At 34.2% G+C, this 144,179-nt stretch overlaps 1 long non-coding RNA gene across 1 annotated transcript; it reads right to left on the bottom strand.

Annotated features, from left to right (window-relative positions):
- Nucleotides 1-45,435: 45,435 nt before the first annotated feature.
- Nucleotides 45,436-130,277, bottom strand: LOC134473443 (uncharacterized). The gene is made up of 4 exons (XR_010043645.1): nt 130,152-130,277; nt 72,514-72,588; nt 47,690-47,772; nt 45,436-46,402 (listed from the first exon to the last, which is right to left on the bottom strand). It is a non-coding gene; the product is annotated as an uncharacterized LOC134473443 (long non-coding RNA).
- Nucleotides 130,278-144,179: the final 13,902 nt, after the last annotated feature.

Genomic DNA, 144,179 nt, shown 5'->3' with positions numbered 1-144,179 from the left:
AGATTATGTTTTATGTACAACTTCTGTCATCTTCAAAATTAAACAATAAATTAATGAAGTATATATCCAGGTGTTAATTCACCCTACCATTTAAAAGTAATCAGTCATGGCAGTTTCTTCTTCATTTACTTTGAAAAACTCTTTTGTAATTTTGTATTTTTGATATTTTCATAATAATATTTATTTGACAATGTCTGTTTTTTCTCTTTTATTTTAGTTTTTTGATTTTTGTTTTATTCTTAGAAAGTTTTGTCATGTATATTTATTCCTGACATAAATGATAATTCACCATGTGGACATACTCAGGAAATTGGTGGAAGGTTCAATATATTTGATTTCTTCCTAAAACAGATATTTGTGCTCTATCATGAATGTATGCATCCTAACACCACACTGGTGTGTTTATCTGAAATTCCTATAGTGTTTCAAATCTCCCATATTTATAAAAATCATTGGCTAGTTATAACTTCATAAACATATGTTTGTGGTGGGAGAAGAAAAGGTAATGGAAATCAAATGGGGATCTCCAATCAGCTTTAATTTTAAGAAATCTGTATTCATTTTTGAGATAATGGTATTTTTAATTTCCTAATTACTAAGTTAGATATGTTAAACTTATTTTTCATGCTTATTATTTTTTGAAGTATATTTGTTTTGATGAATTTAATATGGTTGAATAGAGGATTGTTTGATGGATCCACTTAGAGAAAATCAGGTGAAAACACAACAATCTTGGTTACTTTTTTCTCACTGCTGAATCAAAATACCTGACATCCAAAATGAAGGAAGGAAAGGTTCATGTAACTTACACTTTATGGAAGCTTTAGTTTTTCCTCAGCTGGTTCTAATGCATGGTGGTGTGGTTGAAATACAACTATTCAAGGCAACCACAGCATAAGACAACAAAGCAACAAGAACAAAAGAGGAAAGGGGAGGAAAAAGCCACATTCTCTCCCTTATATTGTATGTAAGCTACATTCATCGTCAGGGTTGGTGCAGCACTCATATTGTCAATCCCAGCAGTAGACAATTAATCAATCATAAACTCTAGATTCAGCTATTTTTGAAAGGCCTGCCCTTTCAAAAGGCCAGCCTACACATAGGGCTTTGGGGGACATTCAGACAAGAACCATAACAACAATCTACAAGGCTGTCCATAGGTCTAGTATATGCAGGTAGAGCAGAAACTCAAGCAGGAATGACCATTCCCAGAACGTTCTTCCAAAAAAAGAAAGATTCCAGTACAGTTGAGCAGCCCAGCATGGTGGGACACTAGTTCCTGAGGAGCCCTGCTGAACCAACAGTTGAAGATTAAGGTGAACTGGTACTGTCTTTTGGCACACAGACACAGAACAAAGTGGGCTGGCAGGGCTGCCACTTTATTTCAAATTGTTTAGGGCAAACATGAACATCAAAACAGTTGCTTCACTGCCAAGGTTTTGGAGCCAAATGAGGGAAGAGATATCTAGTCACAGGGGACTGCTGCCAATTGGGAAGCACACTATGGAATTCTGCTGAACTGTAGAAGCTGGGACAACCCGGAATCTGTTCTGGTAACTGCCAAAACTCAGTCTTAGCCCTAAGTACAAGGGACTAAAAGTCTGTCTCTGGTCTTTGACTGCCAGGGTAGCCTTTGCTTAGTGGTTTCAGCAAGGAAATAGCATTTTTTTCTTTGTTTGTTTTCCTTTATAATTCTAGCTCCTGTGTTTTGTTTTTTCCTATTTATTTTTCTTAAATTTATTTTTTATTGTTCAATTTATCTTCATTATCTATTCCCTCACTATTTCTCTTGATTGTATGATACTTTCATGTGCCTGAACATTGTTTCTTCACTTTTTAGGTTCACTTCAATATCATTTGCTCTTTCTTTCATTCTTTTTCTCCCATGATTGTCTCGAGTTTCCCAAAATTTGGGTGATCATTCTTTGTATTATATACAACCTCTACTCCATTTCTCTTCATTGATTTCTCTGTTTTGTCACCTACCCCTCTTAAGTGAATTCCAAACAATGTAAAACCAATCCTCATTTCATACAAGTTGCTGCTCTATGTTGAATTTTGTTATATAAGTATATAGCTTCCACATGTGGTTAAGGGTACCAAATTAATAGTTACCACACATATCTAAGTTATGCTTGATGCTTTCATTATAACCAATTATACTCCTTTAGCCAGGATATCATACATGTTGTACTTAATTTCTCATGTGTAACATCACTGTGATTATCTGGGATTATATCTATCCCCATAGTCCAATACCAAAAGACAGCATGCTGAGCCAAATAGATAGCAACTTTTTTTCTTCAATAAGTTGAGAAAATCAGGGGCTGGCGATTTAGCTCAGCGGCATAAGCACCTGCCTTGCAATCAGGCAGTCATGAGTTCAATCCCTGGTACCGATAAAAAAAGAAAAAGACAAAAAAAAAGTTAAAAAAAATAAGTTGAGAAAATTGACGACAAGACCAAGAATCACCTAAATGTGGCAAGTATCTCTGAAAAATAGACATTTCCTAGGGAATCTTTGATACTAATGCTAAAGCTACTTATCACAAGAAATTTCCAAGCACTAACATAAAAAATAAAACAAGATAAGGAATAGAAAGTAGAAAATGACAAGACACACACACAAAATGCAAACTCAGATCACCAGTCTACTCAAAACAAGTCCAGAGCAAAATGAGATAAAAGAAATCACAATATACTAGAACTTTCTGAAAAGGTAGCAGCAGAAGTGAAGAAACAAATGGATATGACTAAAGAAAAATAATCTCTGAGGTAAAAAGGAAATCATGATCAGAATGAAAGACATGCCTAATGAATCTACAGTAGTCACAGATAAAGCAAAAATTGAGGAGCTTAAGAAAACAATGGAAACCATGAATGCTCAATTTAGGAAAGAAATGGAAGCCATGAAACAGATACAAAAAGATATCCAGGAGATTAAAAACTCCAATGAAATTATATGCAACAAAATGATTGAAAAAGCAGATAGACCGAATATCAGATATAGAAAGCAAAATGGTGGTTAGTGATCAAAAAAAGAAAGATATTTTAAAAATAGCAAGAAACATGAAAACTCAATCATCAGCTGGAAGATGGAGTAAAGAAAAAGATATGACTGATTAGAATCAGTGAATACCAGAGGTAGTGCAGAAGTAATGGCAGAAAACTTCCCAAGCATGGTTAAAGAATTTAATATACAAACAAGTGAGGCATAGAGAAATCCAAACATTGATGACCAAAATAAATCTATACCAAGATATATAATAATTAAGATTCCAGAAATTCAGCACATAAACAGAATATTAAAACTGTTTAGTAGTTGGATACTACTACAGAAGCCACAGGCAGGAGAATTGTCTTAAGTTTGAGACAAGCTTATAGTACACAGTGAGTTCAAAACCAGTCTGAAATACAAAACAAGACCCTGTCTCAGAAAACCAAAATAAATAAAAATAAATGAATAATATAAAAACATTTATAGAAAAGAAATAAATTACCTATAAATTAAAAAACCAATAGAATCACAGAAGATTTTGCAACACAAACCTTTAGGTCAATAACAGCTTGGTGTGAACTAAAAGAAAATAACTACCAACCTAGATTGATTACTGGGCAAAATTCTTTCAAATTCAATGGAGAAATAATGTACTTTCGTTACAAAGAATAACTCAAGAATTTCACCAAACCAGGTTTCCAAAATGCTCTGTAGGATATTTTGATTGGAAATTAGGAACACCCGCAGTTCCAAGAACACTAATAGAAAGAAGCCACAAGGCTAAGCAAATAATTAAATGGAGACGAAAGGCAGGATACTAACAACTGGAAAATAATATAAGAAAGTTAAGCCAATGAATATCAATTTTCGCCATCAATTTATATAGTCTGAATTCAACAATCAAAAGAAAGAGACTGCTGAATGGATCAAGAAGTAAAACCCAACAATACGCTGCATACAAGAAACACATCTCATTCAACAGGAAATTCATAGACTGAAAGGTGAGTATGGAAAGCAATACTTCATGTAACAGGAACCCAGGAAAAAGCAGGAGCATCCATTCTATGTGCAAACAATGTGAACTTCAAGCCAAGACTGACCAAAAGATGCAAAGCAGGTCACTACACATTTGTTAAGAGAAAATTCCAAGAAGAAGTAATAACAATCATAAACATACATGCACCAAATACCATTGCATGTAACTACATAAAACAAATATTAACAGAAATGAAAAATCAAATAAGCACTAACACATATGTAATGAGGACCTTAATATCCCACTGTCACATATAGACAGGCTGAATAGATAATCAACAAAAATATCAGAGCTAACTTAAACCTGTAAACAAATGAACATAGTTATGTCTACAGGGTATTCTACTCCATGACATAAAAAGACCAGTTTTTGTTAGCTTCACTTGGGATTATCTCCAAAATAGACCATATATGGCTCATAAAACATTTATAAGAAATTATAAATGAATTGAAATTATTCATTTCATATTATATGATCTTAGAGCAATGAAACTAAAAATATATGGCAAAAGAAATCACCTTATCCATATAAATAACTGGAAATTAAATAATACTCTACTGAACAATGAATGGATTACAGATTAATTAAAGAAGAAATTAAATGGTATCAGTAATTAAATGATAATACCAATACAAACCCCTGAATCTTATATGATACAATGAAAGCAGTTCTAAGAGGGAAACTTATAGTAGTAAATTCACACATCAAGGAAAACAGAACAATCTCAAACAAGCTAATTTTGAACCCCAGACTTCTAGAAAAAGACACAGCAAAACTCATACAAGGGAGAATTAATGCAATTGAGACTAAGAAAACAATACAAAGAATGAAGAGTCGGTTCTTTGAAAGATTAAATAAAATTGATAAACCCTTAGCCAACCTTATCCAAAAGAGAAAAGAAAAGACTTGTATTCATGCAACAAAGAATGAAAATGGTGAAATCACAACAAAGCCTATGGAAATTCATAAGTTCATCAATTCCTACTTTGAGAAACTGTACTCTAATCAGATGAAAAACACAGAAGAAATGAACAAATTCCTAGATACATATAAATTGCCAAAACTGAATCAAGAAGATATAAAATTTCTAAAAAACCCAATAGCAGTCAAAGAAATTGGAATATAATAGAAAATCAAAATCACAGTAAAGAAAAGCCCAGGTCCTCATGAATTTACTGATGAATTCTAGAAGAAGAATAGAGATCCAATTCCACTGCTGTTTAAACTCTTTGATGAAATTTAAAGAAACCAATAGTTCAAATTAATTCTGGAAGCAGTTATTACCCCAATACCAAAACCAGAGATGGACCCAACCAAAAAAGAGAACTATAAGTCAATCTCCCTAATGAACAAAAGTGTAAAAATTCTCAATAGGAGACTGGCAAACAAAATGCTTGTAATGATCAAGAAAATTACTCACCAGAACTTAGTAGAATTTATCCCAGGGGTTCAGGAACAGCTCAACATATGCAAATCAATAAATTTAATACATAACATCAACAGAACCACAGACAAAAATCAAATAATCATTTCAATAGACTTAGAAAAAGCATTTAACAAAGTCTAGAATCCATTTATGATTTTAAAAACTACAGAAAATTGAAGTAGGTGGTCTTTATTTCAATCTGATGAAAGCCATCTATGACAAACCAACAGCCAACATCATGCTAATGGTAAAAACCAGAAACCTTTTACTTTAAAATCAGAAACAAGATGAAGATATCCACTAGTGCCACTACATAGTTCTGGAAGCATTAGCCAGAGCAGTTAGACAAGACAGAGAAGTAAAAGTAATAAGAATGAGAAAATAAAAAGCTAAATTATCATTATTAGTGATTGACATGATACTCTATATAGAAGGCTCCAAAATGCCATTGAAAGACCATTAGATTTAATAAACAAATTTAGTAGTGTAGCTGAATACAAAGTCAACATTCAGAAATTAATAGTATTTCTATGCACAGACCTCTCTCTCACTGAGAGAGAGGTTAGGGAAGCAACACCTTTCATAATAATGTCCATAAAATGAAATACCTAAGAATCAATCTAGCAAAGGAAGTAAAATATCTTCCCATTGAAAAACACAGTACTCCAAAAAAGGAGATTGAAGGGGATATCAGAAAAATGGAAAAGTATTTATTGCTCATAAATTGGAAGAGCCAGTACTGAAAGTGCTGATACTCCCAAAACTGTTACACAGATTTAATGCAGTTTCAAACAAAATAATATTTACATACCATAGATAATAAAAGAAAAAAAATTCCTAAAATTCTGGAACCAGAAGAGATCTAGACTAGCAAAAAGAATCATAGGCAACAAAGGCAAGGCAAAGGGCAACATAATCCCTAATTTAAAATTATACTATAATGCTAACATGATAAAACAGCATGATACTGGTAAAAAAAAAAAAAAAACAGACTGAGGATTAATGGAACAAATTAGGAGATGCAGAAACAACTCCAAAACCCTCCACCACCTTATCTTTGACAAAGGAATAAAAAATGTTCTCTCTAACAAATATAGTCTCTTGAATAAATGGTGCTAAAAATGGCTTTCCACATTCTAAAGATTAATAGGAGATCCATGTCTCTCACCATGCACTAAACTAAAATTTGGGAGAACTCTGGAAGGCATAGGTGTAGTCTGGGATTTCAGGAACAAATCCTAATTACATGGGAAATATTACAAAAATGGGGTCTCTTTCTATTAAAAAAACCTTCTGCAACACAAAAAAGAAAATGACAATAAAGTGAAAATAACCCAGAGGGAAAAAATTTTAGCCAGCTGTCCTTCAGACAAAGGGTTAATATCCAGAACATATAAAAAACTGAAAAATATCAGACCCCTCAAATTAAAAAAAAAATCCAAAAATAGGCATCTGAAATGAATACACGTTTTTCAGAGGAAAAAATTAAAAATAACAAATAAATATAAGAAAAAAATTTTCACCATCACTGGTCATTTGAGTGATGCAAATTAAAACAATACTGAAATTTCATCTCGGGAAATCAAGAAATCAATCAATAAGAAGTGCTGGAGTGGTTGTGGGGAAAAAAAAGAACTTTTTTCTACTGTTGTTGGAAATGTAGACTGGTGCAACTACTGTGGAAATCAGTGTGAATATTCCTCAAAAAGCTAAGATTAGAGGTGCCATTTGAATGGCTCTTCCCCTGCTGGATATCTTCCTGGAAAAATTAAAAACACATTGTAACAGACATATGTGCCCTAATGTTTATGGCAGCACAATTTGTCATAGCTAAATCTTGGAAACAATCCAAATGTCCATCAATCAAGAAATGGATAAAAAATATGATTTTTTTTACACAATGGAGTACTACTCAGCCACAAAAAGGATAATCTTGAGACATTGCTAAGTAAATGGATGCACTTGAAGTTCATACTCTTAAAAGAAACAAATTGGATACATGTGTAAGTATCCCATTGTTTCTCTGGTGTGAGAAATTGATAGTGTAAATAAGAAAGAGAGTGTATAATAGGCATTGTGAAATAGAAAGAAATTGTTCAAAAGAAAGAGCACTTTGGGAGGTTAGAAGGGGAAAAGAATAAAGGGAAAAGAAAAATGATAAAAGAAGGATAAAATGCAAAAAAAAACTTCATAAATAAGGAGAGGAACAAGGTTCGAAGGAATTGGAGGGGACTGAGAAAAAAGAAGAATCAAGATATATCATACACAGATACAAACTCCTTATGATGAATATGATCATTATATGTGTATAAATTGCAGTCTGGGGCTATAGCTCAGTGCTGGAGATATAGCACAGTGGCACAGTGCCTGCCTGGCAAGTATAAAGACGAGTTTGGTTCCCAGTACCAAAAAACCCAAGCAAAATTCTAAATAAGTGATGAATATAGTAAATAAATTGGAGTTTAGAAATATATTCATTTCATAAAACTTTTAATCTTCGTTTTAATATGTTTCAGATTACGACACTAATTACCAGACACATTTCAAACATTTCTTCTATTCAATTGTAAAAATTTAGGTAAAATTATGCAATGATTTTGTGTATAGATCAAATATTATGGTAAAATATCTGAGGAAAATATACTTTGTAGGTTGATAAAATGCTGTACTTTTATTTTCTAATTCATATATTTTGCTACATGGGTTAAAATTTTCAGCTTCACAGTTCTGTGATCCCTGACAAGTTGTTTAGTTTTCAAGCTTAGCTTTTTCTTCATTTTCAAACAAGGTATCAACCATTTCTATTGCATAGGATTTCTATTACTAATAAATGAGATAACAAAAATTCAAAAAGACATGTGTTACACAGTATGCACTCAAATAAATATTATTTTAATACTATTTGCTTTTTAAAATCTTACAAACCAGGGGTTAAGATTTTCAAACTATTTATAGTTTTAGTTTTCAGCAGACATATTTGGGCTATTTTCTGCATTTGCACCCACTTTTCAGATGATCTAAGTTGCAAGCCTTTCTCCTTGTAGAAAATGTTTATTTCATCCTCCCAATCTCTGGACCAGTTTCTTCCTCTGGATTGTAAATCCCGTCTCCATGACATCTAGCAATCCTTCTCCCAGGTCCTGAAATTGATTAGAATATGATGATGGAATTTAGAAAAGAACTGAAAACCACCCTGAGGAGAAAAGATGAAGGCTAGAGAATGTAGGTCTCCATAGTGGTCATGCCCTTATTCCATGTGACACTGAGATTTAGCCCATCCCTGTCCTTTAAGCCCCTCTCCACAGAGTAGGGTACCATTCTTCAGCTTAGATTAACCTTAACTAACAGAAAGTGATGATTGTCTTGCTATGCTTAACTAAGCATGTCATTCATTGCAGTTTTACACTGCTCTTGGTTTCCCTTCCCCTGTCTGGAGACCAGTGATTTACAGCCTCCTATCCTGGTTCTCCACTGGAGCCAGAAGAGATTAGTGGAGGGATGGATGCTTTAAGGATGCAGTAGTAGCTGCATGGTTTCAGCTGTGGAAGTTGGTTGTCTATCTTCCTCTTATATGTCTATAGACATTTCTGACGTTGAGCAAACAAAATTTGATTTTATCTGCTTCCTCAATAAATACATTCCTCCAGCTTGTTGATCCCAGTGTAGCTCTCATTATCTCTCTGGAACTATAATAACATTTAATTGGCTTTCATCAGTGAGTACAGTCTTAGAGACTTCTAAGTTCCAGAAATAACATTCTAACCCCATTAATTCCCATTTTCCATGTAATGATGGTTTCCCATTAAACACAGAAAAGCACAAAATGTCTTTGCCCTGTTAGACGCTCCTTTTAGTAGCTGCATTCATGTAACCACCCATGTCTCTTAAGTACCACTCCCTCCTCAAATGTAACATCCACACTAAATGGCCTTTGGTCCCTGGGATTCTCAGGCTAGTTTGCTGTATTTCTTTTGAAATATAGTGCCTTTTTGAGAACACTTTTACTTTCTCTGTTAAACACAACAGATTTCCCCAGTAATCATATGTTCCCTCAGAACAAATTTAGCTACCTATATTTTAATGAGAAGTGTCCTCTTCTTTCAAATAAGCATTATTCTCCTTGTTTCTGCCTTTGTACGTGAGTCATGTGTAAACCAAATATCATTATATGGGTACAGTCTGAAGAATCCAACTTCAATATTTAAAGCTAAAGATGTCCTGGTCCATTGGGCAGCTATAACAAAATAGCAAAAACTGGATGACTTTGAAACAACAGAAATGTATTTTATGGGAAGCCCAAGATCAAAAAATTGACTGATGCTGACACAATTCATATTTCATAGACAATCATCTTCTTACCAAAACTGTACATAGTAGAAAGAATAAATGAGCTCCTTCAGCCTCTTGTGTAAGGGCACTAATTCCATTCACAGGGGTTCTACACTCATAATCTAATTGTTTTTCTGGAGTTCTATCATCATATATCATCAGACTGCGGTCTTTCAGCATGTCAGTTTGGGGCAGACTTAGCAGAGATAAATATTCAGTTTATAGCAGGGACCACAGTATGACCAATTATGTACTGTTATGTGCCCTCAGATACCCACTACTTGTCTGGTTATCAAAAGTATGCTGATTTAACTGGGATAAACTCAGGACATATTAATTTGTAATAAATTCTAATATGTCATATATTCATTGTTTTTCTTTTGGCCTCTAAACTTAAAACCAAGCTTTAGGGAACCATATAATTACTTTTTATCTTAAAATGAATTTGAAAAACCAATAAAATATTACATGTCAAAACATGATAGGAAATTAACAATGGTTATTATATTACATATAGTTATCATCAGAATAGTTGCTCAGATTACCACATATAGGGATGCAAAATATGTCTTTGTTTTGGTCAATATCTAAAATTTCTGATTTTTTTTTTCAACTCCAGAGAAAGATATGACACACTAAAAAGAAGACACTATATAAAGTTAGAAGAACAAGTAAACTGTAACTTTGCCTCTGTTCACTACAACTTCAGGTTTTTTTGGTCATCTCTAAAATATCATGTTTGTCTAACTGCTATGTTGTGAGAATACTTGTGACTTTTTGGGTGAATGTGTTTTGTATTTTAAACTTACGAGATTTTTAAAAAACTATCATGCAATTCTTTTTTTGTTGAGAATGTCAGTATGTCTGTGAGCATATTTTAATACTTCCCATACTTAATGTTTGTCTCTGAAACCATTTGAGATTTTGGCCCATTATTTTACAAACTTTATTGATTTCTTTCTCTGTGTGCTTTTTGTCTGTTGTGTCTGTGAAAGATTAATGCAACATTTTCTTTGTTGGCAAATTATGTTTTAGTTTTACATTCACAACAAAACATTTTTGAAGAAAGTTTGAGCTACATCTAACTTCATTTTTAACATGTATGGTACTTTCATTTGGAATGTCAAAACTTTTACAATTTTCATAATTTTTATGCCACAACATAAAAAGACATTTTTCAATTTTGTTAAATTTTTAAAAATGGTTGAGGATATAGCTTAGCAGTGTAATCTCTGCTGGGCAAGCGCAAGGTCCTGAATTTGATTACTGATACCAAAATAAATAGATAAATAATTTTTTAAAAATTTCATTTTGCTCATCAGTAACCCCTTCTACTTTTCCTCACTATTTTCTTTTGAATAAAGAATGCATTGTATCATATTACTTTCAAAGTTTGTATCAAAATGTATAATTTTTCTTTCCAAAATTTTTTTATCAATTTAATATTAATAAAGCTAATAAAATTTAGGTGTAACATTTTTGGATTTTGTTTTTGTGCCTTTTAATAGTTGGCTAGATCATCAGATTAGACTGGCAATTGAAGAAATAAGGAAAATATCTAGATAAAATACTACAATCTGGTGGCAATAGTGTTGAATAGTCAGGCTTTTTTATATAGAAATGTTAGGTCAAAGTCTCAGGGAAAAGTTTAGATCACATGTGAACCCAGTAAAGGAAAATAAAATGTCTACTTTCCTTTAAGAGTGAGCAAGAATTGGAAATTTTTTCTCCAATTTTAGACCTACTGGTTGCATTTCTCACAGGCTAGAGCAGAGCAGATGAAATAAACAAGGAAATGGAGGACCAATTGTTCTTACATCACTGCGATAGGATAAGCCAGATAAACTTAGAGCTATGAGTTCAATTTGCTGTTCTCTCCAATCCATAGTAACCTAAGTGCCTAGCATATATAAATATAAATCCTTTGTAATAAAAAAAAATCCAGTCTTCCTGTATATTTGGGAATCTCCATCAATAATTTATTATTGGGAAAGATCAGCATGAGATCAACCAACATATAAAGGAACACAAAGTATAAGTATTTTTTTAAAAAGATATTAGGTAGAAATAGTATATAATTAAAAATACTTATTCAAACCAAAAGAAAGAAAACAATAGGCAGAGGAAAACAATGAACATGGAGAAATAGCTGACTTATGGCAACGTTTAAATTCAAATTTTAGCAATGTCTACATTTAGTGTTCACAGACTATTCCAGCTTAAGGTGGCCTAATATTTGGCCTTATATTTGAAAAATAAAGCAGAAATCTCCTGTTTAAAGAAAGAACATAGGATATAAAATGAGTAAATGGGCAAGTGAGAAAAAAACATTATGAAAATTTTATTTTTAAGCACACAAGAGAAATCTATAAAAATGGCATATATAATGAGAATAGGGTATAAATGGAATTCACATGTTATTCTGGTAATAATGTCACTCAATTATACCACTTTCGGAAATAGACTGGCATTATTGAGTTTACTTACGGGTATCTATGTCTTCTGGTGCAATAATTATATTCATAAGTATATGTATTGATAAAACCCATTCACGTGAATGCCTCTATCCATGTTTAATTATACTTTTAACAGCCTTTAATAGAAATTTTAAAGAGTTTAAACATCCATCAACAGTGGAATGAAAAAAGTAATTAAAAGTTATGTAATGGAATGTTAAACAATGAAATGTAAAAGAATAAAAATTCTACTTTGATGTGTGTATTTTGCAAACATTACAGTGAAGTTGAAAACAAAAAAAGTTCAAAACCTGAAATGGCAAGTTATTTGTATGAAATTGATAATAAGTAAATATGTAAATTAAGCTTGAGCAACTATGACTGAAGGGTCAAAGTGGATGCCATCTGCCTAGTAAGTTGTTTCACTGGAGTTCCAAAACACTTACTGTTTTGCACATTGTCTTAAGCTATGTTCCTTCTACAATGGCTGAGGTGAGTGGTTGTAACAGAGATCCCCTGGATTGCAAAGATTAAAATATTTACTATTTGATTGTTATGGAAAGTATCTTCCACTCCTTAAAATATACTATCATTTAGAGATTTTTTAAATAAGTACTAAATTGGGCTGGGGTGAGTCTGCTCCCCATCCAGAGGCAGGGAGACTGTATTAAGATCATCACTCCCAGACCTCAAGAGCCCACCCAGAGCCCAGCCACACTAGGCTGCACTTGCCTGGCAGTTTTCAGGCCAGCCCAGGACACATCCAGTGACCTCTGGAACCAGGAACCAGGAAACTCAGCTGGTGGCTGGCGTGAGTCCCATGCTATTCAGAGCTCAGGACATTGTGTTAAGATCATTGCTACTAAAGCTCAAGGACCAGCCCAGAGCCCAGCCACAATAGATTCCCCTTGGGAGGTTTTGTAGCCTGAGTAGATTACCCCCAGTGACCTTCTTTATTTATGGAGTTGAGAGCAGGTGAAGTGAGTTCCAGGGCATTGGTCTTTGCCCAGGGAGAGCTTTAGCCCATCATCCACAGTAGGAAGGTGCATGCCCAGCTACCTGGAACACTGAAGGTACCACCAAAGGGCCTGAGAGCCTGACTGGACCATACTCAGAAACCTCCATTCAGTCCCAGGAGCCTGGGAATAGGAGACGATTTCCAACACATCCAGGGGAAGCCTGAGAAAAATACTTGAAACACAGAAATGTAGGAAAATGACAAAATAAAAGACCAAAATGCAATCTTTTAAACCTCCAACCCATCCCAAGAAGCCTAGAAGCCATGCATATAGAAGAAAATTGAAATACCTGTAATAATAGCAACCAAAATACAGAAGCAACTCCAGGAAGGTTTAAAGGAATTCAAAGTTGAAATAGTCTCCCAGGTAAAAGAAGACATGATAAAAGAAATGAAACAGATGCTGAACACATCTGAAGAAGACACAGTTAAAAAAATAGACGAACAAAAAAAAAAAAAAAAAAAAAAAGAATCCCTGGATGAACAATTTATGAAACAAACAGAGTGCATCAAGCAGATTCAAAGAGATATACAGGTGTGATAGCTCAAACCCCGGAATAAAATCCAAGGAAGCAAGAAATTAAAATTTGGGGAGCAAAGGCTTTATTTCCAGGCCTGGTGACACAGTCTCCTCTGGATCAACCTGAAGACTGTGCACCTCACAGTTAGGGGAAGTGGCTTTTAAAGTTAAAAATCAAAGGAATGTTGTAATCGCTGACACAATTAGATAGCAGCTGGACTTTACAGAACTTCCTGTAATTTCTTTGAAATTAAGCATTTCTTAAAGAACAGCACAATTATCACATTTTATTATGGACCACCAGGTAGGGAAGGGGGTTACCAGAAACTGAAACCTAAGGCTTTTATGGCCTTTCAGGAAATTGAAACTTAACCTAGATAGATAGAAAGGGGAGTGGGAGGCAGTACAGTGCATACAGAATAGAAAATGAGGCATAATGGTTAGAGCTTAGGCTATAACAACAGGAAATCAAAAATTCCATCGAAAGTTGTCAAAAACGCCTCAATGGGAAAGTGTAGATAGAATTTCAGACATTGAAGACAAGATTGCAACTAGTGAACAGGAAAGGAAAGATCTTTAAAAAAAAAAAACAAAGAATCAGGAAATAATTCAACAGCTGCAAGATGATGCAAAGAAAAATAACATAAGATTAACAGAGATAAATGAAAAAGAAGGGAACAACACAAATGATATCAAAAGGCTATTCACAGAAGACATAGCTGAAAATTTTACAAACATGAGAATGGAAAATGACATTAGGATTAGTGAAGCATATAGAACTCCAAATAGCCATAACCAAAATAAAATTACACCCAGATATATAATAATCACCATCCCAGATATCCAACATAAGAATAGAATACTAAAAGCTGTCAGAGAGAAAAGACAGATCACCTATAAAGGAAAGCCTATCAGAACCACAGCAGACTTCTCAACACAAACAATGAAGTCAAGAAGAGCAGGGAGTGATGTATTTCAGATCCTAAAGGAAAATGATTTTCAACCTAGACTGATTTAGCCTGAAAAACTGTCCTTCAAAAATTGATGGCGAAATAAGATATTTCCATGACAAAGAGCAGCTGAAGAATTTCATGAACACTAAGCCAACCCTGCAAATAATCCTGAAAGACAGTCTAGATACACATAGGAAAAACCAATAAGCAAGGTAGACAACTAAACAGACTGGAAAGATGAAGATGCGACAGAAGAAAGATATGTCAACAATAAGTCAATATATAACAGTTATGACCATCAATATAAGTGGTCTCAATTAACCAATTAAAAGAAACAGACTGGCAGAATGAATAAAGAAATAACATCAAACTATAGGCTGTCTGCAAGAAACCCATCTAACCCAAATGATACACAGACTGAAAGTCAAAGGATGGAAAACAATAATTCATGAAACAGGAACCAAAAAAAAAAAAAAAAAGCAGGAGTAGCTATTTTGTTTACAGATAATGTGAACTTCACATCAAGAATGATCCTAAGAGATAAAGAAGGTCAATACATACTGGTTAGGGGAAAACTTAAACAGGAAGAGATAACTGTCTTAAATATATATGCACCAAATTCCAGAGCACCCAGTTATACAAAGCAAGTATTAACAGAAATGAAAAATCGAATAGCAATAATACAATTATAACAGGAGAACTTAATACACCATTGATGCCAAGTGACAGATCAACTGGACAGAAAATCAGCAAAGAAATAACGGAACTGAATCACACCTGTGAACAAATGGACTTGGTAGACATATACAGAGTGTTCCATCCAACAACATCCGAATATACATTCTTCTCAGCAGCACATGGGACATTCTCTAAAATAGACCATATACTAGCTCACAGAACATATTTAAATCAATGCAAAAGAATTGAAATTATCCCATGCATGTTATCAGATCATAGTGCCATGAAACTAGAAATTAATGATAAAAGAACTGCAAAAACCCCACAAACACATGGAAATTGAATAATGCATTCTTGAGCAATCAGTGGGTCATGGAGGAAACTAAACAAAACCTACAAGCAAACGAAAATACAAATGCAACTTACTGGAATCTGTGGGATGCAATGAAAGCAGTACTCAGAGGAAAATTTATTGCACTGAGTTTTCACATCAGGAAAACAGAACAAATACAAACAAACAACCTATTGCTACACCTCAAACATCTAGAAAAAGAAGAGCAAGTCAAGCCCAAAGCCAAAAAGGAGGGAATTATAAAAATCAGAGCAGAAATTAATACAATAGAGACTATGAAAACAATCCAAAAAATCAATGAATCAAAGAGTTGGTTCTTTGAAAGAATAAATAAAATTGATAAGTCCCTAGCCAACCTTATTAAAAAGAGGAAAGAAACAGTTCAAATTCATGCAATAAGGAATGAAAAATGCAAAATCACTACAGACTCTGTGGAAATACAGAAGATCATCAACACTTGTTTCAAAAACCTCTACTCTCATAGCTTCGATAACACAGAAGAAATGGACAGATTCTTAGAAACACATAAATTACCAAAGCTGGGTCAAGAAGATGTAAAACTGCCGAATAACCCAATTTATATTAATGAAATTGAAAATGTATTTAAGTCAGTATCCGCAAAGAAGAGCCCAGGCCCAGACGGATTCACTGTGGAATTCTACAAGAAATACAAATAAGACTTACTGCCAACACTCCTCAAACTCTTCAATGAATTTGAAAGGGAAGCAATTCTTCCTAAGTCATTCCTGGAAGCAAATATTAGTCTAGTACCAAAACTTGAGAAAGACCCAATTGAAAAAGAGAACTATAAGCCAATCTTCCTAATGAACACAGATGCAAAAATCCTTAATAAAATATTGGCAAACAGGATGCAGCAAATCAAGAAGATTGTACACCATGACCAAGTGAGATTCATCCCAGGCATGCAAGGATGGTTCAACATAGGTAAGTCAATAAATGTAATCTCCCATATCAATTAAACTAAAAGTAAGAATCACGTGATCATCTCTATAGATGCAGAAAAAGCTTTTGATAAGGTCCGACACTCATTCATAATAAGAACCTTACAGAAAATTGGAATACATGGTCTTTACCTCAATATGATAAAGGCCATCTATGACAAACCTACAGCCAGCATTATATTAGATGGCCAAGAACTGAAGACCTTTACCTTAAAATCAGGCACGAGACAAGGATGTTCCTTATCACCACTCCTATTTAATATAGTACTGGAAATACTAGCCAGAGCAATTAGACAAGAGAGTAATAAAAGGGGTAAAGATAAGAAAAAAGGAAGTTAAATTATCATTATTTGCAGAAGACATGATGCTCTGTCGATGTCCGCTCCCGGCCGGCAGGAAAGACACACGACAAGGTCTGGCGGTGGTCAGGCTTTTCTTTATTCTCTCCTTATACAGTCTGCCCCGAAGCCTCTACCGGTCCGCTCTCCGCGGCTCCTTCCGTGCTTCAGTCTGCCCCGAAGCCTCTACCGGTCCGCTCCCCGCGGCTCCTTTTGTGCTTCAGTCTCTCTCTCTCTCTCTCTCTCTCGGGGGTGGAGGCACTGGCTATATATAGGATTAATAGCTAGGCAGACTACCCTGTGAGGCGGGAACTTAGTGGGGTGATAAGAAACAGGTGCCACACAGGCGGGCTCGATGAGAGGGGTAATCTAGCCCAGGCTTTTGTACTTTCCCACAGGCCTCGCAATCACCGCGTCTGATGACTTGACAGTGCCACGGCTCCCAACAATGCTCTACATAGAAGAGCCTCAAAACTCCATTGAAAGACTCCTAGATATAATAAATAAATTCAGCAATGTAGCTGGATACAAAATCAATATTCAAAAATCAATAGCATTTCTATACACTAACAACAAAATCACTGAGAAAGAAATAAAAAAAGCCACAGCCTTCACACTAACATCCCCTAAAATGAAATCCTTAGGAATTAATCTCACAAAAGTAGTAAGAGATCTATACAGGGAAAATTATAATACGCTGAAAAAAGAAATTGAAGATTATCTCAGAAAATGGAAAGACATTCCTTGTTCAAGGATAAGAAGAATAAATATTGTGAAAATGGCCATATGCCCAAAACTGTTATACAGATTCAATGCATTCCCAATGAAAATACCATTAACTGGCTCACAGAACTAGAGAAATCAATCCTAAAATTCACCTGGAACCAGAAAAGAACTAGAATAGCAAAAGCAATTCTAAGTAGCAAAGGCAAGGTAGGAGGCATCACAATCCCTGACTTGAAGTTATACTACAAAGCAAGTGTAATAAATTCAACATGGTACTGGAATAAAAACAGAGCCAAAGATCAATGGAACAGATAAGATACAACCACAACTACCAAAACACTCAACCACCTTATCTTTGATAAAGGGGGCAAACATGTTCACTGGAAGAATGACAGTCTCTTTAATAAATGGTGCTGGAAAAACTGTCTCTCCACACAGTGAAAACTAAAACTAGACCCATGCCTATGACCATATACTAAACTAAAATCTAAATGGCTCAAAGATTTGAATATTAAAACAGAAACACTAAATCTTTTGGAAGACAAGTTAGGTAAAAATCTTGAAGACATAGGGCTAGGTAAAGTGTTCATGAACACGAATCAAGCCACACAGGAAATACTTCTCAGAATCAATAGCTGGGATTATGTCTTATTAAAATGTTTCTGCATATCAAAAGAAATCTCCAGCATAGTGAAAAGAAAACCCACAAACTGGGAAAAAATCTTATTGAACTGTCCCTCAGACAAAGGACTTCTGTCTAAAACATATAAAGAATCAGACCCCCAAAATTCAAAGACCCAATCCAAAAATGGGCATCTGAGATGAACACACAGTTCTCAGATAAAGAAATACAAATGGCAAATAAATACATGAAAAAAATGTTCAAATTAAAACCACACTGAGATTCTATCTCACTCCTTAAAAAATGGCCAGGATCAAGGAAACTACCAACAACAAATGCTGGAGAGGCTGTGGGGAAAAAGGAACTTTCCTGCACTGTTGGTGGGAGTGTAGACTGGTGCAGCCATTGTGGAGGTCAGTTTGAAGATTTCTCAGAAAGCTGGGATTTGAAGTCCCATTTGTTCCAGCTATTCCACTTCTAGACATATTCCCAGAAGAACTGAAAACATCACACTGCAGTGATATATATGCAACCATGTTTACAGCAGCACAATTTGTAATAGCCAAATCTTGGAAACAATCTAAGTGTCCATCAACTGAGGAATGGATAAAAAAAACTGTGGTATATTTATACAATGGAGTACTACTCAGCTATAAAGAATGATCACATTGAGATATTTATAAATAAATGGACCCAACTTGAGACCATACTCATTAGAGAAATAAATCAAACTCACATACATAAATTCCCAGTAGTCTCCCTAGTGTAAGAAGTGGTAAGATTACATAAGAGTTTATAGTAATCATGATTCCCCATTACATTGCTCTGAAACCTTATGTCTACATTCATTAGTTGAAATGGTTTTATCTTAGTTTGTTTGACTTAATTATCTGTGATAGTATAAACAACTATTTTAAAGAAGAGAAGACATTAGAATAGTCAGAGCTGATTTATTATCATCTTACTCTGAAGTTCTACTATGCTTTTGTTTTTCTCTTGCCTCTGGTTCTATCCTGTTATATCTTATTGGATATTATTATATGTGATAATATAAAAAAGTTTTCTATGGAAAATGAGGTAATATAGTAGCCATTGTTCGTTCTCCTCTATTTGGTTCTGAAAGACCTGTAATGCTTTCATTCTCTTGAATGCTTTTTATACTGTTTTGTTATGCTTGATACTATCGTGTATGAATCTATGCTCAACTATTTCAGAGAAAGAGACACTATGGTAGTTACTCTTAACGATATTGTCTTGTTGTAAAATGCTGTGTTACTTGCATTGTTCTGATCTGTTCTGCTTTGTTATACCCTCTTTTGTCTTAATCTCTGTAAAATAAAAAAAATTAAAAAGTGCTAAATCATTAAAAAAATAAGTGACCCTGAAATCCTATATTTAATTTTTATTTCTGACATTAGGAGACAGGGATAGTGATCACAAGGCAATACATAAGAGATTCTTGCTCTGTTCCAATGCTCTATGTTTTCATTTTCATGATTGGCTCATGCATTCATTTCGTTAGTATTCAATGAACTGAATATATGTGTCTATGCACTTTTGATAGTATTTAGCACTAAATGTTTTAAAATATTAAAAAGTCAAGCAACTTTCCCACAAACCAACAATATGTTAGTGATTTTCATGAATCCTTAACTCTGAAAATCTTTTGATTGTTAATGACTTTCCTGATTACACTTCCCAAATTCTGTAATTTAAAAATTCTTCTAACAGTTAATAAAGCTAGCACATCCAAATGCTTTTAACTTCGCATCAAGTAAAGCATATACCTCTCAGAAATTAGGTGTTTTCCAGTGTCCTGGGGATATTTATATGTAGTAAACTGTCTTAAGATCAAAATATCACCTTATGTCCATTTTAAACCTGTGTTCTAGCTACAAAATGTAAGTGAATTAAAAAAAAATTATTGAACTGACAAAGTATAAGTGACCCAGTACAAATTCAAACAGAATTTCAAATGCATCTCAGACTTTATTATCCAAATTCCCATATGGTCCTTTATTTCTCATTTGCACATAAGAATAAATAAGGTTAAGTAAATTTATGAAACAAGTTATTAATAAGCATTGCAAAAGTCTGGTAGAATCTTATGTAAGAAGGTCACATTTTAAAGCATTTCCAGAGTTATGCATTTTCCCATTTCCTATACACTTTTAACTGAGCCACTAGCATTCTACTGTGGAGGCATGCTGGGTTGACATGAAGCCTGTTCCAAGTTTGCAATAGACTAAATTTCTGAAGTTTTGAGAGAATGCTAACATGCTGGTTCAGGGCTCCAAAACTTACATTTCTCCAGATGGAGCGTTGTTAATATTCTGGATTTGTGGCATTGCACTATTTTGAAACAAATAAAATGAAGCAGTAAAAGTAAGTTTGTTTGCCATATGGCTGTTTATTCCTGTGTGCAGAGCCTAACTGTGAAATATATGACTCCTCAATATGGGATAACCACATATTCACACCACACACCTGCATTTAGAATGAGAAATCCTCCTTTGGATGACATTAAACTCACAGAATCAGGACTTGAAGAATTTTGCTCACCATTTATGAGCCTGTGGGGATTGGTCTGGCTTATAAAACAGGGAAAATGAGATTATATACCAGTAGTTTTTGCCCTTTAAGTCATATGCATTATTTAAATATGCACAAGTGCTGTTTTAGGTTAAGTAAAATAATATGACAGATCCGAGTGTGACTGTGAGGACCGTGAGGGGACTTGTGTTCCAATTCTCCCTGTGATGGGGATTTCTCATCTAGCCTGGGGCAGCAAATGACATTTCTCCACCTGATCTATTCTATCTTTATAATTGGAATTTAAATAATAGAATCAGAGTTCAAATTTGTCTGAATTTGACCTAAGTTTGCCTCCAGGAAAGATAGAATGAGAATACCAAAAGAAGCATTTTCTTCCTTTAAAAGAAACAATTTCTGTTCCTGATCTAGGGAGTGCTATTTTTAGCGTAAGGGATCAACCTGTTTTTTGGAATGTACTTTTTGAAAAAATTGACCTCTTTCCAATTTACAGAAGACTTTATAATTTTACTTTCAGGTTGTTGGAAGAGAAGAAGAAACTGAGGTAGGATAAATACTGTGTTTCATACGTTCACATATCTAATGACCCTTCTGAGATATAAGTATTTAGATTTGATGGTGAATCAATATATTGTCTTCCTTTAGTTATTTTATAAAAATATACTTTGCTACATAAAACATACAATCTCTGTTTTTGACCTCATTATACTTAAATACTAACAGTAAAAACCATCCTATCAACAATTATTAATTACTTATGTGTAGCATATAAAACTTTAGAACATTCAAAGAAATATTGTGTCTATAAAGCTTTAGAAAAGGAATAATTGCAGCATGTAATATATCTCTTCCTCTCATCAAGAGAACTGGGTCTCCATTTCAGTCGCATAATTTCAGATTGTCAAAATATGTGGGAATCTAAGACTTTATCCTATTTTCAAGCTAATTAGTTAACTTAGCATAGTTTCATGAATGTTTGCAGAAGCAGGACATTTCCTTGTCACAGTCAAAAGACTGTATTACTCACAATCAAATGTGAGCTTTATCTTTGCATTGGTTTCCCTTTGCCTAGTTCCCATCTATAACGCAATATAGTACAACCATGCACAGTGACTTTGCAGCTCTACTGAGGTACAACAAATTTGAGATACTCAAGTCTCCTGTAATGGCTCACAAGCAAATTTGCCCAATTTTAGCCCGAGAACATGACACTGTCTTTCTCATCTTGGTCTAGAACTAAATCTGTTCTCTGTTCTCTCGAAGGTATCATCTCTTTGTTCCACCAATGTTTGCTATATAATTTTATTTGCGTAAAGACAATCAAACACAAAACTCTTCTATACCTTGGCTCAAAAGACTTGCCAAAAAGTGAAAGACTCTTTGAAAATTCTCTCCCAGAGTAAATATGAAAACATTTATGGTAATTACTCTTATTAATTCTATTTGCATCGTGGACAGATTTTTGTTAGCCAAACTCAAACTTCACCCAATAATTCAAACAAAAAATATTTTTTGTATAAGCTACGGACACTTCTAACCTAATGTAGTTTTTTTTGTTTTGTTTTTTTTTTTGTTTTGTTTTTGCTTTAGCTTGTTTGTTTTTAATGCATTAGTGAGAATTTTCTAAGCTTTCCAGTTGGCAGAGTCAATAGGGGAGGATACTGGGATAAAATTAATATATAACACCTAATAAACCAATTATCATCCTATTCTCCTAGTCTTTGGATTATTTTCTCTACACATTTTCAGGAATGTGTAGGCATTTTGATCTAATTGAAGACAGGTTTGTAATAAACTTATATGTCATTCAAACTACTAGAATTACCTTCTACTACCTGAGTAAGTATGAGAAATGTAAAATGTCTGATAATGTATTTAAAGATATATTGAACCTAATATTTCTTGGGCAATCCTTCATAAGCCACTTCTAAATGTATTTTTTTGTTGCACTTTCATAAAACTTAGCCAGGTTTTACAATTATCAGGCCTCCCAGTTGTCCTAATAAATCTTGCTAGACATTGCACTAACTTTCTCTATGAATCCAGAAACAATGAGAAATATTGGGGCTCAGTCACAAGGAGAGTGTACATCACACTGCTAGAGAGCTCACAGAATGAAGGGGTGGAGATTCAGTGTTCTTGTATTTATGTAAGTATGGCCTATGCTGCCTCCCAGCATTTAAGCTTTTCCCTCCTTCCAATGAATTCTCTGATTTTACCATGACTGGTGTGTTCAGTCTGTCAGTTGGATTTACATCTTATTTACTTTATTCATTAACTGAATTTTTGATCTGTTATTCAGTAATGTCCAACCAGAGACTTTTCAAAACCCATGTGAGATTCTGGAAAGTAAAAATACTCTCTTTCCATTTTTGCCTTACGTGTCAAGTTTATGTCCATGAATTTATCATACACAGTTTGAGTTTCTCTAATCTGAAAATATGAAATCTTTTCCAAAATTTGAAACTTTTTTTTGAATTTGAGACAAGGCCTCACTGTGTAGTTCAGGTTGGCCTTGAGCTCACTATGTAGTCCAGGCTGTCCTTGACCACAGTAATCTGCCTCATCTGCCTGCCTCGGCCTCCCAAGACTCAAGTTTACAGGCCTGTGCCAAGCCCAATCTGAAACTTATTGAATGCTGATGTAACAGAAAAATTCCATACACGTACTTATGAAAAAGGTTGTAGTCATGAAAGATATATAAAGCTATCTCCAAGTTATATAGATAAGGATATATGAAACATAAATGTATTATATATTAACCCTAATCCTATGTTTAAGATACTTCATTATTCTATTCCATGATCCAAAAATTTCTGAAATCTAGAACATTCTTGGTACTAAACATTTTAAGTGAGGGATGCTCAACTTGAATTTTTGGTAAACCTCTTTCCCCCTAAGATTGCATACCAACATTGACATCATTATCAACAGACTCATGGGGACAATGTATGCTGGTTTAATCACTACTACAGCCAAACAAACACGTATTATAACACGTGAATCAGTAGGCCACTGCATGCCATGCGTAGCTGTTACAATAGTTTCAGTTTTTTCAATGGTGTTGCTGATTTTAAACTTTAGTAAGTGACCAATTCATTTCCACTCTTGCATCTAGGAGATTTTCTTAGGACCACTCATTTACTAAGAATTTCGGCAGTCAGTATTAAGTCAGAAAACACGGAAAAAAGCCAGAATTTTAAATGGATGAAAGTCAATGTAGAACATTTTTAAACGATGGTAACAGAAATGCTAGAACATTGACTTACAATGGGAGGAGATACAGCGGTGCTTAATACATTGATCAAGCAAAGGAATACATAACCTTTTCTTTTCAGTCTCAAAGTACCATTGGCCATAATGATTGGAAACTAACTCAAAATAGTATAAATGAAAATCTAAAAATGTAATCGACTGCAAAACCAAGCAGAGTGTGGCACACAGTGTACGCCAAGATGCTCACACATCAGTCCTAGAACTTATGAATATATTGCTTTACATGCTAAGGGGAAATTAGATAACAGACGGAGTTAAGCTTGTTAATCAACTGTTTCTAAAATATAGTGACTATCCCAGATCACCTGAGTGGCTCATGTCATTACAAGATTCCTTTAATATGGATGAATCAGGCAGAAGAGCTAAGAGTCTGAGGCAATGTGATAAAAGAAGCAAGTTTGGAGTGATGGGAGGAGATGCTAGGATTCAATCCATGATTGCTGGCTTTGAAGGTTGAATGGAGCATCGAGCCCCAAAACCAGGCAGTCTATACTTGGGAAAACAAACAAACGAACAAGAAATAATTTCTTCTGGCGCCTCCAAAAAGCACACAGCCCTGTAGACACATGGATTTTTAGCCCACTAAAGCCTATTTTAGAAACGTGACCTTCAGAATTGTAAGGCAGCAAATTCATATTGTTTTAAACCACTACATGTCTGGAAATTTGATATAATGGCAATAGAAAACTATCACAAAAGGAATAAAGATCAAAGCCAACAGAAAAATGAGGTTCAATTTTTAATCAGTTCATAACTACTGTGAACAATAGAGAAAGTACCAGAACCTTCAATGCATAGGCCTTAAGATAAAAATTAACCCGGCTGGGCTTAACCCCTTCAGTTTCATCCTAAAAGTGAAATTGTAGTACTAAATTTGATTTTACTTTTTAAATCAACACTTTATTGGAAAATAATTTAGATGGAATAATTCCTACATATATGGACTGTATAGGACTTAGCTTCTGAATTTCTTGTCATCAAGAGTTTACCTGCTTCTCTCAAAAGTAATGTCAGAATTACATGTGGCAAGAGTAGGATTTGCTAAGGAGAATCCCGTGTAGAAATCACAACAGAGGTGCTTGGAGAGGGAGGGCTCCAATTTGGTTCCTGTGTATTAGAAATTGTAGATAGCACAGTTAAGTAAATACATATACGCGTTAGCTTAGATATTAGGCCTCTCAAGCCAACCAAGTCACATAGAGGATTTAGGCCGAAGTTCAATGGGAATTGTCATCTGCCAATTTAATATGAATTTTTCTCAAGATATGACTCAGGCCAGCATATACCTTTAATATACTTTATGTGCTCAGTGTGTCTGGATCAATATCAAGCTTTAGAGGTATTAGCTATTCAAATAGGGAGAAATGTTTAGGAGACCACATAGATTTGTTGATTTAGAGAATTAAAACACAGACACAAACACATAAAAATAAATAATAGCAGGAAACAAAACATAGAGTAGAATTCCAGAGATCAGAGTCAGCACTGTGGAGCCCCAAAAGTCAAGTAGTTCCCAATAGTTACCCCAAGTAGGATGATTACTTTCTTATCCTTCTTTGAAGTACTCTCCTTACTGTTGATAAAATGAACTGGTGCAGGTTCCTTCTTAGAATAAGCTAAGTGTTGAGATTTGTTTGCAGAGAGAATAACTGCTTAGTCTAGGAAGCAATGGAAACACTAAGAAAAATACCTTTCAAGTTTTCCTGTCATTATATTAAATGAATATTAAGCTTCAGTGACACTAGAGTCAGTGTGCTACACACTGAAAATATGGATAGCTCCTACTCGCAATAAATGTATCTTTCGTTAATTTAGGTGGGTGGGTTAGTCTTCACCGTCATGTAAATGGTTGGCATCTTTTACATTGCTACATTCTGATTTATATTCCTCAGTTAGTTAAATCAGTTCTTCTGTGTGAATCATTTGATCATTAACATTTAAACTATGTTCATATAGTCTATAACTATAGTGTATAAACACATAGAAATTAGTTTTTAGTACTATCCATCATTAGGCATATTTTTATCTCCAATTTAAATTTTTATTTTTTTCCTCTTTTTCTGGATCATCTCAATGTTCTCTATTTTTCACATGGATTTTGGAAACTAAAATTAGAGGTAGAGAAAACTTGTTCATGCATTATTTAATAATGACAATTAAAACTTCTAAATACAGAATAGAATGGCCTATGTAAAAGGTTTAGCGATATTTCTGGATTTCTGCTGATAAACCTTTACAATATCACTTGGAAAATAGCATTAAAATAGGCTTGCAGGAAGCCTAGAAGTGAAAATGTGTAGCTTTTCTTGGATTTAGCAGGTAATTCTAGAGTTAGTACTCCCTTGTGATATCTTAGCATTTTAAAGATAAAACACATTTAATGATCACAAGAGAGAATGCAATTACAAAAGAGAGCTCATTTTCGCTTCTCTCTTATTCTCTGCTTAAGCTTGAAAACTGGAGTAAACATCTGTGTAAGTAACACCAGAGTATGGAGAGTGGTACTTTCAGATTAAATATTCCAGCCCTAACTAGCTAGTCAAAAGCAGCATGGATGCAGAATCCAAGTGTGGAATGCTATTGTTTCCTTTGTACTGAGTCATTTGAATTGGTCAGACTGGTCATAAATAATCATCCAATTTAACCACATATCTAGCCTAAAAGATGCCACGTTTTCTCAGGATTGTCCTATTTGCTAAATGAGGATCCTGTTACTATGTAAACATTTCTCTGAGGTAACAGTTACATGCGTTCACACTATTGAAGAGGCTAATGCCTTTGTTAATGTGACCAGTAAGCCTCTATCAGTCTAAACTCACTCATGGCATTAAAAAAAGCCAATCTCCAAAACAAAGGCATAGTTCCAGCACGTTGAAAAATCAACACACCTTGTGTTTTTGTTATTGTTAGAATTTAAACCAGAAAAACAGTTTTGAGGAAGAACTCAAATTAGTGGTATAATAGATGTAATTTAGTGTAATCCAAAGAACTCTCTCTCAAGCAATTTGGAAAATGTTTTACCTTATTTTATCAAATAAGGGAATTTAAAATTCAGGGCAATCTTGCATCAACCCAGTGACTTAATTAATGATAGTCTTTATTTGGTCTATGTTTACATTATAAGAACCATAAAAGATGAGAACTATTGATTTACAATGCTAACATAACTCTCTTTAAGTAAACAATTCCTTAAAACTTCTATTCTAAGTAACATGTAATTCTTGTGTATTTACTGTGTACAGTTATAGGAAAAAACAGTTTCAAATCTGGTAAGAAGAAAAAATAATTAATGCAACGAATAGTAATTAAAGAATTTGTCATTCCTCTTTAAATTCCAGATGATATAACAAATTGATCCACTGCTAATAATTACTCCTCATACAAATATTTTCCCACAACTTCTCAAAGTGCAACCGAGCACTAAGGTGTTCATAAATGTTATATTAGGAATCTTTTGCTTTATAATGCAAACCATGCCTGTGACCCAAAGCGAGAATATACAATACTTTTCTGTTGGATATTCAATCCCTTTCATTCCCTTTGAAGCTCTCTCTCCACTTTCAGGGAAGGAGCAGAGGGAGTTCAGGTTTGTGGCCTGCTGTCCTGTTGTCCTTCATTCCACAGTCACTGAAGACAGGAGGAAACCTCAACTCCTCACGAGTGCACACACACAACTCACTGCCTTTCATCAGGAACTTTTCTTCTTTAGTAAAGTTTCTATCAGAGAACCACACATCTTATTATACAGTCCATCCGGCTCCACTCACCAGGGTCTGGTGTGAAATAAGAAACCACTGAAAATTCCACAAAGGGTGTCTTCATCTTTAAGATCCTCAAATGAGTTCTTTCTTCTTTCTAGTGCTGAAGAGCTACTGAACTGAATGAGTCTCGTGGGCACACAAGAATGGGTAGATCATAAAGTTTCCTGTGGCCCTCGTAACCTCCTAGTTATTTTACTCTACCGGCAGAGCTATCCTGGAGTGGAGTCAGCATCTCCATGGTCAAAATTCATGGGCCTAAATATTCGTCCTTGAATCAGACTCCCAAGAAATGTAAGAAAGGAATAATTCTAAAAGTACTGAGTTTTGCTTGCTGTGTTATGTCCTTCAAAAGTGTGTACCTAGAGTTTTCTTTAACTCTTAGAAAAGTTCCAAATATCAAGATTTTATAGTTCCACTAATGTCTCTTTGACCTCATCTAGATGTAAGCATTTCAAAGAAGCAAATTAATGCAACAAAATAAAGCAACAAACTCAGTAATTATAAGTCACATATACAGATAAACTTGGGGAGGTCATAAATCAGCTTTTGTACTCAGAAAAAGATGCTGTATTCATATGTGATGTTCCCAAGGAAATTCATAGGTTTCTTAGCTGAAAGGAATCCGTGACTTTCTTTTGTGCTGCTGAATGAAAGTTAAGAAGTTTAATACATTAACAAAAGAAGTACAGTAAAACCACCATTTCTCTAAGAACTCAATATTCTTCCTCTAGACATTCTGTAACTTAAAATATAGATATTATGCATGTTTATTAATTTAACAAACAGTTACTTGTTAAACAAGTTCTGTGATACAAGTAGACATTCTTCTATGCAGCAAAACTACAGAAGTAAAAAAAACAACATAATAGAATTTTTATATAAAGACTTTCAAACAAAATCTCTACACCTTAAAACTTTAAAATTTGGAGAACTCAGTGAATACACATCGTATAATGACATGAAAAGTATTATGACAAGAACAATAAAGAGAAACAAACAGCAGACTCATGTTAATTAACCCCCTACCTGGAGGGTGACAGCTAAACAGAAATCTAGGTAAGATAAGAGTGCCAGACACATCATGTCTCCAGAAGGAGTGAAGCCATCAAACTACAGTTCCTGAATCTGGAATCATTTAGCCACCATCAAAGAACTACAAGAAGGTCATGTACTTGAAACAGAGTTGTTTGGAAAAAGTGAAATAGTCAGACAATAGGTGATGAATTAATTTTGAAGTCATTGTCATAACTTGAGATTGTACTTTGCTAGGAAAGCATTGTGTGACTGGTAGAAAGCCATATTCTTGCATGTGTCTTCATGTAATAACATGTGGAAAACACACTGGCAAGAGAAAGGCAGCAAAAGGACGCAGTTATTTTACAAGGTGGGTTAGACAGGATAATGGGTTGACCTAGTCTAACTACTGCAATGGATAAGAAGTAGATAGTTAAAATATGTTCACATTACTGTTAGTGATTATCAGATTTCATTGAAATGAAATTGTAAAAACAAAATTAATCATAAGTAAGTGATTAAGGTACTCTGAGTGCACGCACAATGTTGTGAAGCCATCATGTGTCTTTCATCCCAAAACATTTTTAACACCACAAAAGGAAATCTTGCACCTATGAATCCCCTTTTCACAATTCTCTCTTCTTCTAGACCCTAATAACAATCAGTCTGCATTGTGCCTGTATGGATTTTGTAGTTTCAGTATTTCATACACTGGGATAACAGTGTCAGTGACACTTTGAATTTGATTTCTTTCATTTATCATAATGTTGCAGAATATATCAGTACTTTTTTCTTTTTAATGGCAGAATGATATTCCACAATATGGCTGTAATGCCATGTGCTGTGCATCCATCCATTAATAAATATTAGAGGTGCTTCTATTTCTTCATTACTACAAATAGTACTACTATGAAAATACCTATACTTGTATTTGTTTGAGCAACTTTTATTCAATTCTGTTGGATATATTCATAGGAGTTAAGATCTGGCTCCCATGGTAATTCTAAGAGTTGCAGAACCATTGTATGCAGAGGTGAAAAAAAAATCCTGTTTCCAGTGGCAATGTGAAACAGTTCCAATTTTTGATATCCTTGCAAAAGACTTGTTGTTTTCTGAGATTTTTATCTACTTGTTTTTGTTACTATGTTTTACTGTTGTATAGCCTTCTTTGAGGGCAATGTAATGGTACTCAGTACAAGTTTTGATTTACATTTCCTAAACAATGATATTGAGTATCATTGCAGGTGCTGGTTGCCATTTGTATAATTTCACGGAGAAAAGTGTATTCAGAGCCCTTACCCTTATCTTACTATGATTTATGTTGCTAATAACGCAATGCCACACTATGGGTAAATGACAAATAAAAAGAGTTTCAGTGGATCAACATTCTAGTGGGCTGCCAGGTCCAAACAGCGTCACTGATGTCTTGTGAGTGTTCCTCCTGCATCTGTGTTGCAAAATGGTGGACAAGCAGGAAGGGCACAGACACATGTAGATGAGAAAAACACCTAGCATGGCTTAACAACCAACTCCTGCAAGAGCTAATCCACTCACAAAGGTTTCCTTTCCTGTGAGATGGGATTGAGGGTCTTCTTAGAGCACCGAGCCTGTGACCCAACTTCTCATTAGACCCAGCTCTTAATAATCTACATCTTTTTATATCATCATGCTGAAGCCCGATATTCCAGAGCATGAACCTTTGGGCTGAAACTGTAGCCAAGTCATGGAATTCCATTTCTATATCAGGTTCCTATTAACTTTTTGCTAACAGGGAAGTTTTTTGATGCTCTGGACACAAGAAGCTGATCTGTGAATGTTTCATAACATTGTGCGTGTTCTCCATGTGACTAAATCATTGCATTGCCTGAAAACATGTTCTTTCATTATACAGGTTATATTTTCATTTTTTGAGAATGCACAATAGTTTATGTATATAGACTCATAATAAATAAGTCAACATATAAATATGTTCATATACATATGACTCATAATAATTGTCCAAATTCATAGGGCACTATGCTGTGGTGTGTAATCTTAGCAGTCGATTAGCATGGATTTAGAAACACCTACCAAATTTGTAAAGGATACATATAGATGTGATTTTGAAAGTTTTTTCAGAGAAAATTGATGTTTGTCAGGAAATACAGTAGAGAAGACCCATCTGATGTGAGCAGCAGCATCCAGTAGGCTGAGAAGTTGGAAAGAAGACAGACGGGGGGGTGGGGGGGGTAAACATATATGCCTGCCTCTTTTTGAGTAGGTACCATTTTTTCCTGCTGCCATTACCTGTGGAAATCAGATTTCAGATTCTTCAACCCTGATCGCATGTCTCCAAGGGGCTCGCAACCTTCAGTCTTGGACTGGAGCTACGTCATTGTGCTTCTTGTTCCGAAAGCTTCCGCCTTCTTTAACTGAACAGTTACTTACTTCCATGGGTCCCCAGCCTGCAAATGGACTCGGTAAAACTATGCAGCCTGTGAATATGTAAGCCAGCCTGATAACTTTCCTCTGACATATATTCAATAGGTTCTGTTCCTATGGAGAATTCTAACTTGCTCACATATGATATTTCACCACATGTACACATTTTACAATGTTCAAATCATGCAGCATACCTATCCCATCAAACATTTACCATTTGGTTGTTCTGAGAACATTAAAAATTATTTCTTCTAGATTTTTTGAAATATATGTCATTATTTATAGTTGTACCACTGTAAAATAGAGCACTGGACACTAATTGTAATTTAAAATGCTTAATTTTGGTGAACCTAATTTATCTTTCTTTCTGTTCATCCTTTTGTTATTGTTTCTAGGAACACATTGCTATTTCCATCTTCAGAAAGATTTATTCCTATATTTTCTCCTAAATGTCTTGCAGTTTTAATTAGAGTTATGTAAGTTGTTGGTCCTTTTCAGTTAATTTTTTCACATAACTTCCAATTGTGCCAGTGACACCTGTTAAAACACCAGTTCTTTATGAACGCATCATCTTAATACTCTTGCTGTAAATAATTCAGACAAATGTGACAGTTTATTTCTGGGATCACTACATTATTCAATTGGTCTATATGTTTGTCTTTACATTAATTATAGATTTCAGATTATTGTAGTTTTGAAATTATTTTCCAGTGAGGAAAATTGAGTCCTTCATGTTGTTCTTAGTTTCATATATTGTTTTGATAATTTAGGACCTTTTAACATTCCCTCTAAAGTTTAGAGTAGATTTATTCACTGCATGAAAAATTGTCAGTGACACAATGACAGGTGTTGGTTCATTTCAACAGTATTAACCCATTCATTCCATAAACACGAGATCTCTTTTTGTTTGATTTCCTCTAATTTAGTTCAACAATGCACTGTAATATTCAATAAACAATTTTTTATCTTTTCAGATTTGTACATATTAAATTATTTTATAATCTATTTTAAAAGGAATAACTTCCTTAGTTTCCTTTAACGTTTTCTCACTGCAGGTTGCCTTACTTCTAAGCCAGAATATTGCTAACATTTTATATTGTGATACCTACTAAGTAATTTTGATTGTTTCCTATATGTTTATAGTAATCCTTTTATAACTAACCAACCTGACTTCGCTGATAATATTTGGACTATCTCCCAAGAAAACTGATTTCAACTTCTCATTGTGGCTGAAGACACAAATACTCACATCAAATAATCCCCTGCAATTAAATTTGTATTTCACTATCAATCATCATTTTAAAATAATGCAAATCTCATACATTTGTATTGCCATAATTATTATACATATTTATAGGAACTGAGGTAGGTAGTTCTTACAACATTCAAAATTTTTGCTGTTTATCCTTTTTCTCTGATAGGAATGATGTTTCACATAACAAAGATTTTGGGCATTATTTTGCTCAAGTACAGTGTTGCTAAAGCATAACATTGTGAATTTGCTAGTATTCTACTCAATTTATAAGTGGCAAAACTCATAATCAAAATAGATAGATAGATAAATGAAGGCAAAGAAGAAGACTTGGCCATTAGCATGAGTCTTTCTGATCATGTTGATCTTTCCTATAAGTTTAAGATCCATTTATTAAACAATAGTTATCATGGAGTAAAATCAGACATTTACCTTTCTACCAAGTAGTTCTATACATGAATAAAATATGTTCAAAAATATTAGGTTTTGAAAAAAAACATTTTTATTGCTTTTCAGTCTTCCAGCTAAGATCAAATGAAATAACATTTTTTCATTACACAGACCATAAAATTATAAATATAAACCTTTTGATTTTCTAATCTCAAGAGTTAAAGATGAGTTAGATTCATAATGATCTTTCTTTATAATTTCTATGGAGAATCATTTACTTTTTAATTTTAAAAGCAACCACGTCATAATAAAATAAAAATCTATTATAAATCTTATTCATATTTTGTTTCATTTTAATTTTAAATTTTATTCTTATGAGAAATAAATTATTCCTGCCAATTTTAAAAAAATCATCAAAATAAGGTGACATGTAAGAACTCTGATCTTTTGGTGTAATATTATTTGAGAATAACTCCCATGGAATTGATACTCTTAAGTTTTGTATAATAACATCAAATTCCATTGAAACATGATACTTTCATGAGAGGTAGTATGTAATTAAAATTGGGCTGTTATTTTTTTTCAAATTGTGTATTTACTAGTTGCTTTTTATAGTAATTTTCTTATATTTATGACTAAGTGACTTGGATTCTACATATGCATACTGAAAACCATATATCAGGAAACACTTGCTGAGTAGCATTTTATATCAGACTTATGGGTTAATCATTACTCCGAGAAGCTAAATTCTATTGTCGATGAAAATGACTAAATACCTAAGTAACTCAGCACATAGCTAGTATATAGTACGACAGTGTGGTAAGTGCCATAATAAAAGATGCATTGAAAGTATAAAATAATTGATAGCTTGTAGAAGAAAATTAAAACACTACTCATATCAATTTTAAATAAGCCCCTAAGTAAATCTTGGCTGAATGTTTGGATTAAAAAAAATATGTTACTATAATCGCTAAACATATGTTAACATTGTAAAATAAAGTGTAGAATTCACTTTTGTTCCCTCAAATATTAAACTTGAGCTTCATAAGAATCATGATACTTTATTTCTCCATAAATAAAAAGATACTCCCTTAAAATGTCTTTTATAAGCATAGAAGACTGTGGCAAGCTAGACTTCAGGAAGCCCCAGTCAAGGCATGGTTTATATCTAAACCAGATGGAAGAGTGTATATATACCAAACCACTGAGTCCATCTTCTCAGCATATATTTGTGCCCTAAGTAGTCTCATGTAGATACCTATAGGACCAACTCAAGTTGTTATGTTAGACGTTCAAACATCACAGTATAGTAGGATGTTCACAAGTTACCTCCTTCCTTTATTTTCAAAAAGCTAAAGACATAGAAAGTGTAAGGGATAAATTTACTAAAAGATGTATAAAATACAGCAGTGGTCAGAGGTGACTAGTATGACATACAGAATAGTTCATCCTACTCTTCTTTAATCTGTTATGTTTTATAATTACTTTTACTAATAATAGACTTTCAATGTGTTAACTAATCTGTAACCATGATGGAATATACTCTCTGTATAAAAAGCTTTACAGATGTAAAAGGGTAGAGTGAATATAAAATGTGATTTTTCTGTGTGAAATGATTCAGGGATCACATCAATTTCTCACATGTGCATATATATGCTGCTTAAACTGGTATTTATGTATATATTAAAAAGCATTTCTGACAAAGACTAAAAAGGAATTTGTGGCTTAAAAAGTAGATAATTCATATTGTGTGTACAGTTTTTTCACTTACTGTTGAGTGTAAAGAGTACTCATGTTGATTTTCATTTTCACTTTTAATAACTTGTTGAGTGAGGCATCTTCATTGTTCATTTATGTTTCTTTGAGCAGTGACTATGATGGTTTGCTTTGGTTCCTATGAAACTCTTTCAACCAGAAAATTTTTTCCTTTGTTTTTATTTTTCTTTCTTTGTTTTGACAATGGTTCTTTATCAGAGATGGTGTATTACCTTTTTATCTCTATGACAAAACATGTAAGTTAAACAACTTTAAAGCAAGAAATATTTATTTCAGCTCACAGTTCCAGAGATTTCATTCCATGGTGGCTTAGTCTGTGATAGCACATTTTCACAGCACAAAAATATATTACATTGTAGTTGCCTGCCTCAGCAGAAGTGTATGGCATAGAAAGTGCTCATCTCATTTGTGGTCAGGAAGCAAGGCGAGAAGAGCCCAGCAATTTAAAATTCCCCCCAAAGTGCAATCCTTATGACCTAACTCCTTTCTATTCCATCCAGCTTCTGAAGTTTTCATCACCTTCCAACAGCACAGTGGAAGCCAAGCATTTAGCATAACAGCATTTGGGGTTGCATCTAAGACCCAACCCATTATGGGTAGTGCCTCAGCCTCTTTTAGGTTACAGCCAATTATTTCTACCTTTGCTCTTTGCTGTGTGACTTCTGATTTTCACCCATAATGTATGCCCATTGCTTCATATCTACAATATTTTCCTTTACATATTCCTCATTGTAGTTGAACTAAAAATGATTTTCCAAAATGATAACATTCATTTCATGTGTATTTTTCTAATTACAGTAAAGCCTTGGTTTATGATCATAATATACATATATATGAACACTATATATTTATAATATATATACATATATATATATGTATATATATATATATATATATATATATATATATATATATATATTTGCAATTTCCTAGGTATCTCCTACTCTTTCTTGCCACAGGCTACTTGCTCTTACTGGCTTCCACTCGCTTTTTTTGTCCTCTAAGATTCTTTATTAGCACATGAGACAAAAAATTATGCAGGCCATACAGTGAAAACAGCTATTGTGAATCAATTATGGTAAATTGATGAATGTCAACTTTCAACACTAATAACACATCAAAAATTAAAATTTCTTACTATTACCAATGAGTGAAAAAAATTATCTATGTCTTCCAAAAAAGTAAAGTGATTTCAAAAACACAGCTGGCAATTGAGATTTTTTTCCCTGAATATCATGTCAAAAAAGAGTTGTTGAGACAATCTCCAGATTAAAGACAATTTTCATAGTTACTAAATTGACTGCACTCTTCATTAGTCAGAAATGATCTTCAAATCATAAATGCACTCAAAACTAAAAGTTTTTACTTCAATAATAACTAATTGACTCCTGACATAAACATTTATTTTGCCGGTATTCAGGGTAATACCCAATTTCAGTGTTTTACCCATAAAGAGTACAGTTTCACTTAAACTATTTATTGCATATGCATAGAAGTACTGATGCTTCAACTGCAGTTGATGAGAATGAAAACTGGTGGTAGAATATCTCACTTCTTATGCTTATAATTGGGACACAGAGGAAAGAATAAAGATATACTTACATGGCACAGGTCATGATGCTCAAAAATTATGTTTATAGTAATATTTTGCCTTTCAGAAATTACATTTGGAGGACCTGTCAAACATGAGGCTGTGAGTTCGATCCCTAATACCACCAAAAAAAAAATACATTTGATGAGTTGCAAAATTAAGGAAATTATACTAAGAGAAATAACAAGAGGATGAAGAGTGTAATTTTACAATCTTTTCCCAAGAAAAAGTTGAACGTTTAGGTTCATAGCTACAAAAATGTTTCAAGGTATAAGTTTATATGTAAACATGATTTCAACATGCTATAGAAAAATAAAGTGTATGTTAGAATGTATTGCATATAAACATGTTTATAAATATAATCATAAACATATGTAACTATATTTAACATTGTTTATGCCTAAAAATTCAACCAATATAATGTCAAAATAATAATTAACTTTATTGTCTTTCTAATGAACAATATAAAAAAGAATGAAAGATACTCTATAGTACTCAGCACAGCACTGGGATGCACAAAGCATATGGACACTGGAGGTCTCCCTATATGCTGGTAAGTAACATGGCACACCCTCGAGAGGCATCTTGAGATGGTCTTGTCTGTGCTTGTTGTTCACAAAATCAAAGGCTCTTGAATTTCCTGTCTCTGAGAACCTTCAGGAAAAAAAAAAACTCCCTGACCTAGTATGTGGTAGCCTTGAGAACTAATTGGTTGGGGAAACCTCTTAGAGAGAGGATACCTCTGAGAATTTTACACAGCGGAAAAGTGGACCATGACATGGAGGAGAACAAAAGGCACTCTCTACATTTGGATCTGGCCACTTGGGAAGCTGACTGCTGGAGGTCAGGAGGAATGAGCTGTTGGTACAATATGTGCAGGTGTTCAGTTCCAGAACACCAGAGTGCATGTGGGAGCTGCCTTTGTTTCTCTTTAAATATGAATATTTGTGACTCCAAAACATTACTCCACATCTCTCAAAGGGACATCATGAGAACCGCTGGAGACAGACATCCTACACTGACCAGCATCAGCTCTGTCCTAGGGCTATGTAGGAAAAATAAAACTAGAATAAAATGTTCATGGTAAAAACTGCACTCTTGCCATCTACAGTGGTAAGCCTTGGTGAGTAGAGGTGTGACAATTGGTTCAGCTAGGAGGGCACCATTAAGGAAAATAAAGGGAAAACAACACTCTAGGCAGGGGTACACAACCAAGGAGTTCATGGGTAGATCGTTTAGGCATGATTTGAGAAATCCAATATGTCAGTGCAATCAACCTCTTTGGCAGAAAGAAATTTTATTTTCTTAATGAGTTTTTCAGTAACATTTGTTAGACTAGAAATACATATTTCTGTTCATAGATATTGATATATGCATATATATCTATATGCATCTACATAATTTCTTCAATTTATTTCATTTTTTCCTTTTTCTGTGATATCCTGATCTTTACCTGCAGCTGCAGAGACCATGGAGTACGGTGTTCAGTACTCTCAGTGTGTATTTGTTGAAGTCAGGGGTTGTGAACAGAACAATTGGAATCAGGACATGGAGTTTATAATATTGTTTTATGATGGCCACCCAGAGTTAACACAACTGCAGGAAATCTATGCGCAATCCCAAAGACACAGAATATTTAGTCAAGGGTCTAAATCCCACAGCAATGTACCACATGTGTCCAGATGAAAATCCAGAGCTCATGATAGTGCCTCCCATGAGTCCAGCTGGAGGTACAGAGCCCACAAGAAAGACTCACACCAGTCTCTTTCATGAACCCATGGTGGGAAGACCCAAAGGTGAGTGGTGGAAGCTAGGAAGTCTTTGCCAGCAGGGTGAAGGAGCTGTGCTGGTAGGTTGAAGGTTCTATGCTAGAGCTGAGAAGTCACACTCAACAAAGACCCAGGATGTCCTGAAAGGCACTACAGTCATCCTTGGCCACATGGAGGTCCCGAGCTCCTCCGAGGACAAGCACAGTGGAGTATGTGCCAGGAAGCTGGCCTGATGGGTTCATCCTGGAGGCCAAGTGGCACACGTCTTCTCCTCCGGAGCCAGGAAGCAATGCCTGAAAGTGAGGACCAGAGCTTCTCCAGGAGAACCAATGGCTAAACAGCAACACATAGGAGAACCCACAACCCTGAATGCCTGAATGCCTCAACGGGCTAATGCCTTCATGCCTCTCCTTCTCCACATCTCTATATATGCTGGCAACTTTCCTCAGATGAAACATCTACATTCAGCCCCATGGTGATGTAATCCAGCTGGTGTTAAATTGACCACCAGTTTTTACTCCATAATAATATTCTATCTTCTGTTGTTTCAAGGGCAAATTGCTGTAATCAATTTTGTACCAATTAATGATGTTATGTTAAGGTTCATGAATTGTTTCTTTATTCCAATGTCAGAAAATAAACAATATTTTCTTTTAAGTCTTTTACAGCTTTTTCTTTCGTAATTTAGCTTTATGTAAGTTAGTGAGAATCTATGTGAGATTAAGAAGCGCCAGGGCTGAATTGATTTAAATTTTGAATGAATAATGCTTTGTTTACATGAAATAAACAGATGACAGGAGAAGCAGTGTGGAAATTCAAAGGTAGAAAGAAGAAGGACACTGGTTAGGAAAATGATGCAGGATTTTAAGTGAGATAACGCTTCATACTTTCCTATTGAGAGTTATTTCTAATTGAAATTGAGTGCTAAATTTTACCAAATGCTTTTTGAACATTCAAAATGTATTACTTTTCTATTTTGACCTATACATATGATGAATGACATAATGTAGTTAAAATAAATTACTTATATAGAATATAGCTTCTTTATGTTAATATTATCTGCTAATAGATTTTGTTCTTAAATCCTATATTGAAAATGCTTCACTTGTTCATAGATTTTTTTTATTTCAGCACAAACTCGTATTTTCAATGATTTATAAGTCAATAATATCATTTAGATGCTTCAATTGCCCTTGGTTTAGCCAGTGGGAAGAGCATCAAGCTGGTTCCTATGTCCTCTGATAGCTTTTGAGTACTTCCTTATTCAATGACAAAACTCCTAGTTTACTTGATTTTTCCTCCCCTTGACATGCAACTTTCAATTTATACAAGGATATTTGCTTTCTTGAGGTGGAAAATGAAAAACTTCATTTGAAAACCATGATCTGGTACTACCTATATCCCCAGGTTCCATTATGGACTCCTACACTTGGGGTGGTCTGACACAGTTTCTCACATGGTACTCCCCTCACGCTGATGGGATCCAACCTTGGGCTGTCAGTATCCCAAGAATTCCTACTAACTTTGCAAGTGTTCTAACATCCCGCTTCAGACTGTTATCCTGTGTGTGCTTTCTCCAATTCAATCAGCATGGATTCCTCATTCTAGGCTCTTCTTCTAAGATGTTCTTCAGGCCATCACTTTTATGGGTCTCTACTAATTCATGCCAAACTTGATCTCCCCAGAGGTCATTCCATTTGGAATGCACATTGTATCACCACCACCCAGCTTAGCTACACTTCCTTCCCTATTTAGGAGGACACTTACCGTCTGCCATGCCCTGCTGAGATGAATCAACACCATTGCATTGATATCCATCCTGCTCTTGCATTTACTCAATATCTGGCAGCCCATACTAGATAATTCATCTGTGTGATGCCCTGCTAATGTTCAAGCATCACATCCCCACCGATGCTTAGTATTTCCAACCAGACCTCCTCACCACTTTTTGTTAGACTTCAACTTCTTTGAGAGGTATTTTTTTGGATTTTATATTTATTAAGTATTAAGTTTTGGGGGGTTATTGTTTGCATGGGCTCAAGAGGCCACCCAGTATCATGTTCATTGTATTTCAAGAGCTCCTTTTAATATTTGGTATAAAATAGATCATCTGTATCACATATAAACTCTACTGCTCTGCAACTGTACCTACACCCAAAGAGTGATCTAATCACTAATAAAAGGACCCCTTGAAATTTCCTTCCATGCTGAATGTAGCCATTTCTTAACTGAGTATTTTCTTGATTGCAATGGGCCTTTGGTTTCCCTTGTCCTCTGAATTCCTATATATTTCAGCTAGTTCCAATTGTTTTTGCTATCATGAATTCAAGGCTTGGATCTCCTTTCTTTGTCATTTTTATTATTTGTTCTTGAACTTTTAAGTGATCCTTTTAATGTATTTTTGCAGAATGTCAGCTAGTATATGTATGTTTATTTCTAATATTTTTGTGTGATTTATATTTTGAGTGTTTCTTTTAATCTCTCTTCTGCTTTTATTTTTTTTTACATAAGTGATTATGATTTTCTGTCTGCCATCACCCTCCTACTGACTTGCACACTCTACATTTCTGCTCTTGGGTGAAAAAAGTTTTTAAATTTTCCTGAATGAAAGAAGACATTTGGACCTCCTGTTAATTTCTTTTAGATGTGTATCAATGCTATCATTTATTTTATACCTTGTTTTTATAAACCAAGTGCAATATTTCTTTAAAAAATATATGAATTAGATCTACCTAAGTATTTTCAAATTACCTAACTTTTTTTGTTGCTTCTGTTACAGTTTTCTTGGTAGAAATTGTCTGACAATGACAATAAGAGTAAAATTCCAAATTTATTTAACATACCATTTGTCTTAGTTATTTTTTATTTGTTGCTGAGACAAAATATCTGACACCAAAAGTTAGGGAAAAAAAGCTTTACTTTTTATAGTTTTTGGAGGTTTTTAGTCTATATTTAGTTGATTCTAAGCCAGCGTGGCATGGTGGTGCAGCCCTTTATGGCAGCTAAAACAGCAAAGCACACACCAGCAAGAGAGTGATAGACACCATTTTTTGCCAATATGTCATGCCTGGCTCAATCCCTGGGCAGGTGCAACACTCACACCATCAATGTAAGCGCCAGACAATGAAACAATCACAAATGCTACATTTAGTCTAGCCCATAATTAATGAAGCTTAGGGACCACTGACACACACATGGCATTTTATCCCTGGCCCCTAAAGACTTGTGTCTTTATACAAAAGATATTTAGTTTATCTCTAAGAGTTGCCAAAGTCTTAATAGGTTTTTCATTGCTGAAAATTTTAAGTCTCAATTTTTTTTTTAGATTTATGGCAAACTCTTAACTGTAACCTCCTGTATAAATGAAACAAGGTTAAACATTTTTAGAATGTAAAGGCACAAGATAAACATTGACATTTTAAAAGTTATAAACAGGGCAATATAAAGCACTGGAAATAAAGCAAGTCTAAAATCCAGCAAGGAAAACATTAAGTCTTGGAGTTTAACACTCAGCCTTTGAAGCAATCTGGCTTTAAGCTCTAAAAGGCTTGGGTGATTTTACTCCTATGGCATTTTTTAAGGATTTTAGCTCTTGCAGCTTTTCTCTTAAGCCCTCTTTGCACAGGTTTTGTACCTTTATTTGGATGATTCACATTTTTGGCTTTTTTAAACTTTTGGGACTCCACTTTTTTTCCCCTCATATCTTTGTATACTGCCCTCTCAGAGGCACAGTTCTTGGCCTCCCAGGCCTTTTGCAATTGGGGTGGAAGCCATTTTACCCTCAGAAGTTGTGCATTTTTTGTATTTAAAATCAGCACTATGTGGATGCTGTGGAGGTTTGCTGCCAGTTAGCTGTAGGGGTTAAGTGCCTGTATTGTTGGGCTCTGTGAACCTGATTGTGAAGGCCAGTTTTTTTATGCTGTCAATATTTTGGAATCTGGTATGGTTGCCACCATTTTGGGACCTCATGTATTCATAACCATTTTGGAATCCCATGTGGCCTCTGCTACCATTTTGGAGCATGGTGCTCTGTAGCTTTTTTTTTTTTTTCTGAGCAAAGCCTTTTACTTTTGCAGTTTTGAGGCTGAAAAAGACCCTGCTGTTTTCTGGGATGCCCCCTGGCCATCTTTTTGTTGTTGTTGTTGTTATTGTTTTCTATAATTAAAGTCTCAGCTCTATCTTAAAATTGTATAGCTTTACTGGAAGGTTTTTGTTTTGTTTTGTTTTGTTTTTCCAAACTCACAGCATTTTAAATTATCTTGTTGGGCTCTTTGCTGTTGATTTGCAACACTAATCTGTTTAAAACCTCCAACAATAGCCAAGCCACTGACTCTATATTCAACTGCTTTGAATTTTTTTTTTTTTTTTGCCAGATTAATCAGTGTTCTGCCCTTAATCTTAGTCTCAGGCAAAATCTTTCTGCCAAACCATAACACACATAGACTGGAGTCCAACAAACAATGTGGTCCTTCTCAGCAGAAGCCTCCCAAGCCTGATCTTTAATAGCAGGCTTTTTATCAGTCTTTTAATCTTTTGAATTTTGACCAGAATCTCCCTTACAAAACAGCCTATGCTGTGCTAATGCCATTCTTTTAGGTGACTTCTCCAAGCCTTTCTAAACTCTTTCTACAAGCCATTTTTAAAGGCGCTTGAACCAAATGGTCAGATATAGTCACAGCAATGGCCCCACTCCTGGTACCAAATTCTGTCTTAGTTATCTTTTACTCATTGCTGAGACAAAATATCTGACACCAAAAGTTAGGGAAGGTTTACTTCTTACAATTTTTGGAGGTTTTAGTCTATACTCAGTTGGCTCCAAGGCAGCATGGCATGGCAGGGAAGCCCTTGATGGCAGCTGCAAATAGCAAGGCATGCACTGGCAAGAGAGAAAGAGACATATCTTTTTTCTACCAATATATCATATCCTGTCTTCATTCCTGGGCAGGTGAAACATTCAAACTGCCAATCTAAATGCTAGACAAAAAAAAAAAAAAAAAAAAAAAAAAAAACAATCACAAATGCTAGATTTGGTCTACTCTATAATATATGAGGTTTGGAGGCCACTGACATAAACCATGATGTCTTTATTCTGCTTTCATTAAACTGATATTCTAAATAGGCAAAGAATTCTCTGGTGTATTTTCTCCCATATTATCTTTTGTCTTTCATTTGCTGTTAAAATATTAATAGTATGTTTTATAGCATAAAGTTTTAAGTAAACAAGGAACAAAAATGAACAAGAGAAATTTTTCTGCTCTTATATTGCTTGCATTTATGTGGGAGGAAAACATTAGACATTAAGAGAAATATACTATATTACATCAACACAACTAGAATGGATCTGGAACCTCAAAACATTTTGCTGTCCAAAATATGTTTCAATATCACAACAAGTTTTAAAACTTTGGGTAGAAAAATTTTTTCACTGCTCCTTCTGAGTAATCTTTTTTTGTAGTATGTCTTATTGTTGTTCCTTTGACATTTATTATTACTTCAAATAATTCATTGTCTTGTTTTCTCTTTTTAGAACAACCATTAAGCACCTTCTTTACATATTTCTGCTAGTGCTTTCTTTACATATGTTCTTTCCATCTTTAGCTTATATTCTTTCTCTAGTCTTTTCATTCATTGTAATATTAGTTGTATTTTTAAAACCTCTTGTAACAACTTCTTGGAGCTATAATTTTTGTCTTCATTTTATGTAATATAAAATCTTTCACTTATAGTTATATATACAGAGTAATATATATCTATATCTATCTACTATCTATCTATGTCTCTCTATATATAAATTTACAGTACATAATCTTATACTTTAGGTGGTATTTTGTAATGTAACAAAGGTTTCACATTTAATTTTTAAATGTACCAATGTTATCAATAACAAAGTATTAGAAATATGTGAAGTAACATGATGTTCTTGAAAATATAAGGTTTCAGATAACTTACTAAAATTTTTTATACCTTATTTCATGGCCTGGGGGATACATACAGTTATATTACTCTTGATTTTCTGTTAAGGAAGTTTATGTTTCTTTCCATAGAGAGTTAGCAAAATATTTGCTTGTGTGGGCTGGATGAATGATCTGTCTTCAAGGGAAGCTTCCTTGGAACTACTAAGTGTGAATTCTCAAAGAGGCTTCTTTTATATAAAGCCTACAGTTAGCTCAATGCTAGACCTACATTCATGGATCAGTTATAGTTTGGATAACACATAATGCTTCCTATAATTTCTTCTGTTATTTCAATATAATACAGAATGTTTCTCTTTTCATAAAACCTTCAGTGTAACCACACATCTATTAAATTATATTTTAATCTCCAGGACAGATACCTTTCAGTGTTGTGTATTATTTTTCATAACATGGTCAAACTAAAAAGTTTATTGTATCAAAAATAAATGTGTACTTTGAACACATTCTTGTCTTATTTAACCCACATGGATTTACTATCACAAAGCCTTCATATTTCAGATATGATAATTAGTGCTGAAAATAACATAAGATTATATACTAGTAAAAGCATCAATTTCAAAGGATCAAAACAACTGATACATTGAATGAACAGGGTCTAAATTTCAGGTTTATGGAGATCTCTAGAAACTTAAATATTCAAGGACAATGCACAGAAAAATTGTAACATGTCTTTCTAAACTTGTCAATAATCCATGTGTGTAGTTAAAATCTGTTATTGAAATACCTAATCAGATATGTTACAAAGTAAAATTCTATCTTATGTAAATTCAGAAAAATCATGTATAAAAGATGTTATTTGGAACTGGCTTAACAAATAAATAAGATTGACCATATGACCAATTCTATTAAGAGTACAGAATGAGATTATTCTGTTGGTTAAAAAATAAACATGTAAACATTTTACCAATTTATGTCTTTCCTGTATTTTAAATTGATCAATAATTTTTAATTCAATATAATGTTACATGTCACTACTGAATCTTTAACAGTTGCATTAGGCAAATTCACTTATATATTACTTCATAATCTTGTACAGATGAATGAAAAAAATTTTCTTAGAGAATATACATTTTCTTTGAAAGCAATTCATTAGGAAATTAAAAAAAATCCATCAGAAAAAAATGGGAAAACAGTCGGTAATATAAAGAGTTTTCTTAGAAGACTGACCAGTAATCTATGTGGTATTTTGAGTAATAATAATAATAACCTACAACAGAATGTTCATTTGAAGCTACATAAAATTTAAATATATCATGGCAGAGTAATTTTTATAAGATGTACTTTTGACCAAAAACTCAAAATGTACACATAAAAACAAACCTACTACTGATCCTATTTTTGATGAACACATCAAAGTGGTTGTTGTAAGCCCCATCTTTTAAGAAAGCATATGTTAAACAGGGCAGGCAAAGATAAACTTTAAAAGGATTCACTTGTCCTAACAGCCCATCTGTTTCGTACTCCCCACAGAGCACATCTCTTTTCTGGGTCCCTTTCAGGTGAGTTCTTACCTTATGTAACACTCTCTTTATTGTAAGTTCATGCTGTGACCCTGTCAGAATTTCTACAGCAGGAGTGACCTCAGTAATGACCATCCACAGCCTGCCAAGCTAACTTGGTCAGTGTTAGCTGATTAAACTTTTAACAACATCCCCTGTGCGATAAAGGGCAAAATGACAACTTTGCCCATCGTCAAGGTGTCTGTATAATAAACTAATTAGTAAACCACACAGTCTGTGGAGCTTTTAATGAGTGCTATCGGCTGGCCTCTGTAATAAAAACCCAGTCTGCCCCCTTTTGGGATTCAATTAAGGCACAGACTGTCATATGCTTGGTCTAGCTGATCAATGAATCCATTCCGACCTTTGTCGGAGCTGTTTGCAAGGTCAGTGGCAGCAGTGAAGAAAGCTGGTTTGGTAAAGGAGATGTACCCAACAGTGGCCGGCAGGCTCCAAGTCCAGTTGTTAATATCCTTGTGGTCATTTGACATCAGCAGAAGTTTCTCTCATTCAAAGGTTAGCTCAAAGAGAAGACAGCAATGAAAAAAATATATTGGTATTTTTGCACCGAAAGGTCCTTCTGTTATTAAAAAATGATCATTAGTGTGTTAACATCTACTTTTACCTGTGGTATCTTCTTTTTCTTCACCCAGTGGAATATACTATCCAACTTCTGTTCTTTCAAATATGACTATTGATTTAATTCTTCTCCTGATGTGAAAATAAATGTAACCTTTATGAAATGTAGTCCTGTTTTCATGTTTGAGATGTTGATGCTTTTACACATAAGTTAAATTAGAAAAGATGATATTCCTTATTAAAGGTCTAAGATGTCAGAAAAATGTTTTTATAATTAGATATTTTTAGTGCTCTATAATTTTGGATATTATAAGATCCTCCAAGCCTACATCTCAAACACAGCTTTTTAAAAGAAGTATTTGAGAATAATATTTATTGCTTAAAGGGAATAATTATTCATGCATAAAAATGTAGTCAAAGATTTTAATATTTAAGTGATGGTTTGAAGAGTGAATAAATTTATTATTATTATTAAATTGATAGAAACAAAGTAATTGTAGGCATTGTACATGTGGCCTTCTAAGACCAAGTTTAAGGATTTTACATTAATCTCAAAGATCTATGAAATTTAGCCATATATAATTTTATTGAGATCCAAAACTGATTTATTTTACTACCCAAACATCAGGCAGAAACCTAAAGAGCTCAAGAGTGAGCTAATGAATCCTTACAACCATCTGTTTGTGTATGTATATTCAAATTTCATAAGGATATTTTAAATTTTTAATATTTTATTATTTTCTAATGATGTTTTCATCTGACATTCCCATTAAAAAATCTACTTCATAAACATGAATTCTATATAATGTAAAATATTCTGAACCGTAGATGTTCAACTTAGGTCAAGAGAAGGGATAGAGAAAGACTGGAGGAAGGTAGGTAAGGATACATGGATGATAAAGAGAAAATTATTCTAATTTTTTTTACAATAAATGTAGCAAATAACATTGATGGAAATCATGTGTTTGGTCTACTCTGAGGTGCCCAAATATCTGAAGCAATGAGATTTGCTTTACAAACTTACATCTATTTTTTTTTTTTTTTTTCTAGTCCTGTATACTGAACCTAGGTCTTTTGCATTAAACTACACCTTCAGGTCACTTCTATCTTTTTATGTTAAAGTTAAATTGCAATGTAAGTAAAACATGTAATTTTAGTTAATGCAGGTGTCCCTAATGCTTTTAACCTGTGGACCAGTTAAATGATTTGAGTTCAAGATTGTAGGCTCTCTAAATAAACTCTCAGGCATTCAGAGTCAGAGAGCTTTTGGAAGTTGGTTATATCATGGGCACGCCATGCTGGTCATTGGATTCATCCTTCTGTGAGTTCAACCAGGAATATGCTGTTTGAGGGTGGGGCCTGGTGTGAGGAGGCCAGCTCATAATGTGTTTCACAGCCCTCTCCCCAGATCAGCCCTACCTCTGCTTCCTGGCCACCATGACGTGAGCAGTTCTCCTGTGTCTGGTCCTTCTGCCGTGCTCTTTAACAGTAGTCTGGCATTACTGGTTCAGGCATTATAAAAAAATAAAAATGAAAAATATCAGTAAATATAGGAACTGGATAAAAATAATGTAGGAACTGTTTACTATATTTTCACATTTTTGTAAATGTGAAGCTAGTCTAAATGACAACTGCAGTTTAAAGAAGTCTTAAGAAACTGCATCTAGAAAGGTAGGAAATAAAATTGAAAGAAAAAGAAAGGAAAGACAGAAGGAAGGAAGGAAAAGAGGGAGGGAGGGAGAAAAAAGAAAGAAAAAGAAGAAGGAAAAATCTGTTGATTGGAATCATTGGTGACATTTTAAGTTTATTTCCATTTTAAGTGACAATCTAGATATCATGTAATATATGAACTACAAGGTGAAAATGTCAACAAAGGGGAATATATTTGAACACTAATAAGATAGTCTAGAAGGGAGATATTGTTGGTCTAGACAAGCAGAGCTGATGAGAAATGATGGGTGATTACATATGAAATGAAAGGTAGGTTCAGATGTCATGCCAGAGCATTTTGTTCTCCACACATTTGTGGAGAGTGATTACATCTGCTGCTACACTGATATTGAAGGAAAAGCCTGTTTGAATTTGGGGGTTGCAAAGAAATAGTATAATGATCTTGCTAGTTATGCATCATAGAATCTTCTTTTTACATTATAGAGTAAAGGTGACATAGAAAATCATTGAAGCTTACATATCTAAAATCACCAAAACTGAGCTAGTTTGTAGAAATCTGAGCCATGTGATTTTGGCATATTGCACACTGCTTACGCTCTCCACAGAAGGAATCAGTTTTTCACTTCGTTTATCTAGCTTTGGTATAAAGTCTGTGTGACACTGGCCAACTAGAGAATTACCTGTGAAAGCTTTGTGAATGGAAAGAAACTTCAGAAATAAGATATCAACTTTTTCTTTTTCCTTACTGTTCTTTTCCTTAGGGTTTCAAAGCAAAAGCACTTAATTTTTGCTCCAGCAAAGGGTTAGTTCCCTTCATCTGGTAAGAAGAAGTCCTTGATTTATGTTAATGGATTCGTAATCTAGAGTTACATTACAAATTTTTAAAATTATAGACCTTTTTGCCTCCACAGTTCCTTTATTCTATAAAACATATGTTTTGTCTTATTTTATAGCATCATTGATATAATAATGTGTTACTTTTATCACATTTTCTTTGCTTACTATGCCTAAATACTTGATATATACATCTGTATGGAGAATTGTTATACAGTTAACTGGACAAAAGATGGAAGAGTAACCAAAATCACAGAACCTAAAGTTTTTCAAATGGTGATTATTTCAGTGCATAAGATAATATACAAATATCAACAGTTCAATGTTAATCAATAATGAATGTTCTCTACAACTCCAACTTTTACCAGTACACTTTTGAAAATAAGGTATATAATTCCCTTAGCTACAATAATTATTTTTGTATTAAAACAGAAGTTTTCCTTGTAGTGGATGGCTTTGTATCATTTATATTGATTTTGAAATTCTGATTCCACCCAGCTTATTTTTTATTATTTTTTTGGTGGCCTGGGGCTTGAACCTAGGGCTTTTGAACTGAGTTAACTTTCTATCCCTTTATTATTATTAATTTTGAAACAGGGTCTCACTAAATCACAGACAACTCTTGAACTTGAAAATTTGCTCTTGCTACCCAGAGTACTGGTTTGGATTACAGATACATCCCCTCACGGCCTGCATCAACTTACTCTTATTAATCATTATTATTTGATTATATTTCTTCAGGTATTTTAAAAGAAAGTGGGCTTCTAAAAATTCTTTTTGGTTTATGTTCATTTTGTTCTTTCTTACTCAGGTTCATTTTTTATCTTTCATGATGTATCTGCCATACATTTCCTGCTCTTTTAGAATTGTCATAAACTAAAAGAAGCTGAACTATCTCAAACATTTGGTCTTTGCCCTAAATATGCTAAAGCAAAGGAAATGTTCTTTATTAATAATTCTACCATTTTTAAGCAAGTCATCACATAAGAAGGGCGGAACATTAATTAATTAATACATGCACCCTGAGGAAAATTAAACAGTTGAAATAATAAATGTGGACATGTCTCTGAATATTTGAACTGAATTTTATTATTTAAGTTACTAGCAAATTTAATCTGTAGTCTGGGGCAAGATAATATTGTGGAAGTGATTTATTCTTAGAATTGAAAACTCTGAATGGCTGAGTTTATTCCTTTGTTCTTTAGGATATAGTCTAACTAATTGGGATATAATGGCAAAAATGGTCAATTCGTGCATATTAAAATAGTGTTAAATATTGCATTGATGAGAGAACACTATGTTGAACAACTTATATTGAAATATACATGTATTTTGAGGCTTCTTAAAGTAGTATGGTTTGTTTTATCCAATTTGAGTCCTTAAATACTCAAATACTTTTGAAGTGTAACAGTAATGCTATTTATAAACCAAGACAAGTTAGTGTGTTGTGCTTATTTTTAAATGTGGTACATTTGGTTGTTATAAGAACTGAATGATTTTACTGAGTTAAAGGGAAATAAGTATATGTTACTATAAATTTTGTAACATGACATTTAGATTTAAAAATATAAAAATATTCACAAATTTCCTATTCACAAATAGGAATAGGATTGAGAAAAATCCTTTCTTGTGAGGAATGATTTGACAGTAGTCCCCAGTAATAAAAATGTTGCTAATAAAATAGATTTTAAACCATCAATAAAAATAAAATGCTTTAATGTTTATATATGGTGTTAATTAAAAGTGAGATGACTAGGGCTGGTGATTTAGCTCAGTGGCATAAGCACCTGCCTGGCAAGTGTGAGGTTGTGAGTTTGAGTGCTGGTACCAAAAAACAGAAACAAACAAACACACAACAACAACAACAGAAACCAGTGTAATAACTGATAAAAATGCAAAATAAATAGGGGTTAATTAATATGAACAGTTTGGAAGGTTGTAAATTTCTCTTTTCATTTTTTCTCTTAATCTACTCTAATCAACAAACCACCTTTACCTCCCATTTTGTAGAAATTTCTCCCACCAGCAGCAACTACTCTGGCATCTTCATAAATTTAGTGATGAGTTCTCAGTCTACATCAGACTTTAAGACAGGGTTTGCTGGAATCCCAGAAATTCTCCTTCCTCAGCCTCCCAAGTGCTGGAATGATAGGAATGCACCAACATACCTGGCTCTTACATCTTGATTTATAAACAGATCCTGAAATACTGGGTCAAAATCCTTCTCTCTGACTTGGGTCCAGAATGTTAAATTAGAATACCCCAGAGAATATATTTACGTTCTTTTTCTGCCCTCTTTGACTATATTTAGTCTGATGCTCAAACTTGTCTCTTGAAATGGAAACGTGTTATTTCCATTTGAAAATCTCATGGACTTTCCCAATTAAGCCTGTTGGAAATTGATCTCCTGACCTCCCTGAACTGCTCCTACCTATAGTGCTTTTTATCTCAGTGAAAATTCCGTTTTCAGTTATTGAAGTTAAAAATAATTCAGAAGAACCAGGACTCCTTTTTTCACATACCATATTCAATTACCCAGAAAATATTACTGAATAATGTCTTTGAAAATCCAGAATGAAACTGCCAATCACAGATTTTGTTCTGGTCTTAGAAAACATCATTTGACACAAGAGTTAATGCATAACTTCTATCTTTCATCCACTCGACTTTCTGCTTCTTCTAAATTGTTTTTAACAGAATCCATTCATTTCTAACCACCTTCCTTACTTTCTCCCTTGCTTCCTGTTTTCCAATCAACCTTCTTTGGTTTCACTCACATTAGAATTTGCCCTGTTTATTTACTGCATTCTGGCTCACCCATTCAGCACTCATTACTTTCTTATAGTTTGGTTATATGCTTTATTTATTATCTGGAATTCTTACTCTGAAACAAATGCAATAAACGAGTCATCACACTGCACATTCTTAATGTGTACAAAATAAAAAAAAGCTGCTCATTTTAAAGTTGCATCCATTGTATAATGTAATAAGAAATCACAATTCTCAATAGACATATAATGTTGGATTGTTGAATGACTATAGATTTATATGGAGAATGAAAACTTTGGGAACTTGATAAATTTCTAATACTAAGCTGATAATATGGGAGAATGTTTCAGAGTTAAGAGAAGTAATTTTCAAATAAGAATTCAAGGTAGAAATATAATGATGATGCTGAAAAGGTTAAGTCAAATGGTCAAATGTAGAAGTAGTCAGAAAAATGTGGTCCCCAATATTAGAAAATGTTAGATCATTAGTTATCTGCAAAGAAGCTAAAATATTTGAAATAAAATGAAATTAATGATTTTCTATTGTGTCTTCAAGGTATTATCGGCAGGTAGCTGCATTTTAAGAATGATGTGAGATGATTTGCAAGCATTGGACCTATTGTGCCTTACAGAAAGACAAGGAAGAAGAGAAAGAAAATTTCTAGAGTTAGAAGTGAATTCACATTTTCTCTAAGATCCAGCATAAAGTATATGATTAAATAACAGAATTAAATGCCCGTTTTAAAATTAGGAAGTATTTTTCTTTTGGTCAGGGCTGATAAACTGGGGGAGATGGGCTATTTTTTTTTTCCTGAAGCACTTAAAAATAGATACTCATTTTTCTGGAATGATTTTTATGGGGTCTATTTTAAGATTTCAGATTAGCCAAATGAATGGAAATTGTTCTTTTCAAGTGCTGTGATCATGACTTTAAATCTTAACAGCTATGGAGGGGTAGACCACATGTTCCAAGGTTCTCAAGTTGAGCTAATTGATCATAGGACCAACTCTGAGTATGAAGTGAGTCGATATAATTGTGCTAAAAGTTACTTTCCTGCCTACATTCTGATAAGTTCTCTCTCCTACTGTCTCTTTGTTGTCCAAGGTATAGATTCAGAGGCCTCAGCAATATCATATGTAAATATATAAACATTTTTTTTGCCCCTCTTTTGCAAAGTTAATGTTTGGTGTAGGTTTTTCAGTAAGAAAGACACTAAGGACAGGCACCTTTTTTACCATTTCAATTTAGTAATATGACATTTAAAATTTTTAAATTGGAAATTCAATAGATTTTTTCTAACTGAGCAGTTCTAACAATTGGGTGGGGAAGAAATAAAAGAAAAAGAAATTAAAACAACAATGAACACATTGTTCCTACCAGAGCAACACTCTAAAATAGTCCTCTGTTTTGGTAATGGATACCAAAGATGGGATTTTAATGTATTTTAAAATACCAATGAACTATATATTATCTCTGCTTTACGAGTTTTACAGGAGTATCACAAGTTCCAAGCCCAGACTAGGTAATTTAGTAACTTGGGAAGACCTCGTCTCTAAAATTATAACATAAAAGAGAGAAGATGAAGTCCCTGGTTTCAGTGCAATTTTCAACATCATACTTTAATAATATATATATATATATATATATATGCATATATATACAATTTTGTATGTCCACATGTGTACAGTTTTGTTTAGTATTATAAGTTTCACATAAATACAGATGTACACACCTATCCAATTGTATTCTGAGCTAGTTTACAGAGGCACAATGACAAATCTCTTTCTGTATAATTGATGTAGTGTTTTTTAAAGTGACCCTAAGCATTATATGAAAAAGAACAGCTAGAGAAGAGAAGAAGTTGAAATGATGAGCACATTTTAATTTTAGGCATTCAATCTTATCTTAAGACTTCAGTTTAAAAAATGAGAACCTGAAATAAGCATAAACAATGTTATGTGGAATGGATCATCCTCTCCAAAATTCCAGACCCATCATGAGATTAAAAGTCTGATTTACACAAGAATTTGGGGTAAGTTTCAGACTTTCATCATTCAAACCTGAGATTGGTTTATTTCTCTTTCTACTTACAGAAGAAGGGTGTAAGCCTGAATTGAAGATCGGTGCTATATATATTTGAGTAACATGAAGTGTTATGTGTACTAATAAAATTGTAACCTCTTTTTATGATTGCTGGCATGAGTGAGGATTCAAACTTTCTTCATTTTCTTATTTGAATATAAGAAGCTATCAATGTGAAGTATATATGAAATTATCCTAAAATGCTCTGTAAAAGCCTTTATTAAGAGAAATACACTAGGTAGTATTATATTGAAAGCCATAAAAATTCTGGGAAAAGAAGTTTACTGTTAAAAAAAAAAGATTACTAACAGGAAGGATAAACCAGTAACAATCTATTCAAATAATGCAAATTTCCTGCACTCCCCGGAAAGCTAAAATTTTTGTTGCTTTTGAGAATAAGTTGCTAAGAGTTTATGCTTTTCTGAAGAAAAACAACTAACATGTAAAACCTTTAGATTTCAAGGCTGTTTTATGTTAATAGTACTTAGAAAAATATGCATTTGCATTATTATTTTGATTAAAAAGATTTAATTTGTGTTATTATCTTGTGTCCTTCTAGGACAATGCATAAGCCATAAATCAAACCTGTTAATTGATAGAGGTGAGGCCTAAATGCTACTCTTTTGACAATAAATGCTCTTTTCTATCTGGGTTCCTTTATGGCCTTGATTTTATTCTTATTTGGATAAAATATGATTTTATTATAGCAAATATCTGAATGTATTTTTTTTTATCTGTACTGGGGATTGAACTCACGACTGCATGCTTGCAAGGCAGGTGCTTATAACACTGAGCTAAATCCCCAGCCCTCAGAAAATATCTGAATTCAAAAAATACTACACTAAAAGGCATATTGTCCTTAATCACCATCAAAATGAACCCTCACTTCGAACACACCTATCTGTTCTAGAACTACTTCAGAAAGTGACAAAAATGATGGGATACTACGTTAGAAGTGAAGGAAAGTATTTGGGACAAGGGTAGTGTTTTGGGTAGGATTGATGGTGATGTACCTTTTAGTGTAATTTTTAACAATTTTAACTATTCTCTGTGTATTTTGAACATGCATACAAAGCAGCAAATGTTTTAGCTTGGGTTGAGACCTATGATAAGTATTGAGACGCTGAATCATTGCCTGATGCTGGTAGATACAGAGAGAATTCTGTACAGGCATCCTTTTGAGAATGCACCGCCACTTTGAGGACAGTGAGAGTCCATGTCTTTCAAGAGTGTGTAAGGATGTAAAGGGTGCTGGTGATGAAAGCAGCTTTCTCAGGCCTGTGCAGCAGTCTGACACCTTCTTCTGCACATTCCATGCAGAGTAACTAACTCCGAATGAACACCATGCACTAATAAACATTTCCTCTCACAAAACCAAGACCAGCTATATCATTTGTGGAGCTTGTGCAAGGAGTATCTTAGAGACCATTTTAAATAAAGAATTTAACTTCTGATTTTTATTTTTAATCGTTAGAAGAATTCAAGTGTTATAGTGAGACAAGCCAATAGGAGAACTCGAGTTCCTGTCTTTGTTACTAAATGAAGTTAAAACCTTGCAAACCCAGGACCCATGCAGAGACTGGCTATGGCTTGTGTCTTAACCGCCATAAAACTAGACCACTTTTACCTCTTGCATTCAAGCCATTGGGCCTTTTTGGGAACCTATCTGTTCTGCCAAGGAACTCTCAGTGTGTAAACAACACTTTTCACACTATGTTAGTGCATAAGGGAAAAATCATCACTCTCAATGTCCACATTAGTGTTCACTAGAGGAACAGATTAAACACACATGCGCACACACACACACACACACACACACACACACACACACACATATATATACTTGTAAGCCAAACGGTTACTTGTATCTCCCTTCAATACACTTCTTTCCGGCATGACTATAAAATATATGAGAAATGATTTTATTGAGTTTATGAATAAGATCCATGTTACTAAAGATCAAAATTCTTGGGTCATTATTGGCAGTTGCTTTGTTTCAAAACTAATAGCTATTTGTTTTTGTTCTATTTTCAGTATCTGGAAAGATCCCTTGATCCAATCGACCATCATATTTTTATTAATGATGTCTAAATTTCCTTAACTGGTCTCCCTTCTTCATTTACTAGCAGATTCCCAATCCAGAACCAGAGAGAGCCTTTTTAAACCCAATACATTTACACTACTTTTTGGGATACTCATAGAGCTTCCCACCCATAAAGGAAAAAATTAAGCGTTTTTATAAAAGTCTGAAATGAAGGTCATCTTTATATTTGAAGCACCAACACTATTTTGAACAGATCAACTAATAGTCTTCTTTCACTTGCTCCTTCAGACCACAATTACTTCCATGCTGTTCCTCTAACACAACACGCCTCTGCCTCAGAGCCAAGTGCCTGTGGTTTACTTGAAGATATACCCAAGTCTCTTTGTAAGCCTTCAGTCAAAGGTCACTTTCTCGGTGGAAGATCTTTTACTTTCTCTTTTCTATGTTCACTGCAATTAAAATAGCAACCTCTTCCTGATTCCTATTTGTGTCTAGCTTTCCTGTGTTTAATTGTGTTTACTATTTCTTACTTTGAACATAAGATGGATGACAAACTAATTAATCTATATAGATAGATAGATAGATAGATAGTAGATAGATCATTCTCATTATATATCTCCTGTAATTATAATAAGCATTTCACAAAAGACAGGAATATTTTTGCATATGAAACAAAGCAAATTTTTAATAATTATATATGAATTAGTTGGTCAACATACATCTACTGATAGAGTTCATACAAAATATTGTTAGGATTCATAACAAGTTCTAACTATTGAAGATACATTGACATTGTATTAGTTGCTTGCCAAGAGATTTCTTGCAGGAACAAATTCAAAGACTGAAGTGTAAAAGAATAAAACTGAAGTGGCAGAAAATACAAATCATTTTTAAAAGATGGAAAGTAATCATTAAGGAAATATCTCTGGGTGGAAATTTTTCAAAAATGATGAATTGTAATAGCTTCTAAACAAATGTTTAATAAGATAGAAAATGACAGGATAGTTTGAATGTAATAAAAAATACTGACCAAAATACTGACGGATTACAATTAGTCTAACATAGCTTTAGCTTATCATTTTCATAAGACCTTAGTAGAAAAGGTAGTTAGAGATTTTCTCAGGTGATTACTCTAGTTCATAACATCTGTGTATGTTTATATATGTTTGTGTTTCAAGAAATAACAAGAAATTTGTTGCTGAATTACATTGTTCTTATTGTTAGATTACAGATAGACAACATGTAGTCCACTTTTTGGAAATGTCTTCTTCCTGTGTTAGGTTGTTTAATCTTTCTTCTTAATGTTTTGGAAGATGTATCAAAAGGTTGTTGTCGAATTTGTCATATTTTAATATTAAAATATGTGTGCATTAATCTTACCATGACCTTTTCCCTGAACTTGGTCCTAGAAAACAGACGCTGCGTCTTTTGTAAGTAACTTCAAGGTACAATATCATACGGCACTCAAATATAAGCTTTTGTCCACTTAATCATCAAGCATTACCTACTTTCATCACTGTTCAGGAGCTTAATTCCAGGATTACTCATCCCCAAAAAAGCTAAATATGAAAATGAGAAGCACAGACCCAAACAATAGAACTTTTATATCATGATAATTAGAAAAGGAACCTATTACCAAGGATTATAATTAGTGACTAACATATTAAATGACCTTTAACATTTACCTTAAGCCCTGGATTTCTGGAAAACCAGCAAGGTTATGAATGCCATATTAGTAATCTTTAATCTTTATGACTGCTGTGGACAGAATTTTAATGATTTTTAAATAGGCAGTGGTCACTAACATATCCCTATTAAAATTAAAAAAATCTCATAAAAAATTAAATGGATTAAGACTTCAAATGTGCCATCATCAAAAGTATTATCTAATTATGGAGTTCAGTGAACAGGCCAAGTGAAATGGTTGGTAATATTAGTTACTTGCCACATGGGAATGCCCAGGATTTATGCACAAATAGATTCTGCTTCTGTTGCAACATAGTAATTAAGAATTTGTCAGGGAAATTTGACCCTCTAGGGTAGAAATTACTTTGTAAAATAAGAATGGCAGAGCACTAGTCTCCTTGCTGCACATAATTTAACTTGATTATTTATACATCAAAGGGAGTCTGCAGTGGCTGCAGTATAATATTTAAGTGGAGGGATATTAAAGAAAGAAGCATCTAGTGAAATCTTTTCCCAAATCTCCGTGAGAAAATAGAAGAAATTTTCATAAAGCATTTCATTTTGCATATAAATTGGGGCCTAGATTGTGCCTGTGAATTTACTGCTGTCAAATTTAATTTTTCTTTAATTCTTCAGGCCCAGATGTGAAAGGCTCTGTGTGCAGGCTGCAATTTTCAATGCTTACAGGTAGCTCCTGGATCGATAATGTGTCTTTATGAGAAATTACCGTTAATGTTATTGAGTATGCATTTTGTTTTATAGGATAATAAGGTAATATGAAATGCCAATTCATTCATTAGAGGAGAGCTAAGTGCTTAAATGAAATGGGTGACAGGTCTGGAAAAGAGATGTAGTAATGGGCAGGAAGGCAAGAATGGATTTTTAATGACCTAATACTTAAAGGTTTAGCCATGTTTTTGCATTGCTTTCTTATACGTGAGTTAGGCTACTACAATAAAGAATTTTATTTGAATTCTCTTGAAAATACATAAGGAAATAAACTTGGTTTCAAAATATTTTTAATCCATTACTTTTACTGTGATTACCATTACATTAACTGAAAAATAGGAATTGCAGCATAAAGTAAATCATAAAAATCATTAGAATATAAAAATGTCACAAACAAGGCCAAATTTGCAATAAAAAGAAAATGTATTTAATATTCCTATATTTAATGCATGCTTCTGTATAAATAAATTTTATAGTTAACATCAAATCAGAAATTCAAGGATATTTACAAATTTGGGAAAACTATGATTCTTACAAATGGAAATAAAGTCTAAGGAATGAGTTTTTAAAACATTTCAGGTCGATGGAATGTATAAACATTGGTATTAAGAACTTTATAATTTGTCACTAAAGAAAAACTGCTTTCATGCCTTCCTAAATAAAACTTCAGAGTTCTGATTCAACCTTCTGCTATTAAGCTGAGACATTTTAATTATCTAAAAAGCTGAATGAGTACGTTAATTTGATGCCTGTGATTTTAAAGACAAGCCAGTATGTACTTTATAATAAAGAACAATTTAATAACTCAATTGAATAAGATTATTGTCAAAATAAAAATATTTATCTCATTAAATAATTTGAATTGAAATGACTCACTTTTGATACAGTACCACGTTAGGTAATTATATGTAATTCTGAACCCAATGCACATTTCACTTATGTGCTGCAGATGTTATAACAAACAAAACGTTATTAGGCTGTGTATCTCCAAAATGAGAAGGACACCAGTATTTTTAAGCTGTTACAAAACAAATACTAAGACTCAAAGAAACCAAACATGAATATTCAGTTGTAAACAAAACAATGTAGTTAGGACAAATGCTGACAAGATTAAATCGATCTTCTAATGGATTAAAAAGCATAAGCTTCTGTAAATAATGCATTCCTTTATTTCACTATTTGGAAATCCACATAAGACAGCACAATATGATTTAATGAAAATGCCGAAGGTTTGAAAGCACGAAGATCAAATCTCAGCTCTCAGACTCAGTAGTTGTTTAAACACAGACAAATCATTTAACTTCTCCAAATTATTGTTCTTTCCATAAAAGGAGGACAGCAACAAATCCATATCCCATTATAATCAATGGTTACACACTGAAGCCAAGCAAAACTTTATCCACATCTGGAATCTAAGTGCTGGTATGTGCACTTTAACCACAAATGGTTCACTGTCACTACCTTTGCCAAACAACTTTGTAGAAAGTGAATTCCTCATCCACCACATCTCCCTTTTGGCAGCTGAGCTAGAGAAACCAGGCTACCTGATTTCATTACTGATCACCTGAATTATTTTACCAGTAACCACTATGCCTTGTACCCTAAGCTTTATAAACGTCTAATTTATAAAATTTCATCTGTGAGCTAATTCTAATATCCACTTCTCCACTGTAAGGTAGGTACTCAATGTTGCTAGAAGTATCTGCATGAGAACATTCATGGCACCATAACTGTATAATATTCAGTCTCAGTGTCCCAGATACTTGACAATCTTTTACCTCTTTAATAAAATCTCTTTTCCACCTTTTAAGCAACTGTTTCACCTTTATCCTTAAGGCCTTTCATTCCCCTCCCCTTGCTCTTATAGCTGAGCATCTGCTGAAAACTTGAATTGTTAAGACATGAATGATTTGGACCTTGGTCCTTCTCATTCAGATTTCCTGTGCTTTCCCTCACCTCTGACAAGATTACATTCTCCTCTTCATCGTCAATCATGACCCGACATCTGTTTTTATTTTCTAAACATCCTCCAGGGTTTTAGCCCATCTTCCTTTTTCTATCCTTCTCATTAGCCTTTAAAAAATGTATAATCTCTGTAAATAACTTCTCTCCATGGAAAAAATAATTAGAAAGAAAAGTAGTTGAAATTTATGGTGCACAAACCCCTCTTTATTCCCTTATTGCCATCAGATGTGTCTTAGCTCTTTGCATTTCTTGAAATAAGATAAATTTTCTTTCTTTCATGGCCATTTCTACAGTATGCTATAATTCATATACTGCTTGTAATAATTGCAGTGAAGCTGTTTTATCAGAGGAACGGATAACTTCCTAGTTATTAACTCACTAGATCTTTTTCTCACCATTCTTTACCTCCCAGAGTAGTGTCAATACCATCACTGGTCCCTCTGAGTTTAGTTAAAGGAAACCAGTTTCATTTACTTCTCTTTCTCCATTTCCTATAGAACCTTCTCTTCTCTTGCCCACTACTTAAAAATCTCTCAATACTGATCTGCTGCTACCCTTATTCTGTACACAGTACCTGAAAGCATTTTACACTTGCCTAGTTTTAACTATAACCTAGTACTTATGACTTCCATTTCTGTATTTCTATGTCAATATCTGCACTGAAGTTCAGATTTATATATGTATTTTTCTCTGCTAAATATTTTCATGCACTTATCTTTCTCCATTAATGATTCCTCTTCCATTATAGTCTATTCTATTCATCGAACAATTGTCTAAATACAAAATTTAGAACACTAGTCAAAATTTTTCCTATCTTACTAAATTTATTTATACATCTGAGTCATTTATACATCTTTCCTCAAACCATGTCCTAATACCCTTGGTTTAGATCCTCTTCTTTTCTGCATGTAACAATGGGCATTTAACTGCTGTCATAGCCTGGAGTATCCCTTTCCTCCAATCCATCGTCCATGAAATTACCATTAATATTTCATTTAAGATAAGATCTGATCATGCCTCTTGCCTGCTTTAGAACCCATCTGTGAAACCCTGGGGCCTATAAAATCCTTACGCTATGGTATTATATACTGCACCCTCCATGACCTATCTAACTGTCTCACCTTAACTCCTGCCATGTCTTGCCTGTTACTTTATGCACTTGAAATCAAATGACTTGCTGTTTTTCTCATGCACCATGCTGCTTCACAGCTCTGTGCTTAACTCATGCTGCTTAACTGCCCTGAATGCACTTCCCACATTCTTTGCTTGGGTAACTCTTACTCATCCTTAAAACTTTAGTTCGCACCATGCAGTCTTCTCAGGAAATGTTCCTGGACCCCATCTCATCCTACGTGTAAACACTCTGAACTTCCATTCAGCTAATGCTTCCCCATAGAATTGCTTTTATCTCAGGCTGAAATTTCTGTCTTTTTAACCCTCCTAAATGTGAGTATCTCATAAGTAAAGACCACAGTTTTTCTTTGGGGTGGATTCTTTGAAGATTCTCAGCATACCGGAGTGGGACATAAAGCTGTTTTTATTTTTCCAATAACACACCAGCTCAGTCAACACCTGCCTTTACTCCTTCAGTGGTGGACTGTCTCTAATGACCACTTATTCACTTCAGGAACTTGTCAACAACTTTAGAGCAAAATCACAGTTTATCAGACTCAAAGATATCTGCTTTAAAATCTTTTTAATATTTCATTAAATGCTCTTTTAAAAAATTTCCTCTACTCCTTCCACTTTCTCTTTGTGACCATGGGCACTTACTGTTATCTTCCATGAGGCAAATATACACAGGGCTCATTTACAGCACTGACATAAGTGGCAAATGGTACTCCCATGTGATTTCCTGTTGTGTTGATCAATCTTGATTATCAATTTGACTGGAGTTGGAAAAACCTGGAGAGGTGATTGGCTTGTGGATTCTATAGTATCAGAGAACTAACCCACATTTAGTATATGAATTATAGCATATGAACATGCTAATATATAACAGTAGATGAATTATACATACTGTAGAAATGGCCATGAAGGAAAGGAGGGTTCGTAGCTGAATGGGCTCCTAGAAGGCAGGGACTACCTGAATGTCATCACCACATTTGACCCCTGGCCCTACTTCTCAGGTTCTTCTCCTGTTCTCTGCTATCTGAATGCTTCCAGTTTAAGCCGATTTCCTCTGCCACATGCTTCCACCATGCTGCTTCTGCCTTGGATCAAGCAAACCATGGACCAAATCCCCTGAAACAATGAGCAGAAATAAACCTGTCCTCCTTTAAGTTTTGGGTGTCAGTTACTTGGTCCCAACAATGGAAAGATAGCCAATGCACTTGTCAAAAGAGATTAGACAGGCTTTAATCTGTATGTCAGGTGTGTGTACATCCACGTTGTTATCAATGTTTTTTTTTCAAATTTAGTAAGTGTTTTGGGGTGAGTAACAAGGATGAGCTAGCACTTCAAGCATCATCTTTCTTTGAAAGCTTCAAAGGTGCCTGGCAGCACTGCAGTAAGTATCTTCTCTGAAATCTACCTTCCCCTTCTACATCTGTCTTTGGTCCCAGTAGTATTAAGTACTCATTTATCCATCTGTTCAAGAACTTTCAAAGTATGTTGAATATCTCAAATTAGTAGAAACTCTCTCGAGGCTTCTCTCACTTAGATCGGGCTGCATTGAAGGAGAATTATTTATCACTACTGCTTTAGCCTAAAAATGCACAGTCCTTCCTTTCATCAGTTCATAATGAATGACAGAAAATGGTCCACTCAGTCCCAGAAGTATAAAATTTCCTGAATTTACTTTGCTGAAATTGTAATTCTTTAATTTATTCTAAAAATATTAATTAGCCTACTATGTGATAATCACTGTAGTAGACACCAGCTTGATCAGAGTGAACACGGAAAATAAAATTTGTCATTTAGTAGATCTTAGCTTTGAACTTTAGAAGGCTGACATAAAACACAACTCATAGTTTCAGTGACTTCAAACCATAGTCATCTTGCTTAAGTAAGGTTCATTCTGAGGATAAAATTCCACTTTATAGAAGGTTGGCAGGCAGGCCACTATGTCAGAAAGAATTGAGAAGTCTCAAAATGGAAGTTAAATGCTATCTTATCTGTCCACACAAAATTTGGCAGAATTAATAATGTGATCTATCAGGTGGCCAGGAAAACAAGAAAATATAATATTCTCATTTCCCCCAAAAACATTAAAAATGAATTAAATATGTGCGGAGAAGAATAGGCAAAGCACATTCTCTACATTTTCATGGTGGCTTCAGTCTCTAAGTGACCTTAGTAGCAAGTCTGTGACAGGATTATGCTCTACTGGATAGTAATAGTAACTAACTACATTAGAGATACAGTGCTGACACAGTCCTGATATGTAAAAAGTATAAATGAAACCCAAAACTTCCTAATCAAAATACTTATTTTCTATTTGAGTGATTTCTTCTGTTGACATAAAATAGTGTTTAAAAAAAATAGTGTTTAAAATAGTGTTTAAAAATTCAGGACACATGAAATTCATGTAAGTAGTGGATGAACAAGATCAAAGTTTCTTAACCTTGAAAATGATTAACATTTCTGACCATGTAATTCTTTGTTGCATGCGTGCTTCCTTTGCATGTGTGTGAGGAGGCAATTCTGTGCATTTTAGGGTTCTTAATAACACCCCAGAGCTCTTCCTACTAGATACCAATAGCACCAAGCTCAATTTGTATCACCAAAACTGTGCCCATTTACAGCATTGTCACATGTTTCCAAGCAAAACAAATTTTCAGGGGACAAAAATCATGTTTTTCAGAGACACATTACCTAGAAGAACATGTTAAAACTGTAGGGATCCACATGCTATTTTTCTCTTCTAAACTGTTAACGTCATTGAATAAATCTCTCTAGTCTTTCCAGTCCCAAAGAATATCATCCCTTAAAAGTCTCTTGATGTAGTGAGCTTATTTCAGTAGTAGATGCTGGCTGACAAAGCTTTCCTCACAGCTAATTTGAGTTTCTTTTACTAGTACTACTGGTGGCCTTTAAGAGTGTCAACCTGTATCTCCTTTTTCTCAAGGACTACATGGTGTTCCGTATCACTTTCAGTGATCTGAATGGCTTCTCCATTGGAAAAAGAGGAAAGAAGAAGGGGGGAAAAAAAGCTAAAAAGAATTCCCGATTTAAATGCTCTGAAAGCTTAAGGAAATTTTTAGTCTTAGAAAGCAGAGGTTCCAGAAGTAGGGCGAGCTTCATTATTGGTACACTGGTCTGGTAATGTCAAAAGTCCTTGATTCTTTTCATTTCACCAGCCTGACATCTGTAGCCTCTCACTGGGAATTGGTGGCTACATTAATTTTAGGTGTTATAGCATGACACAACATAAGGATAGAGACTGTCTCTCTATTAGAGACTTTCCGTTAGAGCTAAGAAAACACTTCTTTGAATAGAGGCTGTAAGACGGAATTAGAAATTCAAGATTACTCCAGTTTATCCCAAGTCTTGGAGTAAATGGATTTCTAATTGTGGGCTTCAGTTTTCACATCTTTTAAGAGATTCAATCAAATAATCTGAAGAATACACAACAATTCTATTGCCTTAAAACTATGAGCTTCTACAGAATATTTGTGTTTTAAATTGTAAATATATAACTGGGATCTCTGAAAGCTTAAATAAGCCTTCAAGAGTGTTGCTTCTCTCATTTGAAGAATGAGATTTATTTGTCTTCCAATGACTTCATTGTTAAGGTTTGTTTTACTCTCTTTGTGAAGTGAATGGCTCTGGGAGCCTGGAGGTGTTACAGAGTGGAGGGAGTGAATTTCCTCTCAGTCCTTCTAAGGTCCCAGAGGTGCTACCCATCTGCAGCTCATCCAATCAATAGCCAGTTAGAGCTGAAGAGAAACAGTGAGTAAAAATTACGGAATCGACCTGTCCTGCCCCACTTGGGCCATCATTCACTCTCTGCACTTCCGAGGTTGTGAAGGGACCACTCAGGTTAATGGAAACACAGTGGCAGCCCTGGCCCTGTGTTTTCTCATTTCTCCTGTCCTGCCCCACAAGAACGCATGGGTCTAAGAGAGTCAGAAAAGCCAGGTGAATCATGATGGAAATTCCCATCTAGACACCTTTCAAAATTCACCAACACTAATAATGACATCTACTCACCCTATGAAGGGAGAAGCAAGATAATCTGGGGAATGGAGACAGAATTTCAGGCCCAGAGAAGTAATGTGATGCATCGTTAAATGTATGAAAGGCATTAAGCATCTTCAAATTGAGATAAAAATAATTTTAAAGTTATAATTATTTATAGTTTTAATGCTCATGAATATTATTTATTTTTCAATGATCCTCTCAAGAAAGCTGTGGTTATATTCAACCTATTACACTTTTTAATGAATTCTGGGATACATTTGCAGTTTTATACAAATACTAAACATCACTGTACAAAGAAAAGTTCTGTAAATCAACTTAAATTCTAGTGTAAATCAATTTCATAGAGTTGAACAAATAATTTAGCCTTTTCATTAGGGTCAAATTGCTGAATAGACTCTATGATCTCTTCTGGATATGAAATTTTTAATTTATAATTTTTTTATTTGAATTTAAAAGAAAGTTTATTGTGTCATTTTTCTGTAGAATTAGGTACAACACAACTTCAGTTAATTGCACATTGTTTTGAGACTTGCAATTCAAAAGAGTAGTGTGAAACTTAAAACTATTTTTAGTTTATCTTGGTACAAAGCAGTTAACTTTTTTAAATAAAAAAATTTTAATCATAATTATAAAAAGGAAACTACAAAGTTCATGGGATTTCCTTTAGACTTTCAAACAGAATCTGATCAAAGTAGTCATTTGAACTTCAGTTGAATGAAAAAAAAATGAAAGAATAACAAAAAAATGAAGATGGGGAATAAAATATGTGCCATCACATGTTAAAAATAAATTTATTTTAGCCTCAGTTTCTGCTGAGACCACCTGACTGATGCACACAGCCTAATTTTATTTTATTTTATTTTTTGTATTTTTGAAACAGGATCTCTCTATGCAATTCGGGCAGGCCTTGAGCTCACTTTGTACCCCAAGCTGGACTCAAACTCACAAAGATCCTCATGCCTCAGCCTCCCTAGTGCTGGAATTACAGGCGTAGGCCACCATGCCCAGCTTGATGCATATATCCTAAAGCAAAGTGAACAACAATTATGCAATAGAGAGTTTGGAGAAATGGATTTCTAATGCTTGGCCTTCTCCTACACAACAATGGAATAAGATTGGCTACATTTTGTTGACACACCAGATTTTATTAGAGAACACTGTCAAAGGGTTTGGGTAATGCTTCCCACTCTACATCTGAATTGAGACCTTGAATCTACCACGCTACTTAGATTAATGATTTCCTTGTAACTTGGGAGACATTGGACAGAACGACCTTCTAGCATGTCTGACCATCACAGAAATTAGTAGCTACCTGCCCCGTGTACTCCCATGCTGGGAGTGTTTCCTGAGGACTGCGGTGAAACAAGAGGAAATTATTCATCTTGAACTCTGATACTATCCTAGAGGATTCCCTAAAAAAGTGAGATGCTTCTTTTTGAATGGGATATTGGATTTACTTGGCTCTAAGAAAGTGATTATAAACCATAAATTGGTTTATTTAACTTCATAAAGGAATTAACAGCAAGTTATCATAAGCTATGTGGGTGCAAGACATTTCTACGTGGAAGAGTCAACAGGACAGCAACCAGACATGCAATCTGCAACTTTAACCTTGAAGCTGGCCTCCTTCCCATCCAACTCTGTCCATCCTAAAGTGCAACCCCACAATCAGAAAGACGACAAGGAGGAGGACAGAAAGAAGTACAGACACAAGACGTAAAGGAAATGTACTCAGCCATACACTTTTCCCCATGAGACTCTCAATTCCAATTCAGGAAATTAAAGGACAGGAAAATTTTTCATTTAATAATGTTCTGGACAGCATACAGTCATAAGTATATTAATTACAGAACTAGGACAGTTCATATAAGCTTATAGAAACTAAAAAACTCACTTTTCTTCTGAAATTGGATTCAGGGGCAGAGGAAGAATTAGCTACTCAGAATATTTTTAATAGCTGGTGCATATTAGGGCAGATTCAGCACAAAAATAAACCTTTTATCAGCACCTTAATAAACCCAGTGTTTATTGCTTACATTACGTGTAATGTAATGTACAAGAGGATTGGGAGAAGTTCTGCTATTTTAACTCACCCATATGTTTAATGTGCATTTACCAGAGTGGACTAAAGATAAATCACACTGCCTTGTTTAAAGATTGTGTTTAAAGTGACAAAAGTAATTTCCACAGGATTTCCTAGGTCAAAGCAAGTAACAGGTGGCAGTCTAACTTAGGAGGTGGAGATAATATTTTCCATCATGTATTTAGGGAGCAGAAAACCTAAACTATCTTTGAAGAGTGATGGACTTCAGTAAATCAATATATGAGGCCAAAAAGTCTCATTTTGAGATGTTACTTTTCATATAAATTATTTAAAATTTAAATTACTCAACTTGCCTTTGCATATTTGGCTTTTTATATCCACAGTTTGGTAGCCATAGATTCAACATATGCCCAATCAAAAATACAAAACTTGAATTAGCTACTTGTCAAGAACTAGACTACACTCAGGGGAAAACAATGATGTGCATACAACCTATGCATATCTTAGGCCAATTCTCAGCTCCTTGATTTTTCTTCAGCACTCGTTGTTGAGTATTGTCTTCAGCTTGACAGTTGTTCATGTTTTATTTAGTTAGGCGTGTACAGATGTATCTGTACTGAACAAGAACAGACATTTTCCCTATTATTAGCTCCTAAAAAGTAAGGTGTAACAAGTATTTACATAGCATTTACATTATGTTAGATGTTATAAGTAATTCAAGATAATTTAAATTATGTATGAGTATGCCAATAGATCACATGGAATTACTAAGATATTTAATATACAGAATTTGTTTATCTATAAGTTTTAGTACCCATGGTGGGGGTCCTAGAACCAGTCCTTCAGTCATCTACAGATGATATGGAGAAACATATATATGTGTTTGAAATACATATCTATCAATCAATCTATCTATCTATATAATATAACTATATGGTTACAAAATTGTCATTATATAGTGTTTCCTAGTAGTATTTCAAAAAGATTTTGTGTTGAATGTTTAATATACATGGTCCTATAAGGAAAGTGTGGTAGTCAACCTTGACAAGGGAAAAGGTTTAATACAGAACACATAATTAATAGGATTATTCTAAAATATTCATTCAAAATGTCAAATGCAAAAGAGTATGAGAGATCTGTCCACACGCTAGAGACCCAAAGAATCGAGCTGAGGGCCTGGATCCCATGGCAATGTCCCACATGAATCCAAGTGGAGGCCTAGAGCCCACAACAGTGTCTCATGCAAGTCTGTGCCAAGGACCTGCACTGGGAAAGCCCAAAGGTCATTGGTGGAAGTTACAAAGTCTGTGCTAGCAGGATGAATCATCTGTGTCAGGGAGCAAGGGATCTGCACTGGAGCCAGGAAGGGAAACTCAAGGCCAGAGTTCCCCACAAAAGGAACCACAGCCATCATCAGCAACAGCAAGGACCTGAGCAAGCTCCTCCCAGCATGGCATACTTCTCCAGGAGAGTCAATAGCGCTCACTTTTATCCTCTAGTTCTCTTTGTATGCTCTTGGCTACCCTCTGGTGGGTCTTCCATATGCAGCAATGTGCTGATTCAGTTCAGCTGGGTTACAAGGTGACCATTTTTAATCTCCCACACAGTAGTTGCAAAAATGCTCAAAAATGCAATTAAGCTTTTCTACAAAGAATTATAAAGAAGCTTATATTTGATTTTTTAGCTTTGTTTGAATTGCATCATGTCCTCTTTGTATTTGTACATTTTTTCAAATACTCTGAGCCCCATGTTTTGGATGACATCTATGCAGTGCTTTCCAAAGCTATGTCTTTGGGCTTGATTCCTCTCCGACTCATTCATCAAGGCCTGCTTTGATATGGCTCTGTGGACATCCCACACACATATTAAAATTTACATGGCTCACAATGACTTTTAACCTTTAAATCGCTTACAATATTTGTTTCTTCTGTTTTTATCAGTTTTGTAATACTACCAAACTTTCTTAAAAGTTATTTTTCATTTTTTCTTTCCATTATTTCTTTTCCTTAAACCTCCAACCTACCTTCAAGCTTTTTTCATTTTGATCTCTAAAATGTGCTCCAGCCCTGACCACATCTTTCCTCTTCTAAAATTATTACATACATCCAAAACATATTATTTCTCAGCTAGATCACTCACTGTGAACCTCAACTTCCCCTTTTTTCAAAGTTATTTTTTAGGATATTACGAGTAAATTGGAAATTTGATGTAGGTTGCTTTGATTGAGTACATATAGCATTCAGGTAGGGTATAAGGTGACAAGACAGTTTTCAACACATATTAATTTAGGTCTCACCCTCATGTACAAAAAAAGTACTCACTCTCACTTGTTTTGACATTTTTAAGTATAATAATCATTGGAATGTCTTACCAAAACATTTCCATAACTCCCAACTCCATTCATGTGCTGCCACTAAAGTTAGTAACATTACGACTATAATACTTTCCACAATATGTGGTAATTTGTCTGCTCATCACTTTCCAAATTTGCTATTAGATTGTAACAGATTAAAAATGAAAGATTTGGGCGTTTTGTTTTTCTTTTCATTTTTTGAAGTTCTATACATAATAAAATGAGCTTGTTAAATTCTTCTTAATGCTATCTAAGTTTTCAACATCTAGAAGCAAAATTTAACACTTTTTTGCAGTTTGAGAATCCATGGAAGACTGAATTCAGTTTACTCAAACACACACACACACACACACACACAGTTCTTTCAAATAACATTTTTTTAATTTACAAGGAAATATTATCACCTTGAGAGTTACTCATATGAATAGAAACTAACATCTTAAAGACTTAAACAGTGGATCACATTCCTTAAGAACTATACAGAATCTAATTTTATCATTAAATAATTACAAAGTAGGAAAACACTTATTTTTGGCTTGTTGGTGTCATTTATTAATAATCCTAACATGCATCAACGGCTCTAAATGAACTTTTGAATTTGATTCAGCTACAAATAGAAGCAATTGAATGTATCTGCTGTAATATTTTATATTTCTGTTTTACTCCATTCTAAATCTATGCATTTTCCTTTTTGATTTTGAGACTTGAACTGTGTATATATTTGGAACACATGCATGTGTGTGCATGTGTGTGTGTGTGTGTGTGTATGTGTGTGTGTGTGTGTGTGTGTGTGTGTGTGTGTGCAAATGTGATGCTGCTTTCTTTATTTTCAGAAGCAAGTGATTTGGTTATATGGCAGGAGAAAGAATGGGGATAATTCAGTGAATACAATGATAGAAAGCCCATAGCAGCGAAGGGTCAGTGGAATCATTTATTGCAATAAAGATTAGAATTTTTATCAATGTTCCCTGTCCCAGAGTGGCAATTTAGGAGTAAATCATATCACTGATTATAGTCTATAAAAAGATTTTGGAGTCTTGTAATAGAAGTAATTATTTTTTCCTGGTTCTTCTGTGTAACAGGATTCAGACATACTGATTTCCAGTCATATTAACTTAGAAATAATATATGTTCACTTAAGTTATAGCTCTTGATCATGTCACTTGACGTCTATGCCATTAATTACAGAATATTGGAAAGATTTTCCTGCTGTTATAAAACTCAATATCACATCACAGGAAAATATATTTTGTTTTCATTGAGAAAAAGTTACAACATTTGAAACAAATAATACATCTTGATCCCTACTAATATAATGTAGGATCACAGGACATAAGAAATATCCTATAACCTTAGATTATTAAGACAGGTTCCCTGAATATAAAATCTTTTTCCTCTTTTCAAAATTCTATGGACATCCTTCATAGTTAAGGTCTCTGTAAGTCTAAGATTTTCTCAAAAAGTAAGTAGTCTCCTAAATACTCATCATTGCTATCAAACTCTCCTGAGCCAGATTATTGTATGTAAAATTGGTTAACTCCAGTTTCTAAGAAATGTACAATTGCTAACAAAAAAGTTATGAAAAATAAATGGATACAAGAGAGCCAAAGATAATGTTCTTACTTTGAGATACACAACAACCAGTTGAAAGACTTTTTTTCCTCTTTCCTGTCAGCCTCGAAAGTATTGTGAGGATACTGCCTTGGGCTATAAAGTAACCTTCAGGTGATGAGAAGTCTCAAAACCATTTTTTGAACATCAAAAAATATCATTGAGGCACTTGATTCCAAATCATGGCATATAATATTTAATATAAAAAAGAGATGATTACTCATGGTGAAATTAAGTTGTCCAGTGTTATTGATTCAAAAATAATTTTTAGGCTAGGCAATTGGAATATATGTTAATTCTAAGTTTCTGTTTGCAAATGCCATTCATACTAAAGAGCTAGCTTCAGTGAGTAAGGTGACTTTAAACAAAGGATTGAAATATAACATACATTATCACCAAGCCATTTGCTTTTGCAAACAGGGACTAAATTGAACCATGAAGAACAGATATAAAACCTAAACTTAGGAAAGTTTTTATAACATGTATTTCCTGATTCTTTTTTTCAGTTCAAATTCAGTTTGCAGTGAGACTTTAAGGGAAGCTCCTAGAACAAATGACAAACCATGGTGAAATATATAAATAAATGCTCTTTAACGATAATGTATACTCCTCCTAAGAGAGACAATTTTCAGCCTGGCTTTGTAAGTGATGTGTGAGGTACACAGGCAGAGGGGCCAGGAAGGGCGCGGGGAAAGACATGTTTAGCTGTCTCACAAGAATTGAATTGTACTTACAAGCCAGCTTCTTGTGAATGATTAATGAAGTAGGAGAAAGAAACATAGAGAAAAGGAGACGAAAAAGGAAAATACCCCTCCATTCCTAAGACGGGAGAGAGACAAAAAAGCATATCCATCGCCCAACCAGTGTTACTTAACAATCTCTCAGCATAAAAGACAAATTCAAGAGACCGGTGCTTATTTATTTTTAGTATTTCAATATGCATTTAAACCACTTTTCTTCTGTTTTGAATTTGAGAGAAATTACTTTCAGATGAAGGAAAAACATTTTCTCACTGTCACTGAAATTTTTATGTTATTTTCCCGCACTCAAATTAAAGAAATTTTGCAAAGTTTTGTTACAACACTGAAAATTTAGATTTGAAAATTCAACAGCACAGATGTAATCACAGCCAGACTCTAATTAAGCATCGGGCCAAATTTGGTCCCAGAAATGTGTATGTATGTTCGTGACTTTAGTGGGAGGAATGTGTGCATTTTCAAGGACACACTTTGATCAAACATTTACTGAAGAATCCAGAAAGAAAATGTTTCTAAAGAAATGGAGATTTATATTCAACACTGTTTACTTACTTGTGAACCTGTTCCTTCGGATTTAGATTAATTTCAGGTAAACATGTAGTCATTTTCTTGTATATACTATATTCTCTGAAAGAAAAAAAATATTGTTTGCTATTCAGTTTGCTATTATGCAAAAGGGAAAACACAAAAGAAATGCACCGTTCTCTCCATAAAAGGATCTATTTTTCAAGTGTTTAGTATTATGAGATTGTCTCAGGCTAGACGTTGGGTGACAGCAACATTTGTGCTCAAGGGACAGCGAAAGTTTTCACATCTACAGTTTTGTTGTGAAATCACCTTTCGCGAAGTTTCTTCAAATACTTTGAAAATGTGCTCTTTACTCTGGGTGATTTTTAACTTGCCTTAATATCTGGCAGTGTAAATGATGCGTTTGCAGTTTATTTTAAACTGTGTCTGGATACAATTTCGAAATGCCTGTGCTTGAATCTTATATCTTCTCTCACAGAGTTTTTTCAGCTGCCTATAGAGCTTTTGTCTCCAAACCTGAAACCAGTGACTCCTTCCAAAGGGTGTAAGAAGCTAAACTCCTCCTGTAAGTCAAACAGGAACTGTTATTAATGAACTTCCACAACTTTCTTCATTTCTGTAAATTGCACTGCCTTTAAGTATAAAATAAATATAACAATAATTTATATTATTACTGTCAGAGCCTAAACAGCAATGAGAAAACAAATAGAAATATACATAGTGCCTAGACTAATGTCAAACATACATTTTCAAATATTTTTATCTTTCTTCGTTTGTTTCCTTTAATGGTTTAGTTTTCCTCCTGTCTGCTTCCTTGTTTCTCCGATGATGGTGATTGAGGAGACACAGGATATGTAACTTGTATACTACTTCAAGAATTTTAATGCCAATATCACAACTAAAACATCACGCTCATCAGCTAACATTTTTAGTTAAACAATAACGATATCAAGTGAATTTAGTTATTCTAACAAGAAACATACAAAAATGAATTTGTCCCACATTTAAGATTTCTTTGGCATGTCAGGATTTTTATTGTCTATAACCAATGATTCACAATTAAGGATTTCCTATACAGTCTCCCCTTCTCCTTGAGAGGGTAGTTGTCTTTCAGCATTCTCTGGGTCTCTAAGTATTAGATAAGCAGCTTTCTTTGGAGTTTCTGGTAAACCGTTAATAGTGCATCAAAGATCTCATGGTAGAAGTGAACAGAACAGCACATTATGTCTGAAACAAAGGGCAAGGCTGGCCACTCTGGTGTGGCCCCAGCAGACAATGGGAGAGTTTCAATTAATGAAGGACTGGGCCCTCTCTTCCTCCAAAGAACATAATTCTGAACAGTTAGCTTCAGGGTTTTGTTCCTCTAGCCTTTTTTTTTTTTTTTTGACATTCTTTTTTTATTTTAAAGAGAAAAAATAAAAATCATAATAAAGTACAGTTTCAAAACAGGTTAGTAGAAGCATTACAATAATCAATACATTGGGTATTGTTATCTTTATAGTAGTTATTCAGAGTATAATATATAGGTATCATACCTTATCCGAACAATGTTAGTACAAACCTATCCTTTCAATGAGCTAAGAAAAACTAACTGTATAACTATCTTAACTATATCATGTGTGAATATATTTTTCTTTTCCACTTCCTTTCCCCTTTCTCCCATCACAATCTGTCTTTTATTTGAACAGTTTCATCCCAATTCACATTATCTAATGTACATTTTGGATCTTATTTACCCATTCAGTTTCTCATACTAGTGAGACTATGTGATGTTTATACATATGCATCTGATTTATTTCACTTATTTGTATGGTCTTGAGTTGAATTCATTTATCTGCAAAAGCCTCCAGTTTATCCTTCTTTGTGACTGAATAGTATTCTATCACATTAAATGAAAACTTTTTTTAATCCATTCCTCGGTTGATGGGCATTTGGGCTGTTTACAAGATTTCATTTTGATTTGTGCTGCTATCAGCATCAATGTACATATAGTATTATTGCATGATATTTTCATTTCTTCTGGGAAGATACCCAAAAGGGGAATAGCTGAGCTGATAGGATCTATAATTCTAGTTCTTTGAGGAATTTCTACTGATTTCCACAATGATTGCACTAGTCTACACTCCCACAAACAGTGAAGAAAGATTTCTCCCCCCAAAAAAACCTCCAGAATTTATTATTAGCTGATTTTTTTATGATAGCCATTCCTTCTGGGGTGAGATGGAATCTCAGTATTGTTTTAATTTGCATCTCTTGAATGACCAATAATGTTGACCATTTTTTGATGTATTTACTGGTCATTTGTATTTCTTCATCTGAGAAGTATATATATTCATCTCAGATGCCCATTTTTAGATTGGGGCTTTGAATTTGGGACATTTAAATTTTTTCAATCCTTTATAAGATATAGAAATTTCTAGATATAAGTCCTTTGTCTGAAGGGCAATAGTCATCCAGTCACAAACATCATCATGCCATGTACTCCCTGACTAGGGAAGATGACTGTTTCTTTAATAAGCATCACTTGCACAGTATCATAGAAGGTGAAGCTGGAAGCCGAAGCCAACATTTACAGGCAACAGTCACCGCACACTCAGCTCTGGTCATCTGTCATGAACGTTCACCACACAGTGACCAGCTTTGCTCTACACTGTAACAATTTAGTATGTTAAAAATCACACTTATCTGAAATTAATCATTTCTCAGGATTTCTTCTGCAAACTTATGTACCCAAAGCACCACATACAAGAGAAAGAGAGAGAAATATCCTAAATTAGATGTTCTATAAGTTAGATATGCTATAACCAGTAAGTGTATTTCAGAACTAATTTAGGCTATAGTCAATATGCTCATGACTTTGTGCTATTTTAAACAATTATTTCCTGTTTAGAAGACAAAAATTTTTAAAAGCTGCTTTGATGCTCACATTTTTGTTCTTTTCTGTTAAGGTGAAATTGAAAATTGTGTTGATTACAAGCAATCATCAATTAAACTACTGCAGGTTGGATCTTACCTCTAATTCTTGCAGCATGTTCATAATATCAGTTATTTTCTGTTAATGTTATAACACTGGTGATTCAGAAGCATGAAAGCTAGTGCCTGGCTCTATCCCTAAATGTCAACCATTTAAGTGGTTTGACTTTTATTTTCTATTTACTTTGGTCAGTGTAAATTTCTATGGGTTTTGCTGGTTGGGGGAAAGGGGATTTGAGGATCTGTAGTTCTTGGTTATTAATATTTGACTTTGTTAGTGCTATCTATTTGCTATATGACTTGGAAAGAAAAAAAGGAAGAACAAGAAGAAACCAGATATTCGTTCACAGCCCTTAAAATGCGTGGGGCGTATGATCACACATTGAGCCTGCAATCTCTATATATTGCTCTTGTCTTTAGTCTTGTATTTAGGTAACAGTGGCCTTTGATCTTTTATATAGTTCACTTTTCCTTCTTCAGTGTGTGCTTGTAAAATCAGGAATTGGTAGGATTTTTTTCCTCAGCATATTAATCCCAGAGTATTTAGTCTTATATTTAAAAATGTCACAACGTATTAAAAGCATAGCCAGCACATTGCAGCTTTTTGCCTAGGATCATGCTAAGGGTAAGGGCACTGTCAGACACCGTGCGTGTGAATCTCTGTGGCATCATTCTCTGAGCTAGGGTGGAGTCTAAGGTTCCCTGTACTGAGCCCAGTTCTACCGCACAAACGAGAGAAGCCCTTGGGGGCTCCCTGTGTCTCTTTCGCCAGGCAATAGCTCAGCTTTACTCGACTACCCTCAATTGCATGGAAATAAGGCTAATTCCTGGAGTATAACTAATGAAAAGAATTCAGTCTTTCTTGTTCTGAATGGTGGAGCATTTTTATTTTCTCGTATCTTCTGTACATAGAAAGCAAAAAGAAAAATCAAAGAATATACTTTCTGTCTCAAAGTGTCTACTACAAAAGTTCAAAGCATTAGTCTGAATATTCTAACTACAATCCAGAGCTTAGAGTTGGGGCTTCTTAGTCAAACAAGTTCAACAATATTCCTAGATGGGTTAATAGGATCTGTGCAAATAGTCCACCAAAGCTCCAAGTGTATTCTTCAGTGGCAGTAAGCACACGATAACTTGCATCTCAAATTTCGAGGGACGATTCTGTTTGCTTTATCCCAAATAATTTACCCAAATTCCACCAAGTGAACCGAGGCTTGAATTCTAATCAGTCCATTTCTACAGGTCACTTGGAGCAACCGTGTAACTTGCCCTGTGTGTCATACTCCAAAAGCAGTCAGCGTGCTATCATGGATGTAGTGTGGAGAATGATTCTTATTGGCCAGCAAATTCAAAACTTGTCCCATTTCATTATGATAAGGTGGCTATCAATTCAGATACTCACATGAGGAAAAAGTTTGCACGTACATTGTTCTATAACTGTGTAGTCTGTGCCTGACCAGACCCCATGGTGCTGAAAAGAAGCCTCCCAATAAGTCTGTCACGATGCTTCAGTGCCCTGCAGGCTGTTGCCCTTGTGCTGTTTCTTGTACAGTCTTTATCACATTGAGAGTTGTAGCGGGGACTTCATTAAACTTTTGGTGATGTACTGTTGCTGTTTTTGTAAATTTATTTGTATCAGTACATGTTCTCAGTTCGTAATTATTACATCTGAATTGGTGTATAACGAATCTTAATTCTTTTTAGGTCATCTTTCTCACCCTGCTCCCTTCTTTCCATTGTTATCTTCTTCCAATTTGCAGAAGATCTATCTCCTTTTTTTTTAAACTTTTGATTGTTACTTTGCTTTTTAATGTATGTATACGTGGCTTTTCGAATACAAGAGAAACCACTGCCTTAGGTGCTGCTCAGACAAAGTAAGTCATAACAAAAGAAGTAAAAATTCCTCACTCAGGGGCTGGGATTTAGCTCAGTGGCATGAGCACCTGCCTAGCAAGTGCTATGTCATGAGTTCAATCCCTGGTACCCCCAGGCAAATTTTTTTCTCACTCTTATCTATCTATCTATCTATTATTTGTTTGTTTGTTTGTTTATTCCATTCAAGAAGAACTTTAGCAATGTCAAATTTTCTTTTTCAGCCTGCCCGATTAAGGGGAAGAGAAGGGTTTACCCGTTTGAGTGTGGTAAGGAGGCATTCCTCCTGGACTTCCAATGTCCATTCATTCAGATTAGATAACAACAACATAACTGCTATAATACAGGGATAACATGTGCCCCCAGATTCTCAGGTGTGTGAAGGGCGACCCGATCATGTGGTGCTATCCTCATAAAGGATTCATCTTCTGATGAGTACAAGAGCTAAATGTGTTCTTGGGATGTGGGATCCAGTGGAAGATGGGTTCCCGTGGGGTGTGACCAGGAAGGGTGTGTTCTTGTCCTTGGCTTTTCCCTTCTCTCCATCATTCCATACGTTGGACACCATTTGCCATACTGCCATCCTGCTTCTGCCTTGGAGCCTCACATCCTAGGTTTGAAGCCACGAGCCAAAACAAACCTTTTTGTTTTATGTAGCTGGTATGAGAAAAAAGTGAGGAAGACAGTAACGAAGGGCATTTAATAGCTTCTCCAGTCATATCTTATGAGTTATCACCACCGCAAAGTACACCCTTCACATTTACCTCTGCCCTTCAGAATGCTTTGTCTGTCTTGTCCCCATAGGAATTACTTTATAATGATGGTATGCAATTAATGAACAATTTTAAAAGTTTTTTTCAAAAATACTATTCTCAAATCATTTTAAAACAAAAAGTCTTGAATATGGTACTGCAATCATGATCCTTATGATTAGATGTGAAGTCTTCAGGGCTAAAATATAACAAAGCTAAGGGGACAGTTTAAGAAGTACAAAGGGAACCAAAGTAGGCTTCTTATTGTCAAAGAATCTACAATAGTAGCTCAATTTATGATACCAAGCCTGTCATGTTTCCCATTTTACTATATGTTTCCAGGAAAGAGCCTACTGGTCAGTGAACTCACGGCCTTGACGATGAGCTAAATTTCAAATGTGCTTTTGTATTTTTCGTTTGTGAGAGGATCTCCCTAAGTTGCTAACTTGCTCAGACTGGGCTTGAACTTGCAGTCCTCCTACCCTGTCTCTCACAGTGCTGGAGTTAGAAGCAAGTACCACCACGTTAATATCTCCTGTTTTTTTAAGAGCCATGTGAATGATTTCCTTAACTAACTCAGGTATCAGGCATTTTTCCTGCTTTTCCTGTTCTTTCTGTTTGTCTCTTTTTTCTCTCCTACACAGTTCCTTTAATTTGGGGTGTTAGAAATCCTTTTTCCCATCACTTAGCCCTAGGTATGGTCACCAAATTAGATGTTATTTTGTAAATAATTTTCTCTCCTTCTTTTTCTCCTCCCCTCTTCTCACCGCTCTCCTTTCCTCTCCTCTCCTCTCCTCTCCTCTCCTCTCCTCTCCTCTCCTCTCCTCTCCTCTCCTCTCCTCAACTATCATAGTTTATAGTTAATGAGTATATCATCATTATTGCATTGTTCATAGCTTATGTAATTAGGACTAAGTTCAGTATGTGCTTCTGCTATACTGCTATCCAGGCAATTTTAAATTGTACCCATTTACTGTTTGCAAATAGTATGGTATTTGTTGATCAAAGAGAGTGGATGCAGACTACTTTTCAGGTGTAATCCTTGAAACCTGATTTTCACACCTTGCAACACAGTATTTGCTAAAACATCTGAAAGTATCTTCTCAGAAATGTTTTCAGCCACTTGGGAATCAGTGGTATTCCAAGTAACACATTTCACTCAGCTGTGTATAAAATCAGTGGATGGCATGCTTCCTGACTGTTTATTCTGAGTCTGTGCCAGCTAGCAGGAATTCATCAGGTCTCTACTTTCTCCATAAAATATCCCAGGCTTTAGCAGAACAACATCTGGTATAGGAGGCTGCCTGAATTGTGATGTAGTCAATGGGAGAAATCATATTTTCCTTCCTGTGTTCTGTGTGTCTTGAGGTAGATACCCAGATTTTAGCAAATCTGCTATTATTTCTCAGGAAATCATAGGTCTTTATTAGGGTTCTACATAAACTATTTGTCTCTTTACTTGGCTGTTTTCCTAAGATCTAAGCTTTACCTTGTGAATTCCATTGGGAAGATCCTTTCCCCTTTGTTTGAGTTAATATAGTTGTCACTTTTTAGCAAGAGATCACAAATAACTACCCCAGCCACACACCTTCACTGTGCCTTTCCCCCTCTCCATTTCTCGTTAAAAAGTCCTCATATCATGGTAACTTGTAGGTCTGAATGGTAGCCACACTGTGTTCCCAAAGCGCGGCAGTGTCACAGCAGATGGAAGGAAAATGGTGGATTTTAACCAACAACCAGATTCACTAAGGAGCCAAGGACCCAGGCAAACATCAGGACATTCTTTTCTTTCAGGGGAACTCAGCACTTTCTAAATTTAGCGCCCCCAAATATCTATTTTCTCCTCATGTGCATGCAGATTATATTTTGAATTTAACATGTATTTGTTTTAAAAAGAATACATAAACACATTTTAACCACAAAATTTAAACATCAAGATTTGGAAACATTTTATTTCGTACTGCACTGATCAGGCAGCTTACGGGACTCTTACCCAGTTTCCTGCTCTTCCTGCTCTTTAAATCAAAAAGTGACCCTGCAAACTGACCAGGAGTAACCTCCTAAAACATTTTACAGATAGAGACGCCTGGCATTTTTCCAGCAGTGTGCTCTTTGATACATTTGCAAAGAAATCTGGCCAAAACCATGTTCCACCTACACTCCTAGTGTGCTTGTAGGGCTGGAATAAGCTGTGAGTTTTTGCTACCTTCATCCAATTACTGGTTACCTGTAAGCAAAATATCCTGTTTCAATCTTTTTAAGCATATCGTCAAGAGTCATTTTGGCTTTCTAAACTGAAGTCTCCATCCTTCACATAGGTTTTGTGTTATCTAATTGTATTTCAATTAGAACACCTTCAAACATTTTTTTCACAAATATTTTAGCAACTAAAGTTTCCGATTTAGTGAGAGGCTTTGCTGTTTCTGCATAAGTAAATCATTGAGGCTTCCTTGCCATTATCAGCTTTCTTTTTTCAGATCTAATCTGTTACATTAAATTCATGACAATGTTGGTGTTTTAAAATAATTTTCCAATGATTTGCATAATTCCAAATAATAGATCATAAAATGTGAATTCATTGAAATCCAAATAAATTCTAATGTCTTATAATAGCATTTTTACTTATTTCAATATTAGAGGATTATTGTTTTATGAACATCTCACTTTTTTCTTCAGTGTGCAACTAAAGCAGAGAATTTCCAAATTTTTAATATTTTTTTCCAGAATATTTTATGTTAAAGCATTAGACTCAAGAGGTACATCACAAATAGCATGGGGTCAAATAAATTTGTGAATCTTGGCTCAGTTATGAAGCTATAATACTCCCTAAACTCTTTTGGTCATCATACAATTTCAACAAACTAAAGTTTTGTTTTGTTTTGTTTTGTTTTAGCATTTTCCAGATCTATCATCCCATGTAACAACCTTGGGAAAAGTTAAAGTTTCTCAATCTGATTGCAGACTCCTTAGTCTAGCATTCAAGGTTTCCCTAACTTCTCAAATAACTCGTACTGTTTCTCAGATTGAGTCTTTTCACTGCTTCCTGATACACTGGACAGCTTATGTTCAGAACCCTACTTGGTGGAGATAATCGGGGTGCTCTCCTAATTTTTCTGTTCTCCCATTTTTGTTCTTCCTTTAGTGCTCAGCTTATACTGCACTGGGTTGCACCTTCCTTCAAATCTCTTGGTTTTCTTTTATTACGTTCCTTCCGTTGCCAGTCCTCGACTCATCTCTATCTTTAATCTACTCTTCCCCTCCTTCAGCTCTGTTCTATATTGCAACATCATCACATTTCCAGCATGCATATTCTTTTCTGATTTTTCTAGAAAAACCAGTCCTGCATGACCGCCTGGAGGGGCAGGATAAGAGGTAATTAGGCCTTTTTCCTCTTTTTTCCTAAAAATAGTTATATTTTCTCTACAGCTTCTGCTTCTGTGAGATTGGTCCATTACGCATCAGCTTCTTTGGGGAAGCTTTGGCCTCTTCCTTTGAGTAACATGAATCAAACTTTTATTTTCAATATCAAGTTAAAAATAATGGCTTCTTGCAATTTTTAATCTTTAATTTTGGTTTTGTATATGTCCCATCACTGGTATCATAACTCTCTGCATGAAATTCCTTCTGTTTATAGACTTGGAGAAATGTTTATTTTCACTAGTATTTCTTCATTGATAAAACACACAAACATTTTCTTAATTGTCATTAACTAATTATTATGTTATAGATTCTCATTAATTTTTATATTGTAAGTGTCAGTTCTTTCATATTGTTAAAAACAAAGGCCTATGTGAGTCAAACAATGTTAGTATAGAGGGTGATGTTTTGAGTTACTTATAAAAAGAGTAGCTGATAATTAAGACCACATTTTTTGATATGGAGTTAAAAATGGTCAAAAATCTTTGAAGCACTTCTTATAACACATTTAGTCTTTTGATTTGGTGGATGAAATGTCCTTGGTCTTTCATATTTTTATTGTCACCAGTATATATATGACTAATCTTCCTTTCTATGCTATAAACCCTTATCTTCCTTCACTAATCACCTATTCCTTCAGAAAATTAGTTAATAAATTAGCTCTCCTTTAAAATTATCTTAAGAAAACACGATGGTTAGTCTCTCTTTTTATTTAATCACTTCCAACAATGTTGGCTCATGTCTCCTACTTGCTGAGTAGTCGGCATTATTCTCTGGAAGATTTGTTCTTCTCTGTACATTGCAAAGTGTATAAATAGAAGATGAAGAAAAGCTCACAATAAAAATAACAGCCATAGCCATCCCGGTTAGAACTGCAGTTCCCCAGAGAAACAGAATCAATAGAAATTATAATTGTATAAAGGGTTTATTTGTAGGCTTACAGGATCAGACACAAGAGAGTCCTCCATGGCCTGAAGAGTGCTGGAGACCAGGGGGATTGGAAACTACTCCACCCTAGAACACAGATGCCTCGGATGAGAAATGGAGGCTGCTGCATCAGAACGGGAAGCCTTCGCGTTCACAGCAGTTCTCAGGGCGAGTTTGTGTAAGAAGGCTGCGGAAAGCGGAGGCCAATATTGAGGCTGATGGCAGCTATTGGAGCTTTTTAAAACTTTATACCTCTTTCCTTTTCTTTGTATTGTGTTCAGGCTACAAGCCTAATGGTTGGTGTCTTCGTAGTCCAGGTGCATCTTTCCTACCTGCCTGACCTATGTGTCACATCCGCAGACACACCTGAGGCTGTGCTTTGCTCCTGTGCTAGACTGATCTTCCTCAAGCTGACATTACAATTCATGGTCATGAGGACTCATCACCTATTTACTAGACAAAATTTAGGGTTGTTCTCAGGTTTCATTTGAACTCTTCCCTCTTTGTCCTTTCTCTTTCTACTTTGTAGAAGCCAATGCATCAGCTAGATGAATTAGCAATAAAAAGCCTTAATCCACAAGAAAAATAAAGATTAGTACATTTACATATGTAATTTCTGAGTTGTATTTCTCCAAAGTAGTCATTGAATTTTTCACTCTCTCTTTGCATCACTGGGGAAGCGTGGTAATTTTTGACTGAGAACTTTTTTTTTTTTTTTCTTGTGAGGGTATCCTTCCGGTGAAATGAGAGACTAACCAAAAAAGAATCAACTTTCTCCGTTGTTTGAAAGCCTACGGTAAGTAACTGACCGATTTCCACTTGTGCGCCACTAGGTGGCAGCAGCAATGCGAACGCCCCGCCAGTTAGGACTGGCAATTTGCAAAGTTGCAAAGATGTCTTTGTGTGCGTGCGCCCGCGTTTGTGTTTTGTTTGCTCCTACTGTTTTGCCTCATGGCAGGCAGGACAAAAGTAAAAACTTAAATTACTTAGGAAACGAATTATTAGAAATAACTTTTAGTTGAAGGTGTTCTGCTTTCAAGTGGCCACAGTTTAAATCAGGCAGTCTCACCGAGGATGTCAGCTTGGGCTGGTTCACACAGCTTCAGTTCAGTATCGCGCATTCCAGCTTCCACATAATGAGGGTTTTGGCAAGCAAGGGAATCCGCATTTTTGTTTTTCTTGGACAGAACATTGTTTATTAGAGTCTTGACGTGAACTTCTGCATCTTCCACAACATTTAAAATAGTTCCAAATGTTTTAGAAACTATGGGAAAGCTACATGACATATTAGCACTGGAATAGTTTAATGAATAGGACATAGGACATACGGATGTAAAATGGAATTTGAAAACACAAACAATGAAAGTAATTGTCTTTTTTTCAGTGTGAATGCATGTACTTTCTAAATTAATCTGCATAATTCATGCACAGCACAAAATATTATAAATGGTAAAGACCCTGACAAATTAATTTACTTAAACTATGCTTTGTTACAAACTCCTGGTGACTTTTTCTAGTAATAAAAATGAAATACAAGCAGTAAGCCAGGAATGATAGCACAAGCATGAAATGTCAGCCTTTTGGAAACCGAGGCAGGAAGATACCGAGTTTGACTCAGTTCTGGCAGTTAACAATTTAATAAGACACTGTCTCACGTGGGGAAGCTGGAATGTAGTTTGGGACCAGGTTTAATGTCTATTGCCACAAAAGAAAAGAAAAGAATAGAAACAGAAAGGAACATAGTATATAGTGTATTTTATGGAATATTTATTTTGTTTCAATTTTGCAAGATAAAGAGTTTGGGAAATTGTTAACATTCTTCTCTGAGGATCTAACTGGATCCATCACACAAATGTTACCTGGTATAGAGTTGAAGGGTAAACTTCTTTATCCAATTTTTATTTGCAGCTGGACACACAAGGTGAAATGGAAATATGAATTGTGCCACCCTTTAACAAAGACTAGGCCGTAAAAAATGGGCTCATCAGCTTGGACGAGTGAAATATTTTACTCTGTTTTTCATAAAACATATGCACCAACATGAGAGAAATATGAGACTAGATGGGGAACTAAAAATTTGAGTTCTTCCGTAAACCATTAAATAACTTTGGTTCATGATCTCTTCTTAAATACCAATCCTCTGTGATCAGAATATCTGCATGGAACCCAAACAAAAACTTTTAAGAATCCACACGTCTAGCTAAAGCTGAAGTCCCCCAACCTTCTGTTTAACAAGGCATCCATATGGATCTGAGAATAAGCCAGACCGTCTGCTAGCTCAGCTATCTTTAAGCACAGCAAATTTGATGCCGTTTCCTCACCAGTGCCAGAGTCAGGCTGACCCTCCTCCTCTAATTTTCAGGAGGGAAAAAATAAAATACTGGTTACCCACTCCTTGTTCATGTGACACTTTATTGCCTTTGCTGGATCTCAGTGAGTACTTTAGTAGGATAAATAATCCTTTTGGGTTGTTGAAGTGCTTCAATTATTTCTAATTCCTAAAGAGTAAAACAGACATAAGAGGCATAAAAAACAATAAAAATAACGACTAGTGGTTAGATATGGATATATAAGTAAACTGTCAGACTTTAACTTCACTGAGATTTACATATTATGAAGTAGAAAACAAACACTGTCCAAACTGTCATGTTGCTTTTTTTTTGGTACATTTCAAAATGTCTTTGCTACATGAAGGCAGTCGAGAGAATTCCAAAGCCCTGCCATGTACTGGCTTGATGCATGGAATGGAGAGCTATTTAGATTAGCAAAAGCTGGTCACTATGCTATAGATTTTAGTAGCAAGTTTGCTATAACTTGATTAGTAAACATTTTCCAACCTAAGTTTATTAGAAACATATTTCATTAGTATTTGAACATTTAAGTTTTCTAATATTGAAATGATTTGTCTATAGTATAAAATTAATTAGAAGGTATGAACATTTTAGGAGGTGTAGAAATTATAGAAGGGGCATGGGTAGCAGGAGCCAAGGCTTGAGCAAGGGCTTTGGAATTACACGTAAGAAATGACCACAGAAAACAGGTGATTTTCATGATGGTTATGAACTCACATGGGTATTCATTACTTTGTACAGATATTCCTCAGTCCTTAATGAAGACTGCAATATATATAAGCAGCAGGACATATTTTTGATATTTATGCCATTAAAGCAAAGTTGAATTAGCATGGTAGGCACACTTAGTGAGATGGAAACTACTCCTAATTAAATTAGTCCGAACCTTTAAAAATATATGGAAATGAAAATGTTAACATATTACAAAAAAGGTAGAGTTTATATTATTTTTTCTTTCACATCTACTTCTCTTACACACATTTAGAAAAATCAAAGATTAAAAGATTAAAAACATCTTATTAAAGTAATCATACTAAGTAGTTTGGCCTAGTGACTAGAAAAGAAATCTAGATATATAGCTCTGAACTTAATTTATATCCTGAAATGGAAGAGAGAAAAGACAAAGCACAGTTTAAGCACACAGAGTTGCAAAGATTGTCTTGAAGCAATAGACATGGGTTTTTCAGGAGTTTGCGAGAATTTAATGGCATAAATCACTCTATTGGGAGACAGTCACGTATTTTAAATCTTGTAAAACTCTAGAAATATTCTCCAATAGATTTTCAGGACTTTCAATAAAAGTGTTAATGAATCAAGGGACTGAAGGGTGTAGGAGGTTACTTCAGGGATAAAAGGTTCTTACCTCTGAGTTTCAAGTGTACAGTTCATTGATGTTTAGCCATACTGACCAGTCTCCAGGATTCTCAGGAAAGAATCAAAGTTAGATGAACCAGATAAAATTTTAAGCCTTAACAACAATAACTTTCATTGCTACAGTGGAACAAATAAACAACTTATAAAAGCTGAACAAAAATGTGTAACCTCAATGTGTATGTATAAAGTTTTGGTTTAAATAAGACATATCTTATATTTGATCCACAGCTAGACTTATTAAAGTAAAAATCAAGAGAATGATTTTATTAAGAATTGTAGAAAAACCGGTGCTGATTTTAGACACCAGAATTTGGATGAAGTATTTATCTTGTACTGGTCTTTGTACATGCATATGCTAGTTTTCTTAGTTTTGCAACTTTATGAATACTGAAAAGGCATTTGTTGAGAAAGTTAAAGTTCACAGTTAAACCCTAAATTCATTCATTTCATTTTCAATTTACTTTTTAGATACATGGTTAGTGATATTCCCTGTGTTTAACCACATACTCCTGCTTCCTTTTACACAGCTATAACAAGTGTTTTTAAATACAATTTTCCCTGGTATTGTTTTCTAATACAATCTCAATTGGGATGTTGTTATTTAACATACGAAACTTTAGGTTATGTTATAGATCCAATGAATTAATATACTCAGTGTAGTTATCTGGAAAACTCTAGCATGTGTGTCATGGTATATTTATATTCATGAGAGCTGAGAAGGCACTGGCTAAGGGAACAGTTTGGAGTAATTTGGTACCTTCTCCCTGCGTTCTACTTTGTTTTTATTTCATCCAGCTGCTATTATTTAATATGCCTTATTTTGGTTATGCAACATCCAACTTTCTTCCCAGTTTCACAGAATTGAAATTGTATACAAAATTGGTGAAAACACATGCCTTGCTTCTTCTCTGGGTGGACATGAAGTGCTCAGAGACTTTCATCCAAGCTTGACTTTCCAAAGAACATAGGAAGTCAGATAGTATCTGCTTTGTGGGTTTCAATCAGCACAAGCTAATCGCCTTCCTGTTCAGTGAAACCCATGTCAAAATGTGTCTTGTGCAATTTGGACTTGTTCAGGCAATGGACAATTTGGCCACCATGAAAGTTCGACAACTCATATTCACTTCTAATAGAAATGTAGGATATACAGCCCCAATGCAAAATGATATGAAAATTCCTTAAAAATAAAAAACAATTTATCAAAGATGCAGCAATTCCTCCTACTGGCTACATATCAAACAAATTGACATCAAGCTCTTGACAAGATATCAACACCCATTTCACTGTATCATTTTTCACAGTAACCATGCTCATCAGCAGATACAATGTGATATGTACAAGGGTTAATCAAAACACATGCTGCTTAAGTAAACCATTTATTACAGTTATAGATACATTGCCACTAATCTCTTTAAAATACTCCCTCTGTTTTGAAGGACATTTCCCCCATCATTCTTGCCATTTCCTGAAGCAGCTCTGAAAGTCCTCTTTCCAGACTGGTTTTAGCAGGAGTGATGGTCCCACACTATCACCCACTTGAAAGGCAGGTTTGTAAAACATTACAGCATGTCCTTACCCAATTTTTTCATTGGCTCTGTTGGCTTGCTACTGCTGGCTTTTTCCCAAAGTCAAAATGATTGTGACATGCCAACATTTAAAATATACTCAACACTTGGAGGCAGGCATGAAAGAATAATTAAAGATACCCAGCAAAGACTTCGAGAATAACTTCAGAAAGTGGCAAAGATGATAGGAGAGGCGTGTTTAAAGTGAGAAGGGATATTTAGTAAGATTAGTGACAATGTGTCTTTTACCATAATATTTTTAAAATATTCAGGTTTTTTTTTTTAGCATGCTATGTGCTTGCAAGGGGATTTTATTCTCTTTAAAAAGTAAGGAAATCCTGTGGAATGTGAGTGAAGTTAGAGGACCTGATGCTAACTGAAATGAACCAGTCAGAGACCAAATACTACACAACTCCAGTTTTAAATATGAAAATAGTGTAACTTACATAAGCAGGAAAGAGTAATGATTGCCAGGTGCTGGGAACTTTGATAGGCACAGGTTTAAAGTTTTATATGTGTGTGAGAAACTCTAGAGACTTGCTCTACAGTATAGTCCTGACAGATAATAATGTAATATTCTGCACTGTACCGAATGGTAAAAGGAAAGATCTCGTGTTCAGCATTCTTATGAATACATAGACAGACCCCCACACACATACACAGACTCACAGACCATGAAACAAACACCACAAGGAGATTGCTGGAAGTGATGACTATGTTTAGAACCCTAAATGTAGTGATGGTACCCTATAGATGGTCAAGCTCACCTAAATTTATACATTAAGTTAGCATTTTGTGATACACAATTGAGATAATAATTATACTTTGATAAAGCTTACAAAATTCAATGGTGTAACTCCCTCCTTCTGTTATTTAAGTGTTACATGTGCATGATTACGGTCTCCTGTTATTTGGAATAGACTCTTCTTCCCATTAGAAAATGATATATTAATGTTTTACTGTGGTTAGTTTCCTCACTGAAAAGAAAAATAAAATTACACTTTTCTATGTGCATAATGACAATTACCTTAAGGCTTGCTTACACAAAATACGCTTTCACTGGAATTGTTTTTCTTATGATCTTCCCTTTTTTTAAAAAATGAATCAACTTCTACTCATGTTTACTACCCTGAATTGTCATATTATAAATTTCGTAGAAAATCTCTCTTTGTGGCACTTGTCACGCTCACAGTTCTGTGGAATATGTGTTCATTTAGCTATTGTTTCTCTTAATGACTAGTTGAATTATAGTTGATTTTCTTTTTAATTAATTAATTAATTTTGGTACCAAGAATCAAACTCTTGACCTCACATTTGCCAGGCAGATGCTCTGCCACTGAGCTGTATCCCTGGCCCTATAGTTGCTCTTAATGAAGATAAAAAAGTTTATCCCTATTTCTTACTTTTATAGTTTTAGTTTCTCTTACATGATCAGGCATATTAAATTATAAAAATGTTAGTAGAAATATTTTCACAGCAACAAGAGTTTTTCCAGATGTTTTATTTGAATTAACTCACTTTACCCTAGAAGAAACATACAGACTCATTACTGTCATTATGCTCACTATACTTATTAGAAAATAGAGACTCAGGAATGGAAAGTGATTTGTTCAGAAATGTAGTTGTGGGGGTGGGGGGTGAAGCATTAAAATCTAGGTTATGTAAATATTTATTGCAAAAATTATAAATGAATGAATAGAATTTCCTTCTCACTGCCAAAGATTAAATTGGTCTAGATCTCATAGGAAATTAGATCTAATACCTCTCTTCAGTAGCAGTGGGTGTTATAAATTTAGTGCTTTCCCTACAAGGATAGTATTGGCTTATGTATTACTATCATCTAATTACCATATAATTTTAGACATGCATAGTGATCTGTTTTATTATAAAGAAATCATAAACAAGAAGTTTAATACTGGAACACCAAAACAATATAGCTTCTGAGATCTATTAATTTTTTAACAACTTTCTCAATCTTCTCTCTGATTCCCATGAACTTACATCAATTCCAAAAAGGACTCTGAGGAAGCATTTTTAACCATCTAAAACTCTATTAACCATTCTTTAATTTTTCTATCAATTTTAAGAAAAATGAATGTAATTTTTGAACTTTCTGTTCTATTTTTCCAAATGGTGATCATGAGTAAATAAAAGTGAAGTGTTGGGTAGTTTGTAATTGGAGTACGGGAATTACATAAGCAACTAATCCGGATAATGTTAGTGTCTAAAATACTTGATGCTATAAATATTTTTCCTCACTAATTTTTAAGTTTTAATTTTAATGGGACCTAGAACCCAGTGGCTAATTGCCAAAATTATATTAAAATGTTAAATGTTTCCACTATTAATTTGTCTAACTTTAATGGTAGCAAATCTTATTAAAGGCAAGAAAAGAAACAGGTTGTACAGAGCAAGTTTTGGGGTGATTATACGAAAGAAAAAAAGTTTACCCTATAGTGTCAGGGTAGACCATCCATGGAGGAGAGAACATCATGGCTATATTTAGGGCTAGTTTCCAAAACCAAATTCTTTAAATAGCTTGGATCAAATATTTAATTCTAAATCATTCATAGTGCAACTTGAGGTATTTAGTAAAGTTAAATTTCTATTTCAACTCCAATGGTAAAAACAATATTACAATATTTCATAATTTTTATTTTATTCTATATTGGACCAGAATAGAATATTTTGCTTTCATTTTTTTATTATTCATTTAGCTTAGGAATGTCTGTCTACATAATTCCTGGAAACAAAATGGATTAAGTTATATATAAATTTGCTATATAGTAAAATCTTCGTATCTAAAGACTATGATACTCAGATTTTAGTATTTGCAAGAGATAAGGAGTCTCTAGCCTAAAATAAATAGCAATTTTGCTAAAGCAAGTGAACTTATGAGCGTTGACGGCTGTTATGAAAGTGAGTATAGATAGCCAACCACACAGCATCTTTAGCCAATTGGAGCTTCTTTCAACTTCTCTTACATTTCATGGGATGAATTTAGTAAAATTAGCACATTATGCATATTTGTTTACATTTCTGGAGGTGTCACTTGGTAATATCAAGAGTCTCATGAAGCTCAAAAAATGAAAGCTAACAGTGGATGTGATGACGCTTTAAACAGTAAAAGAGTAATAGCAATTACAGAGTTTATCCCAGGATTTAAGTGTCACATTTATAACTATATCCAAGTATGGAACATATTGCATGCTAAAAACAAAACAAAACAAAACAACTACCTGGCCAATTCATTTAACCTGCACTCTGGTAATGGAGACACAGTTAAGCTTTGCCGACTTGCCATGAAAAATTTTATACGTAGCTGGTTCAGTAAAAATCTTGCACTGACAAGCTCTCCAGGACTTTTAGTGTGACCAAGCACTTTATCAACAGAGCACTCTGCACAGGAATGGATGGCCTGACGTGCAAACTTGTCAGAACAAACAGAATGAAGGTGGACAGCATGGTTTAGTTATAAGGAGAATGCCTGACAACAGGAGGAACATTTTGTGCTTTATTTTTTCAGCTGCATAAGGCATAGCTGTAGGCCATCTTTCCATGACACAGCCACTTCTGGCACCAGGGAAAAAATATGTATGACTTTAAAGAGATGTCATGATCTGACTTAAAGGCCTGAAAAACTACCGTTGTTAAGAATCCGAGGGGAAAAAGTCATTTAACATTGCTAGCAGTCCTGCTCGCATTTGTTTTCGGGAGGATGTTTTAGAGAGGTGCAGGTTCCAGAAGAAAAACACTATAAGAAATGCATCTGAACCAGCCTCCTCCAGTCTCCTAGAGCTTGTTTATTTGATTTTGCCCACTGATAGAACCCAAAATCTGCACTTGAAGTGCAGTCAATGAATTTCTCTACAAATTTCTCTTTTTCTTTGCTCATCATCCCTCCATATACCACTTCTTTTTGTTGTGGGTATGAGTCTAACGATTCTCTGTATTTTCATGGGATCCTTTTCATCTAGACTCGAGTTTCTCTTCTCTTCATCATTCACATCTCTCCCTTTTATCATTACCCTGGTATATTGCTCTTCCCTCCCAATTAAACTGCACTTATCTAATTAAACATCTAACAAATTAGGAGCACCTGTATGCATGTGCATGCATTCAAATTGGTTGCGCTCAATCTTGCAAGCAGTCTATGTGGTCTTTAAACATATTTTACATAAGTATAAATAAATATGCTATCCATTAATTCCTCTAATATTTACAGAGTACCTGCTATGTGACGGTCATTATTCTTAATCATAGGGATAGTTCAGTGGTTGAAATTCCTCTGTTTATGGAAATTATGCCTCCATGCAGAGCTCAGATGGTTTAATGTCAGGTAGGTATGCGTGGTATCATTGTGACTGGGGTTGCTCTTTAGAGATAAGGAGTGTCACATAGGACTTCTGTGAGAAGATGAAGTTTAACCCAATGAAGTGTGCAAGAGTTTGAATTTCTAGAACAGTGAAAGTGGGCATGGGATGCCCAGGTGCAGAGTAGCCGGGAGAGATTGTGAGTGTGTCAAAGTAAGACAAAATATGATGGGCAATTAAGTTTAAGATGTCATTAGATACTAGATGATTTAGGTCCCAGACAATACTAAGTCTTTGATTTTATTATATAGTAGATATCAACTGAAGGACAAGTTTAGATCAAGGGATAAAGATGATGTCTCCTTTGTTCTGAAAGAATAATTCTGGTTTCTAAATTGAGTTGCATCAGAAGAGTGGAGGTTGGAAGATGATTTAAGAGGCTCTTGTAGGGATTCACGGCACATGTAGGGTATGAATGGCTGATCACTTGTTTCAGTATAGAGGAGGAGGTCGAGTCTGGACTTATTTTCAAGGCAGAGGTAAAGTGTGAAAAAGTGAGAAGATAAAAATTTATTCAAGATTTTAGAGGATCAGGGATTTAACTCAGCAGCATAAGCGCCTGCCTTGCAAGTGCAAGGATGTGAGTTTGATTTCCAGTACACCCCCCCCCCGCCAAAAGTAAAGATTTTAGATCTGTGCATCTGAAAATATAGAACATCTGTTTAATGAAACTGGGAGAATTAGACATAACAGGCTTGGGAAAAGTTATCAGAAGTTTGTGTCACATTCCATAAAATGTCCCACCTGACATATAATATGGGCAATTATATTCCCATTTATTTTTCAGGACATGGTTAAATAATCACAAGCTTTAACTAGCTTCTCTTCCAAAGCAATGATAATGTCAAGATCATATTGTTAAAGAGAAAATAAGTTTCTTTAAACAGTCTCACATATTATTGTCATTTGTCTCTCCATGCATGTACATATGCAGGTAGAAAATCATTTAACTATTTCATCACTGTTTTCTAATTTTGGGATTATTCAATTAAAACTTTTCAGTATTACACATAAGATTCACTTTTACCATTTTATAGGTACCTGTTCAGATCTTTCTCACCACACTGTATTTCTAAACACGAAAGCAATATTTGTACTGATAAGTTGCAGTTGCCAATGTGAAATCATGAGTGGATGTGGGACTTCATTTACTTACGTTGGTGAGATACCTCAGTTCTGAGAAACCGATTGCTTAGGATACAGGCTCATTCACAGAGAGATTATGGCTATTAAATTAGGAGTATGTTTTCTTGGAGTTTTGCATTTATTGCCAACAGTTCTACAGAAAGGGTGATACACTCCCTAGTATATAGTTTTTATCTCTGTAAATTTTGAATGATAATACCTACTAGAAAATTCAGAAAAAAATAATGACGTAAACTCTGGAAAATAAAAATGATATACTATAACTTAATGACCTTATTCCTTATAAGTAAATAGAGATTGAAGAAATACATTTTTTCTCTAAGCAACATTTCAGCACAATACTAAACTTGTAATTTGGATTTTTCTATTAGCTTACTCTTTTGCTAAGACATGGGGCATAGAGTACTCATCGAATGTAACTCACTTCCTTAGCTATTTGAGAAATGCCGATAGATTAAACTCACTTTTTTCCATTTTGAAGTAAACAATTTAAAAGTGAGAAAGACTTGGATACTTTCACAAATAACTAACATACAAAGCAGTATGATATGGGTGCCACAGAATGGGACAAGCAAGAAACATCAAACAATAAAAAGCAATTTAATATCCTCTGTGTAACTCAAAAATAAAAATAAAAGAATTATCCAAAATAATGTCTAATAGGCAATCACTTTCTTTTCAAAAGTATACATTTTGATTATCGACCTTTTAGTTTATATGAAGACAGATGGTCATAAAATTACTTGGATGTTGGGAAAATCCACCCACATTATGCAATACTATTATATTCTGTAGAAATATAGTCTGTATGGTGATTGTTTATTTTTGCAACATTTTAGTTTATTTGTTCCATATTTCCTACCCTTAAACTCTAAGTATCTTGCCTGATTATTATAGTGTGGCAATAGGCAGAATTGATTTATCTGCTATCATCACTCATTCTTAAATGCTAGTGTTTTTTACCGTGTTGACTTACGTTTTCTTTGATGTTACAGAAATGAACCACTCTTATACCCTTGAGTTAGTTCATTGCCTACATAGAGTATCCTGAATGGAAAACTCATATTTAGTAGAATATATTTGAAAGAAAATATATTCTTTCCACAAAGACATAATCAGTGATTCTACTACCTTCAAATCTTTTAAATATGTGAAAAAAATATTCCATAGATTGGTCATTGAATGCAAGATAGGGTACCTTTATTTTCTTGATAAATAACAATTTTAAAAAATCATCTTATATTACTTTTGTAGATTAAAAAATTTAAAAATCTATATGACTAGTTTGAAGAATCTAGAAAACATTTATACATTTTATTCTGCATTAATATACTCTTTGTAAAAATATACTTTATAAAAATAGTTTTCAATCTTTTAGGTGATACTTATAAAAGAACAGTTGATTTCAACAGAACTCTAGTTTTATTTTTGAGGTATCTCCAAACTGATTTAAACAGTAATTACACCAGATTGTCTTGCTACCAACAATGTAGAACTTTTTTTTTTTTTTTTGGCTTTTTCCTTTTTATCGGTACTGGGGATTGAACTCACGACTGCCTGCTTTACAAAGCAGAACTATTTCTTTTTCCCCACAGTCTCACCCACATTTAGTATTATTTGATTTCTTGATGGCAGACATTTTTGTCTGGGGTAAAGTGGAATCTCAGTATTGTGTTTTCAAATTTGTATCTTTCTAATGATGATAGAAATTGAACATTTCCTCCTATATTTATTTTCTACTTCTATTTCTTTGGCAAATTGTCTATTCATTTCACTTGCCCGTATTTTTGTTTGGATATTTTATTTGGGAGAAGTCTAAATTTTTTGAGGTCTTTGTATAGCATAGATCTTAGTCTTCTGTCAACAATAGCTGATCATTTTTCTCATTCTGAAAATTATTTTTTACTTTGTTGATGATTTCTTTTGCAGAAACTTTTTGATTTGCTATGACTCCATCTTTTTAACTCTTGCTTCTATTTCATGTATAAACAGGTTTCTCTGCAAAAAGCCCATATCTATGCCTGTGATTTAAGAGTTCATCTACTTTATCATCTAACAGATTAAGTGTTTTAATATCTAGGTCTTTGATAAATTCTAATTTTAGTGTAGCATATAGTGAGAGAAATGCACCTAGCTTCAGTTCTCTGCATGTGGATAGCCAGTTTTCCAAGTACCATGTATTAAAAAGCCTTTTTCATGCATACCCATGTTTATGTCAGCACAGTTCATAATAGCTATACCTTGGAAGCAGTCTACAAAGAGATGGTGGGTAAATAAAATGTGGTATTCATACACCCTGGTCTACTACCCTAGAATAAAGAAGGATAAGCTTATTTGTAGAAAAATGGGCACACCTTGGGAGCACAGAATAAAGTGAAATTAATAAGACAGTATGCTTCAATATCATATGGCTTCTCTTTCATGAGAAACTCAAAATATAAATAGAGAGAGTAAAATAAGAGAGATAAAAAGGGGTAGGAAGAGCTTTTGAAAATGGGAAGAGGATCAAGAGATGGAGGGAAAAGAATAGAAGGTTGGAGTAGAAGATGAAAAAAGTATTAAGATGTGTTATATACTTGCATCAGTTTCCCACAAAACTGTAATTATTATCTACTTAAAACATGTACTAATAAAGAAAAGTATATTGAAAGTTTAGAGACAGCCTAATTCCGTGGGTACATAATCCAAGAGTTAGGGTATACTCTTCTGGTACTAGTAATGTACACATGAGGCAAAACATTTGATTTTGTGTACCTTCAATTTTTATTTTTAAAGTTAAAACAATAGTGCTGTGCATTCCCTGAAGAGGTGATGAGCATTGCTTAAGTTATTGTGTGTAAAGTGTTTGAAAGAGGGATACAATGTTTGATAGCTGTGCTTAACATGGCTCAATTAAAGGTCTCTTCTGAGTTTGTCAGGATCAATATCATGTCCAAAATGAGACTTTTTAATCTTTTGAAGATATGACGATGAAAAAGGTAACAAATATGCTTGTATCTCACAGATAGATAGAAGATAGATCAATAGATACTCTACATGCTAAATCGATAGTTATATCTAATAATCTAATGGATACGTTAAAATATACATATTAAACTTAATTAAATGGTGCTCTGTTTAATATGGACATAAACACAAAAGGAGTGAGATTAGAAAATTCTTTTAATATTAAATTATTTTATAATTCCAAACCAATATCCTAAATAGAACACTTTTTTTTCACATCTATGTAAGCAGTAACCTGTCATTCTAATCTGAAAGATATAATTACAAGTAACTAAACTCCTCAGCTTCATTTCTTCAGTAGGATTATATATAATTTCACTTAATTAAGTTCTGCATGACACAACTGAACTATGTATTTACTAAATTTTTATTAGAATAAAACTGCCCCAACTTTAAATTAGCAATATTCTCACAAATTTTTATCTGTATTTTTGCCTCTGCTTGAACCATTTGTCTGTTTACTTCTTTTAGTTTTATTATTTTTATTTATTTTTAACTAAACCTAAATATGTGGAAACTATTTGCATTCATGGGGTGCTATACAATGCTTCAACCTGTGTACACACTATACACTGATTAAATAATTTTAAAACAGTTTCCTATTTCCTTACACATTTATCATTTTTTAATGATAAAATCAAAGTCTTTTCCCATAGCTTATTGAAATATATAGAACTGTTTTTTATCTATAGTCCCCTATTACAAAGCAGTGTTAATCAAAACAGCATTCTATTGGAACAATTATGGACTTATAGACAGGCAATGCAATAGAGGCCCAAAGTAAACCTATGCATCTCCAGCCCACTGATTTTCAATAAAGATGCTGAGAACTTGAGATGGAGAAAAGACAACCTCAAGGACAAACACTGTTGGAAAACTTAGGAAATCACAGGCAAAAGAAACTAGACCCTTATTAACAAAAATCCATTTACAATGTGTCAAAGCACTAAATGTGAGGCCTGAATCCACATAAAACTACTAGAAGAAAATATGCAGAAATATTTCGAGATATAATAGGCAGAAAGTTTTTGGAGAAGATCCCCAAACAATAAGAATTAAAAGAAAAAAAAGTAAGACTACGTCAAACTAAGAAGCCTCTATTCAGCAAAGAAAACAATTAATGAATTTAAGGGACAACATATGGAATTGGAGCAAATATTTGACCTGAGAGCTCTGACAAAGAGTTGATACCCAAAATATGTGAGAACTTCAAAAACTTAACAGAAAAAGCCCAAATAACTTGTTTAAAAATGGACAATACACTTAGATTCATCAAAATAAGACATACAAATCCATGGTATGAATATTAAAAAATGCTCAGAAAAAGAATTATCAAGGAATGCAAATCAAACTGATAATGAGATATTCATTACTTCAGTAAGACTGATTACTGTGAAAAAAATATAAGTACTACCAAGCATGTGGAGAAAAAAAAAAAAAAAAACCTTTTTACTATTTTGGTGGGAATGTGACATACCAAAACCATTACAGAAAATTGTATCTAAGCCCACCAACCAAAAAAACTGAGCTAGAGACACTACATAGTCTAAAACTCCCAGTACTGGGTGAATAACTAAAGGAAATACATCAGACATCTGCAAAAAGACATCTGCACTTCCATGTGTATGTAGCACTATTCACAATAGCTAAGATTTGAGAACAATTTAAGTGTCCATCAGGTGGTAATTGGATAAAGGAAATGTACAACAGCACAATTCTAGTCAGCCATGCAAATGAATGAAATTCTATTATTTGTAACAACATGGAATTAACTAGACATCATTTTAAGTGCAATAGACAAGGGATAGAAAGACAAATAGCACATGGTCTCACTGACACGTGATCTCTCTAAAGCTGAACTTGTAGAGGTTGAGAGTTGAACCATTACCAGAAGCTGAGAAATGTAGTAGGAAGAGAAGGATGGAGAAAGTTTAATCAATGAACATTGAATTAGAATTAAATAGCAAAATTTAACTTGAAAGTTCAACTTAGAGTGTACCTTTGTCAAATGCTGTTTTATGTATATATTTATATGTATATAAACTCTCACTCTATATATATACATATGGATTTATTTCAATTGGTTTCTTCTTGCATTTTGTATTATATTCTTTTTCATAAATAGTATTAAGAAATATTATGCCTATTGTTTAATGGAATTTAAACATCTTTAATGTACAAAGATTCTTATTCATCTTTTCCTAACAATATCAAGAGTGTTCACACAAACTTAAGAGATCAATACAAAGAATGCTGGTTTTTATAAAATGAACTTAAATATACTTGTTTTAAAATTGCATTTATTAAATGAATTGTAAATAAATCATGAATCTCAAAATGAGCCTAGTTTTATGTTTTTATGATTTCTAAATAAAATTTCCAACAAGCTGATGATGGATAAATAAGATATATATTTATAGCTATTTTCATCAAACACTTGAATGGTTTTTTGAGATGTTATAAGTTAATTGTTTAGTTCAGGTGTTTTTCTTTTAGTTTCCTACCTAAAATAAATCACATTTCAAGTGTTAATTCATGCTGTAGTTATGTTACATATGTTCCCTCTATAGAGATAAAAAGCTGCTGTGAAGACTTTGTGATTTTTTTTTTTTTGGCCCTTTAAATGCCCCTTGTATTTGATATCTGATATTGTTCTCTATTGTGCTTGTGATAAATAAAGCAGGATCTGATGCTGGGTTCCTCCAAGAGGGCAAAAAACGTTGCTGTGGTTGCCTTATCTTCCCAGGATTCTTACTTTGATATTAAACTTTTCCGTCGTTCTAGGTAAGCATACTAAACATCAAAACATTTATCACTGAACTAATACTGACCAGTGTACTCCTTGTGGAATCTGACACTGATTAAAATATGTGCGCTATTCTGGATTGTATGGTGACAAATTTCCTCGCAGTGGTGGAAGCTGTGGATGTTGGATGCTTTAATGATATGTAGAGAGTGAAAGCAGAATTTCCATTTTCTAAGATTCTTAGAAATAAAACTTGTTTATTAAAAATCAATTCAAATATCAGCAAAGAGCCTCTGATTGACACTTTGCCTATAAATAATATACCTGAAAATGCAAACACACATAATATTCAGCAAGAATTTATTAAAAGATGATGAGAGATAGTCTTCCTTTAGAAGACTGTTTGTGGATATTAGAAATAATCATATGCCCATGAAAATGTAATAATTTATCTAATGAGCAATAGTAGTTGGACATAAAAATAATGTTTTATTTAACACATTTTGAAACACAGTGGCATTCTGGATAGAAAAATAAGCTGAGAACAAAAACTCTACAACTGGGTACATAATATTCTTGGCACATTTAACTTCTTTAAGCTTCAGTTTTTTTATTTTTATAAATCTTCCAAGCCTGTGCTGTATCTGCTTCATATTTTAGGCTATCAAAATAAAGATATATATATATATATATATATATATATATATATATATATATATAATTCTAAGCAGAAAAGTGTCACTAAGCAGAATTCAATAAGAAAATATTGTTTACTTGTCCTTTTAAAAATATTTCTATTAAAGCCATTGTTATTTGATTATATTAATGAATGTTGATTATTGGAACACAGGATACCTCAAAGGCAGAATGATAAAAGTAATCTGTAAATAGGTAGATTGGGTTAATCTGACAGAATCAGAAGAAGAACACTCACATTTCTGATGGCATCCTTCAGTTTCAATTAACTAATATTATTCTAGCATCTAAGTTGGAAATGTGCTTTAAATTACTGGAGTGATTAAAGGAAAGAAACCCACGTCTTTTGCGTCAATAGCTACATGGGAAGATGGATGAAGCCCATTACAGAAAAGGAGTCAAGAGAAAGTCAGATTTCCAATGTCCTTCTGATGTTGTCATTTAGAAGGATTCTCTTCTTCAGAATCTCATGAAACGGGTGTTAAAATTTGAAATCCTCTACCAATGCTGAGCACAAACAAAATGTGTTACAACTTCAGTGCCACCTAATGTTTGCCTGTAAAATTCTAGACATTATCCAATGTATAATAAATGTGAACTTTTAAGACATAATTAGAGTAGAAGAGCTATTCCCATTAATCTCCCTCAAAATACTCCTGTTCCCATCAAACACACTTATCTCATTTTTCCAAATTTCTGAAGCAGCCTTGGAAGTTATCTTTCTTGGGTGTTATTAATGGTACATACATGGTGGTCTGTGCTATAAATTGATTCAAATGTTTGCTTCGAAATCAGTTGTTTCAATATGTTTACATTTCATGGTATATTGACTTTGAGTAAAAGTCAGAAGTTGTATGATGCCAAATCCAGTGAACAAGATGGATAAGAACATACCAAAATTCTTTCATGAGCTTGCCTTTTTATCAGAGGGTACGAGTTGCAACATTCACCTCATCAAATATCCTAAAGACATTCATGCAAAATGACTTCCAGAATTGCTTAAAAAGTGGGAATAATGATGGGATAAGTGTGGTCAAAGAGAAGGGGACTATGGGGAGAGAGCAATGTGTCTTTTACAGTACTATTTTTTTATTTAGATATATATCATATTTTAGTGGACCTTGTACGAATGGATAGCCAAAATGTTACTAAAACAAGTAAAAAACAAACTAAAAATTGAAACCTGAAAAGAATAAAGTCATAAGAAGATAATTTTCAAAGAATACTAATCTCAGAATCTCATTATGAAATATAATCTAAAGAGAGTAATAAACTAGAAGACACTAGGGTATTACACATAATTATTAAACTAATTGATTTTGATTATGAAGTTGAACAAATCTCAAGAAGAGAGAAGAGATATAGAGTTGTAAATTAGATAGAAGATAATAGAAAATAAAAGATCACTATAAGAACACATTAAATTGACATAAATTGAGTACAGAAAATGTGAATACAGAAAAGACATTAGAGAATAGAGGAGAATTTGTAGAAGAAATTAATTAAGGAACTATTATTTTGAAATTTTCAGAATTAAGAGTCACATACTTCTTGATATATAAGTGCTGAATACCTGAAGAATAAGTAAATTCCATTTTTAAAAATTTTTATAAATCTTCCAAACCTGTGCTGTATCTGCTTCAGATTTTAGGCTATCAAAATAAAGAGTTTTCCTGGGTGTGGTTACAAATGCCTATAATCTCTGCACTCTGGGAAGCTGAAGGAGGAGGACTAGAAACACAAACCCATCTTGAGAAAATTAAGGAACTAGCAAGACTTTATCAATAAACAAACAAACAAACAAACAAAAAATCCACAAGAAATAATAAAGTATGTAGCTCCATACATCTATATAAATGCTCTGGGCTCAAGGTCCAGTATTTTTTAAAAAAGGAATTTAAAAATGTGTGTGGAGAAAATCAAACAAATGATAGGAAATACACAAAGGAAAAGCATAAGAAAGAAAAGATAAAAAGAAAAATGTTAGGCAGTATAGTTCAGAAAATAAATAATATTGTACAAAATCTAAATGTAAATTCTTTCAAATATAGAATTGTCTACTCAGTGAAATACCAAACAATCAAGAAGTTATAACAAAGATATAAATAGTCTACTAAAATTAATGCACCATTGATATCATTGCAATGATTAGAAATATGGATCACCCTACACAGAGAAGAAAACTATGAAAGACAAATACATGGGGAGCAATGAAAGAGAAAAAGAAAAGGTGGTAAATGTATGATTATTGAACATAAAAGCTGAGGTGGATGTTTTCTGATAGGCATTGACATAAAGAACAAGAATTAGTACAGTTTCTGCTCCTTTCATATCTCTATCTAAAAATATGTAATGGTTTAGATCAAATACATCTTCCAAATGTCTTAAGTGTTGGCAGGTGACTGGGTCATGTGGACTCTATACTTATCAGTGGTTCATCCTGATATCAGTACATTTATCCACTGATGAATTCAATAGCCAAATGTCCTATTAGGAGGTATGGCTCAATTGGTTGAGGCATGTCACTATGGTTGTGAGTTTGAAGAGAATGTTCTTGTCTGGTTTCTTCCTTCTCTCCTTGCTCTCTGAATGCTGTAGAATGAGCAGTAACCTTTGCCAGCCTTTATGCTGCATCATTTTTCCTTTCACCCAGTGCTTTGGACTGAACCCATGGGAACTGTGAGACAAATAAACCTCTCCTTCAAATTGTGTCAGTCATTTGTCCCAGGGATGAAAAAGTTACTACAACGTCCCTTATATTTATATATCCATTTTACAGACTCTCTATAAAAGTAACAAAGCCTTTAGTTACTGTTGAAAATTGTGCACATAGGCCATGCCCAGTGAAATCCAAGCAGCTGGCAGGGACCCAAATTGAGTCCTAGGCCCGGAATGTTTATGGGTTGAAACCCAGCACACAAGGAAGTACCTTGGAACTTTGCTCCCAAGCAAGAAGACAATGCCCTGAATCTGAAATCACTCAAAGAAGCTCAGGAGATCCAAGGGGGCCTAACTGGGTTACATCCAGTGAACTGCAAGCAGCTGGCAGGGGCCTAAATTGAGTCTCATGCCCAGAGTATGTGGGGGTTGAAACTGAGCACACAGAGAAGCCTTGGAACATTGCTCCCAGGCGGAAGGACCACAACCTGTATCTGAAATCACAGGCGGTCACATGGGAATCCCTACAGGCTAACTGGCCCAAGGCCAGTGAAATCCAAGCAGCTAGTTTTTGCCTGCTGTCTGCTCCAGAAGTCAAAAGTGGGCTAGGTGATCCTCAGTGCACTGTGAAAGCCTTGAAATATTGCTTGAAACTCATAAATATAGGAAAATGACAAAATAAAATAGGAAAATGCAATCTCAAACTTCCAGCACAAGCATGGACACAGAAGAAAATACAAGCCACCACCTGAAATGCCTGAAATGACATCAACTGAAGTAAAGAAACAACTCCAGGAAGCTATAAAATAACTCAAATCAGAAATAGTCTCACAGGTAAAAGAGGAAATGATAAATGTAATGAAAGAAATGCTGAAAACATCTAAAGAAGACATAGTTAAAAAATTAGAGGAACAATGCAAAAAGATTGAAACTCTGAATGAAGAATATAAGAAACAAACAGAATGCATAAAGCAGATTCAAAGAGAAATACAGGAAATCAAAAATTCCATCAAAAGTTGGGAAAATCACCTCAGTGAAAGTGAACACAGAATTTCAGACCTTGAAAACATGATTTCAGCTAGTGAACAGGAGGAACCGGGAGATAACAATTCAACAACTACAAGATGATGAAAACAAAAACAATATAGGATTGATAGGAGTAAATGAAAAAAGAGACAACACAAATGACACAGGAGCACTATTTACAGAAGTAACAGCTGAATATTTCCCAAACATGAGAATGGAAACTGAAATACAGATCAGTGAATCATATAGAACTCCAAATAACCATAACCAAAATAAAACTATGCCCAGACATATAATAATCAACATCCCAGAAATCTAACATAAGAACAGAATTTAAAAGCTGCTAGAGAGAAGAGACAGATCACCTATGATGGAAAACCTATCAGAATCACAGCAGACTTTTCAACACAAATAGTAAAGTCAAGAAGAGCATGGAGTGAAATATATCAGATCCTAAAGGAAAATGACTTCCAACCTAGACTGATGTACTCTCCAAAACTGTCCTTCAAAATGGATAGAGAAATAAGATATTTCCATGACAAAGAACAGCTGAAGAACTTCTTGGCCACCAAACCAACTCTGCAAAGAATACTGAAAGACATTCTAGACAGACATATGAAAAAAAAACAATAAGCAAGGCAAACAATTAAACAGAGTGGAAAGGCAAAGAATCAACAGCAGAATGATAGCATGTCAAAAATAAAACAATATATATCAATTTTAACCATTAATGAAAATGGCCTCAGTTCACCAAATAAAAGAAACAGACTGGCAGAATGGATCCAGAGACAACATCCAACCATGTGCTGCATACAGGAAACCCATCTAACCCAAAAGGAAGCTCATAGACTGAAAGTCAAAGGATGGAAAACAGTACTCCATGCAACAGGATCCCCCCTGCCGCCCAAAAAGACAGGAGTAGCTATTCTGTTTGCAGACAGTGTGAACTTGAAACCAAGAATGATCCAAAGAGATAAAGAAGGCCACTACATACTAGTAGGTGAAAACTTCAAAAAGAAAACAGTTTAAATATATATGCACCAAATTTGGAAGCACCCACCTATACCAAACAAATATTAACAGAAATGAAAAATCAAATAAGCAATAACACAACTGTAACAGGAGACCTTAACAAACTGTTGACACCAAGGGGCAGATCAACTAGACAGAAGATCAGCAAAGAATAATAGATTTGAATCTCATCGGTGAACAAATGGGCTTAGTAGATGTATACAGAGTATTCCACACAACATCAGAATATACATTCTTCTCTGTAGCACATGGAACAGTCTCTAAAATAGACCATATACTAGTCCACAGAACATGCTTCAGTAAATGCAAAAGAATTAAAATTATCCCATGCATGTTATTGGATCATAGTGCCATAAAACTAGAAATTAATGATAAAAGAAACTGCAAAAACTGCACAAACACATAGAAATTGAATAATATACTTCTGAGCAATCGGTGGGTCACAGAGGAAATTAAAGAAGAAATGAAACAATATCTATAAGGAAATGAAAATACAAATATAATAGTAACCATTGTTTATTTTCTGTTAGTTGGTTCTGAATATCCTGTAATACTTTCATTCTCTTGAATGGTTTTACACAGTCTTGTTATGTTTGATGCAATAGTATATGAAAGTATACTCAAATATTTCAAGAAAAGAGACACTGGTAACTACTGTTATGTCAGGTTGTCTTTTGGTAAAACACTATGTTGCTTAAATTGTTCTGTTCTGACCTGTATTGTTATGTTCTCTTTTATCTTAATATTTTTTTTCAATAAATAAGAAAGAAAATAAAAATACAACCTACCAGAATCTGTGGAATGCAGTGAAAGTGGTCCTTAGAAGAAAATTTATTGCGGTGAACTCCCAAATCAGGAAAACAGAATGTACACAAACAAACAACCTAATGCTACATCTCAAACATATAGAAAAAGAAGAGCAAGTCAAGCCCAAAGCAAAAAGAAGGGAGGAAATTATAAAGATCAGAGCATAAATCAATGCAATAGAGACTAAGAAAACAATACAAAGAATAAATGAATCAAAAAGTTGGTTCTCTGAAAGAATAAATAAAATTGACAGCCTCTAGCCAACCTTATTTTTAAAAAGAAAGAAAAAACTCAAATTCAGGCAATAAGAAATGAAAAGGGTGAAATCATTACAGAACCTGGGGAAATGCAGAAGATCATTAATACCTATTTCCAAAACCTCTACCTTCATAGGTTTGATAAGACAGAAGAAATGGACAGATTCCTAGGAACACATGAATTATTGCTGAAAAGTGCAATTTCAATTAATTAAAATGAAAATTTAATTAATTCTCTACCAACAAAGAATATTCAAATTCCAGATGGATTCACTGTGGAATTCTACAAGAAATTCAAAGAAGATTTACTGCTGACACTCCTCAAACTCTTCAGTGAAACTGAAATTGAAACAATTCTCCCTAATTCCTGAAAACAAAAATTATTCTAATACCAAAACCTGAGAAAGACCCAACCAAAAAAGGCAACTACAGGCCATTCTGCCTGATGAACATAGATGCAAAAATTCTCAATAAAATTTTGGCAAACAGAATGCAGCAAATCATCAAGAAGATTATATACCATGACCAAGTAGGATTCACCCCAGGAATGCAGGGATGGTTCAACATATGCGGATCAATAAAAGTACCCCAGCATACCAACAGAGCCAAAAAAAGAACCATATGATCATTTCTATAGATGCAGAAAAAGTTTTTGATAAAGTATAACACTTATTCATGATAAAAATCCTTATAGAAAATTGAAATATATGCTGTTTACCTCAATATGATAAAAGCCTTCTATGACAATCTGCCAGCCAGCATCATAAAATAGCCAAAAACTGAAAGCCTTTACTCTAAATTCAGGAACAAGACAAGGATGTACATTATCACCACTACTATTCAATATAGTGCTAGAAATAATATCCAGAGCAATTAAACAAGAGAGAGAAATAAAAGGAGTAAAGATAGTAAAAGAAAAAGTTAATTATCATTATTTGGAGATGACATGATATTCTATGTAGAAGATTCCCAAAACTCCATTGAAAGACTCCTAGGTATAATAAATAAATTCAGTAATGTAGCTGGATACAAAGTCAACACTCAATAATCAATAGCATTCCTATACACTAACAACAAAACAACTGAGAGAGAAATAAGAGAGGCCACACCCTTTACAATAGCATCCCACAAAATGAAATACTTGGAATTAATCTAACAAAAGAAGTGAGAGATCTATTCAGGGAAAATTATAATACACTAAAAAAGAAATCTAAGAAGACCTCAGAAAATGAAAAGACATCCCTTGTTCATGGATAGGAAGAACAAACATTGTGAAAATGGCCATTCTCCCAAAATTGTTATACAGATTTAATGCAATTTCAACAAAAATACCACTGGCATATCTTACAGGTCTAGAGGAATCACTCCTATAATTCATCTGGAACCAGAAGAGACCCAGAATAGCAAAGGCAATTCTAAGCAACAGAGACAAGGCAGGAGGCATTACAATCCCTGACTTGAAGTTATACTACAAAGCTAATGTAATAAAATCAGCATGGTACTGGAATAAAAACTTAACTGAATATCAATGGAATAGACTTGATGAAATAACTACAACTACAAACACACTCGGCCACCTTATCTTTTATAAAGGGGCCAACACATCCACTGGAAAAAAGACAGTCTCTTCCATAAATGGTGCTGGAAAAATTGACTCTCTATATGCCAAAATCTAAAAGTAGATCCATGCCTATCCCTTATATTAAACTAAGGTCTAACTGGATCAAAGATCTAAATATTAAAACAGAAACACTAAATTTATTGGAAGACAAAGTAGGTAGAAATCTTGAAGACATAGGGTTAATGAGAGAATTCATGAACAAGAATCAAACCATACACAAAACACTTCACAGAATCAATAACTGGTATTATGTCCTATTAAAAAGATTTTGCATGTCAGAAGAAATCTCCAGCACAGCCAAAAGAAAACCCACAAAGTGGGAAAAAAAAATCTTAGTCAAAAGTCCCTCTGACAAAGGACTTCTGTCTAGAATATATAAAGAATAAAGAAAAATCAGACTTCCGAAATTCAAAGATCCAATCCAAAATGGGCATCTGAGATGAGTACACACTTCTCAGATGAAGAATACAAATGGCAAATAAATACATGAAAAAATGTTCAGCACTATGGGTTTTTAGAGGAATGTGAATTACAACAACACTAAGGTTCCATCTCATTTCAGAAAGAATGGCCAGGATCAAGAAAACTACCAACATCAAATGCTGGAAAGGCTGCAGAAAAAAAGGAAGCCTTCTGCCCTCTTGGTGGAATGTAGACTGGTGCAATCACTTGGGATATCAGTCCGGCAGTTCCTCAGAAACGTGGGTTTGGAAGTCCCATTTGACCCAGCTATCCCACTTCTGGGCATATCCCCAGAAGAACTGAATACATCATACCACAGTGAAATATGTGCACCCATATTTATAGCAGCACAATTTATAATAGTCAGATCTCAAAAACAACCTAAATGCCCATCAACTGCGGAGTGGATAAAAAAGATGTGGTATGTTTATACAATCGAATACTACTCTGCTCTAAAAAATGATCACATTGAGATATTTATAAATAAATGAATACAACTCAAGACCATAATTGAAATGAATCAGACTCACATGTGTAAATACCGTATAGCCTCCCTAGTGTAAGAAATGATAAGAGTACATTAAATACAAAAAATCTCAATGATTACAGTGAACTATAAGAAACTGGTTAAAGGGGAAAACACTATGAGGGAAAAGAAATGAAAAGAAAAAATGTCAAATTATATAAACCCACTTAGGATAGCTAAGATAATTGTGCTACAAACTAAGTTCTTGGAACAAAATAGTTAACATTCATAGGATGGGAACAACTGTGCATAGTATTTTATAGTGATCTGAGGAACTCTTGAAAATCATTATGTGAATAACAACCATAATTATGTTCAAACCACCATGTTTTGAAGGCCTATACTGTAAGTGTTCTGGGCTCTTTGCTATTGTGGTTTACATGTCTTTTTCATTTTGTGGTTTCTAGGAATTTGTTTCATTTTGTCATGGTTTGTTTTGTTTTTCTCTCTAATACAGAAAGGATAGGTATACATGTAAAGACTCATGCATGCGTAGAACTTCTAAAAAGTTTATGAGAATCAATAATATAATGCATGATGAAATGAACAGCTACTTTGAAGAAAAAGAGACACTAAGGTACCCAGGGGTGATTACGTAGCATCATGATGTGGAATCCAGTAATATTATTATTCTTCAGAGTGATTTTAGCCTGTTTTGTTTTGTTTAATTTCAACATACATGAAGGTATGGACACCTGTTTTGAAGAGGGTGAGAGACATTTTGGCAGCCATTGTTGAGTTCTTTATTCTCTGGTTTTGAAGATCTAAAATGCCTTTATCATCCTATTTTGATAGGTTCTGTATTATTTTGCTTTGTATGAGTACATTGTATGTGAAGATAGGGACAACTATTTGGAAGAAAACAAGAGACAATATGATAGACAGTGACAATATCTGGTTATCTTGCTTTGAAATCTGTGTCTCTTACATTGTTATCTTATGATCTATTTTGTTTTTTTTTAATTTTACCCTCTTTAAAATTTAAAAAAAATTAAATAAAAAAGAAAATTGTGTACATATTCTTTCCATAGATATGTCTCTGCTCAACCTCAAAAACCAAGCATACTCCAGTATACTGTTTGAGGCTTTTTAAACTAGGATGATCTCTACATATCATTATAACAGGAATTCATGCTTAGCTTGCATCACCTTATCAAGCCATCCCTTTTGTAGATCTAGTTCAAGTATTTTTACCTCCCTTGGCTGTTCAGAGAGAACCCATGAACAGCAATATTGTAAGACAAGGAAGGGGCAGGACTCTTCCAAAATACGGCAGATCTAAATGTACCGTTTCCATCATGGAAGGACTTGCTAGTGTTTCTCTCAAATTGATGTTTATGAAAATGTCCAACAAAGGATGAACCAATCTAATTTAGATCAATTTATATCCAGTTAGTCAGTCTCTTCAAGGGCTCAATAGTACTGTGAGAGATGCTTTTCACGTAGTGATTAGCATTAGTATTTTTGTTCGTGTTTTCTTGTTCAATGAAATGAGAAACTGTTTTGTAATACATACAGGTGACATGGTGTGTAATCTATCTATCATTATCTATCTATATCTATCTGTATCTATCTATCTACCTATATATATTCTAGTGAAGGATGAACTATACATGAGTCATTTCACCAAAAGAAAGAACAATGGATATAATATAACTAATCCAGACTCCAAGAGGTCTCAAAATAATATACTAACTACTGGGACAAGTATATGTTCAAAGACTTGTTTTTTTGCCATAGAGGATGCATTCTAGCATACACCAGATAACGAGATTTCTTACAACGTCCTGATAATCCAAACACTGCACTGCCATGGATTTATCACCTATTGTTTGGAACATGCCTGACCTTCTGTGAAATCTGAGGAACTAGCCACGTCTTGTTTTCTTAGTAAAATTCATATGCAGTTATCACCATACCAGGCAACATTCCCTGTAATACCAAAATAAAAATTCTTATCAACTGTACTTTTTGCTGAAAACAGGGTCTTTTACATAGTTTTGGTCAAAACCTTGAGTATGTATTATTGTTCTTTCCATGTAAATATAAACCATGTTGATCTTCTTTCTTAATGAAGATAGAAAGCAGTATTCTCCAGATCAACAGTAACATACCACGTGGCACAGACTGTTTTAAATGTTCTCATAAAAATATCATATTTAGCACAATAGTTGTAAGTAGAACTATGAATTATTTGTTTCTTTTATTCCATTTCTAATCAGGATAGATCAATTTCTATTTAGCCAATATTAAAATAATGGATATAATCCAAATAATTAAAGAATAAATAAATTAAAAACCAAGAAGAGAAACCAAGAATTGTTCTGCAATATGTATGGGCTGACTACAAAACCAAACAACTACTTGTAAAACAACAGCTACTTGGCTTTTGAAATCCATTTGTGTTAGTCTATCTCAAAACCCTTAACAATATCACCTTCAGGTGTATTTCCTCAATGTTGATTAATTCTATTAACATAGATATAATAAGTAGCTAAATAGACAGATTCATAGATACATAGGTAAATATGTAAATATCTAGATTTACTGATTAGGGAAATTGATTTGGTAAGCTCTTCCTGAAATGAATCTGTCTACTTCTTTAATCAATAAGATATGAAAAAGAGAATTAGCTCAGATCTTGAAAATGAATAAAATATGATTTTGCATTGTGGTGACTGACAACAGCCTTCATCTCACAGTTCTTGGTCATTTTAATTATATACTTCAAAAAATTACTCCTCTTTTATTCCTAATATGTTGGTAAATTATCATTTCCATAAGTATGTGTGAATCACTGTTCTCTGATTTCAAGTTTGGAACTCATCACCGTAATTATCTTACCTTCCCATGCCTCTGACTGTTAATATTTCAGGACATGACCTGTCCTTCCCTGAAATCCTATCGTCTATAGGTGCTTAAACAGCCAATTGCCTCACAGCGCTCCTATAATAAACTTTGTGGTGTTTAAGAAAACATATTTAGAGGACAAAGAATTATTTTTGGCTCATTGATTCAGAGGTTTCAGTGCATGACAAGTTGTTTCCATTGCTAGGGCATGAGCTGAGGGAGAGAGAACGTCGCAGTGAAGGACATGCCAGTGAAAGTCAGCTAACCTCACAGTAGCCAGGATGCAGAGAGAGAAGGATGTATCAGAGAACCAGATCTAGTTCCCAAGTGCATGCCTCTATGATATACTACCTTCCACTCAATCTCATCTCTTGTTTCCCTCACCTCCCAAGATCATAAGATTATGATCTCTTTAATGGATTAATTGTCTGATGAATTTAGACTCTACATGCTTCAATTAGTCCAAGGGCTTATCAGCAGCCTGGACTTCAAATAAATGAGCCTTTGGAAGGACAACCATATTCAAGTCAATCTTTTAAATGGAAAACCATAGAGTTATAGTTTAGACTGAGAATGTCCCTTAAAACATTGTGTCTTTAGAGGTTGGGCTTCTGAAAGGTGACTGGATTATGTGTTTAATGTGTTTTTTAATTACCTAATGACTTTCTAGCTGAATGTATTGGTAGACAGTGGAGACTGCATGGAAGAGATAGGTCGTTGAGTTGTGACCTGAAGGCTAATATCTCTTTCCCTAGCTCCTTTCTCTCTCTGCTTCTTGGTCACCATGAGATGAGCAATTTTTCCTCCACCAGACTGTTCCACCATGCTCTTCCTGTTTTGCAGACAACTAAAATGGATGGTAACCATGAGTTAAAATAAACCTCTCCTCTTTTAAACTGTGCATGTTTATTCCCAGTAATAAGAAAGCAACTAAGAGATTTTGGTGTAAAGAATGGAGTTCTTGCTGGATTTTCTGACTTTGTAATTTGCTAGAAGGAAGAATTTGGAAAGATGGCAGATGGAGAATCCCTTGAGTACTGTAATCCAAGCTTGATGGGCAATACCAGTGTGGTGGATTAGCAATTGGTAATCAAGTTGTAATACCCAGTGAACTGAGTCAGAAAGGCACTGGGTGTGGATGGCTCACCTGAGGATTGTTGCCAACATCATAAAAAGGAGAACTGGAAAGGAAAAAGTAGTATAGTGTGCTGGTTCTCCTGTTATTGTTGGTTGTCCTGGAGGAGCTTGTTGAACTTTTTTTCTTGCTAAAAACTTGGCTAATTTCATCATTAGAGGAGTTCAAAACCTTGTCACTGAGGATGGCCGTGGTTCACTTTGGGGGGAACACTGGTCCTTATTTTGAATATAAGTTTCTGGTTCCAGTGCATATCCCTCAGCCTACTAGCACAGATACTTCTGGAACAGACTTTCTAGCTTCCACTGCTGACCATTCTCAATGGAGATCTGTGAAACACACTTGCATGAGACATTGTCATGGCTTCCAGGCCTCAAGTTGGACTCATAGGGATCATTTTCATGAACATTTTCATGTAGTCTTCAGCTGGACTTACTATGGAATCTAGGCCCTCAACTGGATTCTTTGGGAATCCAGTGTATGGAAAGATTTCCTGCACTTATTTTGTGTGCGTTTGATGCCTTGGGTAATTATTATAAAATAATTCTATAAATTATGTGCCCCATATTAAAATTTTTCCTTGCAAATCCCAACTACAACAATCCGTTAGCACTCAGAAGAGAAGAATTCTGATAGAAATTCAGGAATTAAAGGCCAGGCCATTGACGTTTCAATAGGAACCAGGACTCCATTGGTGGATGGACTTGAGTTCATGTTTGTTATGATTTTGTTAGAAATGTTATTATATGTTATTCTTATGCTCAGACTTCATACAAGACTGAGATTAAGGGGAGTGAGTTAATTTACCTGGCAGAAGAAATTTCAAGGACACCCAAAGTTCAGGTTGTGGCTTCAGTATTGTTTTCAGATATTAGATCCACACTAAAAATTAGGAGCAAAAAGGCCTTTGAAAAGTATGGAGTTTCATCAGAAAGGAAGCACCTGAAAAGTTGTAAAGCATGCCTTGGCGAACATAGTTGCTGAAAAGATGAATATTCAAAGTTAATCAAAATACTTTTATACAAGACAATAAGAAATGTGCTGTTGGGCTTCAATAAGCATTGCAAAAGTCAAAGTACAAACATATTTTACACATTGCTTATTCAGAGTAAATAGTAGCACTACCATGTTCTGTGTGATTTTCCTGTAGTTGACAACTGTTGCCTCAAAAATGATGAAATTATTGTATGAAAGGGGTAGCGGACTCCTTTTTGATAAGTCTTACAGAGTAAGGTGATTCTTTAAATTAGTGGTACCCATAACTGTGATATTTAACCTTAAATGTCTACTTGACTGGCTTGAGAGTGACGTAGAGGAGTACAGCACACTTCTGGCCGTGTTGGTGTGGACAATTTAGATATGACCTTAACATCTATGTCAATTCCTGGCCCCTTCGTCTGTGTGACTCCTCCTCTGTTCTGCGTCCTGGTCAGCATGAGGTATATACTCTGCCCTGCTTGACTTGTCTTCTTTTGGTCAGATTCTTTTCTATCCCTCTATTCTTTTCTTTTGAAATAAAAAACACCATGTACTTTGGGGATTAACACACCATGTTATTTTGGGGATTAAGTAAGTTGTCTTTTTTATCTTCTTAGTCTTCTTTTATTTTAAAAGTAAGTCATAACAAAAGAGAGCAAGGCATATCAGAAGAAAACAATGTAAGTGACACAGGTTTCAAAGCAAAACAATGAGCGATCTACCGTAGCTATCATAATATGTCTTGCTTTCTTCTAAATAGGTGTCCGTCCGTATCTTTTTTTTTTACCTTGTGAAATGTTTTCTTTACATTTATTTTGTTTTGATTTTTATTTTGAAGAGAATAAAATCAAATGTGACAAAACAAAATAGAGTCAGTCAAAACAAAGGTTGGACATAGTACATGACATAAAAACAAAATACAAGGTGATCAACAATGGTTACCATAATGCCTCTTGCTATCTTCAAAGAAATTGCCCATATTATCAGGTATAATAAAATTGAACAAAACAGTACAGAACAAAATCAATACAAATGAAACTTTGGAGACATTATAGGACTTCAAAAGAAGATAATAGTCAAAACAGAATGGGTATCATAGTGAATCTTATTGTCTTCAAAGTAGTTGCCTATACCCTCAGTCTTGAAACTATCAAACAAAACAGAATAGAATAAAATCAGTCAAAACAAGATAGTGAAAGAAATACAGGGCTTCAAATCAAGTTAATAGGAAATCAAAAATGGTTACCATGATATATCCTGCTATCATTGGAATAGCTGTCCATGCCATCAAATCTAATACAAGTAGACAAACTAGAACAGAATAAAATGAAACTAAACATAATGAAAACAATATGGGTTTCAAATCATGATAAAAGGTTAACAGTGTCCTCTGCCTTCCATTTTTAGACAATTCCTCCCCTTTCACTTTCACATGGTGCATTGCACATTTTGCATCCCACTAACTGCTTTAGTTTTTAGGTTAGGTAGCCAGCCTGCTATTCACCTAAATGATTCTGAATCTTTCTACCCCTGAGCATGATCTCAAGTCATACACATTTATCTACTAGAACCTCAAGGATTTCTTTTTTTGTAGCTGAGTAGTTTTCTATTATATAGAAGTGTTATGGCTTTCTGGCCAATCTGTAACTGATGGACAAGCTACCCCCACTTTTGTCCAGTTCCTTGTCAACATAGAGCATTGTTTTCTCATCTTTGACTTTCAGTCTATAAATCCTCTTTTGGGTTAATTGTACTTTTTATATAGAGATACTGATAGACCCTATCTCCTGATCCACTCTACCTGTTTCTTTTTATTGGTGAATGGAGGCCATCCATATTTAATGAGTATAGCCAAACTTGTCTGGCTCATCTCTGCCACATTATTTTTCTGCCATTGGTTCTCTACTTTTCCCCTTCACTCTACTGTCTGCCTCATTCAGTGAGCCCCCTCTGCCACTGTTCCCGAAACCATGGTCTTCTCTCTCTCTCTCTCTCTCTCTCTCTTTCTCTCTCTCTCTCTCTCTCTCTCTCTCTCTCTGTCTCTGTCTCTCTCTCTGTCTCTCTATCTTATTCTTCAATATTTTTTGCAGGGCTGGGTTGGTGATCCTATTCTTCTTTGTCATGAAAGTATCTTACTTCCCCATAAATTTTGAGAGGTAGTTTTTCAGGATACATCAATCTGGGTTGGAGGTTATTTTCTTTCAGAATTTGGAATACTTCATTCCAAGCTCTTCTTGATTTGATAGTTTGTGTCGCAGAGTCTGCTGTGATACTGATAGGTTTTCCTTTATAGGTGATATGTTTCTTTTCTCTGATAGCACTTAATATTCTGTTCTTGTGTCGAATTTCTGGCATCTTGATTGTTATATATCTGGATGTAGATTTAGTTTGGTTACAGCTGACTGGAGTTTCTGTATGCCTCATATATCTAAATATCATTTCCTTTTCCTATGCTTGGAAAGTTCTCATTAATTATTTCTATAAATAGCCTTTGATTTCATTTGCATTTACCCCTGCTTCTTCACTCACATTTTTTATTCTTAAGTTACAGATCCTCTTATCATCTTCTAGCCTTTGTATTGTTACTTTCTTGTTCCTTGTTATTTTTAAGAGATCTTTCCTTGATCCCAAGCTGCAAACCTGTCTTCCAGGTTTGATAGTCTATCTTTAGTTTCTTTCAAGCAGTTTTGCTAGCTTTCAATGGAGTTTTTAATTTCCTGATAATCTCTTTCAAACTGTTTCATGTGTTCTAATTTTTTTATATTCTTAATTGAAAGTTTCCCTCCTGTTTCTATGCTCCTCTATTCTTTCTTTCATTTGTGTCTTCTTTAGGGAGGCTTAGCAATTCTTTTATTATGCTTCTCATATCTTCTTTTACCTATAATAGTTTTCTGTTCTAAGTTCTTTTATAGCTTCATGCAGTTGTTTCTTTATTTTAGGTGCTGTTTCTTCAAAAACTCCCGGTGTACAACTCCCTATCTCTTCTGTGTTTACATATCTTGGGCCAGTACTGCTTGGGTTGGAGGCTGGACATTGCCTTTTGCTTCTTCCTCTTGTCATGACCCTGTTTTCTTCGGGACAAGTGGATAGCAGGGTCCCTGGCACTTCTTGTATTGGTTATAATTACTCTGAAGTGTGTTGGGTAGGTATTTCTGCTTTTCCCAATCTGCTGGTGGCTACTGGAGTGTAAGCAGGGAATAGAGCAGGCTGGCCCCTCTCTTTTGAGCTGGTTAATAGCAAGGGGTCTTCACAAAGTTAGTATGTGCTGGGTGGGTAGGGTTGGTTGGGGATAGCTTTATGGAAACCTTGCAGTGGCTTTCTAACCATGTACAAGGTCAGGGCTCAGTCCAAGCAATTTCCACTAGCTTGCTCTGAGCTAGGAGTGGCTGAATGAAGCTGGCTGCAGTTCTGTTTCCAGACTTATCCTGTTCAACTCCAAAATGGCACCTGGCCAGTTTCCCACTGCTCCAGGAGAACTCACCACCAGCCAGTGCAATTCTCTGGTCTGCCCCTGCACCACCACTCTGGCTTCCAACAGTGCTTCTGGCACAGTGGTTCTGGCTCCACTGAAAGTGCTGCCGGTACCATCTTCTTCTGTTCAAGTTTTTCTTTTCTTTTCTTTGTTTTAATTCTCTCAGTGGGCTTCAGTTCTCACTTTAGTTTCTTCCTGGGTTGACAGGACCCACTTCTTTCCTTCTTGTCTTCTCCAGAATGTTATATTCCATCATCTGGACTGTTTCGCACACAGAGGCTATTTCCTCTGCTGCTTACTGTTTTGCCATCTTCCCAGACTCCTGACATAACTTGTCTTTTAAATTTCACAGGTGGGAGTTTGCCTAGAGTCTTAGAGGAGACTTTTGAACTATCCCTCAACCATTGTGTCTTTTGAAGGGAGTAATACATTTTTGGTTATAGGTGATATGTCTTTGTTAAGTGGAATAATTATCTTGTGTGTATTTGAAGATTAACTATGGTATAAGGATGTATTATTGGCTATCAAATTAAAAAGGTGTAGGATGTGGCAGTTAAGTTTAAGTGTCAACTTGATTGCTTCTTATGGGATTAGTAAAGCCCAATTATGGGTATGTTTGTGTGGACCATGGAGACATAGATTTGGAGTCTGTATCTGGACCCCAGTTCTTTCTTTTCTTGGATGGTCTACTAGTTTGCTTCTTGGCCACCATGAGGTGAGCAACTTTGCTCTACCATGAATGACCCCTGTCAGGATGCTCCTGTCTTAGCACCATGTGAACACAGAAATTACTGAAACTATAAACAAAAATAAGTCCCCCTTTTCTTAAATTATGGCTGTATGGTACTTGGTTTTGGCATTGAAAAGGTTTAGCAATGCCAAAACTTTGATAAATTCTAGATATATAAAACACGCTGTATCTGAATTATAGTGAAACTCATATTTAATATATATAGTTTTGGAAACTGGAGAAGGTCATGTCTTATGTAGACAATACTTTCAAAAGCAAGCATGAATACTTTATTTTTTCTTCAGTGTCATAGAATGTATAGACTGTATTTCACTTTTGTTTTGAACCTTTTCATGTGTGTGTGTGTGTGTGTGTGTGTGTGTGTGTGTGTGACTGGATATTGAAGCCAGGATCTTGTGCATGCAAGGAAAGAACTTTGCCACTGAACCACAATCCCAGCCTTGTTTTAAGCTTTTTAAATGCAAATCTTTTATAATTATAATGGTAATCATAATAACTAATATTTACTGAATTTTCTAATGTGCCAAGCAATAAGAAATGACCTTTGGTGCATTAACCAATGTGTTCCTGATTCCCACTGTAGTAGTAGTTAGTAACATACTGAAATTTTAGAACTAGTGTTTGATTGTCAAAATTTCCAAAGGTTATAGATTAATTCTGAAGTAGAGCCTAGATTTGAAGCTAAAATATTTAACTTTAGAATTCTGGTTGTTACTCTTTTAAGTTATGATTTCATGAAATTGCTATTGAACACAGTAGAAATGGCTATTGTAAAGTGTTAATCTATATGAAAGTAACAACAACAAAGGAAAAAAAGAAAAAAATATATTGATGGTTGAGTCTGTCAATATGCTTAAAATATTCATTTGATAACTACTCTATTTTGTTACATTTATGAAACCTGATATTCCCTAAGGGTCATTAAATATATATAATAATGTTATTTACTTCAGTTTATGATAAAAATAAATTATGTTAAAGAGTTGTCTATTTTGGTGTGTCATTACTCTTAGCTTCCAATAATTAGAGAGTAAAGTTGGAAGCCTAAAAGAAGGTAGATCTCAATGTAAACTCATATTCTAATTTTTTTATAATTTTAATGAAAACTGTCATAAAGATACATTAATGCGGAAGAAAGAGATTTAGACTTGTATGTCTTAAACAGAGAATTACTAACCAGTAAGAAATGGTGAGCTTCGTAGATTGCTTGACCTAAGTAATAGAAACCACATAGATAAGTAAAGGGATTTTTCACTTTTACCAAGTTCAATGGTTTTTGCCTGATAATGTTTTCAATTTTTTACATTTCATTAGCCAAGATTTTATTCTGTTTTTAAAAGTCTCATTCTTTTTTCTTCCATTAATAAATGTAAAACCTTTATTGAACTACAGTGAGTATATTTTTCCAAGACTGTCCCATTGATGTATATAATTTGATGAGTTTGGACATATGCATACACTATAAAACCATTGCTACAGTCAAGCTAATAATAACATCCATCACATCTGAAAATGACATTAGGGTTCTGCTTGTATGTTTGTTTCGAAATGAGAGCAGCTAACATGCGACCTACCCTTGTAGCCACTTTATAAATGTAGAAAGCAGTGCTACTATTAGCACTACATTGTACAGGCATCTTTATATTCAATGAAAGTGTATTCTCAATTATACAAAACATATTTACTAGTAGGTCTGGGGAACCAGTTTACAAACCAGGAAATTATACTGAACACATCATGGCTTCTTTATATGTTAAATCTCAAAATTACTTGCTAAATCACAGTTACAGGAAACTTCATCTGACTTGTAGAACCGCTGAGACCCAGGACAGACAATTTAACTTGCTCTCCAACCTTCCCTGTAAACACTGAACTGGGCAGATGGAGCTCAATCAACCAATTCATTCTTTATAATTTTATTATAATGTTATAAAACCAAGTTTGGGGAAAGAAACTGCACATGGTATCATCAGTAAATATATAATTTTAGATTCCAATTTAATCATAAATTTTAAAATTTATATTTGGTTTTCTAAGATGAGAAAATCTAAGATAAATTTATTACAAAAATATGCACTTATTTCATGTCAATTTTTAAAAAGGTTTTTAAATTGTACCATAATAATTGACATAAATAGACTGCCTATATCAATATTCTAATTTGCCCTGTGCTTTTATCACATCATTAGAACTCTATTGTTTGAGGAAAAATCTTTAATTTCTTTTATCCTTTGCAGATACTTCTCAGTATTGTTAATTTAAATTTTATCTTTGTGAGGGTTGACTTTGAAGCTCAGTGGTAGAGCATATAACTATTTGTGAGGCCCTACCTTTAATCCTCAGTACTACAAAAACAAAATTGTCTAAAGCTGGTCCTATTGAAAAAAAAGTATATAAAAAGTCATTCAAATGTTTGGTCAATGATAAACTCTGTATACTAAAATTGTAATGGGACTGTTTAACTCTTATCTTCTAATGATGTAGCTGTCTTGATATAGTAGAATATGTCATTCATGAGTATGTCATAATGCTGCTATAAAAAAAAGCCTACTACCCTTTTGGATATATAAAGAATAGCAATACAATTATACAAATATGTAAGATTTCATGATGGTGAATGACTGCTATATTTACTATACTTGTCATTGTTATTTTAGAGTTTAGATTTTCTACTTATTGAAGCCTGGTTAACTTTGGACAGATCTTCCTGGAAGAATTCCAGAGAGACATGTGGTTACAGATAGTTGCAGTTCCATGCATGTAATCACTCCTGAAAACATTCTGTTGAGATACAATGGTGGAGGTAGAGGACAGCAAAATGACCCCCTTGACCCTGTTTAGATATAGGCTAATATGTATTTTGTAATCTCGCATTTGTTTTCCAGTGCTGGGGATTGAATCCAAGGCCTTTACATTGAGCTACATCCCTAGTCCTCTTTTATTATTAATTTTTATTTGCACCCAGGGTGGACTTAAACTTAATTGCCCAGACTGGGTTCAAACTTGCAATCCTCACATCTCAGCCTCTCAGAATTCTGGAATTACAGGCTTGCACCAGGATCCCTGACTGTGTCTTTATTTTTTTGCGGTTTTCTTCTTCTTCTTCTTCTTTTTTTTTTAATAAAAGAGAACAATTTAAAAAATAACACAAGAGAGAAAAATAAAGAATACAGTTATTAAGAAAGAAAATATTTTTTCAGAATGCAGATGAAGAGAAAGTATTTTGAACAGCTGGGCATTACATTTGTGTTCTAAGCTAGGCCTTAATATGAGGAAAAAAGCTAAAATTTTATAAAGTGAAAGTTAAGGTAAACTAAGGCATGCGTGTTACAGAAGAATTCACTGCGAATGCAGTGTAACTGGAGTATGCAGTGATTATAAATCTGACAGCCATGAACAGTGGTCCCCTATCTCTTCCCATTTTCTCCCTGCCTCATCTGGGGCAACTCTCTGTCCCACAAGTTCCATTTGTGATGCTCTTCCTGTCCCCTGAAGCTATGTGGGAGTCAATTTGTCACCACTAACATGTAGTGAGTTCCTGAGACTAACAACTTCTGAGGAGAAAAGATTATCTCAGGTGATGATTTTGCCCTGAGTGGCTGAACTGTGTTTGGGTCTGTGGGGAGGCAGGGAGAAAAGGGTGAACAAAACTGCTCGCCTCGTGTTCAGAAAGCATAAGGCAGGGTAAGAGGAGGGAGTTGGGGTCCCACTGTCCTTTCCTGGAATGTACCCTAAATGATCCAGAGACTTCTGATTAGGTCTCACAGCTTCCACAACTTGTTAGTGGCTTCACACCAGAAAGCAAGCCTTCAGCACATGAGCCTCTGGAGAGATTTTCAGATCTAAACTGTATCAAAATGCGTCGTGTGTTTTTCTGCAAATGATGTTTTTGCTATATCTTTTCTATGCTTAGACATCATTAGATACATAAATAATCCCTATCGTGTTACAATTGTCTCTAGTTTCAGTATAAGAACATGCTATGCTTGTAGTCTAGGAATACTTGTTTAAATGGCATAGCCTGTGTGTGTGGTAGGCTGTAACATTTGATTTGGGTAACTATACTGGAGGTTGTTCACACTAAGGGTGTGACACAATGTATTTTCAGAAATGTTCCTGTCATTAAATGATATACAACTGTACAATAAATGTATATGTACAGTTAAGTGAATATATTTATAGGCACGTGTTTAAATGAATGCTGAAAAGCAGAATCCTGCACTAAGAGCTTCTTGGAATATTTCCTACTAATAGTAGAATTGATCAAATTATTATTTGGTTGGTTTGTGTTAGTATTATAGTAAGACAAAATTTAGTGAGAAAATGTGTTCCAACTATATTAGTAATATATAATGGTCTGTGGGTTGAATATTTAAAATATTTTACTTAATGCTCAAAGAGTGAACATAATGATGATAATAATAATGGGCTCAAAAGTATAATTAAAAGTTTTCTGTGTTCAGAATAAAATTCTGATGTACATAATTCATGTTATTTATAGCTATGTTTAAACTTTTGGTATACTGGATCACAATAGCAGCTAAAAACATAGTACTTTTACCAATGATAGGCTCTAACTTTTGTTTATTATTTACCTATCTGATGCACACTGTTTTTCCTCATTTAATACACTTAGTTGTAATTTTGTCATACTGATTCATTCCATTTTGCAGGCAGGTAAACAGAGGTCCAGAGAAACATGCCCGGAGCTTTGTAGTTAAGAAGAGCGTGAGCCCTGAACTGCTGTGTGGAAATTCTGTCCCAAGGACCACGACTAATGTTTATCGGATGTCATCTAGATGTAGAGGAAAGTACTGGGCAATGGATTTGCATCTACACTTTTGTAAATAGTTGTGCTGCAGCCAGGGAATAAAAATATTTTTACATTAACAAAGTATTTTCATTTCCAATAAGTCACAAAATATAAAACATGAACTGGAATTAGTTATCTGGACAACCTGTGGAGGGAATGAGACATTCTATTGCCAGAAGGGATTTTACAAGAATCTGTGCTTATTGGAGTCACTATCAATATTCTTAACCCGGCTTTAGTTAGTCACAATATAGTAAGTGTTAGTTATGCAAACAATGCACCTTTTCATGATAGGAAATAAATGTATGTTTTAGTATTTTAAACCTCAAGGAAAAAACCTCTTGATCCAATCAATAATGTGCAGTAATCTAGTGAGATTTGATACCTCAGTCCATTTTTTCATCCTTCAAGAAATAATCACAAAAAAATGAGACAAATTACTTTGGTATTAGAGTCCAAAGAATGCCATACACTGAAGAAAATTTTCTTTACATTCATAGCAATTACAGAGATAAATTATGGTTAAACGGTATCCACATAAGAAATTGAGGTATCTATTTTCAGATCCTGAGCATTTCAATCATTCTCAATAACCAAAGTATGTGTTATTAGTGGTTAATCAGAATGTTTAGAAAAGATGGTCCCTTAAGAATCGGAATGATTTGATATAAATTCTAATTTTAATGCTTTCAAGAAAAGTGATCGTGTTTTATGTACTTACCTTTTCTTTCTTTCTTTCTTTCTTTCTTTCTTTCTTTCTTTCTTTCTTTCGTATCGGGGATTGAACTCATGACCTCACATGAGTTCAGTTCAGGCATTTGTACTGCTGAGTTTTATCCCCAGCTCTATACTTTACCCTTTGTAAAGCCTAGGCTCATTTATTAAAATAGGATTAACTATGTATATCCTGGAGCTGTAGAGAAAATTAGTGGTAAAACATGTAAAGTAATTTGTAAAATACTGTTCACATAATAGATGTTTAATAAATATGTTGGTTTCCTTTCCTGAACCAAATTCAAAACAGATAATACAATGCTGAACAACAACAACAACAACAACAACAAAAAGAGGATGCTAACTTGTTTAGACTTTGTTGTGATTTGACTGTTAAGTTTCTAATGAAAACACATTATTTGTAATTTATTATTTTAAAAGCATTTAATTGAATGTTAATTTCTTAGCTTCATGATCTCTTTATTCAATTGCATACCATTACACACTATGAACTTGGCATCAAAGAAGTACAAGTTAGATGAACAGAAGTTTAGGAGAGACTGACTGAATCACTACCAAAAAATATTTTTAAAATAATTGTGCTGGCAGTATATAACAATCATTTTCATACCCAAAGAATGATTGCTATCATGGACAATATGTATAGAAGCTTTTTCTTGCAATATTTTCTTTTATTTTATTATAGAACTAAATTTCTCTAGAGTTGAGGGAGCCTCCTATCTTCCTATATAATCAATGATCAGAATGTGGTCTCAAAATAAATGGTAGGATTTAGAATTTATTCCTCTTTTGTTTAAGCCCAGGAGTTGTCACCTAATGGCCAAGTCCCTTCCCCAGTAATTCAAGGCAGCACTTTGTCCCTTCAGGAGATTAGTTCCAGGAATCACCACTGCCCAGCAGGTGGCAAGTTTGAAACACACTCCACTTTCTTTCAACTTCCCTGAGTAAGAGCGAATTCTGATGTCCACTTTCTAATTTCGTTGAATGACTGCCAATGTTAATGAGCAATGAATTCTTATGTTACAAAGAAAAATCCAACTTCTACCACTCAAAGATGACATCTTATCTTAAGGCAGCTTTAATTCTTCAGCAGGAAGGCAGCAGAGTAGGACAGAGCTGGGAAAATACTTAAATCCTCATTACCACATAGCCCTTCTGCACCCAGAGAGCCCCCAGCCTGCCCATTATTGTCCTGCCTGTACTTTCTGTGGGACTTTGAAAAGAAAAGGTTCAAAGAGCAAGACTTTCAAGCTCCCCTTTCCATGTCAAACACTTTCAACTCCTGATTTCAAAGTGCCACTCCGTGGCTGTTCAAAGGCCTGTGGACTCCTAGGGGGTGAGATTGGAGTTAAAGGTGAACTACAAAGCTCCATGCATTCCCAGTAATATCCAGCTTGGAGATACAAATGGTAATACAAACTCAAGCACCTATCAATAAAACTGCCAATCTATGAGAGGAGGAACAGAAACATTCCAAATGGCCTTTTTAATTTTTTTTCAACCACGCTCGTGCTGTCATCAGTTGGGATGAAAGCCTAATTGATATTTTGAAGTACTACTTTTCTTTCTGTTCACATTAGAACTACAGAAGCTGTTGAGAGAGAAAAAAAAAAAAAAAAAAAAAAAAAAAAAAAAAAGAAAGAGGAAGAAAAAAAAAACACCCACAAACCCCAATGAAGTTAGATAAGAATAGCTAAAGAAGTCCCTTCCAACATCTGAAAAAAAAAATCCTGCCCTACTCTAGTTGAGTATTCATCCTCTTCCCCTTCGCTCTCTCTACCCTTTTTATCTGCCTGCCCACAAGATTTGGAACACCATTAATTGGTCCTCGGGGAGGCTAACAGGCCTCGGCTTTTATGACTCAGTTCTTTGTATTGTACACATGTGGGCATCTCTCAGGAGATAAACAAAAGAAAAATGTGTGCAAAGGGGTAGAAACTGCACAGGTCTAAACACTGGAGAGGCCATTGTCTTGATTTTCTGTTAATGTTTTAAATTATGTGAATAAATTCTAATGCTCCACTCTGGTACCCTCCCCAAGTTTGCTTAAACTAATGTGCTTTTTCTCATTGCTACAGGGCCATCATCTGAGGGATTCTATATCCTATTTGAAATCAAACATTCTAACTCCTTCTTGGCCCCCTCCCCATATCCCCCCCATCCTTTGCAACAAACGAGAGAGGTGGTCTTATGGGAAGATAAAAAGAATAGTTGATCATAAGAACTAACCTGGAGCCAACACATTGGCCTTTCGTCCCTTCAGCGCTTTCTAAACCCTAAGCACCTGCAGCTAATTCTCCTGACTTCTAGCCTGGACATACAAAGATGAGGCAGAGACTCTGTAACAGCACTTTTCAGCTTTATGAAATGTTTACATTTGCAGAAGAAAGTGACATCTCTCATATATTGTGTCATTCTTTTTAATATAAGTTGTCAGAGTTCATTAGAGTATTTATAGCAGGTTATTTCTGTATGAGAACTTAAATTGCTTTAATACAATTAACATTTAAATCTGAAAGCATCGTGACAATAAAACCAAGACCTAAACAGCATGTTTACACAAAACCATTTTAACTGTGAGATACTGAATCAAACCAAGATCAGACAATGGTAATATTCAGGCATCAGGATAGTGCCTATTATATAACCTATTATAATAGTGCCTATTTTATAAACAAGGCAAAACATTTACAGTTAGTAAGCCTTAGATTTTCTAAATATTTTGGAAGGTATGCCATTTCCAAAAGAAAAAAAATGCAAGTTCTTAATGCTTAAAATATCAATCTGTTCACTAAAATCTATGCTTTCATGTATTGGTGCAATAAAAAATTTTATAATATATTTCTCCTGGCTATCTCAATGGGATCTTCTATAAAACTAAATTACATCAAAAACTTGCCAAGTAGCATTTTGTTGGCATTTACAAGTCAAAGCAGTAGCAGGAAGTCCAAAAGGAGAACTGAGAAAACATAGAAAAGGCAGCACTGAGTTTGGTACTCTGCGAGCCTTTGGTTCTCCATAACCACAGTTAGTTTTTGAGTTTCTTGGGATAGCTTCCTAGAACCATGAAAAACTGAGGAAGCTTTGAACATCGCACTGAGAAAATAAAGAGTAAGCAATAATTTATCTGCCTACTGTTACATCTTATTGGTTAATATGTGACTGTTGGATCTTGACTTCACTGCTCGTAGGAAATAAATGAGTGTCAGATCTGTTCACCTACTCATTAGAAAACTAGAAATTTCCCCAGTCCAGTGCAGTCGAAACGCAGATGCGAGCATCTCTCCTTGACCACTAGTGCCTAAAGGGTGTACCTTCCCTCATTTGTCTCAAAGTAGACTGCCTGTATTTGCTGTCTGGCCACTACAAAGCGCATTTTTCTAGAGATTGAGGAAGAGATTGTGAGGTTCTTATTATCACCTACCTTAAGGAGTTGCATGCGATTGCATAATTTCATACCAGTGTTCAAAGTAAGTTATAAAGCTTGTCCATGATTAAAGACAAATGGCAAAATAAAAATCTAAACACCAGGAGGTTTGATTTGTGGGAGACTCAAGATAAACATCTGCATTTTTGTATGAAGTTTAAGTCCTCTCTAAATAAGTACTAGCCTGAATATGTAGCGTAGTCTGAATATATATTCCAAGAAGTCTCACCTTTTTCTACAAAGAACTACACTTCTCTTCATGAATACTCTGAATATCTTTTATGTTAGTTATATAATACCAATTATCTACATATATCCTAATAACTATGCATATAATATATACAATTATAGAGATGTACATAGACTTAATTGTATATTCTATATACTCTCCAACATCTTGTGTTTTATTCATAAATTATTAAATAGAGAGAACTTTCTTTTCATAAACTCATGAGTAGATAATACTAATCTTATGGTTATTATTGTAAAATATCCTCTTCCCACAATGCCACAGTTATAGTTAGTTTCATTCTGCCATTTATCAAAACATCCTTCTTCTTTCTAAAAAGAAGTACAAGCTGAAGTTGCGTATACATTATCTGAGTAAAATTTTATAGGATTGTAGGACTAGATATTAATATTTTGAGGGAAACCTCAGAAAGATCAAATAATTTGCCTCAAATGAGTTAAACAGTTCATCTACAAATTGCTACTGCTGGCTACTAAACTCTATTCTGGTTAGTTGCAAATTTCATGGATTTTCACTGATCACATGATTTTCTTTAATTCCAGCAATGTAAATATACATAGGGAAGCCCAATGTTGCATTTGTTCCATGGGCCAGTCATGTCATGGGAATATAGTTTTAATATTTAAATTTCTGTGAAAGACATTGGGTTTATACTTAGGAAAAGTACATTTTGGTAATTCTATATTTCTCAAGTTGCTGATTACAATTATTATTACATTGCTTTGTTTTGTATAAGGCATAATTTAATCCTATACCTAGATTTTAAAATCTTATGAGGCAGATGTTATTTGCATAGTTTCGTAGTCTAACTTGTATTCCCCTGGCCATTTTCTACCCTAGTAGCTATTTATTCATTTCTATTGTCAAAACAAATTTATCTCTTCATCAAGTTATTCAGCAAAAATGTTTGTCACTAATCATTTAGTGACACTGCATCTAGTTACAGAAAAATTATTATTCCTATTAACCATTTTCAAAGAAACAATTCTCGAATAGTTATAAGTAGGGAAAGGTCCTGGGGAAAACTACAATTATAAGCAGCTGCAGCATGAATTACATGTAATTATACTTAATTCCTATAAATAATTATTTCTGTAAATTTCCATTCCAGAAGGATTTATTGCTTAGTAACAAAGGGTATTATGAATATATATATTTCTACATTTATGTAAATAAAATTATGAAAAAAGTACAAAAAGATAGAAAAAAGTATCAAACAAGAAAACAATTCCATTTGTAGGCACATTTCCTGTAAGTTAGAGAAAGATAAGTTTCATCTGAATTTCAGTATTATATTATGTCATATTTTCCCTTTACTATGTCTACAGACTAAGACGAAATGAAATATTGCTACTGTCCACCAGAGACAGAGAGAAAGAGGGAAGCAGGAAGGGATACAGGGAGGGATACATATCTAGTCCTTCATTACTATAAAATTTTATAAGGGAGAGAGAGAGAGAGAAATTACGTACTAAGTTCTGTAGTAATTGTCCACAAAAACTCATAATTCTATTTCAGCACATAAGCATGTAATGACAGATGGCATCTGATGTGTCACCAAGGCACTGTTGAATACATTAATATGACTCAATTTTGCTGTTGTTTAGAGGAGATGACTGCTGCGCATAGAGCATTCCTGTTCTATTAATAATTTTTGCTGTTACTTTTCCAATGCAATGTATATTTTATCCTATCAAATATGGGCAAATATATGCATTACTTGTAATTTATAGCCTCAAAAAATTGACAAGAGAAGAATTGGCATATTGTTCAAATCAATATAACATAGTAATATGAATTCTTTGATTTCAAAATGGCAACGTAAAATGCAAAAAAAAATAGTAGATACTAAATGACTGCTTAAAATTGAAAGAGTGTCTCTTCTTCTGAATTATAACACAAAATTAGGAGGACAGGTTATGATTTTCAACTCTGTTCTTACAATGAGAGTTCATCTTTTTCTGAATTATAGCCTTGTTTCCCACACAGCATCTACTCACTATGCTTTGCATGGCTACTACATTAATCTAATGTGGAATAATTTGGATTGCTTAGAGAAAGGCTGATATGCATATCTTTGTTTGGCATTCAACATTTTAAAAATCCTGCACTCTTAGTTGTGACACAAATCCCAGATTTTTTTCAAAACATGAGCCATTTTGATTGCTCAATTTTTAACTGAAAGTTATATTTCAACATTAATTTATAATGAATGTGAGAACACCTAACAGGTAATTTCCAAATAATATCATTTTCATTTTATGCATAAAATTTTGCAGATACACTAACTGTATATGGAAAACATACATAGAAATATTCAAGCACAAAGTAGCTCATACCTTTAAGACCTATTTTGCATATATATATATATATATATATATATATATTAAAATAATCTACCTCTCAAAATGTTAAGAAAAACAATATGGCTCTGAAGCACTTTAATACAATTTTGTCTAATTTCTATAAAAGCTCTGTGGGGTTTTGCACATCAAGATATCTCTTTCTGAAAATGTTTATGAAAATAGGTCATTATGTGTATTACTAACAGAGAACAATTTGTTATGTTTAAACACAGATTTTTTTATTAATAGTTGCTAATAAACACCAAGGTGCCAAGCATCCTAAATATAAGCACTGCATATGTTTCTACTATATTAGTGAAATACTTCTTATCCAAACAGAGTATTCATCCAACCTAATTAGAAAAGATATTTACCAAAGAAGTGAAGCATTTAATATAGATTTCTGTTAATAGGAGATGGTTCAAGATATGTCAGAATCTGTAAAACACCACATTGAACATTGGGCTGAAAAACACCAACAAAATCACTGAAATAATGTCTTCTAAATCTTTGCCACGTGTTATACAATAAAATATAAATGTAGTTTCGTTTTAAAACACATGATTCTTGCTAGCCTGGCTTCAATGTCAGCAAAAGTGAAAGCAATGTAAAACATCCATCCAATTATTTCGGTTAATATACAAGCATTAGGCATTCACATTGCTAATTAAGAGACAACGTGTCCTGTCAGGCATTGCATGGGTTATTGAACATTGCTTAGATTGTTCCATAATTATCCCAGCTTAATAGTTCTAAAAAAGTAAGCAAAGTGCATTCATTTTAGGAAAGCATAGCTTATCACATAAGAAGAGCAAGGTACGGGACTCTGTATTCGTGCTGGAATTTTTATGGGAACATAAATAACTCTTAAAAATAGGGTAACAAAAAATAGTGCAACAGCAAGACACCAGTGAAAGTTGTTCAAAAATTCTTTATTGAAAAGAATTCATATCCTGTAAGCAGTAATAATGGTACATTTGTAGAATTTGAGTTTGACTTACCTTCTTACGCTACCACTTACATGTCTTTGAATACTTAGCTGAGTTTAACGACGTACATCAACTTTTATAATACATAATACAAATAAGCAAGTGGGGAACCTTCTCTTTTAACTTAGGTTTTTATAAGTATCATATAATGCTTGCATTAATGTATAGATTACCATGTGATGTTTCATTGTGCCTAAGCATTATGAAATGATCAAATGAGATAATTAGATATAGATGATATATGAGCTCTAATTAAGAATTGTAGTCATTTTACTTTGCAATAGAAAACCAAAACTTATTCCCCTTACAGACATTGATCTTTGTACTCACCGAGCTGTCTCTCTTCCTCCATCCCATACCTCACATGGCTCCACCCTCTGCTGATGCTACTCTATTCTCAATTTCTTTGAGACTGGATTTCTTTAGTTGTCATACATGAACGACATACGCTGTTTATCTTTCTGTTTCCAGTTCATTTCACTTGTTAAGATGACACCCTCTAGGTCCACCCATCTTCCTAGAGATTGTAAGACTCTATCTTATTTATGGCTCATATGCTGAATTTTATGTATTAAAATATAACCTGACAATAGGTATTTATATCTCAGTAAAAATAATCTGATCATCAAATTACAACAATGATATTTTAATCCATTTTCTGTTAACTCAAATTTCTGAGCATGTAGAATATGATTGGAATCCTTTTCAATCATATTTCAATTGGATTAAAGAATAAGGTAACATGAGATGCATTTGTCATATTTTATTATCTAGTTTAAATACTTTACTTCATAAATTATAGAGACTAAATTTAAGAATTCAGATATCTCTGTTTCAATTTATTATGAAAATAAAGATAATTATTTAAGTTGTTAAAGACAAAGTTAGTTAATATTATTGAATATTGAAGAGTTGAACAATACATACGTGGTGAGTTAGAGTATCCAAATAGGAAAGGTTTCTGAAGTGTAAGTGCATGCGTTTATCAATATCATCAATAACATATATTTTACATGAATGTAACTGACAAGGATGTATTTAAGGCAAATATGTACAATACTGATTTTTAAATGAAGGAATTTAAAAACAGCAGACATGTACAATTAAGGAAAATAGTATAAAAAACTGAGAAAATGTAGAAAAGAGGGGAGACAATGTGAAAGAGGGAGAGAGAGAGAAAACAAATTTTTAACAGGAAAAGGTCAAAGGTGATTCTGTGCAGTGATGCTGAAAGGCCCATTAACAGTAATATATCATCTAAAAATTCTTTAGACTATAATTTATGATTTCATGGTTTGAAAAAAGGGAAAGTTTATAGCACATAACTTGACATATTATTGGATAAATTTAAATACAGTTGTTAAATTTATCGATCATAAATCTTCCTGATAAAGTTTTTATTTCCTTTTCCCTCAAATATCTTCCTGTATATGTGCTTGTCTGATTCAAAGTTATCTTTGAATCAATCTGTAAATTCTTACTATTACCACTATAATTATCCAAATAAAAATTTAAAAATCAAGTTCTGTAATTCTCAAGCTGCACAAATTCAGCTGTAATGTAAATATATTTCCAGTCTTCAAGATTGTCTTCCAGTTGCCCTGAGAGAAAAGCAGAGGGAGAAAATTCCTAGAGGAGACCCAAGAGGCAGAATATGAGAGAGGAAGCCACCATCTGAAAAACTATGAAGACCATCGAATTCTAACAATTAGGCCATACCTGCAGACGCATGTGCTACAGAATATCTTGAACACCTTAGAGGAACCCCAAATCAATTTTATTGTGTCTTTGATACCAGCTTCATGATCTTTGGATGCTGTCGCAACTCCCCAAAGGTCCATATAAGTACTGAAAGAACCATCTCCAACACAAAGAAGGGGGAGTGCCCTTGATTGGGGTACCTGACTGTACCAGTTCAAAGAGTTCCTACACTATGCATTCCTGGCTTCTTCAGAGGCATGAACTCTGTTCACTGGCCTGCTCCCAGCCTGTGGAATAAGCTGGTCTTTTCTGATGAGCTATGCTTTAATTTCTACTTCCTGATCCATTCTTTGTTCATGGTACTGTTTGACCCTCCACAAGTCTCTCCTTTATTACGAGGTTCTACGATTAAAACGTGGGTCCTTAGTTTTCAAAGAAACTTGAGAAATAGTGAAAAGCAAATTTGAATTCCTTGCTAAATTTACTCAAACACCTGGAAACAGCAAACAAACATGGGCTCTTACATAATTATTTTATTTTAATACTCAGCCATCTATAATCTTAGAAATTATCCAAAGGGCACACAGTCAGTGAAGAAATCCATTCACAGGAAAATTAATTAAATCTTAGTAAGTATAGCAAGAGTCTGTGGTATTTAAATCATAACCTCCCCTAATTTCAGTGTTTAGGTGCTCAAATATAATTAGGTCAAGAATAGAAAATAAAGGTTCTTTTTTTAAATCCTAATCATAGGATGTGATGTGTTAATTTACTATTAACATTTATAATACCCTAGTTCCAGTCTCCAAAAACCAAATGCAGCCAACAAATTGGGTCTCATTTCATACAACTAAACTTAACTAATTCATGGGACAGACACTAAATTTTGTGCATGCCAGGCAAAAATACAGGGATCCTTATCACTCTTGCACAAGGTCACACAACGGGCAGAGATCCCAGTCCGGGAGAAGTAAATTGAGAGAATAAAAGATTATTTTCTCCAATTTCTTCCGAGGTTTAATTATGAAGGGATGTTGAACTTTAACAAACTCATTTTTCCACATTTATTCTGGTGATCATAAAGTTAGTGTCCTTCATTCTGGTGGGCATATTACATTGATTGACTTATGTACATTAGACATGCTTGAATCCCTGGAAAAAACAGTTGAACATGGTGAATCGCCTTTTTAATTTGTTATTAGATTCATTTTTGCAAGCATGGTGCTGAAGATTTAGTTGTTCAGCATAACTTATGTTTATCTTTTATATTTCTGTGATATCAGTTGTATAGTCCCCTTTTTCATCTTTTATTTTATTTATCTTTTCTTCCATAGTCTAGCAAAGAGTTTTTCAAATTTGTTTATCTTTTTATAGTACAGAATAATGATAATGAAATCATATCTTACGGAGTGGGAGAAAATATTTTCAAACTACATTGACAAGAGGATAATATACAAAGAACAAAAATAAAACAAACAAAATAGCAATCACAAAGCAGCAAAAAAAATGGACCAAATTTAAAAATGAACACTATTCCTAGACATTTCTCAAGTGAAAACATACTACAACAGATTTATGTTTAAATGATTCATATCTCTAATCATTAGAGAAATGCTAATCAGAACATGTTTTTAAAATCATTTAGATAAGAATGGCTAATATAAAAAATACTAGAGATAACAAGTGATGGTGAGGATGTAGAGAAAAAGAAACTCTATCCCAAGTGGTATGAAAGCCAATTAGGGCAGTTTTGAGGAAAAACATGAAGAGTCCCCAAAACATTAAATATATATATCTACCCTTTGATCCGGAAATCCTACTATTCTCTGTATACAGACAATGAAACCACAATGGAGAAGGAATATTTACACTCCCATGTTCATTGTGACGCTGGTAGCAATTGCCAAGAAATGGAAAGAACTCCTCTACTGATACACAGATAAAGAAAATGTTAGACTGATGTCCAGTGGGTACCGTTCTATGCATAAAAGTGGAATAAAATCTTGTCACTCGCAACATCACCTGTGGGTAGAAGATCGTTATAGAAGTGAAATAAGCCAAGCACAGAAAGACAAGGACCACGACACTCAAATGCGGGGTCTCAAAAAGTAGCTGTTGTAGAAGCTGACGGTAGAATGCTTGTTATTCAAAGCTGGGAAGAGTAAGGGTAAAGATGTGCTTTGCCCCATGTGAGTGACTATAGATAATACTTACGTATTACATATTTCAAAAAACAACAACAAAAATGATTTTGACTATTTTCAACTAAAGAAGTGATGAATGATTAAGGAGACAGATACTTTTAACCCAGTTTATACGTTATAAAACTTATACAGGTATTGAAACTTTACATGTTCTCCTTACCATGGACAGTACTTTCTTTTTTTTTACTATCAGATATTGAACTCATTATTGGGTCTAAACACTGAGATACTTTCTCAGCCCTTTTCATTTTTTAAATTGTCTTAAAATTTTGAGACAGGGTTTTGCTGGGTCATTAAGTTGCCCAAGCTGGGGTTCAAACTTTCTGTCCTCCTACCTCAGTCTCCCAAAGTGCTAGGATTCCAGGCATCTGTCATAATGCCTGGGTGATAGGCACATTTTAAATATTTGTATTTATTGATAATTTTTATATATGTAATTTTTAAGTATCAGTTAAAATTACAGTTAAATAAACTTGGAAAGCAAGAATTTGTTCTGTTAATGGGTAAAATTCCTGCAGGAAACAATAAACACTTCAGAAGTACCTTTAGCTTAATTTGCATGTGGAATGTTTACCTGCATTAAAACATGTATATTAAAATATTAACCACATGTTAAAATAGCAAACTTGTTTGTGTTGTCCTTTTTAGACAAATTGAGTCTGAAGTCAGGGATGAAATATGATCCCCAGAGACTATAACTGTAAAAAAAAACAAAACAAAACTAATCTGATGATGATGTGGTTTGCTAAGGCCTTGACTTACCAACAGAGTGCAAACCAAAGCAAATATATCTGAGCTACACGCAAAACCAAATGATATTTCAATGTACCATTATTTGTTTGCCCACTTTCTGTTTCAGTCTAACATTAAGAGTTGGCCCCTCACTAGAAAAAGGACACTATTGATTATTTTCTAAGGCTTTGTATGAGGCGCTTTATGTGTGGCCAGTACTAAAATGCAACCTCAAAGACAGTGTGAAAAAATACAGCCAGGAAGAGGAAGCAAAATGAACTCTAGCACCTGCGAGTGTGAGAAGCCAATACAAAGCAGTGGGTGGTCTGACTTTGCTCTGCCTTGTATATTTAGAAGAAGAAAAAGAATGGTAAAGAAGAATTTATACATTCTGAACACTTAACCTATGCTAATCATTGGACCAGATGATGTATTACTTTGCTGTGTGATCTATGTAATTTGTGAGATCCAGGGTAAAATGAAAATAGTGGGTTTCTATTAAAAATTATGAAGAATTTCAAATGGGCATTAGCAGAACATTAAGCCGGTGACAGGGCCCTTCAACTGCCTAGGTCATGGTCCTTGAGGATCTCTGTGAATTGGCATTGGTACCCTCATGAATGCTATGAAGGAAATGCTGTTTTAATTCATTGCATCTAAAACACTGACCCTTAAAAAGAGCTAACTGGTCTGTGCAAGTTTATACACCCTGTGTAGACAAAGCCAAAATTAGCATAACTAAATCTCTAGCGCTTTTCATTTGATTATGTGGCTCACTCTAAATGCTTATGGAGAACAGTAAGGCGTATGTCAAGTTAAAATTGTATGTACTAAATGCTGTTGTGATATTTATTTCTCATTGTCTGATGACATGCGGTTTCTCTATGTGCAGTGTGCTGCACTGCCTTTTCTAACTGCCCCAGCAGGAGTTTTCCAAATTAAAGTGTGGTTACACATTCACTGGGAAGAACAAGGCTGTACACCCATCACACCTGGGGCAGCCTCAGCGCTCCCCAGCAATCCATTACAGTTAAGACTCTATTAATGGCAAAGCTACGACTCTGAAATTGTTGAAGCCACAAGTTCAGGAGATGCTTCATGGATGTTCCTCTAAATGCTCATTAATACTGAAGGCCAGGGTAATTACTCTTAGAAAATCCCGTGGTACTTACAGACCTTACTCTTTGCCAATTTTTCTTTTCTGATTTGTAGCAGAGAGATGGCCTTATATCCACAGGAGCGCACTCCATGGATCACCAGTGCGTATACGCTGCTGTCGGAGAGGTACCACGGTCCATATGATTTCTTTTTTTTCTTTTCTTTTTTTTTTTTTTTTTTTTTTGAGTGAGATAAATAAGAGGCGAGCATACTATAAATGGCGTGTATGACTTCCTTCTGAACAAATTAGGCCCTGAATTGTATAAGTGAGCAAATCCAATTTTAGTGAACAAAAGAGGCTGGGAGATGCTGAGTGTAATTTTTATGTAAAAATAGGAAGTCTCCAAAGACATCTCTTTTTAAAGAGATGAATGTAAATTACCAAAGTCATCCAAATTGAGAAGGTTGATTAATGCATTTTCCACTGTACCCTTTAACAAAAAAAGCCTTTTCTGTTTCCAAATACTATGCATTTGGGGTAAAGTTTCACTTTATGCACCAAGAATGGCTGAGAGAAGAGAAATCCAAAGCAGTCTTATAGAGAAATTGTTTCTCTTTTATTTTTCTCAGACACAGCTTCTGCCAAACAGGCTGTCCAACTGTCTACTGTATCCACTTTTAGCTACTTGAATTTTAATTAAAAAATAGAAGTTTTAATGCTATGTTTCAGCATATAAGATTAATTCTCCACTGGCACCCTGTGTTTTCAGCAGAGGACAGACATGATAAGAGAAAAATCAAATTCTACGTGAACATAGAAAGAGGCAGAATTCCAAAATCAGCATCAGCCATTTAGAAGATAGATTCTGTTCAATTGCCCTTCCCTATTGTCAGTGAGTATATTATAGTGTAGCCTTTGGAATGAAATCTATTGAAATTGCTAGTGAATCATAGCTACTATTTAAAACAAATGTCCTGTTTTAGGTGATACCTTTTGTATGGTTTCCATTGCTCTTCTTTAAGTTTGTTACTTCCCTTGATCCCTTCTGCTATGAGTTCTTTGGATATATTAAAACTTTTATAATAATTTAGAGCAAGAGTGAATGAGTTCAACTTGTCTCTGTCTCGCTCCTCTGTCTCTCTTTGCCTGTCCATCTACCTATCATCTATCTTCCTCTGTCTGTTTGGCTATGCATCCATATGTGCACATATTAATTCCAGGAGCATTTACTGAGTACCAACTAATACTGATACTATTATAAGCACTAAGGATCTTTCAGACAAAACATCTCTCAGAGTTAAGGAGTATGATATTAGAATGACTGTTAGTGAAAGAGTACTTGTAATTACCTTACTGACAGATTCTAATTTTGTAACCCTAGTACAGATTTGAACATTAAAACCCAGATTTCTACTACATGCAGTTACTTCTTGGGCCTTTACATTGTCCATACCGTCACTATTTTGTACTGTTTTTAAATCTTCCCTTCAATGTTACTTTCTCTTTGTCTTAAAATATGTATATAAAATGCTTCAAATTCTGTCTTTGAATTACAGGTTTCCTTAATATTAAATAAGATGGCACTGACAATTCCATATGTTTGGAATCATAAAGTTCACTTTCTCCTCAAAGATTTTTTAATTTAAAGTTTCAGAATTTTTCAATAAATTCATTTGCCTATGAATTGTTAATAAATATTTTTGTTTTGAATCCTACGGCTCCTGAACTTGTATCTCTTCTTATTTTGGTGTAAAATTTATAATTTCATGTCTTTCATTTTCTAAAATTCTTTCCAGCTTTGAACAGAATTTGGGCTTAAGGTTAATGATGATAGCAGCATTGGCGCAAATCAGGAATTAAATATTTTCTGTGTTACACATCAATTTTACACATTATTTTTGCCATAGAATAAGAGAGTTTGTCTCTTTATTCCAAATATAGTAATTAACCCATTGTGTTTTCCTTCTCTTCTGAAAGTTCTTCTTTTCTTAAAACCTTTTTTATTCAGTCTATATTCCAGCTCACTTTTTACATTTTAAATATGCATCTCAAATTCAAATAGCTACACTATATTATTCATCTTCCTGTTCTAAACAAAAACAAACTTTCAGTATGTTCTGAGAAAATAACTGTGATAATTTTGCTACTTTTTCATTATTTACAAGGTAATAATAAATTTTGCCCAATCATGAAATGCTATATTCAAATGAGCCAAAAATAATAGAAAATCTAATATTTGAATTTAACTTCTTTTAAAATATCTGAGTTCTATAAAAACACATTGATTAAAATTGTTAACCACTTGCTAGTCCTCAGCTTCTAGACTTCAAAATCTCCTAAGGGATTTTTGTGTCTCCTACACAAACAAACAAATCAACAAAAATACAACAAATCAAAAGAGAAAATTTTCCTTCAACAAATGTGTTCTTTCTTTGTGGTCTTCTTCTGGCTTTTTCTCTGCTCTGCTTCACTTTGCTGTCACGGACACCCACCACTCTCTGACTCCACCCTGAGTGGAGAGAGTCTTCGCTTACCCTGACCCTCAGGCATTTACTGTGATTCCAAACCCTGGCAACTGTGATCTCCCTGCTTCGGAGAGCTAGTGTAAGAACCCTGGCAAGAGTGAGCTGAGCGGGAACAACTTCAAATTAAGCATTCAGGGCAAAAGTTCTCTTTCAGGTCTCCATACGTGAATGATTTTTGCCTTGTCAATTGTCTGTGTGTCTTTTTTAAAGTTAGCATTATGTCTCTGAAACTTCAAAGACTGAACTATTTGTGGAATGAATTAGCAAATGTCCCATTTTTAAATTTTTCTTCAGCACTTTCCATTGTTAATTTCCTGTAACATGTACTAGTTTTCAATCCAAGAAAAATGATTCTTTGGATTTTTGTCTCATACAAATGAAAAACTTTGGCTTGTTTCTGTGTTTATGCTACTAGAAAGCAAATTCTGGCCTCAATATATTTTCTGTAACATCTGCTAGTTTCTCTAAAAGCTTACTCTGAGAAGTGCAATCCAGATTATTTTGAAATTATATGAATATGAATACTACATATTTAAACTTTAAACATGTAAAAGTTTTATATTCTAATTTTGAAATTGCAGGTTTTGAGTTACAGAGAAAGATTAGCTTTTTAATCACAGTATCATAGATGCTGTGAATGTTAAGTACTAGTTAAAGCATAAATCTATCACAAAAATGATACAGATATTTACTCATCTGTATACTTAAACAGATTATATATGAACAACCAATTTTGAAAACCTCATATATATAGAAGTACATAATTAGTTAAGTTATTGATTTCTTCAAGATACCAGAAGGGATGAACTTGCAAATTACGATTGTAGGAAAATTATATTCCTCTATTCCTAAGTGACTTAGTACTGGAGAAGTCTGTGAAAATGGGAAAATTTTCATCATTTATGGTTTATATTAAGCAGGAATCACGGTGCATAATTAGTATACACATTAAATAAAAATACGCATTTCTTTAAAATATTCAATTAAAATGCCCAATGTATGTACTTTAAATTACAATTGAAAAATATCATGTTTCATTATAGTAAATCACTCCCTGCTTGTATGTAATTACAATTATCTCCTTCACATCTTCTTTCAAGTATATCAAAATACTGTGAGACAATTTTAATTATCATTTCCTATGACTCATTGATCCATACTCTTTGTGAGTGAAAGTGTAAACTTCTCAGTTTTCCTTGTTAATAGACATCTTTAAGATCTCTCATGTTTGATTGGAAAAGCATTTTTCATTTATGCAAGAAGAACTGGAATTTCACAAAAAAACTTTTAAGCCTGTGTCCCCCCACTTATTTCTTCTCTGGCTTCAGGTTTACACTTCAGAAATAAACTTAGATGATAATTGGAGTAAATTTTAACTTTAGGCCATGAGAAAAAGGAAAAAGGACCAGCCCGATCCGTTGCATAGCACTATTATTGAGCTATTGCCACTCCTTTACAAATACCAGAATTAAGTTAGACGAGGGGACCAGTAGGACACACTTTCACACAAACTGGGCTCAAGGTGTGGAATCCTTCTGATTTTCGTAATTGCTTATCTGTACAAAAGTTTACTAAGGACATAAATGTGCACTATACCCAACAACTCTCACCAATGCCAGACATTCTACAAATTGTTAATAAGGCTACATTTTAACATTGTATTCACAAATTCACTGCTTTTTCGTCTTTCCATGTACTATAAATCATTTCATTTATTGAACGAATACTTCTTAGGTACCCACTGCAAGTTTGGGACTGTGGTAAACTTTAAGATAAATATCACCTGATACTTCTGACATAATGAGTAGACCATAAATAATAAGCAAATAAGCATTCTAATAAAATGATGAAAAGAAACGGAACGGATGAAGCTTATTAAAGCTACCAAGTAGAATCTTTCACATGGTGACTATGAACATTATTAACACTGAGTTGAACTACTTCCATGCCAAGAAAAAAGAATATCCAGAAAAAAAGTGAGTTACAACAAAAGAATCCTAATATGAATAGTATATTTAATCCAAAAAGCAAACTAGTATAAGCAAGAAAAAATATTACTTTTTATAATCTAAATAAGCTTGACTGAGAATATGTTTCAGACAATTGAATTAACTCCCTAATTAGTAAAGTTGCCAACTGATAAGTATGTACATATTACCTGAACAATAAAATGAGTTAAATATTTCATTTTTATTTAGTTGCATTAAGATAATTTTACATTTATTATGATTTGGGAAAAATATTAAAAAAGACAATACCTTGGAAACTTACACAGCTAAGAGCTGGTTTTAGGGAGAGTTGAGAATATTGCCAACATGGACCTTATTTTGACTGTCTTTATTTTTCTTCAAATTAATTCTCTGGCTTATATGAAAGGGTCTTTGCTTCTGTATTAATGCTTCACTTTAGCATGACTGCATTTACTTCTATCAATAAAATGTACCTCTGGAGTCATTTGGCTTTTAAATCATTGTCCTGGTGATCTTTCCTTCTGTGTAATGATTAAGAAAACTGTTCCTTCACAGAAACCATTACATAGTTCCTTACTTCTATTTATATTGATCATAAAATAATCAAATCATAGTGTCACGTGGGCCAAATCCAATTTGTATGAAAGGCCTTGGACATGCTTAAAGTAAGGAGCTGTAATTAGTAAAACTGCAGATCAATGCCATGTTTGTGCAGGTTGACACAAATAGGCTGTCACAGGTGAGAGCACTGATTATGCAAGACTTGCATCAGATGTAGGCTTCTTCAGGTGAAGCTTTAGGAGAGTGACAGACGCTGCTAGAACACACCTAAAATTAGGAAAGTCTTTTTAGATATCTTTAAAGTTATTTTCCACGTGAAGGAAAAGGAAGATGACCAAAGTGGCTTATTGAAAGGCAAGCAGTATTTTTGCTTTTTCTGATAAAAATAAATGTGATGCATTATGCATTTTTGTATCAAATCTTAGTCTTTCTAAAATCACTTGATTGAATTTTCAGAAAACATTTGCTGGCATACAATTTATTTTTACTTTTACTAGTAAGTGTTTGCAAAACATACTGATTGCATCAATTGTAGGAAGCTGATAAATTTATATAACATATCTTGGTTAGTTTTTTCTTCCCTTCCCTTCCTCTCCTTCATTCCTCCTCCATCTCTTGTTCACTTTCCCTTTCACAAATAGCCTGTCTCCCCGTTTCCTACTGATAAGTCCAATCCTGGTCCCATTTCACAACTTTTTAAAAAAACTCTTGTTTCTACCTAAACCTGAAAAATTCTTTAATTTTTCAGTTGTAGCGAGTAGAGACACTTTAATATAAACTTCTCTATTAAAATAATCATAATACAGAAGCATTGTCGATAATAGTTAAAACTATGAAACTGTAATTAATGGAAAAGAAGCAGAGGTGATAAGTGGACTAAATTACTCCATTTAGCATCATGAAGCCCTGATTAAGGAAAGGAATTTACACCTGGGCAGGATTAATTCCGATCATAGTTGTTTTTGTCTGATTTTTTAATTTATTTGTTATTGGAAACAAAAGATTCAAAATAATTTTGCTTCTGAATATAGGAAGTGCATATGAACCTGGAAATATTTACAGTGTTTCTGCTTTGGAAAGTGGAACAAAGATAAACTGATATTTAACTAATATATATATATATTTTTGGTCTTTTTCATTTTTATCGAACGCACGACCGCCTGCTTGCAAGGCAGGTGCTTATGCCGCTGAGCTAAATCCCCAGCCCCCGATATTTAACTAATATTAATTAATATTAAATCATGTAGTGTACATGTTTCAGTTAACATCATACCAGACACATACTGGATACCTTTAAAATTAATGATTCTGTCACAAAATACAAAATGAATAGAAGAATTTGTCTACCTGGTAACATTTGTCTGATTCTAAGGGAAAGAAGCAATTTTGTATAATACATGTGGTCATTTCATTTTATACATGAACTTTCCTTATGTCTCTAGCCACTTCTGGATATATGACATCAGCAGGACTATCATACTTAAATTCAGTAAACAATACTGAAGTTTCCACTGTCTGTCAACAGTATCCTAAGTATCTTCAACATAGATATGAAAAATTTCAGTCCATGTGTCTAAGAACGTTTTTATAAGGCATAGTAAATTATATACTACTTGGGGCTACTTAACCCATTTCAAAAATATAATGACTTTAAAATATAATAGTCATTTATTATATCTCATGTTTTTGTTTTGTCAGAAAATTAGGCAAGGCTTCACTAGGTCCATCTGACTAGGTGTCTCCTGTGTTCTCAGTAACATGTTGCTTCCACTGAAGTCGGATTCTCCCAAAGTAGATGAATTTTTTTTCTTCAAGAAAGCAAGACAGACATTACATTGGCTTTAGGACCTAGCCTGGTAAGTTAAGTATAAGCATTTACTTTGTAACTGTTTTGTCACACAAGTAAACCCTTGATTCATTACAAAAGTAAGCAACAAAAGAGCCAAAAACCATGGGAAGCCATTCTAAAGGCTGGTGACCAGTTGAGCACAAAACACATCAGTGTAACAGAGGCACGGTTAGGCTAACAGAACGGCCAAAAAAATAACAAGTTCAGGATTGCATCTAGAGATAGGATAGAAAGTCTAGTTAGGTTTCATAATGAAAAAACTTCCCTTAGTAGGATGAAATAGAGTCCAAGCATTGTAAATTTTAGATGTGACTATTTGTTTCCTACACAATACTTTACAAACAAATGTCATTTATTTGTCTGATGCTTTGTTTTAAAAATAAAAACTGCTCTGAAAAAATGATTTTATTTAAGAGCATGGTGCTGACACCATGGCGATTTACACTGAAACATGACAGTGTTTTTTTTTAAAGACTTTATATGAAATTAAATTAGATAAATACACATTACCTCTCAAGTAGCTTCAAATATTGCTGTGTGAAATTTTATAAGTTCTTTACCAAACTATTATTTATTTGCGTTTATCTCTCTTTCAAAGAACCTGAATTTGTATATGTTAAAATTATTTCAGGCCATACGTGCCAGTGTTTGTAAAAGATACTTTTCCTATGTATGCTTTATGAAAATAAAAAAAACCATAAATTATAAACTGATAAGGAACAGAATAGTAATTTTAATGATTAATTTTCATATTAATTTTAATGCTACTAAAAATTAAGTAAACTACAACTTCATTTAATTAACAATTCACAAATTAATTGAAGGAACAGTACTTTTGTGATCTTTAATCGTAATTCTAAAGAATTTCCACTGGTATACTTTCATCACGACCAGTAGACTGTCCTTGGGACTTCTATTGTCTCAAATCTGATACTTTTTTCTGTTAATCATTCACAATATTAACAAATGCACTTTTGAAAAGTCTAAAAGCATAATTAATGCATTTGTTTTGTAAACAAATATATAATAGGCCATATTTATGCATATACATGTCATGTATCAATAAATGATATATTACAATAAAAATAACTGTGCAATGTTAGAGTTATACAGTTTTTTAATTAAAGCCGGTAGCCAAATTGGTGGAATGTTTAGCCCAAGGTTATATTCTCAATTGTACAATTAGAATGAGATGAGGGTCCCTTTTTTTTCTCTTATTACCCTTTCAACATTCACTTCTAATGAAGATGACAGCCATCATTTAAATACACATCATTAGGTAAAGAACATAAATGTCAATAAAACATTTTCTATTAAGAAGCAGGCTGATGGCACCATTAAAATGAAAATTTTTCAAGTTATAAAATATAGTCAAAGTCATAATGGAGTGCATTAATATAGTTTGGCATTCTTTCAGTCTTCCATAGTGAACTGAGAGAGAGCCTTAATTAAAAGTGATTTTGATTGCTTCACGTTTACACTGTGATATATGTACAGTTTTTTTTCGGGCAATTGTTCTTCACATGAAATGGAGCTGAATAGGTATGTAGTACCTCTCATGTAGCTTCATTTATTTCCATGTGCATTTTTGCAAGTTTTATAATTGGTATTTATTAGGATATATATCACATAAAAGGGTTGAATTTGTGCATGTCAATTATTAGTGACATGCTATGATGACTTCAGGCCATATGTGTTAATGTTTGTAAAAGGTACA

The sequence above is a fragment of the Cavia porcellus genome, unplaced genomic scaffold, assembly GCF_034190915.1.
Source record: "Cavia porcellus strain 051 isolate PalLab524CR breed Dunkin Hartley unplaced genomic scaffold, mCavPor4.1 scaffold_27, whole genome shotgun sequence".
Lineage (NCBI taxonomy): Eukaryota > Metazoa > Chordata > Mammalia > Rodentia > Caviidae > Cavia > Cavia porcellus.
This window is presented reverse-complemented; position numbering and strand designations above follow the sequence as displayed.